General features: G+C 33.6%; 4 protein-coding genes and 2 long non-coding RNA genes across 7 annotated transcripts; 4 read left to right on the forward strand and 2 right to left on the reverse strand.

Moving 5' to 3' along the window:
- Positions 1-5270: 5270 nt before the first annotated feature.
- On the forward strand, positions 5271-7052 carry LOC128237338 (uncharacterized). Its single transcript, XR_008261579.1, has 3 exons — positions 5271-5382; positions 5989-6152; positions 6306-7052. It is a non-coding gene; the product is annotated as an uncharacterized LOC128237338 (long non-coding RNA).
- Positions 7053-13032: 5980 nt separating this feature from the next.
- On the forward strand, positions 13033-20118 carry LOC128237332 (ubiquinone/menaquinone biosynthesis C-methyltransferase UbiE-like). 2 transcript variants are annotated; one of them, XM_052952753.1, is made up of 4 exons: positions 13033-13127; positions 17559-17705; positions 18672-18754; positions 19003-20118. In XM_052952753.1, the coding sequence occupies exons 2-4, from the start codon at positions 17618-17620 to the stop codon at positions 19483-19485; spliced, it is 654 nt and encodes a 217-aa protein (XP_052808713.1). In that variant the 5' UTR covers positions 13033-13127; positions 17559-17617; the 3' UTR covers positions 19486-20118. The 2 variants fall into 2 exon arrangements, with proteins under 2 accessions (XP_052808713.1, XP_052808712.1); XM_052952752.1 differs by lacking the exon at positions 13033-13127 and adding an exon at positions 13179-13412 and having other exon boundaries at positions 17558-17705.
- An 8507-nt stretch (positions 20119-28625) lies between these two features.
- Positions 28626-46403, forward strand: LOC128237328 (unconventional myosin-Va-like). The gene is made up of 15 exons (XM_052952747.1): positions 28626-28737; positions 29644-29783; positions 30676-30760; positions 31174-31276; positions 32117-32250; positions 32778-32891; positions 38669-38746; positions 39453-39546; positions 41617-41763; positions 42656-42807; positions 43122-43362; positions 43945-44072; positions 44581-44738; positions 45129-45300; positions 46044-46403. The coding sequence occupies exons 2-15, from the start codon at positions 29647-29649 to the stop codon at positions 46281-46283; spliced, it is 1983 nt and encodes a 660-aa protein (XP_052808707.1). The 5' UTR covers positions 28626-28737; positions 29644-29646; the 3' UTR covers positions 46284-46403.
- A 17506-nt stretch (positions 46404-63909) lies between these two features.
- On the forward strand, positions 63910-64590 carry LOC128237780 (mucin-1-like). The gene has a single exon (XM_052953366.1). The coding sequence runs from the start codon at positions 63910-63912 to the stop codon at positions 64588-64590; it is 681 nt and encodes a 226-aa protein (XP_052809326.1).
- Positions 64591-68095: 3505 nt separating this feature from the next.
- Positions 68096-70536, reverse strand: LOC128237336 (uncharacterized). Its single transcript, XR_008261577.1, has 5 exons — positions 70251-70536; positions 69855-69939; positions 69473-69555; positions 68460-69190; positions 68096-68201 (listed from the first exon to the last, which is right to left on the reverse strand). It is a non-coding gene; the product is annotated as an uncharacterized LOC128237336 (long non-coding RNA).
- A 599-nt stretch (positions 70537-71135) lies between these two features.
- LOC128237781 (uncharacterized) lies at positions 71136-72967 on the reverse strand. The gene is made up of 2 exons (XM_052953367.1): positions 72676-72967; positions 71136-71164 (listed from the first exon to the last, which is right to left on the reverse strand). The coding sequence occupies exons 1-2, from the start codon at positions 72965-72967 to the stop codon at positions 71136-71138; spliced, it is 321 nt and encodes a 106-aa protein (XP_052809327.1).
- Between the last annotated feature and the right edge of the window lie 31280 nt (positions 72968-104247).

Consider the following 104247-nt stretch of genomic DNA (forward strand, 5'->3'; position numbering starts at 1 on the left):
CAATTCATAATAAGACACATTTTAAACATAATGACACAGAGACTGTGTGATATAATTTTCATAATAAATATTTAGGGAGTCTTGGTATCATATAAGATTTTGCAGGTATGAAAGCAGTATTGAAACTTGTCTTAAAGAATAAACAGGAGCAATGTTGAAAACAAGTTTTATACCATCAGTTTTCATATACATCACAATATCAGAGTTTTAAGTGTAAAGTGCGTTGAGCGGGCCGGCCACAGAGGCTTTGTTTGGGGTCTTTATATGTAATAGTATATTGGTAATAGTGTTTATTTCCCATTCATTTCAACTCGTGTTATGCAAATCGTTTTTTATCCACCAAGAAGTAGAAAAAGGGAGTTAGAATGTCAACATCATATACGTTAAACAGTTGTACAAAAAAATCAATTAGTTTAAAAAATATTCGTAACACTACTCTTTTTTCCATTCACATTTTTTAACTTTTAACATTTGTTTAGTCATTGTTTTTTTCTTTTTTCGTATAGGATATGCTAGCTGGTCAAAATTCGGAATAATAATATTATTATTAATATAATCACATTTATACAAGCAATTTTTAAATACAATTTTTGACCAACAAGTCATATTTCATACCAAATGAAATATTGAAATATTCATAAAAATCGGCTGACTCAAAATCAATTAATTTAATCTTCACATAATATGATATGTACATGTTCATACTCCTTATTTTTTATCTTGATGCCAAAACGGTGTTGCTGATATTAAACACAATATAATTGAACAGGACAACTTAGACAAAAAGGCAAAAGCATACAGGAAGAATAATGCATTTTAAGTACAAGTACACAGCCACAATTTGCAACCTTTTTACCTAAAGAACAAAAGGACAATGAAAAACCTACTAAGCACAAGCAAACAACAAATGTACAACACTTTAAGCATAACTAAACAGTATTTTGAACACAAGTAAACAATAACATAAACAGCCTTTTGAGCACACGTAGAGAGGTACACTGTACTGCCGCCTGAGCAGTAAGCCGGTTTAGCTTGGTGCCCAGTGTAGTACAACAATGCATTTTTGGCATGCATAACTGAGCAAGAAGAAGAGTAAAATCATTTATAAATTGCCAATATAAATAATGACACTCGCAAGTTTAAAAGCCAAGGTAATTTAACTCGTTTTTGAAGCCAGTTATTTATTCAGCTGAACTCAATTTACGCTCCAGTCTATTTGTAGGGTAGATACCAGTACTGGTATCCATCTCGAGAGGCAAGGAGAGGTGTACATGTTGGGACTAATGTCTATCACCACGTGAGTGAGAGTTAGTATGTCACCTTTTCTTCATAACTTTACCCTCACAGTTGGTGCAGGTATAACAACATGAAATTGAAAAAAAGAATGAAGTGAGACTTCTAGCCGTATTTTGTACTAAACAGAAAGTAATGTTCAACCGTAAATGACCAGATGTGAATATATATTTAAAGCAACTTCAAACTTTGGTCGTACTCGTCGAGATGTTCAGCCGTTACAGATTGCAGCTTGTGCAGTTATAAATGGATAATACATGCTCAAGTTAGAGAGCGAATGAAGTGGATTTTTTACAAATCTACATTCATGACTTCAATTTTTATATGGCTTTTTGTATATATAAACTTAAACTTTATAATGCGGTCTCATAGTCTGGACTTCCTTCTCCTTACACAATTCTTATCGGTATGGAATATCAGTACGCATGGAGATAGACAAGAGATCTTTTTGGTTCAGATTAACAATTATCAAGATAGAAATATGACCACATAAATTCCGATACAATTGTGTCAAATCAGTTACTGAGAACATTGAAATATTTTGATAGAATGCAAATAGTTTGTTTTTGAAAAGATCATAAGATATAATGATGACGCCAACGTTACCACCGTATTTAAATATCTGTATTTGATACCAATCTTATTCGCTGAGCGATACCATGTTGAAGAAAATTCGGAAAAAAGGTCATACTATCAGAAAAAAAATTCTGCTTTTTATCATTCTAAAAAATAAGAATAAAGAATGTGGTAAAAGTTGAAAACTTCAAAACTATCATCTGAAGTAGGAGTAACATAGCTTTAAATTAAATGAATTTGAAAGTTTAGTATGAATTGGTTTAGACTGTTCTATGAAAACTTCTTTGGTGAAGGGATCTTCTGCTCCGATGACTTTTCCAGTTTTGTTGAAGTTATGAAACTCTGATTTGGTTCTTTGATCTGAACATGAATCCATCTGTAATTCTTGTGAGATCTGATTTTGTATCTGTTATGGAAGGTTTTATGCTCTGATATGATATGGTCTTGTATTTGTAGATTTTGACAAGATCCCCAATGCGATAAGTCAGATAAACAGTGTTGATTGTAGTTCCAAATGTAGTTGACTTCCATGATTCTTCTTAAATTAGTTTCCATATCGGTCAATTGCGTTGATTTGGTGAAGAACAGTAAGTTCACTCGGTAATCTCAGTTAGGACATTATCTAACTAATCCCTACCAAGATATGGTTCCGAAGATTTGGTTCCAGAAAAAAACCTTAAAAACTGACCTGGTGACCTATTTTTATACACCACATAATCCTGTTTCAAATCAATCAAAATTTATCAAGGAAAACCATTCTGATAAAGTTTCATTAATAATTGACCAATTATAATATATCTAGTGTAATCCAACGATTTGTCATAGTGGCCTAGTGTTTGACCCTATGTGACCGGCATTAGCAAGTGGTCGGGATTTTATGAAGGTGGGGGGCATTCTGACGTAGTTTGAACATCATCTGACCAATTCGTAGCACGGTATGGTCTCAGACAGAATAAAATCTGACGGACGACCGGTCGGACAACACAAAAATAATACCCTATCCCGGAACCTTCGATTCGGAGGGGAATTAAAAACATTAAATTTAAAAGTAAGACATTTTTTATTAAATAGAGAATAAATTTTCATACTTATTTCAAATCATCCTAATTGGTTCGATAGCTTGAGATAAAAGAAAAACGAAATCGCAATAAGTTTATGAACAATTGGGTAAAGTAATAAAATGGTAACAAAAGAATCATAAAATAGAACTAAATAGCAGTTAATTTGACTGAATCCATTTACGTCCTCTGCTTTATGTAGAAACATACGCATTAAGTTATTTAACTGATGATCAATCACGCCTTCCAACCTTTATCACAACTGGAACGTGTTAAGGTCAATCAGTGGCGGCAAGAATTCATAACAGGGGGAAGCACAACCGTCAAATGTCATACATATATATACATACAGTTTTTTCATATATGTATATATTTTCATTTCTTTCATATATATAAGTATACACCAGTTTGCAGGCAAATGAAGTTATGCCAGATAAACCTTAAATTGGTACGTTAACAATTAACTTCATCTGCCGGCATATATATATATATATATGCCGGCAGATGAAGTTAATTATTAACGTACCAATTTAAAGTTAAAATAAACTTCAATTGCCGGCAAACTGGTGTTGACACAGGCCCCTGTGTCGCCCGCTAGATTTGCAGCTGTCAATGTGCTTATTTATTTAATTGGGCATGTGTGGTAACAATGATAAATGATTATTACTGAATTGCAAATTTAGTAAACGTGAATTAAACAGGTCAGAGTATCGTCAGAACAATGTCGAACATCAACCTAATGCGTGTGTCTAGGAGTTATAATTTGATTCTTAAAAAAATCCCATTCCGACAGCTTAGTGTTTTTGCAGACTTTCAGAAAATAGTTGGTGATTACGACAAGTATAGGAAACTAGTAGGAGCCGAAGTTATGCTTGGGATGACGGAGTTCTACACAAATAAAAAAGCAAAGATAAGTAGATGAAAGTGAAATATTGTTATTTTGTTTAGAACTGTTTAAAAAAAAGAAAATAAATCTGACCAGCTCTTTGTTGTTATAGCCTCATAACACACTCTTACTCAACGGTATCTGAATTTGAAACCAAATAATTTTTATACAACTAACGTCATCGTGTCTTTATAAAAAATCGAATACAAAGGTTCTTGAATTCTGGTATTGCTTGTCTGTTATTTCATTTAATAGGCCATGACATAATACTACAGTCAACACAAAAACCGAGAACTTGATTCGCCATAAACTGCTATTTCTAAACGCATTATCACAAAAAATCAGTGTAGATTTTCAGTTTGTTTCAATAATTGTTAATATGATTGTGGGTCATCTCGGATGACTTTGTGTATTGCGGGTAAATAAAAAAAAACTCGACGACCATTTTTGCGGGAAAGTTAAAAAAAAATATCGGAGGTTATTTTGGATGTCGTGTGCTTCTGTGACGAGCTTTAATTGTTTTTATAGAGAACACGTGCGTGTGACAGTAACGAGACATATCGAGTTTCACACTAAGCAACGTGTTTTCACAATTAAGTAAAATAGGGGCAAAGAATGACAACATCTTGTATGACATTTTGTATCAGTCAGTGAACTTTTCTAGACACTTAATGTTTTAGTCCTGATTTTTACAGAGCTGACTTGTACGCACAATCTGGGATTAGATCGTAGATATTGAGTGTCAGGACTTCGACCTTTAACGGACAAGATTTTTACTAAAGTAAAAATACAGATAATGACACAATAACGCAGTGATAAAATGTGTTTTATAGTTATAAAGAGAGACCCTTCCGTCATTATAACATTGATTTTAATAATAAACATAGTATACAGATACAATTACAATTATTTGTTGTGTGTATACAATTTTTGTAAAGTGCGATAATCCCTGACGTACGCGTACTAGTCAACAGTATTTGTGTTGTTGAGTAAAACAAAAACAAAACAAATTTTATTTCCACTAATTCTATTTGGTTATTCAGACATTAACAACGTAATAAACACAAAGATTCAATTCAGTTTGTCCATGATGATTTTATGGGTAGTTGAATAAGGTCTGGCTTCACTTTCGATAACCCCGGATGGTGCTTGTTTGCTAATGAGTCGGTTTGACTGTTACCATAATAGGGATATAGAGGGCTGCTGGAAAAAAACATTGTGTCTACAAGAGGCAATATGAAATTGCCCCCTTACAAAGTTTGATGCACTTAGTCGACTTAGAAATACACGACTTGGCTTTCTAATTACGTATTAGACCTCGAATCAATCTTGATAATAAATAATTTGTCTTCACATATCAAGCTGATTCAATATTCCATCACACATAAATCAGCTTTGTTTAACAATATAATCTCTATTAAGACCTGCATATTTTGGATGCTGGCTCCGGAACAGGAATCTATACCAGATCAATGTTCGATATGGGAGTCGGACAGATGGCCTTGCTGGATGCTTCCGAAGATATGCTGAATGTTGCAAGAAAAAATCTTGCTGCAGATATAGGCGCTAGTAAATATTTTTAAATAAGAACTTTCACTGATGTTAAGCCAAATAAAATAATTAAACGTAATTTCCGTTTGATGTACAATCTGCAGTAATCAAAACATACAAAGAACGGTTTCTTATTATTGATTCTAGTGTGTTTAAGATCTAAACAAATTATAAGAATAAATATGTCCATGACATTTGGTTTAAGGAGTATTTTAATCCAAAAACAATGTCTAGTGTTGCACGAATAGTACTAAAATGGATGTGCGGATATTCTTGACACTTAATTTTACCAACAATGCTTTAATCCCTTTTTGATTCTTATTAATTAATTATATTATTAGATATGTTATGCAACAAAACATTTCATTGCTAAGTTTTCCTTAATTAATCATTTTGATCAATTCATACAATGACATTTTTGGGACATGTTACTGCAAACATAACTAATACAATATTTTTTAATCTTATCGTTTTTAATTGAACATTAGTAAGGCTTGTCATCCACCAGCTCAATAACAAACCGCCTTCTGTCAGTTCAATTATCTGAAACATTTTTACTGTTATTGTGTTAAAGTAAAGCTGAATCTCTGTTATAAAATATACATGTATTTTCTGAAATTATAGATAAGGTTTCTGCAATTATCGAGAATACTTTACCGGAAATACCATTTGGTGATGGAACATTTGACGGCGTCCTCTTTAACATGGTATACAACATTTATCCTTCTTGAGAAAGTGTATGGCATCACCGGACTTTACGATTTATGTCCCAGGTGTCACATACACAGGTATCTACACTTTAACCCTTAAATCTCATGGGAGTATCGGTATCACTTCTCAAATTAAAAAGTGAGTCTTAACTATTGTACTCCATTTCTTATCATCTATTACCACTTTCGTTATCAGTTATGTTGAATAGCATATCATAATTGAAATTGTAGGTATTGCACCATTTGCCAAGAGGTGTTGGCAGGAATTTCTTTGGAGCAGTTGAGGCCCTAAAGGAGGCACGCCGGGTTTTACAACCAGAAGGAGTTATTGCTATAACAACAGTGCTGGATTCATTTTAACGAACGCATGGTGTCTCAACATTTCCCCTGAAATACCAAATAAACTGTGTACCATTCTGCCATCGGCAGAAGAATGGAACAATATGATTTATAAAGCTGGCCTTAAATGCTTGGTAAGGACAAATTTGCTTGGATTCGGAATATTTAGTCAGGAAGACTATACTGATGCTACTAACATCTTTAAGCAGGAATGGCGAAATAGCGCTGTTTTCTATGAAATGGCAACAGAAGAAGAATTTGAACGTGCTAGACAGAAGGTCAAAACACTTCAAACGAGGGGTGAGATTAAGGAGTGGATTAAAGAACACGACAAAACGCAAAAGTTCGGATTTGTAACTCTATTTCTTTGTCAGTGAATGAAGTACTAGTATAAGACATTAACTAATGATAAAAATGAGTATAATTGCAACATTATACAATGCTCTGACCTGCTGTTTGATTAAAGGGAGTTTTTCAGTTTTGTTAAAAAGAATCTTTTGTACAAAAAGTATCCACCGGAGGAGGAATATGAAACGATAATGAAATAACAGCAATTTCGCCAGTTTACTTGTTTATCCAAACAAGTTAAAAGGAATCCTGTTGATGTATTATTGTCAATAAATGGAAAAGCAATCATGATTCAATAATTAGATTCTATATAAACCTATATCTATAATTCTAAACCTGTTTAGATGTTATTTAATTTCATGTCACATTTTAGAATTGAATTTTATAGAACAGTCTTATATATCTTGTGTGTTGCTTTTGTACAAGTTAACATACTTGGTTTAGACGGACAGTTTTGGCTGTTATTGATAAATTCATTTAACATAATTAGCTGTTCCCTTAATACCATTCTATAACCTCCTATCCTATAGAAAACAACAAAATCATTACTTTTCAGTGGTATTATTTTGGAAGTCTCAGTGAAGCGATTTGGGAAACCGATTAACACATACAACAGGAACTTGCCACATGAGCAAAGTATGTCTTATTAATATCATGCCTGACAAAAATGGAGCTTACAAATGTGCTCGACTGGCAGAGTAAAAACTGAGATAAAACCCTCCTTCTCGGGGAAAACTCAGAAACCTCTGCCCGTTTGTCATCCAGATTTACAGGATTTGTCTCGTACCACTAGATGTCGGGCCTCATCACCCGTAAGCTCCCAAAAAAATAGGTATAAAATGGATATCATTTATATGATTCATGTCACGTACTATATCAAAATATACAATTTTCAATTACAACGCTATGTATACAAGTGAGAACAAAAGGATCATGATGCGCTAGTTAGAATGTCAACACAGTATACGTTAAACAGTTGTATAAAGGAAATTGAATTTGTTTAAAAAATATTCGTAAAAAAACACGATTTTTCTTTCATACACATTTACAACTTTTAAAATTTGTTTAGTCATTGTTTCTTGTTTATCTTGTTGCGTATATGGTATGCTGGCTGAAAAATAATATAATTGTTGATTTAATCAGTAATATACCACCTACTTTCTTTGTCATAGATCAAACCGTCCTCGATTTATTGAGCGAAGTTTTTATAATACTACTAACCGTGACTTCCATGTTTTACCTTCTGACCTCAACGCAATAGGGGTTATATTTTGTGTTATGGTAAACTACCACTGAAGATTTAGTCATCGGCCAAACCGTGCACGTGCTATTATGCAGTAAAATAATTTCATAAGAAAGACTGTTGATGGCGATATTGACCTTTAACCTACTGATCTCAAAATGTATAGCTGCCATGACAGTGTCAGCAACATTAGGAACTTTTTGTCCCGCTGTTTCTGTTTCTGTTACACAATATGTTCATTCTTAATGTAAATACAATAATATGAAATAAGGCACTGCTTTGGAGGGCACTTGGAATGTTATCAACTACAGAAACTGCTAATGCCGGACAATTTTTCAAACAAGTGTAAGAGGCAGAATTGATTTTATAGGACATACCACAACTATGACTATGACCAATAAGTGACTTTTGTCAAACATTACCCCCCCCCTTGAGCGCCATGTTGTCACGAATATTTGGACAATTGAACGAAATATGCATAGACCGAAATGACAGCTGATTTGCCATTGACATTGGACGCCTTTGAGGCAGTTTACGATATTGACCATTCAAAGTGTGAGGATAGTAGGTACAGTTTTAAATCATGTTTAGATAATGACTGATATTTGCAGATAAAAATGTATCCTTTTAACAGCAGGAAATAGGTAAATATGATGCTATTTTAATATCCAATATGAGTTGTGACCTTGTCCTTTAACACTATGACTTTAAAATCGATATGGGGTCATTAACTGGTCACCCCAACCTTAATTCAAAGTTTTATGGCCACGGGTGCACGCATTGTTTATTGAGTTAACACACCGACAAGCCTTTAACGTTCAAGGCCACTGTGACCTCGACCTTTGACCTTATAACCCCTAAAATCAATAGGGGTCATCTACTGGTTAGGCCATGCCTCAATGGCTAGTTTGATGACCAAATGTCCAGAAATTGTTGAGTTTTCACTTGGACATGCTTTGACAACCTTTTCGCCTTAAAGGTCAATGTGACCTTTGCATTTGACCCGATAAACCCTAAAATCAATAGGGGCCATCTACAGGACAGGACCAAAGTTCACGTCAAGTTTGATGACAATCGGTCCAGCTTTGGTCTACCGACGAACCGACCGACCGACATATGCTAAGCAATATACCCCTATTCTTCGAAGGGGGGGGGGGCATAATTAGATTATTTAGGTGCATCACAAGTAAAGTAAAGGCAATGCAAAAAAATTAAATAATTTAATGGTTGAAATTGATATTAATATATAGTATATTGTAATATAGTGCATCCATACTGTATTGCAGTTTAACAGTTTACAACATAATCAGATCAAGAATGCATTATAAATAAGACTACATTAGCTAATTCAGTTTAATACTATATCCTTTGAGATAGCAATGCAAGATGAACTTTTGTGTGCATATTTACTTAATTGTTCAGAACTTACTAGGCTAACTCATGTTAGTTCCGGCATTATATACACCGCAAACACAGTGTTTAATACGACTGTCTCAAAAATGATCATATAGTCCGGTATGTTGTAAAGCGATCATTTTATTATCCTGAAAAAATATCCAATAAAATCCATGTGACATTATTGCCACCAGTAGCTGATAATTATCAAACAGCGTAATTCTAAAGAAATCCCCAAGGAAAAAAACGAAAGGGAATAAAAGGGAATGGATGTTTCAATGATCATAATGATAGTGATGATATTAAATGTCATCATATACGTTTGGTTGTAGAGAACTCATTTCTTTCATGCTTTACGATGAAATATGGGGTTTTAACAGTGAAATAACAACAGTGAAAATATCAATTTGATATTTTCACTGCAAAATAAGGAGTGAAAATATCAACTTTCAGAACTACTTTTAAATTCCTTTGTTGTTACATGTACTTGCCTTGATCAAAACAGAACACTGGACTTCAGTAAATTATGTCAAAAAATGTTAAAAAATATATAAAGAAATGTTTTATAAATTTAAATAAATATATAATTGGAAATTAACAATTTACCGTTTATTACCGGTTATCCCGTTTATCAAACATTTTACTGATCTTTGAAGCTGAATGTTCGAACATTTGCTTTCATACCTAATAAATTACAGTCAAAAACAACTGTTCGAACATAAATAAAATCATCGTTCAAATGTATTTTGTGTTAACCGTTGTAGTACGTAAATGAGCTTCCTGGAGAATTCACACAACAATTTACAGATAGATCCGATATTTTTTACCCAACCCACACTTCAAAATGTGTCAACAACCATTTTAAAGCGAAACAGACTGGTGTCTGACAGTAAGATGACTGAATATTAACTTACTATAAAAACACGCGTACAAGCTGTCTTAAACTAAGTAGAATGGTTAAAATCCAATGAGTATCCACATTTGTTTTGCTAACACATTTGACCTTCCAAATTTTCATTCTTTAAATAGCGGCGTAGTAAATTGGTTATGTATTCATGCCGTCTTAAATTAAAAAGTGTTTTCATTATTTTTTGGAACATATGTGCACTAATAATACTTCATTGTTTACTGTTCATAAAGCTTTGCAATAGAAAACGAGCGAATATTAAGCTATAAGATTGAACAGCAGAGAACTATTTCTCAGCAAACCGAAAGTAGAAAAGTTGACAGCTAAAATTATGCATGAGGGGCGCCCCACGGGTAGCGGAGTAAAGCCCACCCTTTTCAAAAAAGGGGGTTATTCAGAAATAAATAAAAAAATAAAAATAAAACTCCGAAATTAAGCATAAAAGAAACAGAAAATTTGTTTATTTCAGTGTAAGATCGTATTTAATTTCACTCGTGATCATAAAAAAACTACATTTTAAATATAAATATGTTTTTCTATGACACTCGTGAAATAAAATACGATCTTACACTGAAATAAACAAATATCCTCTATATATATCATCATCATCACCACCACCATCATCATCATCATCATCATCATCATCATCATTTTTATTAATATTATTGTTTTTTTATTTGTTTTTTTTTACCAGTAAAGATTGGACATTTATTTTCATATTTCACTTAAAAATGAACATTAAAGAATTTTGATTTTGTAGCGTTCTACTTACCTGTTATTATCTTCTGTATGCTTTGCCTCTTGTTATAAGGATATTTAGACTTTGCTTAACAGTGGAACACTGAAAACTTGGAAAATGTGTTCATAGACTCCTATATAAAGGCTTTTAATTTGATTCTCTAGAGCTAACACCGTGGTTTTACCTATCGCTAGAATAGATGGTTCTGTAATTTACCCTTAAAGTGTTTAACATGTATATCTGTCGCCAGGACAGGTAGTGTTTACATCCTATGAGGGAGAGATCGAATACATATAACCATATAGAAGATTCAACGTGCTCCTACCCCAGCGCCAGCACCAGAATTAAGATATACCTTCGAGTTGAAATATTGCTATAGTTATAAATGCAAATTTCTTTCTGGTTTATTTAAAGGGTCTAGACACCTGATGGTCCACAAATCGCTGTTGCGTTTATATGCAAAGTATTTGCTCACGATGGCAAACTTGAACCTGAGGTATGTTTGGACGCGTTTATATGGTAACTGAGAACATTGAATATTTTAATACAATGCCAATAGTTTGTTTTGAAAAGAACCTTAGATATATTGATGAAGCCAATATAATTTACGCATGATATCAATATCTGTATTCGATACCAATTTAGTTTACTAAGGTTTACTACGATATCATGTTGCTGTTATTTTGGAAAAAAATATCATAGTGTGTAAAAAACTGAATAAAGAATGTCTTTAATGTTGACAATTAAGGTCCCATTTTCATCGGGGTCAAAATTTAAGGTGATATAGAATAATAACAAAAAACGTAGGCATTGAAGTGTAATTGTTTGAAGACATTAAACTATTATTGTTATGAGTTTAATCAAGCGTAAAAATAGTATGCTAAGTGGGTAATTAAGCTATAAATAAAACTCGAAACACCGCAATACGATAAAAAAGACAGGATTTTAATATTTGCAATCAGAAATTAGAGCCAATTAATTTATTGTATGAGTTAGGAAAAAGAAGAAGCCTGAAGTGAATGGGCGAAAAGCTTTTTACTATTTTTGCTGCAGTGGCCTTGACCTTCACCCCCTTTAAAAGCAATACCAAGTTAGCTCTTTACATAAGCTACCTTCACAAAAAACTTGCATTACTTTCAATGAATTCTAGGATAGAATATTGGGCGCAAACAATGTTTGACAACCATACCCGATTGTCCGCCCGGCAGCCCAACGATATCCCAATTCTAATGACCTGGTTTTCGTTGATTTGAAATTAAGACTTTTTTGTTTAGATAGGGAATAAATTCTCATTTGAAATTATTTAAAGATGCACTCTTACTCCAAAAAAAGATTTACCACAATTCATACAAATGTTTTAATATACCAAAAAATAATGAATAGATGAACAATATTAGTTATGAAGGATACCGAGTTAAATATGAAAGATATGTGCAGAAAACACCGTATTTTTGATCGCAGTTAATCTTTTCGCATTCTCCAAGCATTTAGTATTTTTGCTATTTAATACACAGTTATAATCTTGCTATGGGTAATTAATATTTTTCATAAATGCATTATTTAGTAAAAAGTTGAAGATTTATCACTCAAATTATTTGTTTGTTATACATGTGTATGCATTGATCTTGAATTGGTCAAATACCTAGAAATCTACGAAAAACACTTTGCAATTGAGTAAAGTAACGAAATGGAAAAGAAGAACAATGAAATATAACTTTGAAGATTTGATTTGACATATACCAGCAAACGGCCTCTGCAATATGTAGAAACATACGTACTGATTTTTTTTCCTGATGATAAGTCACGCCAATCCGCCTTTATCTATGCAGGTACGTGCACAATTGTGCATGAATTTAAAACTGGGGGAGTCACAACCGTCAAACTCTATTTATTTCACTGACGTTTTGTAATGGCACGTATAAAATCGTTGATGCATTTTAACCCTTCATTCAAGAACTCGTATATATATAACAGCGTAGTAATTGTTTCGGTATCAATTTAAGGTTGAAACAAACTTCACTTGCCGGCAACTGGTGTAACATGGGCCCTTGTGTCCCCCGCTAGATTCGCCACCGTCAAATGGTATGTTTATTAGACGTTGTCTTGGAACAATGCCAGTTTATTATTACTGAATTGTAAACCTATATAACGTGAACGAGACACAGGATAGTTGGAACAATGGCGATCAACAACCTGATGCGTGTGTCTAGGAGTCATAATATATTTCTTAAAAAGTTCGCTCACCGACAGCTAAGTGTTTTTGCTGACTTTAAGAATATAGTTGGTGATTACGACAAGTATAGGAAACCAGTGGGATCCGAACTTATGCTTGGGATGACGGAATTCTACACCAACAAAAAAGCAAAGATAAGTTAAAAAATAGTGAAATGCTGTTATGTTGTTTAGAACTGTTTAAAAATCCAAACGATCTGGGCTGCTCTTTACTTTGATAGTCTATTCACACAGTCTTGACTTAAAGGATTAGTTTAAGGGATGTTTGGCATGATAATCCCCTGCTGTGCATATCCTGCTAGTTGCACTGATGTTACAGTAGGGGCCTATTTCCTGTTTATTTGTTTATTGGCTCAGAGCAATTTAGGGTCTATTTCTAAAATAAAAATCCAATAACAGCACAGCAGGGTATTCAGATCAGAGATCTAATAAGACAATTAGGCAATTAGATTAAGATCAATACACAGAGTTTGTGTACAATACACTTTTTTGGGGGAAGGGGGAGGGGATCACTTATAGAAGGATTAAACTAGGCCTTTAAAGGTTTCAAAGGATATGCGTTTAAAAACACGCTGGTCGAAGGATAGCCAGGGTCACAATAGTTTTGAATCTTAATTCCTGTAATTTGAATCCAAATTAATTCTACAATATATTTAACGCCATTGTGTCTTTATAAAAAAAAATGACATTTGAAGTAACTTATGTACGAGAAGGACCAAATTTTACACGATGGTGTTCAAGATGGCCGCCATAAATATCTATGAATTTCATCTCTAAATATAGAATTTGTTTACACTAAATGGTCTCAAGAAAAGCAAAACTAGTGTTTATTTGGCACTTGATAAATCTTCATTGCCTCTTTATTGGTTGGCACAATATGGACTGGGAAAATGTTTGAACAAACAGTGGACTTGAAAACCGTTAGTCAAAGGTGGCTGTATGGCAAATTTTGGTAGATGGTATCCAAAATGTGGTGGGAACAGATCAGTCTTGACCTTTGTAAACCCCGGTTGGTGCTTGATTGATAATGATTCGGCTTGACTGTAACCACAATAGGGATTCTGAAGGCTGCTCACAGAGGACCTATTATGTCCCAAATACACAAATATATTGAAGAAGTCAGTTATTAATGCTTACATGAAGAACAATATGAAATAAAAATCTACAATACATTTAGATATGCTCTTAATTGACACTATCACAATTTCCCATAAGACTCTTGCAGCAATAGCAACGTTGTGACCAGCTTTGGCATGCTGTTATGATGTGAAATGGGTTCCTTTTTTATCCACAGAAGATCTTATATTTTTGCCGTGAAAACTGTTTTATACTGTATATTATTCTCAAATCACCACATTTTGACACAAACTAAAATAAATAACTAAAAATGATATGGGAAAAATTGTATGTATTGTATTTTCATACTCATACCTTGGAATGACCATTTCCTTGACCTAATAAGGGTCAATGTCGTATGAAAAGTTGGAGTACAATATAAGAGAAATAATATCCATGAGGATATTTATCCGTATTTACGACATAAGATATCAGCAATATTTAAATGTCACATTTTTTACTGATTTGAAATTCAATGGCAGCCATTTTTGACGCCATCCTAGATATACCGATCCACAACCCACGTTTTAAATCCATGCTATTTCTGCAATATAACATATTTTGAAGAACTTGTTGATATATAAAACTGCTTGTCACCTTATACTTAAACCAGCCACCTTTGACCTGATTGTCACTCCATTATTATGTGTACTCATTTCCAACAATGCTTATAAGCATGAAAGGTAAAAGAAGAATGAACTTGGAGAATAAAACAGGATTTGGGCCCATAACATAAGCGAGCAAATCTTTAAAAAAAAAGGTGGCATAGGACAAAAAAGCTTATACTATTTGAATTTAAAAGTTTTAACAAAAAAGACAAATTCAACAGTTATAATGTATTTACTGAGCAATAATTAATTAATAAATAAATAAATAAAAAAATATGCGTGTGCTGTAGCCATTCTAAAAAAGATTCGTGTCGAAGTGTTTGCAAATAATGCAAATAACTTGTCGAAAACGCATTTACCGAAAAAAAGCAACTTAAATAATCACTAAATGAACAAAACCGCAATTTAGGATAGAAGAAAACGTAATCACTGAGTATTTATTCAAATATTTCCATTAAACCATGACACCGAGCCTGACACGTTTGCATGAGTGCTTATGTTGCAATACATCTTTATCAACAATCAATGATAAAAAATTAACAATAAACAGACAACAGAGAATGCACACTAAATTAATCATGACTTTATATTATTTTTATATTTCGGCTATTTGAATTTGATTTCGGTAATCTTCATTCGGAACTCCTCGGCCATTTTATCGAAAACAGCCTCTGATTTATATGGACGGTAAACATACTCAGAAATCGGTATGTTTAAGTCCGATGCAAGTAGATCGCGTTCTAATTTATTTTTGCAGTTTAACTTAATGATTTTACTCTTTGGAATCTTAATTATGTTTGCAATAATACACTTCACTGGCAATCAATTTGAACTTAAATCAACAAACACAAGCTAAATCACTACATTTGATTAATAATCTAATCAAAAAAGCACGGACTACTTCTACAGATTTACCGGCATACATCCGATGTTGTTTTCGATAAAAATGGCCGAGGAGCTCCGAAAGGGTATTGTTCCGTATGCCAAGGTGCACACATTTAAAGTTGCACAATAAACAGAGACAAGACGAATGTTGATATTTGGCATCAAAGACGCGGCTGAATGGGTTTTATTGAATATTAATATTTATCTATTGATGTTCATGAAACATTCTGATTAAGTTTCATAAATATTAGACCAACAATAATGCTTCTAGTGTGTTCCAGATTGGACTTAGTCACCTAGTTTTTGACCCACGTGAAAAATATCGATTTCCAATTGGCTCAATAAAGTAATGTGATAATATATACAATTGTTAACATTCCGAATAAACATGGACATAGCCGAACTATGACGGTATAATGAACTTTCTAGATCATAGTTACTCGGTCGTCTCCGGCATGCGTAAATTATTTAGACTGGTACCTTGCATTATCACCGATAAAATTATTGGTGTCGGGTCGATTCGGCCGAGATATCATTTCGGCCTAATCCTTTTCGGCCTACTTGTATTCATTATTGTTTGTTTTTAATCGTGTGAATTACGCTTTGAACTTTCATTTTATATCAGTTAAATTTAAAATTTGTTAATTTCGTTATGCGACTTATATAAGCTAGTAACATCGTGTGAATTAAGCTATGTACTTCCATTTTATATCACTTAAATTTAAAATAATCAATAAGTGTCGTGTTAAGGCACTTATATTTGTTATAAAATGCATAATTTAAACTATTATTCACAACTTGCCCGTAAATTATCACTTGCTTATTTACTACCACAGCGTGTATATAAATCGTTTTCACAGAAATTAAATTTCTAAAGTAACGACATCGTATGACCGGCGACCAGTCAATACATAAACAGAGAGAATAACTCTTTCTTTAATTTCCTGTTTTAAACATTAGGCTTATACGTTTTGGAAGTTTTACACGCATCACAACGGTTATTGACGACAATTTTAAGTAAAGTTGAATAAGAGTTGATATCATTAACAAATCTTTTTTTTCATAACTAAAATTTATCCGTATACACTTCCCCATTGACAATTGCAAACATGTATCCCTATAGACGCGGCCTCCAGACTGCGTCTAATGAATAAAATATAAAAGTACAAACGAAAATTATCATGATTACGCATATCGTTTGCATATTTCCCCTAATTTGATATAGGTGTTATTATCTGAAGTGTCAAGACATAACAGTCTGTATTCAAATATGCTCACATTTAATTACCATCATATGAATAAATCCATCCCAGCTGTGTACGATGGGTGTTAGCCCCGAATTTAAATAAAATAGTTGATTAACATTATAATAAACATATAATTAACCAAGATCTTATTAACACTAAATGCTTTCCAATTTGAAGGAATTACATAAATATTTATATATTAAAAATATATTAAATACATGGCATTTGTAAGTTTTTGTATCAATGACTGAAATTAATTATTTTAATGGTTTTCAGTTCTTTATACCTCGTTGCGTACGATCTTGGAAAGAAGTGATCCGTAATTGGCTCACTTTCAATACTTAATTTGACTTCACTAATCAATCTGATTCAATATCCCATCAGATATTAATCAGCTTTGTTGAACTATATAATCTCTTTTCAAGACCTGCATATTTTGGATGCTGGCTGTGGAACAGGAATCTATACCAGATCAATTTTCGATATGGGAGTCGGACAGATGGCTTTATTGGATGCTTCCTCAGATATGCTGAACGTTGCAAGAGAAAAGCTTGCTGCAGAATTAGACGCCAGTAAGTAGTTTTAACAAAAAACACTTTCCCTCATCTGTAAAGCAAAAAATGAAATTGTCTAGCGTTATTTACTTTTGATGTACAATTGGCAGCAATCATAAAAAATCAAGAACGATTTCTTTTTCATAGTTTCTAGTGGGTTATAAAGCTTAACAAATTATATGAATAAAAATGTTCATGACGTTTGGTTTAAAGAGTATTTGTGTCCAAAAGCAATGCAGAGTGTTGAAAGAATAGTACTTAAAGCTGCACTCTCACAGATTGAACGTTTTCACAACTTTTTTTTTTATTTTTTGTCTTGGAACGAGCCAATTTTTGCGAAATTGCATGGAAACCAGTCATATAAGACTGCTGACAAAAACAAAGATTGCAGATTTCAATATTTAAGTTCAAAAATTGATGTTTTATGCATTTTTCTTAAACCGTTAGTAACGGTTTAAGCCATTAAACATTTATTTTCGAACGGAAATATGAAAATCTGCGTTCTGATCTTTTGTCAGCAATCTTTTATCATTGGTTTGCATATATTACGCAAAAATTTGCTCTTTCAAAGACAAAAAATAAAAAAGTTGTAAAAACGGTATATCTGTGAGAGTGCAGCTTTAAATGTATGTGTGGACAATATTGACACTTTTTTACCAATACTGCCTCGGCCACTTTGGATGATTCTTTTATATTAAAAGATATGTTATGTAACCAGAATTTGCATTGATAAGTTTCCCTAAACTAATCACTTTATACAGTTTTACATTTATGTGACATGTTTCAAGCACTCAAACATAACAAATACAATATTATTTTAAACTTATCATTTTAATTGAACATTAGTTAGGCTAGTTTTCCACCAGCTCAAAAACAAACCATCTTCTGCGCCAGTTCAGTCATCTAAAACACTAGTATTGTTATTGTGTTAAAGTTCAGCAGAATCTCTGGTATAAAATATGCATATTTTTTCTCAAATTGTAGATAAGGTTTCTTCAATTGTCCAGAATTCTTTACCGGAAATACCATTTGGTGATGGAACATTTGACGGCGTCCTTCTAAACGCGGTAACAATATTTATCATTCCTGAGTTAGTGTTTGTTATCATTTAAGACCTTAAATGAAACTTGTGTCACCGGGAAACTACGACTTTAGTCCAAGGTTTGTCAGCCTTGCCTTTTAAATTGCATGTGTGTATTGGTATCACTTCTAAAATACAGAACTGTGTCTTAACTATTGTACTCATTTTTTTATCTTCTATTACCACTTTAATTATCATCTAATGTTTTACAACAAATCATTATTGAAATTGTAGGTATTGCCCCATTTACCAAGAGGTGATGGGAATTTCTCTGGCGCAGTTGAGACCCTGAAGGAAGCACGCAGAGTTTTGCAACCAGATGGAGTAATTTCTATTACAGAATCGCTTGATTCATCTCTTACGAACGCATGGTGTCTCAACATTTCCCCAGAGATAGCAAATAAATTTTGTCCCATTTTGCCATCGGTAGAAGAATGGAACAAAATATTTTATGAAGCTGGCCTTAAATGCTTGGTAAGGACAAATTTGCTCGGATTCGGACTCTTCAGTGACGAAGACTATTTTGATGATACTAACATATTTAAGCAGGAATGGCTTAATAGCTCTGTTTATTATGAACCGGCAACAAAAGAAGAAATTGAACGTATGAGGCAGAAGGTTAAAACTCTTCAAACAAGGGGTGAGATTAAGGAGTGGATTAAAGACCACGACCAAACAGAAAAGTTCGGATTTATGACTCTTTTTATTTGTCAGTGAATGAAGTACTGGTAATATACATGAATTATTGATAAAAAAAATCAAGAGAATAATTGCAACATTCTACAACGCTCTAACCTGCTGTTTGGTCAAAGGAAGTTTGTCTGTTTTGTTAATTTTTAGGCATCTTTTGAACAAACAATTTTGCCAGTTAACTTGTTTATTCAATCAAGTTTAAAAAAAGATATGTTTTGATGTGTTATTGTCAATTAATGGGAAAGCAATCATAATTCTGTAATAAGATTTTATATAAACATATATCTATAATAGATGTTCTTTAGTTTAATTATACCATGTTAGATTTAAGAATTGAATTCCATAATACAGTCTTATATATCTTATGTTCTGCTTTTGTACAAGTTAACCTTCTTTTTTAAGAAAAATATTAAAATCCCACTTGGCAAAAATTCTGTAATTATTGTTCTAGCATAAGAATACTTATGCGATCATTTGTACGCCAAATTATAACGTTATGCATGTATTTTTTATTACTTTTTTATTTCTTAGTTGTTTTCATCACATGAAGACTAAATTGTGGAAAGGAGAGTTATTTTATCCTAAGGATATTTGCGTTGTTTTCCTGACATATATAATTGTTTTAAAGTGTATAAGTATTAAAAAGCTGTGTGGTCGATTATGTAAGCGTTATGAGTGTTTGTAAGCTTATTTATACTCGCACTCGGGCCTTACCCATTCGGCGAGTGCTCCGATAAGATTGTTAGTCATTTAAGGTTTTTTGGAGCATAATGCACAGACAGATTGTAACCCTGGTTAGAGCTACACTGGTTCTTTAACGTGCACCAGTATATAGCACTGTCACACGGGACGCCCATTTTACCTCCCTCCCCGAAGACAATTAGTATATTTGTAGTGGTTCGGCGGGGAATCGAGCCTGCGACCCCTTGATTGACAGTCAAGTGTATTACCACAAGACCACGGATCCGCTACTATCGACAGAGCTTAGTTTTATGTGACGAGAGAAGGTTATGCGCGTGTCTGTATTGTTGAAGAGTCATCATACCATGTATAATTCTGAAATGACGGCCGTCTACGTCGTGATATAGATCCGCAAAGTGAACTTTTTGACGTGGTCTTAAAATGTACACAGGTTGATTAGCGAAATCTTCTGTCGTTTCGCAAATGGCTAGTAACTTCCTTTGTTTTTATATCACTTGTCTGCGTGTTCGTGCAATGAATTTGGGGCATTGTTAAATATGGTCAAATACGCATTTTGTTTAAAATCATATTAATCAAACAATATTGAACGTTCTGATACTTCACTCTGGATGATTGCCAAAAATATATATGGAAAATATTCATGTATTTCATTTTATCCTTTATTGAATATGATTACCAAACTTTTGACGAGTGACGTTACATTTAACATGAAGCTGGTTGTCATCAAACTATGTTATTGACAGAAAATTAATAATAGCATATGTTTGTATAATCTACCTTTGACCCCCTCTGACAAAAAATAATCAAAAGCTACACAGTCGGAGTCAAGATCCCATTTGCATCATGAACATTTGAAAATAATCAGTAATTGGTCGAGCACACATCATATATTTAAAAAATGAATGCATCTGATACATTTTCCCCAGTTTACAGGTACAACCATTCACGATAAATCCTTTCCATTATGTAATATAATGCTTTGGTCTATGATACTCTAATTGAAGATCAGAGTGTCCAGTTGCCATCATGGTGTTTATCATGTATGTACATTACACTTTACAATATAACGGTTTACATGTTAGGAATCAGTCAGTGAAACCTTTATATGGAATATCAAATAAAATACCTGATCTTCCATTCACTCTGTTAACCTTTCAAATGATTTTAAAACAAAGAGAAATGACGTTTAGGCTACAAAAAGAAGAAACTCTTGCCAATGGCGTTATTAAAAGAACGGGAAGGAAATTTGCTAAAATACACACGTAAGGGAAGGAACTCTTTAAAAATAAAGAAAATGTTGTTTAGAAACAAGCGGGAGGAACTCTGTTAAAATAATGCAAGGACAGAAGCTCTAACAATAACGAAAATGTCATTTGTGTAACAAAGGGGAAACGTTTAATGTTAAAATGTTTAACATTTGAAAATAGTGTTTTTGAAACAATGGAAAGAAAGTCTGTTCCAATATTGTAAGTTGCATTGGTGTAACAATGGAATAAAACTCTGATTAGCTTTTAACATTTGAAAATAGTGTTTTTGAAACAATGGACAGAAAGTCTGTTCCAATATTGTAAATTGCATTGGTGTAACAATGGAATAAAACTCTGATAAGCTTTTGCAAATTATGTTTTTTAAACAAAAGGAAGGAACTCTGTTTAAACATAATTGCAAACAGCGGGTTTTTTAAATAAAGGACGGACTTCTTCAAAATATTGCAAATGAAACTCTGATTAGATACTGAAAATTGTGTTTTTTGAAACAAAGAGAAGGACCACCACTTTTAAATATGTGCATATTTTATTTTTAAGAAGTGCTTATTAGTTTTGTTGTGTTCCGAAATAGGTACTATACATAACAGTTTTATTTGCATGCGTCAGAATGTTCTTACGGGGTGTGTAAGCACCGAAGTGTACTTGCTTTGCAATCAGATCTAAAAATATGCACAAGTCCGATTCGGGAGAAAAGCTCCTGACACCACAGTTTGCACAATATTAAAACAAAACAGTAACCAGCCTGCAGTAGAAGTGTTCTTACACGGTACCACATTCTTCGATTTTCGAAATATGCCCGTTAAATGAAATTATCAAATAAAATATAAATCATACTCACGTGTGTTCATGTAAACATAGGGCACATCTACCACGGAAGTGTCGACAGCTCTTTTTCTTTGCACCACCGTAAAGTGGTGGAGCTGGCGTTAAGAGGCGGTGTCCCATGTCCATCGCCATCCCACTTGCTAAGGATTGTATTAGGAAAGAAGACAAGCATATTGGTAAAATTTTGACAATTCAACGGTCATAACTCCAGAGTGTATGGTGTGATCTAGCTGTTGATCGACCCCGTCGAGTGTTAAAACCCTAGTATGGGAGAGATCAAACATATAATACTATATATAAGATACGGTTACACATGAACCAACGATCACTAGCACCAGAATAAATTAATAAATACCAGCTGTATTGTGGCCGTATTTATACTCATTGGTCACATGACGAGATTAATCGGTTCTAACTAGTCGGACTGTTCCCTTTCTTACACGTTCATCACCACAAGGGGAAAGTCACCATCATATTTAGTGTTTTCAAATCTTGACCAAGACTTATTTAAATGTTATTTATCGTACAATTAATAATTCAAATATTAAAACGTTCGGTCCATACATGCGATACGATAAGTATAGGACACCAGTGGAAATTTCTACACCAATAAAAAATGTATATATACCCCTTGCTTTAAATTTATTTAGTTTCGACCAATAGGCGTCGTCGTTGTCCGACAATGTGTAAAAATTGTGAAAGAGAATTTTAATTTTGAAGAAGTTAAAAATCATTAACAAATCAATGTAACGTAACGTAATGATAACGTATTTTTATGAAATAATTGGCTTCTAATTAAATTAGTGTGTTTCTATGTTTTTCAATTATGAACGAACAAAGCTTGTATCATAATTCTTCATACGCTTATTAAGTATTGTAGGGCATATTTGGTTAATATTTTATCCATTTATGCATATTTTCTGACTTTTGGTTATCATAATTATCAGAAAGTATTTGCCGAAGTGTATGTTATTGACAGCTGAGTTTGTACAAATGCACTGTTATGAATAGTTTGTCATGTAAATTTAAAGCGAGAGTGGGCTTATTGACGTTGTGTTCAAGTTAAGTTGAGTTGAGTTGAGTTGAGTTGAAGAGTTGTGAATCTTTGGCGGTGTGACGGTTCGAGCTTTTTTAGTTTATGTGTTGCGAAAGAGAAGTTTTATACCCTCATTATTGATATCCTTATATTCAGAGCATCAGCTTAAATATTCAGAATTTCGGGGACTAGGAACCTTTGTATATAAAGCTAGACATATCCCTGTTTCTGTTTTCCATTGTATTAGGTTTTCAGGTAAAGATTAGTTATGTTTGTACAAAACAAGTATCAGTATTCTGCAGACGACCCTAGCCGTCAAGGAAATTGGTACAATACTTAGTTGGCATATATGTGTAACAGATATTCTTCTAAAGATGTCGTTACAAATGTATTCAGTTTATGTCAAGAATCACCACGATATTTGTAAATCATAAAACTCGTAGCAAAAAGCTGAACTCCTTTTCGAACATAAAACACTGATAAAGTCATTATAATTGAAATACATGACTAAACACTTCGTATGTAAAGCAAACGGATAACATGACATCTGTTAAATAAGGTAATTGTATAGAAATGGGTTGCGAATTATTTGATAACATGAGTACATGTGGTAAGGAGTTCCAATTGATATATATATATTTCTAATACGAATTTCATATTTCTTTTTAAATCATTGGTGTTTAACTAATTTAGTTTCGCAGCGCATTATTGCATTTATCTTGTTTCTTCAATATAATTCATAATGAATAAGAATGAAAGCAACTAAGGAGTATTGCTAAAATGTATTTTACGATAAAAGACAAAACTCATTGGCTGTTTCACTTCTTTGGAGTTTACCTATAGTTATGTTTCGTATTATAGGTTATATCCTGCTTTTCTTCACAAATGCTGAGAGTTTGGATGAAGTGGGCAGTCACGTATAACTTCATTATTAATTAGTAAGACCACTGCCATCAAAATACTGCTATTTGTATATGATATTTTGTTTCTTGTTTATAAGTGGTCTATGTGTCAAACTCTCAACCAAGAGGTTGTGGGTATGATCCCATTAGAGGACATTTTCACATGTCCAATCCAAAATCTTACTTTTCAGGAAATATGTGAAGTGAGTTTACAGAATCTTTTTAAAATATTCCTGAAATGCGAAGATTTATTCCTTTAACAGTAAGAAGATCCAAATATATTAGAAGGTGAAGAATAACAATAAATAAACAATCGGCAGTTTACCAATGGTATAAACTTATATTAAGATACATATAATACCGTATTTAAGGTGTCCATTATGAGTTGGTACGCGAATTATGTCAGCAGAAGTAAAACACACATCACCTCACGATTCATCTTTAAAAGAGTGGTTCAATAACGTGTTTTAACGAAAGGATAATACTCCTTTTCTTGTCATAACAACGTCCTTTAATCGTCCGAAATGTAAAGCTTTAAACAGCAAAATATTGTATTGTAGTATTAATACGTATTCGAATAAGACTCGGTTTCGAAATTATTTGTTTATGTTACGATGTGTGATTTCATTATAAGCCACATGTTTGCATCGTTGTTTTGTCTACCTTGATTGTAAATAGGCAGCTTTGGTAATGGTGTTAGTATTTGCATTACACACATCGTAAATGAAGATTGTATACTTCATAATTTTGTTTCTGCGTATTCACAGGCTGGTAGGGCTGACAGGTCCACAATCTGTTTCTTTAAACCATTTCTGTGACCGGTGGGGCTGACAAGTCTAGCGGCTTCTTCAAGTCTGCTGGACAGGGTGATCGGTGGTGCTGACAAGTAGTTGTAACAGGTAAGCATCAGCAATAAGTCAAGCGGCTAGTGCGACGAGACACTTTCAGCAGTCGGTGTGGACTGACAAGTCTAGCGGCTGGTGCTGTCCTGCTGGACACTTTAAGCGACCGTTTTAGGCTGATAAGTATAGCGGCTGGCTCTAGCCTGCTGGACACTTTAAGCGACTGGTTTGGGTTGACAATTATAGCTGCTAGGGCGGTGGGAAACTTCTAGCGGCTGGTTTGGGCTGACAAGTCTAGCGACTAGTGCGGCGAGACACTTTTAGCGGTTGGTCTCATTCTTCCAGTATGGCGGATAGGCGCAATATTCTAGAGGAACTAACCAACCGGCAACTTGTTGATAGGTATCGCTTCAACAGGGCAGGACTCAATTATCTACAAACCGTGTTTGGGCTAGCACTGTAGACAGCTACAATAAGGTATAAGTGTTTGTCGGCTATGAATAAACTCCTTATTACTCTAAGGTACTTTGCGACAGGGGGAATACAGCTAATCGGTGCTTATATGCACAATGTATCCCAGCCAGCACTATCGAAAATATTGACTGAAGTAACAAGTCATCTGTCATCTGCGGATGTTTGTAAAGGTTTGCGCATTTCCAACGTACAGTGAGGAAGCTTGATGCACAAGTCCAGAAGTTTTATGGAGTGACTAGATTTCCTAAAGTGGTGATTGTCATAAATGGCACCAACATACGCTTTCAGGCCCCTTCGGTGGATGAGCTCTCATTTGTAAGGGATTTCATTTCATCAACGTTCAAGTTGTGTTCGATGGTTTTGACACTGACTACTGCTTTTATATATTTTAGTTGTACACATAAACTCCCATAGTGTGTGCTTGTTGTAGACGTATTGATAACGTTTGAAGTTCTGACCCTCCCTCGGATCTCCTATTACCTCTGCTTAAAGCATGCAACCATGCAGAGTAAACCTTCACTTCTTGTTGCTCCATATTCGGAAATGTTGAAAACGATCATTGCCGACTGCAAGATATATTTTTGTGCCCACTTACTCATTCCGGTTCTATTTTTTTTGCTGGAAAAATACCGGAATTCAAGCTACCGGTTCTATATTTAGTTGGCGAACTATTGCAATTCCAAATTCCGTTCTGTATTCAGGTACGTAATTACCGAAATCCCTTAGAAATGCGGATAAATGTATTTTAAGTTTAAAAGTTAAGATAAGGAACATTTTATGAAATATTTTCTAGGAATGCTACGCAAATTATTATTGTGTTTACTAACCCAAGGAAATGATTTCAGGATAAAATATTCCTTAAGAACAAATATTAAGATGTATTAACTATCTTCACAAATGAGCTAAAATAAATCAGTTAAAATTCATCTTTTGGCCTATAACTTTCAAGTTATTCATGTTGGCCGATGTGATGTATTTTTGAAATATAGTTAAGTTTGAAAATATACATAAATAAAAGGGCATGAGACTAACATATAGTTCACTTAAATAGTAAAGAGGGTGCTTTCCTTCAGATATTCAGTTGTACACCTTAAGATACTCATAAATTTCACGTGTTACAACTTTCATTTCGGGACGGATGAAAGTACGTAAGCAACACCGTTGTCTTGTCTGTGATAATATTTCAATAAACATTATTTACTTTACCCAATTGCAAAGTTTTCATAAGTTTAGCTATTAAACCAATTTTAATGATTTGAATTGAGGTTTTATTCCCTATTAAAATACCAATAATTTGGAAAACAATCAATTATGTTTTATGTTTAAAAGCAAAAATCAAAAACAAACTAGTTTTCACTTGACTAAACTCATAAACATAATAATTTATTGGTTTAATCTATAAAAAATCAATGTCAATATTTTCCTACTTAATATATATTATGCGTTTCTTAACAACCTTCTTTGTTTATGTTGTATGCATAGTTGAACAACCTTATTCGCCTTTGTTGTATGCGTTATGCTATTCCATGTTGTACGCATTTCATACCGACCCCATAATCTCTCACTCAGCCATCACAGACACCCCATCCATCTTTTCAGTGTCAATATCTCACTTAGCTAAAGCGATTTCTGAACTGGCACCTGCATGTCTTAAGTTTATGAAATTGATACTTTCAATTACTGATAGTGTTACAAAATAATCATACCTGTTACATGTACGTGACAAGCCGTTCTTGTGTACCGATGTAGTCAATGGTCGTTATTAAATCGGTCAGCGATCAATTATTTGCAATATCTATCCTATCAACAATTGTCAAACATTTAAATAGTATTTTAATATCGATAATATCTTAAATGAAAAATTGAATACAAAATATATATCTCCGACAACCTAAAAATATATGAGTTATTTGTCTTTGTTTGTTTACCAGCCAAAAGTATTCATAGTAATTGTTTAAAAACATACTTTTTCGATAAAACTTGGGGCGCTATTTCGCATCTCGTAGTTTTATTTTTCATGTGAATATATTCTCACAGAAACGGCAGATTTGGCGATGACGAAAATTACCGAACGCAATGTTGTCACACTCTGATGAAATTTTGGTGTCCGGCATTCACGCGTTCAATATTGTTTATGAACAGAAAAATACTGGTTCTATCACCTTTAAGTATTTTTGTCAGGCTCATAGTGGTTGCACTTTTAGAAGAAAGTAGTGCTAAGTGTATACGCGCATACATGTAGCCGTAATAGGGCTTTGCCGAGCTTCGCTCGGTTTAGAGCCCGAATATTTCAATCAACATTTTTGTTTGCCCTAACGCCAATTACTTAAGGGCTTACCGTATATGATGCATTACTAAATGATATATTTGCGAATTTTAAACTTAGTTATCAGAATATAATGACCTAGAGTTGTTCACATGTATTTGTGATAAAATAATCTTACACACTTTTATCAAGTTTTATCGCTGATAATTTTGTTACCCTGATATAAAATCGTTTGTATAATAGTAGATATGATGACCTGCGTGTGGAAATTACATAAACTTATGGAAATATAGAACAAATTTAGGAAAAGTACTATACTATTGTATATTTTTATGATACTGCTAATTGGCGTAACTTTATGCTCTGAGTGCAAATTCTTACAATTTTTACCGTTAAAGAGTCTATATTAATGCATTAATATGAATGTTTTTGTGTAATTTGGCTGATCATATTTGGTTTGAACAAACTGCGCTTACTATAAAAACATGTTTGTGATTTTAAATAAGTTATTTCGCAACTGTGATTTTTGGTTTGTTAGTTTAAGGTTTTAGATATTATTACACTTGTTGAAATAGTTTGACTTTAAAGATCAATCATACAATGGTAATGATTATTTTGACCAAAAAAATGACATACATAGTTTAAACATTTCCTAGCCAGAAGAGTTTAAAAGTTATATAAAATATAAATTATGTATTATCAAACTTCAAATAGTATTCTATAAAATAAAAAATGTATATTACTAAATTACGAGTAATTATAGTCATGTATTAAGATAAAGTAATAAAGTATGTGTAAGTTGTTGCTCGAAATACATAAGATATCTTTCACATATCTGTTTCCAGATTGAAGCGAAGTCTGTAGACAACTTAAAAGGCGTTAACAAAGGTTTGGAAAACAAGATTATACAGCTACAACAACAACAACTGAACTCCAAGATATTTCCCTTGTCTATAAATAGGTTAGCTTTTCTATAAATAGAACAAGGAACTCCTGCTTAAATAATGTTAGTAAAAAACTTGAAGGTATTACAAAAAGCTTTACAGCGACAACTTGACTAAATGGTACCTCTGCCCAGTAAGGTATTTCTATATAAATAAACCAAAGGAATCCCTGTACATTAAGCTATTTTTAAACACGAGGAGATCCTCTGGCATATGCATAAAATTCTAAAAATGAAACATAAATATTTTCTCAAAATATTTATTTAAATTTATATTATATTATTATAATATAATAATATTATATATTATTATTATTTTTAATATTTATTAAATATACATCTTTACCAGATGTAAAATGTACCAGAACGAATACGTAAATCGAACACGGAAAAGACATTTAAAGCCTGCTGCAAGAAGTTCTTTTTACATCATCAATTGCAAAAACCGTTGTAAGAATTGTACGCATAATTCCATGACTATTGTTTTTACATTATATATATCTCGAGTAAGGTGTTAAATACATGTGTGACTGTCCTACTTACTCAGTTAATAAATTTTAATGATACGATTTGTTAACCTTTGTTAGGTACAAATTGATGTATTGTTCGGCATTGATGTTATAATTAATGTATTATATTCATGTTTCTTTATGTTTTCGTATAACATTTTAATACCTACCCTTTTGAAATAACATAAATTTATGCTTGCGTTTTCATTCTAAGCATTTATGTGTGTGTGCGTGTGTATGTTCTTTCAGAAGGCCGCATTGTACATAAGTCGTGTGTTATGTTTGTTTATAATATGATGCCTATGTCTTAATGTGTTACCTTCTTTAAATAAAGTTATTATTATATTATTATTATTATCATAACATTTGTCTTCCAGTTTTACAAAATTCTAAAAAAAGAACATTCTACTTATAGAAAATGGAAAGCAGTAGTATTGTTCAGAACCAAAAAGCCGAAATCAAAGCTTTGGAGGAAGAGAAACAGAAACTGCTTGTTGCAAGCTCAGAAGGGGTCAAGGCTAACAAAGTTACTGAACTTGAGGAGGAATTGAGAAGGTTAGTTTATACTATTTTAAAACTTCATTGTAAAGGCATAATATATGTATAAGTTAGCACAGGTATATAATTAATAGTATCACGACATTAAATAACTTCATTAAGTGTTTTGATATTACTAGTGTCAAACCTGTTCCACTTGTTATAATTATAACAAGATTGCAACTGTGAATGAAATAGCAGAAAACGCTTTTTTTCAATGATTGCTGAATGATTTAAGATTTACTGCGCTCTACTACAGTCCTATATGTTAGAATTGCCGTGTTTTATGCTCATTTCGTTCAAATTTAACTCGGTGTCCTTTATAAGAACCATTGTTTTTGACATGTATTCATTCTTCTTGGAATATCAAAGAATATTATTAATTGTGGTTAATCTTATCTGAAAGAAAGAGACCATCTTTAAAGATTTAGAACAATGACCCTTAGGACGAAAACACCAATGCTATGACAATGCCTGACAATTATTTCTTCGAAAAACAACAACAACAGACGAGCGAAAAATGACTTTGGAAAACAATACTGATGCATGTCTTAATGTTTTCAGTGGTCAAAATTAACACAAGCCCACAACCCCTGCACTTGTATGATGTTTCAGGGCTTGCTGAAATTTTGAATTTTATAATGCAGGGCTTGTTCAACAATTTAATACCAAGCAATAGTATAAGAATTCACGATTGTACATCAAAAAGTCTAATTTCAATAACTGAAACTGTTCCACCTGCATGTCTTGTAAATGTTGAGAGTTATGGCCAAGCTTAAAGATTTTTCACAATGACGCTAAGGAAAAACAAAACACCAATGTCTTGAGAAGTTTCTCTTGAAAAAACAACAACAGACGAGCTGTAAATGACTTTGGAAAACAATACTGGTGCATGTCTTAATGTTTTCAGGCTCCGTATAGAGCTAGAACATAAGATAGGAGAAAACCATGGCCTCATCTCAGAGAAAGACTTGCAGCAGCAGAAATACGATCAGGTTAGCTTTCGCTTGCAGTGATTCTTCTTGGTGCAGGCTTTTTCTCCTTGCGAAAATTCATAGCGTAGTATTTTCCCAATTCAGTGGACACAGTCCATGTGAATGATTAAAAAAGTAATGTATTTCTTGAAAAATAAACAAGATCCTTGCAATGCAAGCTCTAAGAAAATATAATATATGCATTAAAAAGTAAATACATGTTTATTTCTTATTATATTACATATTTAAACAAGATTTTTTTCTTTCTAAAAATCTGATACAATTTCTGTTCTGTGTTATGAGAGGAACATGACCAATCATATCACTTCTTTTTTGGTTTCAGAGAAATTGGCCAATGAAATAAAACAATAAAACCATAAATGCAATAATTCTTTACATAGATCTGTAATTGACCAATGACATACTTTTTACAGGATGTTGGTGAGCTGCGGTTAGAGAACACTGATATTAAATCAGAGTTAGATGCAGCCAACAAAAAAGTGAAAGAACAGATGGAAGCCATGTTTAATACTAAAGGTAAATTCAATTAAACCCAATGTTTAATTATTCTTAGTAAGGGTTACAGTAACCCTCCGGTAGATCGGGTTCAAAAGTGGTAGAATTCGTATTCCCTTGAGTTTTAAGTCAAAAACAATGATGGTTAGATTTTTTTGTTCCAAAAGAGGTAGAAGAGGCAGAGTGGTAGAGAGGTAGGGAGGTCTCAAAAGCTGTAGATGTTACCTAACGCTGGTAGAGATCACATATTTGCATACCAATAACATTGCTTGTTACAGTTGCAGGACATGCAGCTGCTGCATTCTATATCACTTTGTCAAAACTGCGATCAATTTATTTGGTCGACAATCATAATTAAATAAAATTTGACCAATCTATAAACTCACTTTTCGACTAACTTTTACCAAAACGAAGAATCAACATTTAAAACAGTTGGGAGGAACAAATAAAGCAGCTGATTGATTAACTGTGAAATCATTTTTAATTCATTAGCTTGAAATTTTGGGGGGTTTCGAAAAAGGACAATAATGTGGTTATTTAAATTTATTATCATTGAGGTTAAATAATAGATAATATAAAATTAATAATAGTAATATAAACAATGGTTTAGGTTCTTACAAGTTGTATACCGCGACCATGTATATTCATGTGAATACATGTCTACCCTTTTAAATAGACATTATGATTTCAGAATTAAAGGGAAACATTTCGCTAGGATCGTGTATTCGTGGCTAAGCAAACCCACGAAATCCACAATTAATTAATATCACACAAATATTTATGATTTCACAAAATATGTCTTCAAAAGACCAATAAAACCCCATCTTACATAATTTCAACCAATCTAATCATGTTTTACAGATGGTGAGGAATGGGAGAAACAGAGGAAGCTGCTTGTCCAAGAGATGGAGTCAGAGAGACAGCACCACCAAAGGCTGGTGAAGGAACAGAATAGGCTCTTACAGGGATTTGAAAATATGCAAGGGAAAATGCAGGTGTGTTTATAGATTTTTTTCGGTTTGCATTGATATTGATAACTTATGTTATTTTGTTGGATGGTGTTTAAGCTTATTCATACTCCCACTCGGAAAAGGCCCATTCTACGAGTACACTATAAAGATTGTTAATAATTTTAGGATTTCGGACAAACAGAATGTTACCCTGGTTTAAGTTACCCTGGTCTTTAACGTGATTTTTTATGCCGAAAAAATATTGTTCTTTAGAGGGTCAGTAAATTTCTTAGCCATAAAACATTAATTTTCAAACGAAAAAAATCTGATCTGATATTTTGTCAGCAGTCTTATATCACCGGTTTTAAGACATTTACCCAAAAGCGAATTATTCCAAAACAAAAAATAAAAAAGTTGTAAAATGGTCAATCTGTGAGAGTGCAGTTTAAAGAAATTAATTTTAAACAAAAGCCTACCCTAACACCCGAAATGGCATCCAGGTAAGGCTAAACACAGTCTGTTTTAATTGTGGGCTTATAATGAATAACTCGATATTTATCTATTTTTCCCAGATGTTACAAAGTCCTACCAAGGGCCACAAGCGTACACCATCAGACATCAGCATGCTGAGCCTGGAGTCAGTGACACCTGAAGAACAGAAGGAGGAAGAAGACAAAGATAGGGATGTAAGTGCCTGAAGAAGGGGTGAAAGTGACTGAATAATGATAGTAGTATAATAATAATAATAATAATAATAATAATTTAATATGCTTGATTATTATTAAATTGCTTCAATTATTATAAAAGTGCCTGAATAAAAATTAGAAATTTTGGCCAAAGTGCCTGAACTTATTAAAGTTTCTGAAAAACTCATAAAGTGCCTGTATAATAAATATTGATGAGAGCGCTTAAATTAAGAGTAAAAATGACTAACTTATGATATAAGTTCCAAAATAATTACATAAGAAAGGTTAAACGTGACTAAATAATGCTAAATGTTCCTGATTTTAATAGCCTGAATAATGACCAAAGTGTCTGAAAACTCTAAAGTGCCTGAATAATGAGCAAAGTGCCTGAAAAACTCTAAAAGTCCCTGAATATTAACCAAAGTGCCTTAAACACTCTAAAAATGCCTCAAAACTCCCTGAAAGTGCTTGAAAAACTCTAAAAAATTGCATGAAAAATGGTGAAAGTGCCTGAATAATTATTGAAGTGCCTAGAAGACTCTATAAGCGCCTAAACTATGATCATAGTTTGTGAATACTGATTAAGGTGCTTGAGTTCCTTGGTTTCTTAATAATTATTTGATTTCTGAAGGTTGAAATAAGTGGCTAAAGAATGTATTATGTACCCGAATATTTATCCAAATGCCTCGATTATGAAGTCAGTGCCTTAATCAATTGACTGAAAAATATTGGCCTAAATATAATACCTCCTTAACGATACCTAAGTTAACAAAATAAGGTTAAATAACATTTGTTTATCTTTTTTCCCAGGATCAGGGATATGGTACTGAGAAAAATAAGAAGCAAGCACCTGCTCCACCAAGTGTTGTTGCCATAGAAACAGTGATGAAAGAATCCTCAGCAACGATTGCTGCCGCTGCATCAGAGAAATCAGACCAAGCGAAGGTAGGTTACCACCTGTTTTATGGGAATGGACTTGGCTTATAGTTTATTTTGGTTAAAACCTTTAAGTGAATAGGGAAAGCAGTTCTCTTTAGAATCTATAGAAACATTTATATGAGTTATTAGTATTGGGGAATTGGACCAATGAATGATAGATCATTGATTCTATTTAAAGCACCCTATTTCTATTTATAGCCAGCACCCCCAGCGTAGAACATTCATGTTGGTATGATGTTGAAACTGCAAGACAAAACCAAAGTACACATTTGGCTTAAGTAATATTGACAATTGACCTCTAAAATAAATTAGAAATACTCATGTGGCCTTCATTTCAAAAAATAATAATGGTCGAAATACTAGAAAATTATAAATTTTGTACGAGGCTCAAATTATAATTATTAATACAAATATATTTTAGAAAAATGTATGCTCCTGTTAATAAAATTAATAGCTAAGCTTTTGAGTGATTAAAAACACATTCCTTTGGTTCAATCCTTAAAGAAGATTCACACAATCTAATATGAACTATAATTCATACAAAAATATTAATGCTATATTATTAAGAATGATAGTATGGAAATAGGTAACTGTGGAATGCTGACCACAGGGGTATATTTTAAAAACTGAATTATGCCGTAATAGAAACAAATGTATAGTAATTACAATTTATACTACTGTGGACCTGACTTACCACTGGGGTATAATTTTAAAACTGAATACATTTCTCCACATTACCTTTAAGCTGAGTGATATCAGAGAAGTATGTTTACCTCAGTATTGTATTATAAGTTTATGTTTAAATTTGCATTAATTGTGGCATGATTTAGTATAATGTAATATATTACTGTAAAATATTTTTTTGTGACATAGTATAATTATTTTAATGTCAAATTAATATCTTTGTTTGTGTTGTTCATGTATGTAAGATAATTATCAGGATAAATGTTATATTCGTTTTCCTTTCTGAATAGTTGTATTACCAGGGTAAAACCACGATTACAGTATTTATCCTCATTAAGGTGCCCATTACAAGAAATAAAATACAAACTTTCTTGTGTTTGTGTAACAATTCTGAAAGTAAACAAAACTTTGTTTTTGAAACGAATTATGTGTTATGTTTTAAGATGATGACTAGGTTGAAGGTATATTTAATTATACCACATATTTGAATTATTTTGTGGTAAACCAGGACCATATTTGTTGTCATAGATGTGCCCATTACAAAAAGAATCAGTACTGAAACTAACAAATAAAAAAAAATTGTCGCTATGTATGTAAGATGATTACTTTACTTAAGACAAAAATGTTATACCGCATAACTGAATAACTTTGGTAAACCATGATTGACGTATTTGTCATCATGGTTGTGTCCATCATGAGAAAAAAATAGAATTGAAATAAAAAAAAATGTTTTGTGTTGTTATGAAAGTATGATGAAGACAAATTTTCCTTACTGCATAATTGAAATAATTTGGTTAAACCATGAGTTACATATATTATGTCCCCGAAGATATGCCCAACAGTCAATATTTATAATTCATTCTAGGATTTTCTTGTAATGTAGAAAACATAAAAAACAAGAGTTTCCATAGCAACACTAGAAATAAGGAAGAAAGGAGAATAAAAAAAGAGAAATAAGGAAACAAAGTTACTGTATATACTGGCACAGGGGTTTGTTGCATTTAAATATTGCTAAACTGTCTTAAGAATGAGAAGAAAAGAAGGCAAGAACGGGTAAGTTTGAGAGCATCATGGACCATCAAGCTGGAATGTAGAGCGATTGTATTGAATCAATCTGGAATGTCAGTAAATTTCTTCATCAATAAACAAAATGCAATTTGTGACAGTAGCTCCAAAATCAGAAAAGTAACATTAGTGGTAACTGTGTCCGCCTCTTACCCAATAGGTTCTGCGTCCAATCCCCTCTAATGAAAATTCTCATAGCATTTCAAAAATTGCACAAGTTATTCGGTCTCTACCCAGGAAAGGACTTAAATGTGATCTTTATCAGCTTACAGGTGTTTTTACAACGGATTTTGAATAAATAAGTATTATCGGTAATTAATATTAGAAAACAATAGTTAAATGTCATGAATTTAACATGTTTTTGTATTAGCTTTTCAGGCATGGTTCAGTTTTTGAGTAGTTGAGTGTGTTACATTTAAGTTTGTTAAGGTATTGTTCTAACCTCAGCCTAATTGGCATCAATGTCGTCGTCGAAATTTTATATGTACAGCAAGGTCCATTACGCTGGCTTTTACAAATATTGAATTGTGTCCCTTGTTTAACTTACAATCCCCACAAAACATGAGTAACGATGTGTGCTTGAGGATGCTTTTGTTAAAAGAAGGGTATGGCATGCAGTAGTAAATGTCATGAATTTAAATGTGTTTGCCCCATTTCAGATATCTTAGCCATAAACCTTTCACTGCTTAAGAGTAAAATTAAGGGCATAATATATCATTTAAGTGGTAAATGCCGCTAAGTGTACGGAAAAGTAATAATTCCCGTACACTATGGATATACGGAAATGTACTCTTTCCCGTACACCCATGCTTTAAAACAGTTTTGAATTTTGTAATCAAGTAAGGTTAATTGTTCTTTCATTTGACAGCATATATGATATGAACAACATTTATACCATTGACTTGCAGAGAAACAGGAATATGTAAGTAAGAGTCACGTTTTGTAGAAATTGTAAATGCTTTTTGGGGTTTTAACAGCCTTTGATGAAATTAAAGCGACATCTTTATGATACAAAAGAATAAGATTTGACAATGCTGAGTGGTTTGACAGCATATATGATACGATCAACATTTACAGGTGAACACCGCTATTCCGAACACCGTTTATCCGAAATTATTTTTCGGTCCCGATTATACTCCTTCTTTGTTTAACTAATTTTTTGGTCTTTAATCCGAAATCGCTAGTCCGAAACAATCGCTATTCCGAAATAAAAATTACGATCCCAATTTTGTATTTCACACCTATTTATTAATTCTTATTTCGAACTCGATCATGTCATAGTTTAAAAATAATTTCGAAATATCGATAATTTCGGATAAACGGTGTTCGGAATAGCGGTGTTCAACTGTATTACATATACTTTTGACTTATTCGTTTTTTCCGTGTTTCGCAGAGTAACAGGAGTCGCATTTTGTAGAAATATTAACGCTTTTATGTGTTTTAACAGCCGTTGAAGAAATTACAATGACATCTATATGATACAAAATAATTGAATTCGACAATGCTGGTTGGATAAATTCACGGCTAGGGCCCGGGAATGTTTCTCGTACATGATGAATATACTGGCGTGTAGAAATCCCGTATATTATGGATGTTCGGAAATATACAAGTAACATTACCCGTACAAAGTGGAAACACGGACATGTTGTGTTTCCCGTACACGCTTAGTGTTCGGGAATGTTTAGTATTATGATGAATATACCAATGGGGCCTAAATGTTAGGACTTATATATATATATAAACACATAAGGCTATATCACTTTTAGTAAATCGTAGGAATTAACTAATACATTGTTCAGATAAGTCCACAGACGACTGTTTCAAGTTATGGGTGACCGAAGAAATGGGGTGCATAACTAATATATGTTGCTTTTATATTGAAAGGTGGCACCTAATATATTTAGTAAGTGTCATCAGACACTGTCTTTTTCTCGGGTACTTTTATGGCCTTTCTAATTAGTGCATGTCGCGCGGAGATCATTTGTTTTCATAACCACATGGCCAGTGGGTCATAAATCTACGAAACACAAATTATTACAACTATTAATTAATTTCATCGACAAACTGCGGAAAATATGATTATCATATTATGCATGAATTGAATAATGATAAATAAATAAATATATGAGTGAGTGAGTGAGTGAGTGAGTGAGTGAGTGAGTGAGTGAGTGAGTGAGTAAACTTAAATAATTGTCCTAAGTTTTCGACTATTTTCTTTTTTTCTTGCAAATTGATCATCTGGTGCACAGTTGCTTTAAAACTAAATCCCAATTCAAACTGCATGTTATAGTTTTTTTAATGCAAACATCGTTTTTTTTGAAAATTTGGTGAAACAAAAATTGTTATACCATCCGTTTTACCTAGTTAACTAAAACTGTCGTAGCCTTCGAGTCGTTAAACAAATATCAGTTTAAAATATAATAAACAACAATAAAAATATTATTTTGAGTCGGCCGGCGTTCCGGACTGGGGGACTATGTAGTAACTCTCCAAGCCCGAGCAGAAAACAACCTGGAAAAGAGTAGGAATATATGCATGTTTTCATAGAGCGATCCTTTACAGGGACAAGTCGTCAGGTTCGGACGTTTTTGGCTCAAACAAAGCAACAATAAACATGTTTTAACCGGTAATACGAGGTACATGTATACATTATATTCATACAGACGTGTGGAGCTATTTTCAAGTAATATTTTTGTCTCTGGTAACATATATAAACAAATAACACCAAGGGGGGGGCACTTTTAAATTGTGCCACTCCCCTACAGAAGTAAAATTACTCTTGTGGGGTCCAAATAAGCGAAAAGACACCCACCTTAATAAATTTTAAATAACTGCCCCCCCCCCCCCCCCCCCTCCTCCGTGGGTTATATGTTTTACTGGAATAGCCTAGCTGAAACATTTGTCACTCAAATCATTTTAAGCTTTCTTACTAAAGTTCCTTATTCAATCTTTGTTTGAAAGACGACTGGGGAATATTTTGTCTGGCAGCCTCGTCATTATTTGTTTGCACATGCTGCAAGTTTAGTAGATGTTCCATATCGATATTTTAGGTAAATAGGTCACATTGCACCCCATCCTCTACATTTCAGTCGCTGTCCCTCACCAGTGAAGTCAAGATCGATGCTACTATGCAGCATAAAATCACCAGACTCACCTCAGAAAACCTTGTAAACTTCTAGTATAAATGATCTTGTCTTTTTTTAAGATAAAGAGTCGTATTTCTATTGTGATATATATTTGGCGTCATTGTCGTCTGCTTGAAAAAACTTTAACCTTGACCATAACCGAATGAAACTTGGAAAATATTTAGACGAAACTCGGTACAAAAAACATTTAGACGAAACTCGGTACAAGAAATATTTAGACGAAACTTGGTACAAGAAATATTTAGACGAAACTTGGTACACATGTACCAGGGACAATTCCCACTATTAAAGCAATTCGCATGTATAAGCTAGCTTTAATAAGAAATAACAATTAAGCTGATCTCATGTTTTGAATTAGCTTATATGTTACATATGTTACTTATTAGTCTCTAAAATGAATTAAGTCAACCCCTTGCTAAAATAAAAATAAAAACCCAGAACTAACTGCAAAGACGCCGACAAAGCATGGCAGACACATACATGTAGACACATTTGTTTGACATTACTGTCCACGTTGTCCCCACAATTTTGATTGAATAACTAATTATAGAGTCTTCAAACTTGGTATTTGCATTATGCGCGGTCAGTGGATTACCTTTATTGATTTTTGGGTCACTAGGTCAAGGTTATAGTGACGTTTACTAGAATTATGTAAGGGTACTCTCAACAGGTTTGCGGTATATTCATCTTAGTTTGATCTTTATACAAGTGTCGGCATTCATTTCAGCACCTGAGCGAGCGGGTGAACCAGCAAGCTGAGCAGATCAGAAAGCTGAAGCAAATGTTGAAGACGTACGCCAAGAGGTTGAAAGAGGGAGAAGGTAGGGCTTGTTTCAGATACAGTTATTGCCTTTAATTGGGATTATTTCCAAAGGTTTAAATAGTATCTACAAATGTACCAAAGAAATAAACTTCAGCTGAATTTATGTAATAGTATGATAACATGAAGTAAATTCTTAATGATTAAGAATGGGTGGAGTGAGCGTTACTAACATGTCCTTCTTTATCATTAAGATATTACTTCAGTTCATCTAACTGACTTATAATATTACCTGGCTGATACATTGTCAACGCAAAATCTGACTCAGGAAATGTGTATTGGATGAGTGGCAATAAGCAGACCTTTCAACACGGGCGAAAGTTGAAATTCTTAATCATTAAGTCTACAACTTTAATATTGCCTATCTGCAATTTCATTGGCTGAAAATGTAGGTTATATTCTTATTACTCTAAAATAACCTTGCAGTGGGAAAATAGTTTGATTTTATTTAAAATAACTGACTGTGACTAATCCTTCAAACAGATTCCCATATGGTTCTCTATTTGCTGTTAACTCATAAAATGCTTTACTGCACTGGAATGTTCTAAAGACACACCTGTTTTCTGCAGTATTTCTTACAAGATTTTAGACAACTGTTCTTGTTTTATTTTTGGTCAGTGTTGGCCAAAATGTTTATTGATTCGTCCATATCTATCGAATAATAACTGTCGACCAATCAGAATGCTTTGATGTGCAAATTAGCCAAAAGATAAAATGTGGAGAAATTGTCTAGTTTTTATAATCAGCTACTTTGTATAAAACTTGAAAAGTTATTGGCAGGTATTGACATTTCACATAATTGTACATTCAACACCTTACTGAGCTAAACCGATAATGCCTTATTTTAAAGGCAATGAACGGAATTATCAAACTAGGAAGAGAAAACATCGTAAACATACATGTTTTTTTTTTAAATTTCCTTTGTAATTTTGCTATGTCATTAGAGATAATAAATTAATAAATGGAAGGTTATAAGTTACTGTCGTTTTGTAATTTTAGTTAGGATAATAAAATTGGTTGTGTAGGCGTAGAGGGTTGCATGTCAAATGGTAGTAATTACCGGTTTTTGTGAAGAAAAAGCTGCAAAATTCAAACAGGAAGTTGGGAAATTGTTTGTTATCGGTATTAAATGATAGGACATTTTATTTCCATGCATACTTCTTATTGATTGAATTAAAGTAGGAAGTGAATTTTGCATGCTTTGAAATTAGCAACGATTATTTTTTTATGTTTATCTGTAATTGTGGTTTCTTAAATATTAAAAAAATGAATATTTTGTTCTTTTTTGTCCTTAAAGATGTGTAATATCTTCAATTTGTGACAGAATCAGTGTTTTAAAAAATGTTGTTGGGGAAATGTTTGTAAATATAATCAAAACAAACTGTTATAGCTTCTTCATAAATTAATTCAAAATAATACAGCAGGAAGTAAATTGTAAAAGAAACCAAGTCAATTGAAGATTTTTGTTCATTTATTTCTTTGATTTAAACAAGGTTCCTTTCATGCATATTTATTTTCCTTTTTTAATTACAAATAAAAAGTTATATAATACAGAATGCTTTGAAAATAGAGAAAGTTTATAATCTCCATGTTATGTGGCAGGAAATAAGGCAGAGTCTCGGGAGGCTAAAACCATGAGTTAATTCCCTTAGGTCAGCATTATTACTCTTTACTGTTTTCAACTCAAGAGCCTCCAGCAGATTAAAAAAGGAGCTAAGACTATGGAAAACATTGTAATAGAAGAAAATGTTATTTCCCTTTGATTATGATCAGTCCCTTTTGTCAGTGACAGTAGCAGAACTACAAAATAGAAATGAAAATATATTTAAAACATAGGGACAGTTAGGAGGAAGAGCAACAGTTATTCCCCTTAGTCATAACCTCCCTTGGAATGAACTATTTCCACCTTTTCAATGGCACAAGATCAAGCAGAATTAAAGAGAAGAATCAGAAAGAAACGGGATACGTAGCACATAAGAAGTTTCTGGCCAACAAAATATGCTTTGGGGATAGTTATTCTCTTTAAACATACATTTATTGCCTTTGAATTGATTATCTCCCCCTTTTTCAGCTGATGAAATTCAAGCAGAGTTAGAGAGAGAAGAGACGAAGAGCGTGGTAAATGTGGCCCATTTGAAACATTGGGAAAGGAACTACATGGGCATGCTGGAATACAAGAAAGAGAACGAAACTGCGCTGTTGGAAGCTCTAATACTAGGTACTGTATGCTTAAGTCTCTTTCTGGCCGTTTTTCTTTCACAGTTTAATTGCCGTATGACACGCTTTCTCAGTAAAGAGGTGCACCTAATTTTTAAAACACTCAAAAGGTCACTTTCGTTCTATAAAGGTGATGTGTGCTTTAAATTCAAGTTTGATCATTATAAGTACTAAATCCAAAAGATTTTCAACATCATTGATGTGGTTTTCTCATAGTGGACTTTGTAACATTGTTATCTAATTGATATATTTTCCGTTAAAAAGGTTTGTTACTTTGTATGCACGTTTATATTTAATATAATAACTGTATATACTTTTTACCAAGGTATATTCAGTTAATTTAGATAAGTTAAGCAAATTCATAAAATAAGTATAAATGGTTACATAAAAATGTAAGTTATATAATTCTTTCGAAACATTTGCGACATATAAGAGCACATTTTGTGTTTAAAAATGTGAACAATGTGAAATTAGTTCTACAATAATCAAATATCTGCATTGTTGTCGGTTTTATTATTAAGTGCAAATGTATTCATTAAATGACAATATCATTTAATCATTCAAAAAACATTGGTACGATTTTACTGAATTACGTGTTTTTTTTAATTGAGATTATACATTTATTTCTAGAGCTTTATTCACATAGATTTTAAGTTTTTATAAAATAGTTTTTTTAATGAAATTAGAAGACGATTTATTTTAGAGCTATTATCAAATGTTTCTTAGGGCCTGTGAACAGCGCTTTAAGCCTGCATACTGTCCATGTGGTCTTCGCGAATACCTCTATGAAATGATGATGTTGATGATGATGACGATGGTGGTGGTGGTGTCATTATAAACTAACTTTAAAATATTAATAAGGAAAATAAGAAAAAAGTGTTGTTGTTTTTCAGAGCTAAAACCAAAGGTGGCTGCTGGCCTGTTACCTGGGTTACCAGCCTATGTCCTGTTCATGTGCGTTCGTCATACAGACTATGTGAACGATGAGGAGAAAGTTAGATCATTCCTTACCAGCACCATCAATGGAATCAAGAAGGTTGTCATGGTAATGTACTATTGATGTTTATTTGATTTTTTTGCAAATTTAATGATATTTTAAGTTAGAAAGTACATACACAAATTTGTCTTTTCATCCTAACATGGGCTTTATAAATTTAAGTTACATACAAAACATTAATGTTGATATATTGATTGGTATTGTCCGAGAATTTTATGACAAGTGATTTTCTTCCTTGACCTAGTCTGGAAAAAACTTTGTCGAAATGTTGTTCATCATGTTTTCATACAGAAAAACAGCATACTCTCTGTGACTGATGTGCCAACGAAAATAAACATTAGCACTTTAATATCTAATTTCAGAAACATCATGATGACCTTGATCGTGTCATTTTGTGGCTTGCAAACACCTGTCGTTTCCTGCACACGTTAAAACAGTACAGCGGAGAAAAACAATTCCAACAAGAAAACACGCCCCGGCAAAATGAACATTGTTTGCGGAACTTCGATCTTGCCGAATATCGGCAAGTGTTCAGTGACCTTGCCATGTGGATTTACCAGACGTTAATTAAGCTGATTGAAGCCACAATTCAGCCATCTATTGGTAAGTTTTGGTTTGAAAATGATCTTGTATTTTATAGTAGCCATGGATTGTTTTGTTACTGTAAAAAAGAATCTAGCAGATAAACACACCTTAACTCTTAACATTGATGGAACTTTTACACAATAATTGTTTTGTTATTCAATTGTAAGATTCAGTTTTTGCCTATCTGTTTTAGTTGAGGTATAACGATAGTTTGGATGTTGTTGTTGGCAACGTAGAAAGACTGTAATATTAGTCATGGCATAAAACTGTATTAGTACTGAATAAATTTAGTTTGGGTTGTGACCAAACTTGGTATGTTGGAAGACTTTATGCAGGACTTCCATGGGATTGCATTTAGGACCCCTAGGGTCGATGTCAATGTCACATTTAGTTAAAATTGAAAAAATACAGTTGAAACTGAACCTCACAATGAGGGCTGAAGATATTCACATAAAACTTATTACAAAGTTTCCATGTTATGATGGTACACATAGAGAGAAGGGCCAATAACTCACGCTAAAATAATTATTGACTTTATAGGTGCGTTGATATGAATAGCTGAGAAGAGAATGGTCAGGCATATATATCTTCTCTTTACAGTAGCAGCAGTATTTGACCATGAAGCTATTACGGGCCTGACAGGTAGCATGCCGAGCGGGCTCCAAGGTCGCAGTTCCAGTCGTGCAGGTGACAAGCCCGAACATTCCCTCGATAGTTTGATGAAGGCTGTATGTATATTTTATATATTTTGTAATCTTAACATTTTGTAATATAATATAAAATATACATTTAAGACCTTTTGATTTTGATGTCAGTTGGTTGGTCAAAGGTCAAAGTCAATAGTTGTATGAAAAATGATTTCACATTTCAAAGTTTAAAATGTCTTCACATTTAGACAACCATTAACAATCAATGATTTTATTTTTAAAACACCTGTATTCAGTTCTGATCAAGCAGCCCTCAATTTGTTTAATATTTGACAAGCATCTCATGTAATTATTTGCCAAACATGTTTTATTCATGAAACAACTTTATTTAATTCTAACTAAGCAGCCCTCAAGTAGTATTGCATCTGAAAAACAGCTCTTGTTATAATCTGAATAACAAAGAATCTGGTTACACAATGGATTCTTCGTTGCGACAATTTCATCACTATAGTTTTTGTCAAATAACATATTTCTGAATGAGAAATCCCATTAACATAAAATGATCATACACCTTAACTCTTAACCCCAGATGAACCAATTTGTAAGAGTTCTTACTCAACATGCTGTAGACCCGGAGCTAGTAGAACAGATATTCCGTCAAGTGTACTACTTCCTCGGTGCTAGTGCACTCAACCATCTCCTACTGAGGAAGGAGATGTGTAACCGGTACGAAGGCATGCAGATACGGTGAGTAGGCGGTTACATACCACTAGTATTTGTTTAACTTTTATATGATGCTTACATGGTTATTCAAACTTGTTCAAAGTTCTTGCTTAGTTTTCATTAAATGTACGGTGACAGTAACCTCAATATTCACCAATAGCAATATTGTGATAGTTGTGATAATGTCACTTAGAATACAACCTACATTTTAATTCAATGAAATTGCAAATAGACAGTCATTAAGTACAAGACCAGATCATTAAGTAATTTCTTAATGATAAAGGAGGACTCGTTCACTCCAGTCAATCCGCCCATTTATATTCATAAAGAATTTACTTCATGTCATCAGCTTAAAACCATTCACCCATTGCATTCCTTTATTTAAAACTATCAAATTAATTTGGTATTTCCCAGGTACAACCTATCCCACATGGAAAAATGGCTACGTGACAACAAACTCCAGGAATCAGGTGCGGTGTCAAGCCTGGAACCGATCGTCCAAGCCTCCCAGCTTCTTCTGGCGCGCAAAACCGACGCTGACGTGAACAGTGTGTGTGATATGTGCTCCAAACTCACTGCTCCCCAGGTAAAGAGCTGATTATAATTGTGCCTTTAAACCTGTGTTTGGCTGTTGCCCTTATCTCCACCAACCAGTAGTTATCCAGCTACATTCAGTTAAATGAAATCCCTTGAATGGAACACAGAATTTTGGACCTGAGTTGCGTGGACTCGAGTGATATTATATGGATTGTAGTAGTGTTATATTGACTTAGTGTTATATTTAGCAGCCATTGTATAAGCTGTTATCCTATTATTTTCGCAGTTAGACATTTTTTAACAAGAAACAAGACATATCACCACTCAACTGTCCAGGTAGGTTCTGGTGGCATTCATAATTCCTGTGATAACTCTAGAATTATTTACTGAATTGTATACTGAATTATGAACTGAATTGTGTACTAAATTATGTTCAATTTTGATTGTCAAAATCTTGAACCTCCTTAGGGGTATTCTTATTTCCTGTGAGAGCTCTGGAATAATGTAATGATTGTTTTGCTAGTTTTAGACTGTCAAAATCTTGAGCCTCGACTAGGGATATATTATCCTATGATAGCTGTAGTATTATATACTATATCTGAATTCATAATTCCTTTGACATTTATATAAACAGTGAAAATCAGATTTGAATTGTTTAAGCCATTTTCTGTACCTGAAATTAGTCCAGCAAGATCAAAATCGATCAAAACTGGCAAATATTTATTTTCATATTTAAGCAGCCTTGTCTTTGTTAGCTCTATTAATATGTAATGTACTTTATTCTATTTACAGATTGTCAAAATCCTGAACCTCTTCACGCCAGTGGAGGAGTTTGAGGAGCGGGTTCCAATATCGTTCATACGCAAAACTCAGCAGAAATTGAAAGAACGTGTAAACACGGACAATTCTTTTCTGATGGACCTGAAGTTCTCGTATCCTGTTACATTCCCCTTCACCCCTTCCAAAATCATCCTAGAAACCATAGAAGTCCCTGAACAACTGCATATTAACAAGCTTGTTTCAAAATGTTAGCTTGTAGCTTACAAGTTCTCGTGGTTCATTAAGTCTGTATCCATGGTTATGTTAAAAAAAGCAAAAAGCAAAATAAAAGTTATGCCAAAAATATGCCGAAACAACGGCAGATGCAAGCTTGCCAGTGGTCCAGTTTTATACCAAATTGTAGCCATTTTAATGCTATGTTGTACCAATGGAAAGTCTTAGAAATAGTAAACTACACTAAACCATGGTAATTTTAAGTTGTACCTATTCCAAAATACAAATAAATTCATGATGACTACTAGCTACATTTAAAATATGAAAACATAATGGCTTATGTTATGTAATGTATAGCCATAGCAATGGCAAGCTGTAGCAATGTCAAAATATCAAAGTTGTAGTAGCAATAATTATGATATAACTATAATCATGTGCTCTATAGATCGAATCCAAGCATGCATTTATATATTGGATGAAAGCTATTCCACTTTTTCTGTAAATCCTAAATCACCTTAGAAATAAATCTAGCTGTGCACACTGCCCTACATGTAAGTTAACACCTGTTTCTTTAAATGAAGTATGCCTAGGTTGTTTCTAATATAGAGAAACTGATCCTTTTATTATTGTACATGATATATTTTTTCAATTCATAGCAAACCTTAGTCAATCTTCATGAGCGTTGTTTAAATAAATTAAGAAGCATTATATTCATTGTTTATCTCGTGCATGTTGTTAAGTGAAGCTGTTTCATTCCAACCCAAAATCTCACTCACATCGATCCAATCGGATAGTGTAGTACATATATTATTATCAGTCGTGTGATTTTGTATGCCAATGTGAAAAGTTATGCTGATGACGTTGTTAATAGTTATTCTATTGTGATGTGTTATCATGAGTGGTTATTTATTACATGTTGATCAGTTGATTAAAAAGTATGATTTTGCATGCTTTCAAGTAGTGCAGTTATATTTCAACCCCAAATTTCTCTTCCATAGAGCCCAATAGGTGTTTGTTTTTAAAACATTAATTATCAATATGTAAAATTTGTCATATCCACTAGTGTGTGTTTCGAGAGTATTGGCTAACAATGAAAGTCTAATGGCACATTCCATAATTGTACATGAACTACTTTAGGTTTCATTAACAGTAGAATATACGAATTTTGATTATGTCTTTGAACATAAATGTATCATTTATAATGATATAAAATTATTTCTATGTTGTTTTAAATAAATTATTATCATTATTACGTTAGGCATTGCTTTATTTTAAGAATATCATGAAAATGATCAATATCACCTATAATGTATTGTTTTGTTAAAAAAAATCCGTTTAATGTGTTCTTTTTCAGTGTTAACAATATAAGGATTTTTTTCTGTTCAATTTTACTACTGTTTGCAAATGAACTAACCAGAGCGTTCTTGTCGATCATTTTATAGAGTCACATTCATAATTTCATTTTTAAACAAAAATACAGTCAACTTGTATTTCTTAAAAAAGCAGCACACTTTTTAAAGTTATGATTCATTGGTGGATAACCAATGCGATCTATACATACTTAGCAGGGGTATGTAACCACCTCTGTAGTATTTAGTTCATGATGCTAAATAAAAATATATCCTAAATCGCTGATGACTGGAGTTGATTTCCTTTAAAATTTGAGGTAACAGTTCACTTGTAAGTTTGGGTATACTTAAAGCTATGATCGTTCAATGCAGGAAATGCTATGTTCATTTGTAAACTGAATCTGCACTTAGTGTGTAAACGAAATGGTTATTAACTATTAAGGCATACCATTTTCCTCGTTGTTAAAATATAAACAGACATAATCCACCGTTTTAAGAGTTAGCTACTTTTTGATACGGTAGTGCAAAAAAGCTTCTACATATTTATTCAATATATGCTCGATTGATTGTATCAAATCATTTTGATATCATTATCATTGGTTTGTGAGGTTCATGTAATCGTGAATATGAGCAGAGTTTCATTAATATTCTGACACAAAAACTGACAACATAGAAAGGATTTGTCTGTCTCAGTTTTTACAGAGACAATCTTAACTTTGTTTGCAGATGGGAATAGAAATATACTGCATACACTTCAGGATATAAATATATCGACTTAAGGCATAAGTGCTTAACATTTGTTTGTCAATTTCATTTTGACAATCATTTTTTCCCAGGGGCATGTCACTTAAAATAACGTACTCCAGACTGGAACTGAGTTCAGTTCCTGTCTATGATATTGAAATTTTAAATCTATGGTCAATTTTGTCAGTTCAATAGCACATATAATGTAAATATATCATATGTATGTTCCTTTATGTGATTGGCCTGATAAAAACACAAAGCGCAAACGTTATATGTCAAACATTTTTGTAGTTTGTTTAGAAAATTGTGCTTCTGTTTTCTACTTTTGTAGACAAGATTTTGTATTGAAAGAGCTACAAATTAAAACATGTTTTTTTTTATTTACAATGCGCACATTTCTTACCGTTTTTTTAACCATAACGAAAACACTGTCAGATTTGTTAAGTATGTCCATATCTTAGGAAAATGGTTCCCTTTGCATGATAGTTTTTTGAAATCTTCAGTGTACTGTAGAATATTTCAATTTCCATACATACTAGTTTTACTATTTTTACCAAAGTTAAGGTCTTTGCAATACTTATACATTTTTTTTGATTTTTTGTGAGATTAAATACAGCGGACCCATTAAACTTCCAGAGCAGTAACACTTTGACGATGACCATGCTATCAACGTTGTTAATTCAACTTATTTATTTGTACCCGGCATCAAAGATGCTTGTATTTTGTTGTTAATTCAACTTATTATTTAATTGTACACGGCGTCAAAGATGTATCTTGATGTTAACTTTAAGACAGTTCTCAACAATCAGCCCATTGCGTGATAGTCATACTTGATTGGATATTTATCTAATGCATGTTTGTTGCTTATTTGTGTTATATGTACATTAGAAATATGCTCTAGTCTGCTTTTACGGAAAAAAACAACAGCAGCAGAGGAATAAAATAGACTATGCTCAAAGAAAGTATTAGGGTAAATTGGTACCTCTGAGGAAAATGACATCAAAATTACTTATGTACCTACATAAAGGCACAAAGATGGTAGCATGCCGTGTCGACACATTCTGAAGGTCATTGGAATCTTGTGGATGGTGATTTACTGTTGTTTTTGAAAATATATATGTTGAAGCAATAATAAAAACATTTATTTATTTTCCAGATATACACAGTTCGAGCATAATCAAAGTATTCAATGTGGTTATCATACGTTCAAAATAGACATGGTGTATGCTAAAATGAAGTTTTGTAAATTATACTATGTCTCGCCACTGACAATAAATTTGAAAGATATTTTGCAAAATCTGAAAGTGATAAATAATATTTTAGCTTGTCAAAGTCTGTAATGCATTTACTTGTTCTAACCAAAATTTCTTGAAATTTCTGAAGTCAACATGATCAGTCTAACTAAACAGTATTTGTTCTAGTACAATTTGTGAAAATTCTCTATTTGACGACAGTGATCCCATCAGAAAGTGTAGTTCATGTCTTATTATCACAGTCATGTGATTTTGTATACCAATGTTAAAAGTCATGGTGATATTCATGGCTTTGTTGATGGTCATCCTAGTGTGATGTTTTATCATGAGTGGTTATTTAGTGCATGCTGATCAGTAGGTATAAGTGAAGATATAACAGATTATATTTCAAAATGGTTTATTGTGAAAGAAAAGTATGATTGTGCATGCTTTCAAGTTGTGCAAACCCATTTAAACCCCAAATTTCACTCCCATAGAGCCCAATAGTGTTTTTTTTTTATAAATTTTGTCATATTGAATAGTGTGTGTTTCGAGAGTATTGGCTAATAATGAAAGTTTTATGGCACATTCCATTATTGTACATAGACTCCTTTAGTAGAATATAAGAATTTTGATTATGTCTTTTAATTGTATAATTTATAAAAATAGAAAAAAATATTGCTATGTTGTTATACATAAATTATTCTTATTATGTTAAGCATTGTTTATTTTAAGAATATCATGACAGTAATAAATATCATATCTAGTGTAAGAATCGTGTTTTGTTGAAATCGAACTCAGTTTAATGCGTTGTTTTTCAGTGTTTACAATAAAGGGAAACTGAAAGTTTGGCAATGATATATTTAACACTACAAGAATGAGTATAAGCACCTGTGGTGTTTTCATAAAAAGCAGGAATAGCCATTTCCATCAAATGTTAATCCGCAAACTTTTGAAGAGCCATTATTTCCTTAATGCATTAGAATAATCTGACCAAGTAAAGTTTTCCTTGTAGCTTTCAATGGTGTCTATAAAAAAGCACCACAAAAATGGCCTGCCTACTCTTTAAAGATTTTTTCTGAGCAAAATAAGATTTTTTCACTTTATCAGCTTAGCGTTTTATATAAAAATTAACATAGAGTCAAACTGAAATGCTTCAACTAGTCAAATTTATGCTTTTTCTAGTCCACTGATACACAAAGGTAACAGAACTGTTCAGTTTAACAATTTTTGGTGATTATGTGTTTATAGACAGTCTAAACACCACTATATGCCAAATTATTTGCTTCTAGGACAAATGGCGCAGCAAGGAAATGGCAAAAAAAACCACCAAAACTGAAAGATTCATGACAACTGCTAGTGTTTTCATGTATGAGATGGCTACATGGTGTAGAAAATGCAGCCATAGCATTATTTTGCCCAGTTTTAATTTTTTTTTTGCTTGAAGTATCTGTTTTTAAGGCTAGATTTGGCTTAAAATTAAGAGTACAGCACCATAGTACCATTGTCTATAAGTTGCTTATTTACACCTGATTTGCTATAAATTTCACTCTTTGGAATCATTTACACACAAACAAGTACTACAGAGTTGACTTACATCTTCATTCTTCCAAAATATTGGATTCAGAGCTGCATTTCCTGGATTCAGATTGCAGGACTACTGCCAAGGGCGAAAAGCCGCAGCAAACTGGAGCTTATTGGCACATCATAATCTGCAAGCAAGACACAAAATCAATGTTTGACACAGAATAAGACCATCTTCTTCTACTGTTAGTATGAAAATGCCTGTAAACACTCATTTGAGGCATACACATGCTTTTATGTAGGCATTATGCGCCAGTCAATTGTAACCATGCCCCCCCCCAGGTCAGGGAATAGCGAGGACTTAATTGGCAGTCTGTCCAGCCAACCCCGGGTAAAATCCCCGCTCTGCTGGAACAAACTGATGGTAAAATCCCCGCCAAATGCCCCCACACCCCAGGGACCCTAAGAAGGCCCCTTCCCCGCTTTATTTTGCGCAAAGACAAAACCACACTTTCACCTGGCACTGCGGGGACACCTGAAAGGTAAAATCACATCCTTCTATTTCTAGGCTATCCCTGGTATACCCCTGGACCAGGGGGGGTCCGTGGTTACAATTGACTGGTGCATTAATGTGATAAATAGGCAGAAAAATTCATTAATTCAAAGATTTTCATGACAAAAATTATTAAATATATAGTATTTTGGACATTTTGCAATAACTTTTTAACAACTCAAAGGTTAATCTTTACTAATTGGGTACCCAGATGCATTTTGAAAGCGTTAAAACCAGATATACTTAGAATACTTTCTTACTTGCAAACGATAATCCTTTCTCAGAAATCCTTGCCGAGAGCGGGATTGGAATTCCATCACAAGACCACGTTTTGATCAGCATTGGTTCTTGTCCTTGAAAATACCTCTGTGGCTTCAGCAACCAGACTGGCTATAGATATAAACAATAAATTAGTGTTTTTAAAGCTGCACTCTCAAAGATTGAACATTTTGACAAAACTTTATTTAATAATTGTCCTGAGATTCGATACTGAAAAAAACGTTTTGGTTCCAATCAAATCACCCTATTACACATAACCATGAACAGCACATTTAACGTTACGCCTTTTCAAAATATTTGCCGCAGGCACGGACACCTATTCGGTGTTTCTCTACCTACTTATCAAAGACATCTCTAAACCACATCAGGTCCTATCCCCGGATATGCCTCCGTGCAGCAATCGCCAGTTCCTGTAGCGTTTTGAACTTCCAGCCTCGAAGCTCACCCGTTTACCTGAAGGAACAACGCGAAATCCAGGGGAACCAGGTCTGGACTGTATGGCAGATGCTGCAGACGCTCATATCCAAGGAAATCAATTGCCATTAGCATATCCTTGGCCTGATGATTTGGCCCCAAAGTGTCCTGCTTGATCAACTTCTCTAAATCGGCACCTGGACGCTTCTTCTGTATGGCATTTGTCATGTCCGGGTGAATTATCTGCAATATTTTAATTAAAAATCCATTTAACATTTTTGTCTTTTTCACTTTATCACGGTTTATAAATAAGAATTTATTTATATCCATCAAAAATATGTAAGTTTTTGTTTACCTGACTATAACGTATTTTTTTTTTTTTTTATTTCACTGAGTATTTAAATGATTGAATAAAAAATGCGAATTTTATTAGGACAGTCTGGGAACTTTACCACTGACCCTTGTATATGTAAAATGCACTTACACATGTTGAGTTGTTGAATGCATTGATAAGTTTATAATGTTTAAACATCGCAAAATTTGTTAATATACATTTCGAAAGTTTTTATCAAATCTTCATGAAAGTTCTTCCAAACATTTGTCTGCATTGTACCTTTGACTGTTGTGAATATGAGTCATCTTGGGTAAAAAACAAAGATTAAAGCTGCACTCTCACAGATTGAATGTTTTGACAACTTTTTAGCTCACCTGTCACATAGCTTTTGTGATCACAATTTGTCCGGCGTCCGTCCGTCGTCCGTCCGTCCGTCCGTAAACTTTTACTTTAAACGACATCTCCTCATAAACCGCTTAGCCAATTTCATCCAAACTTCACAGGAATGTTCCTTGGGTGGTCCCCTTTGAAAATTGTTCAAAGAATTGAATTCCATGCAGAACTCTGGTTGCCATGGCAACGGAAAGGAAAAACTTTAAAAATCTTCTCCAAAACCACAAGACCTAGAGCCTTAATATTTGGTATATAGCATCATCTAGTGGTCCTCTACCAAAATTGTTAAAACTATCCCCCGGGGGTCAAAAATGGCGTCGCCCCGGGGGTCACTTGTAATACATAGACTTATATAGGGAAAACTTTAAAAATCTTTTTCTCAAAAACCACAAGGCCTAGAACCTTGAAAATTGGTATGTGTCTTCATATAGTGGTCCTCTACAAAATTTGTTCAAATTATTCTCCTGAGGCCCAGGGGTCACTAGTTTTATTACATAGTGTTATATAGTAAATCTTTAAAAATCTTCTTCTCCGAAACTGTAAGGCCCAGGGCTTAGATATTTGGTATACAGCATCATCTAGTGGACCTCTACCAGATTTGTTCAAATTATTGCCACAGGGTCAAAATTGACCCCGCCCAGGGGGTCCTTGTTTTTACGTAGTGTTATATAGTAAATCTTTAAAAATATTCTTCTCCAGAACCGTAAGGCCAGGAGCTTAGATATTTGGTATACAACATCATCTTGTGGACCTCTATCAAAGTTGTTCAAATTATTGCCACAGGGTCAAAATTGGCCCCGCCCTGAAAGTTATTTGTTTTTATATAGTCTTATATAATAAATATATATAAAATATAAAAATATATAAAAATCCTCTTCTCCAAAATATAAGACCTAGAGCTTTCATATTTGGTATATAGTGTTACCTAGTGGACCTACACCAAAGGTATTCAAATTATTGTCCCGGGGTCAAATTGGCCTTGCTCAGGGGTCATTTGCTTTCACATTGTCTTGTCACTTAAACATCTTTTCCTCTGAAAGTAAAGGTCAGAATGACTCCATACTTGATATGTAGCATCCTTACAAATCTTTTTTTCAAATAATTTTGTTTGGCCCCTTTTAAGGGCCACCAGAGCTAAAATTAGTAAAAAAAACTTAACATTTTCTTCGCATGAACCCCTTGATAGATCTTCCGCAAATTTGGTTTGAAGTGTCCTTGCATGGACCTCTCTTAAATTTGTTCACATAATTTTGTTTGGCCCGGTTGCCATGGCAACCGCTTTGACAATTTTGATGAAACTTCATAGGAATGATCCTTGGTTGGTGCTTTTTCAAAATTGTTCAAAGAAATTAATTCCATATAGAACTCTGGTTGACATGGCAACCTAAAGGAAAAGTGTCAACAATTGGTTATAATCATCTTCTTCTCCTAAACCGCTTTGACAATTTTGATGAAACTTCATAGGAATGATCCTTGGTTGGTGCTTTTTCAAAATTGTTCAAAGAAATTAATTCCATGTAGAACTCTGGTTGACATGGCAACCTAAAGGAAAAGTGTCAACAATTGGTTACAATCATCTTCTTCTCCTAAACCGCTTGGACAATTTTGATGAAACTTCATAGGAATGATCCTTGGTTGGTGCTTTTTCAAAATTGTTCAAAAAAATTAATTCCATGCAGAACTCTGGTTGCCATGCCAACCTGAAGGAAAATATAGGCTGTCGTGTCCGCGCTGAGACTTTCTCTTATATGGACAGACTTTAAAATGACTTGCCATATGTTTTCGACATACCAAGACAACGTGTCGTGTGCAAGACCCATGTCCCTACCTCTAAGGTGAAAGATACACTAAGTTTTTATTCACAATGGAATGCTGAATATGAGGACATAAAGAGTGTTGGCTGTCATTTAGTATGATTGGGGTTTTTTCTATGCTCAGTGGCAATTTAATATAACTTGCAATATGTATTTGACACATAAAGGCAAGATCAACTTTTTGTGTACTTGTTCATAGATCAATGTCACATTGGGGGGCATTTGTCACATACTTTGACAGCTCTTGTTCAATATTCTTTGAGAAACAAGCTATATTAATAACAAAGGTTAAACTCTTTTACTCAGGTGAGCGATTTAGGGCCGTCATGGCCCTCTTGTTTAAAAAATTTCTTGGAACTAGCAAATTTTTACGAAAATGCATGGAAACCAGTTAAATAAGATGGCTGACAAAAAAAAGATCGCAGATTTTTATATTTAATTTAAAAATTTATGTTTTATGCAATTTTCGTAAACCTTTAATACTTGTTTAGGCCATAAAACATTCATTTTCGAACGGAAATAAAAAAATCTACGATCTGATTTTTTGTAAGCAATCTTATATCATCGGATTGCAGATATATACGCAAAAATTTGCTCTTTCCAAGACAAAAATAAAAAAGTGGTAAAAATGGTAAATCTGTGAGAGTGAAGCTTTAAATGTTTTGAAACATTTTTCCATGTTTTAGATTTAAATTTAAATTTGAATTAACTTTTAAAAATATTGGTGTGTAAAATTCACATCTTTACATCAGAAAGATGGATGGCTTACCTTAAACACAGCACAAACATCAAACTAACAATGGTGGGAAAAGGTTTTACTTTTATGATATACAAAAGTTTAATTTCAATAAGTGATGTTGTTATCTTATTTCATGTTAATGTATTATTTCCTAAATTATATAATTGTGAAATGAAGATGTCAAGTGACACCACATATAACTTTAATATGTTTTGAAAGGGGTTTATGAGTATAGAAATAATATGTAAAATTATATCAACATAAATATTAAACAAAATACGGTAAGCAATTTCACTGCCTATTTTATTTCATATCAAGAACAATTTTCATTTCTTTTTTATTGAAAAGTGCTGTATTGAGTTTATGTTGTCAGATTTTTTTGTAGCAGAAAGCAATCTTGTCTCCACATTTTTGTCACAATCACACAAAAAATCTTATTAAATAATTTTTGGGAACATCATTTCCGTTGTGGGGGAGCCAGAGTGAAAAACAGGAGGAATTCCCCCCGACAGTGGATAAAGCATATGGGATGTCCTGAGTGCACATTTTAGAAAACATACCTGAAATGGGGAGTTCTGCGTTGACACCACACGTGCCATTACATCCACGATCCACTGTGGATTGAGGTACTGTAGTCTCGGAGGTAATCACTGTCGAAGTATTGGACCAGCCCTAGATCGTGCAGCAAGCCATGAGAATGTGGTAATACATCTCCTGCTCCATAGTTTATTCAATCACAACCTTCCATTTGATGTAGTTCACCTGAAATAGGAAATTTAGAATGACCAGATCCCCTTAAAAGGCACATAATAGAGGTTGATGCAAAAGAAATGTTTTTAATTGGAATGCATTTAATAATAGCTATGTGACCTCAAATTCCGCAGTTAAAAAATATATCTAATATGTTTTTATCTGTACCTTAATCATATGCATTTTTTGTTCTGATAAATTCAAATTTAACACGATTTTGCATTAAAATAAGAAATAAAAAAATGCATCAACCTGTATTGTGTGTCTTTAAAGGGACTATACACCAGATTGGCACCAAAAAAAGTTTTTTTTCTGTAACTAATCTCAGAACAGGCCCAACTTCCATTTCAAGTTTGATGACCATAGGTCTAGGCATTGTTGAGTTATCACTCATCAAGCTTTAAAATTATTTTACCATTAAAGGTCACTGTGACCTTGACCTTTGACCCGATAAAATCAATAGGGATCATCTACTGGTCAGGCCCAACCTTCATGTCAAGTTTGATGACCATACGTCCAGGAATTGTTGAGTTATCACTCGGACAAGCTTTGGTCTACCGACGGACCGACCGACCAACCGATCGACATGCCTGTGCAAAGCAATATACCCCTCTTCTTCGAAGGGGGGCATAATAAACCATTTTTCATTTATCAAAGTATGTTGTTTGGCTAATTGAAATAAGCTACTTAAGCCTGTTAAGCTTTAAGAAGTTTCGAGAAATTGGGGCCAGATGTATCACATGTATCTTTCGCAGATTTTGCATATTTTTCCAATTCAAAATTTACTGAGTTTGTCTACCATGTAAATCCCAGTTAATTTATTTAAAAAAGCATTGGTAAATGTATCTGTACTAATCTTTTGACTTTCATATGCTACTATTAGTAACAAGGAAAACAAAACGGCTGCCTTTTAAAATAATTTCCAGAATATTTCTCATATAAGGGCAAGTTTTAACAGCCAATGACAATCTCTAATCCTGTATTTATGGAGTTTTGTAGCCAATCAAAACGGTGGGAACTTGTATTGGTAGACTTTGGTCGATATTGGGCGAGTTTTGGCATATATTGTCGTCAGCTGTCGTGTGTTAGTACTTATAATGATTGTCCCTGTATTGCGTCTAATACATAATAGTTGTATTTACCAGTTTGTTAAAGAAATCATACCATGCAATTTGACCTGGGAAGCTGTTGTATGACAGCCAGCTTGACTATACTCCACTACGTCTTGGAAATGTATATAATAATGATGTAATATGTGTCTGCCAAAAGCAATAAAAAGAGTCAAATTAAAAAAGTGATGTGACAGATCTATACATATCTTATAATTTTATTCAGGCTGTTTACCGTATGTGTTTTTCACAATAACCTTCATAATTATAATGCATAATAATAATACAATCATAACTACAAGCCTTAAGTAACCCAAAAATATACGAAAACGCTGATTTAAGGCAGAGGGCTGAAAGGCCCAACGGACACTAAAAAAGGGACATTCAACATACAAAACAGCTCAGATAGACCACACATGCATCAAAATTACTTATTAATAAACTTAAAACACTACAAAAATAAAAGACAAATAATTTAGTACCTTGGCTAGTCTTTCTGCAAGAATTATCCTCACAAAGTAAAGCCATACTTAGGCATTTCTCGCCGATGTAGCCCTGCTGTAGAGTGACATCCAGCAAACTTCCCTGCAGATCTTTGATACCCTGCTGACATCTGCAAAACAATAATAGTATCAAGAACGGTTTTGCCTTATATCATTCTTTTAGTTTAGTTTAATAATATACTTATCTATTAAAGCTGCACTCTCACAGATTGACCGTTTTGACAACTTTTTTTGTCTTGGAATGAGCCAATTTTTGCAAAAATCCATGGAAACCAGCTATATAAGACTGCTGATAAAAAATTAGATCACAAATATTTACATTTTAGTTAAAAAAATAAATGTTAAAAAATTATGCATTTTTTTAAACCATAAGTAACGGTTTAAGCCATAAATCATTAATTTTCCAATGGGAATATGAAAATCTACAATTTGATTTTTTTTTCAGCAACCTTATATCTTTGGTTTGCAGATATCTACGCAAAAATTTGCCCTTTCCAAGACAAAAAATAAAAAAAAGTTGTAAAAATGGTAAATCTGTGAGAGTGCAGCATTAAAGCTTGATTGTGAAAATGTTTTATTTAAGCTGAACTGAATCACTCTAGTGTCCCTAAATTCTTGGTTGAAACCAGCACTGGGCCGGTATTCATAAAACTTCTTATGTCATTTCCCAACTTAAGTCACTTCCCTAATTTTATTATCTCTTCAGTCATATGAAATAAAAAATAAAGAATTTCCAAAATACATTATTTCTATTGACCTTTTTGGAAAAAACATACTTTAATGTTAAAAACACTTACCCGTATACATTTCTTTTTATTTGACTTTGAAAATTTTAAGAAATTGACTTAGTTAGGAAATGACTCAAGAAGTTTTATGAATACCGCCCAAGCACTGGTATTCATAAATTATCTTATGTCATTCATTTCCTTCTCCTAAGTCATTTTTATTAGTCAAGTATCTCACTGTTCATAAGATATAAAAAAAAAATATATCTGAAATTCTTAATTGACATTGATTTTATTGAATATAGATACTATTATTTGAAAAACACTTTCCTTTTTATTTGACTATGACAAATTTAAGAAATAGAGTTCAGTTAAAAAATGACTAAAGATGATCTAATGTCAATTACAACTCTGGTGTTCATTTTTAGAAGCCATGATAATTAAGCACCTATTATGGCCCGTGTTCATTTACATCCGAAGTCTGAATTTGAGACTCAGAAAAGCTAATCATATTTTTTGTTGTAAAAATGCTATTATAGCATCACAGATGATACAAATGTGTTTACAACTAATCTGCTCTACAATCAAGCACACATTTTTTGTAAAAAAAGTTGTATTTCTATAGATATTTTGAAACATTTAAGAATTCAGCTTTCTGAGCCTGAGTCTCAAACTCAGACTCAAAATGCTAGTGAATAGTAAAGTAAAGTAAAGTGTTTATTTATTACAGTGTCATCCCTGTTAGCTAAGGGCCAGCCCATTGGGCTTATGAGACACCTACATTTGTGAACATCTTTACCCCGATTCCTTATCCCAAATGCCAGGCGCCTGGCAGGAAGGCAATCGGTACCCCTCGATTTAACAACCTGCTGGGTCGGCAACCGGCCTTGTCAGAACAACCCCCGTGTGAGACACGAACCTTCGACCTCCCGCTCCTCGGGCGGACGCCTTAACCACTAGGCCACGGAGACGAATATGGAACTAGGTGGGGATCAAAGCCACCACCTCTTCAGGGAGACATTTACATTAGAGCACCATTCGGAGCAATAAGAACAGTTATACAACTAGTACAATGTACATGTATAACATATAATAAAAAAGAGTTTTCAACGGTTCTGACTGATAATAACTTCTGGCATTTTCGATAGATTATTGCATAAAACATTGTACAATGTTCATAACATTTAATAACATAATTCCATGAATGGAAAAAACTATGCAAACACATTTTCTAAAGCTTATGCAGTGTTAAATGTAAATGTTACACAAATCACTTACTTGAGCACAATTCACATAAATCAGATAGGAATTTTAAAGCTACACTTTCATAGATTTTCCGTTTTGAAAACTTTTTTTATTCTTTGTCTTGGAATGAGCCAATGTTTGTCTAAATGTCTGGAAACCAGTGATACATTATAGACTGCTGACAAAAGATCAGATCACAATTTTTCATATTTATTGAATGCTAAAAGATTTACTGCGGTCTACTATAGTCTCATAAGGTAGAAATAACTTGTTTTATGCTCATTTCTTTGAAATTAAACTCGGTATTCTTCGTAAGAACCATTGTTTAAGACATTTATTTATATATTAAATCAATATTATTAATTGTGGTAAATATTATCTGGGAGTAGGAGTGCATCTTTAAAGCTGCACTCTCACAGATTGAACGTTCTGACAACTTTTATATTTTTTGTCTTGGAAAGAGCCAATTTACGTGAACATCTTTGAAAACTAGTCAAATAAGACTGCTGACATAATATCAGAAGGCAGATTTTTATATTGAAGTTCAAAAAATTATGTTTCATGTTTTTTTCTTAAACCGTTAGTAACGGTTTAAGCCATATAACATTAATTTTCGAGCGGAAATATGAAAATCTTCGATCTGACATTTTGTCGGCAATCTTATATCATTGGTTTGCAGATATTTACGCAAAAATTGTAAAAATGGTATATCTGTGAGAGTGCAGCTTTAAAGCAAGAGTCAAGGGCTATACATGAGCATGTTGTCCCTGGTGGAAACATGTGTAACAAGTTTCATATGAATGTTTTGAACAGTATGAAGTTATAGCCAAGGCTAAAGATTTTACAATACAATACCAACAACGCCAGCACCAACGCAGATAATTACACAAAGGCTAGGACAATATCTTGGAAATGTAGAAGAGCTAAAATTTAACCTACCTTTCTTGTGATTGAGCTGACCCAGTGAAAGCTAGCAATCTGGGGATATAACTCCATTAGGTGTTTTATCAGGATTTCAGCCTTAGGAATCGGAAAAAAACAGTGAATGTGATGGTAGATTACACACCACCAATACCACACATTACATTTTTTTTTCAAAACAGGCGGGGGGGGGTGCATTCTATCAAGATTTTTAGGCACAAGTTCATTTGGTACCTAGGAGAGATTTTCAGCAGTAGTAAAATACTGCCCTTTTGAAAACCTCCCTTTAGTACAAAAATCGTTCTGAGAACTCTTTATGAAATAGCATCATAATAAAATGGATCACTGTACATAGTAAGCTATGCAGAAATGACACATTAGTCTAGAAGGGACAATTTTTGCTAATTCAAAGCCCATAACTATGTTTTTACTATATGCAGCTGGAAACTAAGCCCCATATGCAAAACTTAATCACCTAAATAAAATTTCACCAAGGTCTCTCGACTCAAGGAGAAATAGTTTTGAGCGACACAAGTTTGCATACCGGTAATACTTATGGACAGAATCACAGACAGGCAGTGCATACGTGCCATATTTCTGAGAGGCTTACTAGGGGATTTTGGTCTGAATTCCAGGGGATTTTTATATTACACCAGGGGATTTTTACGCAGCATCTACATTTATGATATAAGAATAAATACAGAAACACAATCTTATTACAATAATTTTTGGACTTACTTAGTCATCATGGTCCTTGATGGAATTTCACACTCATAATATTATAGATGCTTTCCACTGTCAACCTTCAGCTAGTTTTTAATTTATTTATTTATGTGTTTTTTTTTAATTCCAGGGGATATGGATCCCCCGGCGGGTGACCAGGGGATGGGTCGGAATTCCGGGGGATTTTTCCCCCGCCGGGGAATATGGCATGTATGCAGTGTAATTTTAATAGGCCTACCCTTCAGGAGCATAAAATGGTAAAAAGTATAGAACTTCCCTGATCAATAAATAAATAAATGGTATCATGACCATATGTGAATAAATTCACTTACCAATCTGTTTGATAAAATATCCACAAATTAGTGTAGAACTTCCACTAAAAACAAGACTTACTGTGTCCATGGTAACAAGGCCACAGGTGTAATGTTCCGCACACAAATCAGTTTAAGTGTATTGAGTTTCTTCTGATCTGCCAGGCTGTCCGGGAGAGAGGAGAGTATGAAATATGTCTATGGTATAATGACCACAGGTAGATAACTTCACTTACCAATCAGTTTCACCATGATGAGTCTCTTCAGATCTGCCAGGCTGTCTGGGAGATAGGAGAGTATGGAATATGTCCATGGAATGACCATAGGTGTATTTCATCACTTACCAATCAGTTTCAGCATGATGAGTTTCTTCAGATCTGCCAGGCTGTCTGGGAGATAGAAAGTATGGAATATGTCCATGGTATAATGACCACAGGTGTATTACATCACTTACCAATCAGTTTCAGCATGATGAGTTTCTTCAGATCTGCCAGGCTGTCTGGGAGATAGAAAGTATGGAATATGTCCATGGTATAATGACCACAGGTGTATTAAATCACTTACCAATCAGTTTCAGCATGATGAGTTTCTTCAGATCTGCCAGGCTGTCTGGGAGATAGAAAGTATGGAATATGTCCATGGTATAATGACCACAGGTGTATTACATCACTTACCAATCAGTTTCAGCATGATGAGTTTCTTCAGATCTGCCAGGCTGTCTGGGAGATAGGAGAGTATGGAATATGTCCATGGTATAACGATCACAGACCTGTGTATTACATCTGACTCACCAATCAGTTTCAGCATGATGAGTTTCTTCAGATCTGCCAGGCTGTCTGGGAGATAGAAGAGTATAGAATATGTCCATGGAATGACCACAGGTGTATTTCATCACTTACCAATCAGTTTCAGCATGATGAGTTTCTTCAGATCTGCCAGGCTGTCTGGGAGATAGAAAGTATGGAATATGTCCATGGTATAATGACCACAGGTGTATTACATCACTTACCAATCAGTTTCAGCATGATGAGTTTCTTCAGATCTGCCAGGCTGTCTGGGAGATAGAAAGTATGGAATATGTCCATGGTATAATGACCACAGGTGTATTACATCACTTACCAATCAGTTTCAGCATGGTGAGTTTCTTCAGATCTGCCAGGTTGTCCAGGAGAGAGATGAATTGGTTGTAGTCTTTTCTCTCGAGGTTGTTCAGGTGGCTGATCTGTTCCGGTATACTCATTAGCTTAAGTCCATGATACAAGTATCTTCAACTGAAACAATACATTATTTTGGTTGTATTAAACAAATGTATTAATGTATTAAAACGATGTATTAAACAAATGTATGAAACTTATGTATTTATGTATTAAACTAAGGCACAGTAAGAATGTATTAAACTGATGTATTGTACTAATGTATTCAACTGTGGTATTAAACTAATATATTAATGTTTTAAACTTTTGTATAATTATATAAAACTTTTGTATAATTGTATAAAACTTATGTATTACTATTAATTTAATGTATTTATGTATTAAACATACATATTAAAGTAATGTATTAATGTTTAACAATTGATCAAACTGCACTCACCTGAAATCATAAATATCACAGATACTAATAATTGTGATTGGTCATCACACTGCAAATAGTATATGTCAAATGCAACATATATTAGCTTTGACACATGAAAATAAAGATTAGTATAAAAGTCATGTATTAGAATGATTGAAAAGATCATAGGACAGCTGGGGTGGAGCTAGAGTTGGATAAAAAGTACGGGTAATAGAATATGAGAGTAATTTATAGTAGTTGGCTAACTAAGTATTTTAATTAATGTAAATTTGGAAGACTAAAAAAATAAAATAAAACAAGCACATTTAAAAGGTTATATTAGTGTATTTCAAAATACCAAATTCGCCAATACCATAAACACTTGGTAAACACTATAAACATTTCGCCAACACCATAACCACTCGGCTAACACCATTATTACTCCACCAATGCCATTACCACTAGATCAACACAATTACCACTCGGCCAATACCAACACCACTTGGCCAACACAATTACCACTCGGCCGATACCAACACCACTTGGCCACCACAATCACCACTCGCCGATACCAACACCACTTGGTCAACACAATTAACACTCGGCCAATACCAACACCACTTGGCCAACACGATTACCACTCAGCCGAACCATTACCGCTCAGCCAACACAATTACCACTATGCCGATACCATCACTGTTCGACCAACTCCATCACCACTTGGCCAACTCCATCACCACTCGGCCAACTCCATGACACCTCGGCCAACTCCATCACCACTCGGCCAACTCCATCACCAGTCGGCCAACTCTATCACCACTCGGCCAACTCCATCACCAGTCGGCCAACTCCATCACCACTCGGCCAACTCCATCACCAGTCGGCCAACTCCATCACCACTCGGCCAACTTCATCATCACTTGCCAACTCCATCACCACTCGGCCAACTCCATCACCACTCGGCCAACTCCATGACACCTCGCCAACTCCATCACCACTCGGCCAACTCCATCACCACTCGGCCAACTCCATCATCACTTGCCAACTCCATTACCACTCGGCCAACTCCATTACCACTCGGCCAACATGGAACTGATAAAATAAGGATAATTTTTATAACATTATTATAAATAGGATGTAGTTGTTATCTCAGCGTGTGAAGTTTGAAGGCAATTTGATTACCAAAATGCAGAAGCATTAACCCACTCTGTATAGGTCATCAATGTTGGCTACTCATTCAGAGGGATCAGTACCTGTGTGCATATGTTTGAATTGCCATAGCATATAATATAAAAAAAAACTGTTGGCACACTCGCTTCTCACCTGGGTGACCCAGGTACGAGTCTCTGCCAGTGTGACCAACATACTTGAATTAAAGATCATTTCTCCATTACATTGGCAAAAATGGGCTCAACCAAATGTGATAAAAGCTCTTTTCAGAACTTAAAAAGGAGATATAAGACAACAATAAATAATATTCTGTGAAATCAGGTTTAAGTAGAGGGTTCTCAGCTGAATTATTTATCCTGTTATAACAAAGATTTTGTTTAATAAACAAGCGCTAGGGGCCCGCTTCAGTTAAGGACCTTATGTCTACTTTCTATAATCTTAAATCTGTAGAAACTTCACACTTAAATGTCAACATCCTGTTGTTGTTGTTTTTTAATTCAAATAACTTTGTGTTCTCTTAAATATCTAAATTGAAGGCATTGATACCAAAATCAGCTGATTCCGAGACAAAAACTAAAAAAGACAATTCTGTGTGAGTGCAATTTGAAGTCAAATGCACACATTGTATTAGGGACTAGATATTCCACTGTTATAATTCCTCGCTTTGCAGATGTCAGATTTCTTTGTTGACCTGAACATTTTTTTTCAAGACAATTAAGCTTGCTGAGATTGGGTTTTCTGCTATATCTAATGAAACCTGCTGCCCTTTTCTGCCACCCTGCTGCCCTTTTCTGCCACCCTGCATAGTTTGCAATGCTCGATACACATGTTCAATGGTCATAATAGCGACACACTCTGTGAAGCCCTGATAAATTATATTTGTTGATTCATTTAGTTCCAAAAGCAATGATTTAAGTAAGTAATGATTTTCCGCGTCCAAAGTGAATGCACAACCACTGGTCTATTGAGGCGGTCACTAGAAACGTCACATATGGCAAGCACTTGGAACTCCTCGGCCATTTTTCAAAAACAACTCGGATGTATTTGGACGGTTTACATACTTAAAAAGTGGTACGTTTAAGTCCGCTGCAAATAGATCACGTAGTAATCTTATTTAGTAGTTAAAATTTATGACTTAACTCTTGGGAATCGTAATTATGTTTGCAATAATGCACTTAACTGGCAATCAATTTAAACTGAGAGCAATAAATACAACTCTTAAACACTACATTTAATTATATTATTCAAAAAAAATACGGACTACTTCCAACTGATGTACTGGCATACATCCGAGGTTGTTTTTGAAAATAATGGCCGAGGAGTTCCGAATGATATGGCAAGTTGATTTTGTATACCACCAGATCAACATGTATTGAGTTGTGTACATCATGTCACATCCCGCCCATTGTTTTGATTGCATGTAGCTCCATAAGTATTGCACCTACACCAATGAAATTTCATAAAAATGTTGGTCACCAAGTACTCGAATTGCATCAAGTAGTTTTTGAAAAAAAAACAAAGGGATCATGTTCCAAGTTTCAATCAATTTGTTTAAGCAAACATCTTTCCCGTTCTGGGTAACCAAGTGACATTTGGACCTTTAAACTTGATACTTCATAATTTACAGTTCTCCGCTTGAAAACTGAAATAATATTAGCTAGGTATTCAGTCATCGAAGAATTAAACAAAGCGAACATAACAATTTTAACATTTTTTAAGTTCAAACAAAAACATAACAAAGTTCAAACAGAAACATACCAATTTTAACATTTATTAAGTTCAAACAAAAACATAACAATTTTAACATTTATTAACTTCAAACAAAAACAATACAAATTTAACATTTTTTAAGTTCAAACAAAAACAATACAATTTTAACATTTTTTAAGTTCAAACAAAAACAATTGTGACATGTAATACATGTAAGTTTTATCAAAGCTCAAATACCGTCAAATTCTGCCGTAATATTATATTACTTCAAATATTGATACAAGCGATTTCATTAAATACCTCTACTTTTACAGTCATCAAACTAGGCTTCATGCCAGAATTGTTTTCTAGAACTTATATCGGAGCCTAAGGAACCAAATACTATAGAGATATAAATAAATCACTAATTCTTACACTTAAATACTAGTGGCATGCAAAAGTTTTAACTTAAGATTATCCAAAATGGCAGCCTCATAAAATCTGAACAATTGACTTGTGTTGAATACACTTGATTGAAATGCAGTAGTAATAACCCTATTTGTATGATAATCAATAATATAGTATGATTATCAATGATTTTCTAAATAATGAATTTGAACAACACATAAATACAATACCAGACAAGAAGTATATTAAGAGATGAAGTGCAGCCGACAAAGAAACACATGCCAAAATATGTAAAACACGCACACTATATAGCACTGAAGTAAACACTAGCTACAAAAGTCCTAACCAAGGTTCCCACAAAGATGGCAAAACAAAATTCCATGACTTTTTACTGACAAAATTCAATTTTCCCTGACCAATTCACATGCTCAAAACCACATATACAGGTCATATATGAGCATGAAATGTACTTAAGATGTTGGCCTCCTTCCTTCCCCATAGCCAACCCCTTACCTCCTTGTACTATTTCAATAATTTTTATGTTTCTCCCTCTTCATCCTAAGTATTATCTAAAAAATTATCACATAGATTTAATTAGTATTGTAAAATAAATCCAGTCAATGAAATGTTTGTATCTACTGGTAGGATAATACAAGACAAACAATCCAATTAAGAAAACAAATCCCCTGCCCTTAATTGTATTTTTTTCTCTGTATAATTTTGTTTAGATGGATTCAACACAAAACTTGTACAAATAATGATCATAGAAATTCTCCTTAAAGGTCATTTCAGTAAAAGCTATTAAATACTGATACTAATACTTAGAAATTAATTAGGAGAATCATAAACATACAAATCAAGCTCATACATGACATTACAATGCTCTAATATCAACAGTTAAGTGTTATATGCATAGAAACTGCTCAGTAAATTTAAAAACACCATATGATATAAAAATTAAGTGCATAAGCTTATACCACAAGTACTTTTACACAAGCATATACACAAATATATAGCTATTGGTTAATAAGGTAGAAAATGTGTGTATATACTTATAATGACACCAATAATACAAAATGGAGAAACTGCCTTAGTCTTTTAAACAAAACTTAAGAATGCCACATCAATATAAAAATGTCACATCAATATAAGAATGTCACATCAATATAAAAATGTCACATCAATATAAGAATGTCACATCAATATAAAAATGTCACATCAACTTAAGAAGGCCACATCAATATAAAGATGTCACATTAATATAAGAATGTCACATTAATATCAACAATATATATTTGCAACAACAATATAAGAATGTCACATCAATATAAGAATTTCACTTCAACTTAAGAAGGATATCAAATCAACATTAGAATGTCACATAAACATCAATGTAAAATTGTCTGTCAATAAAAACTAGTCCCAAATTTTCGTTTCCATAGTGTTTTCCGTAAAACGGCATCCACTATTTTCACTGAAAGAAAAAAGAAAAAAAACTTAATAATATTTAAGATGTTTATCTAAACATTTTAATTAAGATATTGGATCCACAAAAAGGTGAAAATTTCTTGCAAGTATCCAAATAAACATATTGCCATCATCATGATGCAAGACCATTAATCACTATCCATAACATCATTGCCCCTATTATACTTGAAACATTTTTTCTCAACACTATTTACCAATATCTTTGTATTACCATGATAAAGTTTCATAAACAATTCACACCTACCTGATCCAGTCGAGAAATCAGGCCATGGTGTCATCGGTTAGGCGTCACCCATTGTGTCATCAGTGAGGCGTCACCCATTGTGTCATCAGTGAGGCGTCACCCATTGTGTCATCAGTGAGGCGTCACCCATTGTGTCATCAGTGAGACGTCACCCATTGTGTCATCAGTGAGACGTCAACCATTGTGTCATCAGTGAGGCGTCACCCATTGTGTCATCAGTGAGACGTCACCCATTGTGTCATCAGTGAGGCGTCAACCATTGTGTCATCAGTGAGGCGTCACCCATTGTGTCATCAGTGAGGCGTCACCCATTGTGTCATCAGTGAGGCGTCACCCATTGTGTCATCAGTGAGACGTCACCCATTGTGTCATCAGTGAGGCGTCACCCATTGTGTCATCAGTGAGGCGTCACCCATTGTGTCATCAGTGAGACGTCAACCATTGTGTCATCAGTGAGGCGTCAACCATTGTGTCATCAGTGAGGCGTCAACCATTGTGTCATCAGTGAGGCGTCACCCATTGTGTCATCAGTGAGACGTCAACCATTGTGTCATCAGTGAGACGTCACTCATTGTGTCATCAGTGAGGCGTCACCCATTGTGTCATCAGTGAGGCGTCACCCATTGTGTCATCAGTGAGACGTCACCCATTGTGTCATCAGTGAGGCATCGCCCATTTCCAGCTCCAAAAGCGCCCTTCGCCAAAGACGGGTCCGTGTTTTCTTCTTGAGGCTAAAATAACAGAACACATCAACAATTCAATAAGGCTATCAATCATGTTTATTACTATGCTACTGCTAACTGGATGGCAAAAAATACCACTTTCATTATCCTTCTGAATAACAGCAACAACAGCTTCAACAACAGCACCACCATCATCTTTTATAATCATCTTCATTTTTGTACGAAATGATGTTAAAGCTAGAGTGATATTTTAATTAATGATATTCCCTTTAAATTAATATAGTTTATTTTAATTCTGAATTTCAAAGCAATGTTTTGTTAAATTCTTACCATGGCCACAGCCACTCATGGAGCATTGTCGCACGGGGTATCACTTCCAGTTCCATGGTGGGGCACTTCCGGTTCTCTGGACACTGAAACATTACATGTATCTTTATTTCAATACAGAAGTCAGAAAACAAAATAATACACATCAACAATTCAACAAGGCCATCAATCAAGATTATTACTATGATGATGGCAAAAAATACCACTTTCATTATCCTTCTGAATAACAGCAACAACAGCACAGCCATCATCTTTTATAATCATCTTCATTTTTGTACGAAATGATGTTAAAGCTAGGGTGATATTTTAATTAATGATATTTCCTTTAAATTAATATCGTTATTTTAATTCTAAAATTTAAAGCAATGTTTTGTTAAATTCTTACCATGGCCACAGCCACTGATGGAGCATTGTCGCACGGGGTATCACTTCCAGTTCCATGGTGGGGCACTTCCGGTTCCCTATAGACACTGAAACATTACACCAAAGCATGCATCTTTATTTCAATACAGAAGTCAGATAACAAAAAAATACACATCAACAATTCAATAAGGCCATCAATCGAAATTATTACTATGATGATGGCAAAAATACCACTTTCATTATCCTTTAGAATAAGAGCGTCAACAGCAGCACCACCATCATCTTTTTTAATCATCATTATAGTTGCACGAAATGATATTCTAGCTAGAGTGATATTTCAATTAATGATATTTCCTTAAACTAATATCGTTAATTTAATTCTAAAATCTAAACAAGCAATGTTTTGTTAAATTCTTACCATGACCACGGCCACTAATGGAGCATTGTTGCTCGGGGTATCACTTCCAGTTGCATGGTGGGGCACTTCACTTCCAGTTGCATGGTGGGGCACTTCACTTCCAGTTGCATGGTGGGGCACTTCACTTCTTGTTGCATGGTGGGGTACTTCACTTCCAGTTGCATGGTGGGCACTTCACTTCCAGTTGCATGGTGGGCACTTCACTTCCAGTTGCATGGTGGGCACTTCACTTCCAGTTGCATGGTGGGGCACTTCACTTCCAGTTGCATGGTGGGGCACTTCACTTCCAGTTGCATGGTGGGGCACTTTGAACCATAGCATGTATCTTTATTCAAATATAACAGTTATATATCACTAAACAAGTATCAATTAAACAAACAAATGTTAAACATATAGGCCAAATGTATAATCATCATCATCATTATCATCATTGATGTTGCCATCATCATCATCATCATCATCATCATCATCATCATCATCATGAGCTGCCCTGAACAGCGCACTGAACTCGATGTTGTTTAGTCTTAGAAATGAGTGCATTAATGTTATATAGTATGTAATTTAAAAAAAAAATAACAATAATCAAGGGCCATAATTTGCATATAGAATGATAAGGAGTTATGAAACCTAATTGTTCGATGGTTCTGAACAACTTGACGAGAAGTATAGACATCCTTATTCTTCGAATAGTTGAGCTTAAAACAATTCCATGATCATGCAAGAAAAAAGTCTCAATCCATGAATACCCTTGACTGTAAGCATTTGGCATTACTATTACCATTGACCATGTATTTACCAATCATGGTCAACCATAAGTTTAATAGACAATGCTTACATGATTCAGCCATGAAGCAAGTGGTCATAATAAACCAATTGTACGGGGCATCACTTCTGACTAGATGGTGGAACAATCGCTGAAATATAGAACGGACGCAGTCACCTATTTCAATAAAGAGTTAAATTATCATCAAAACATTAACATATCATTAAACAAACAAATGTTAAAGATTTGAGTTAAAATGATAATAAACATCTATCGCTCTTATATTGCTTTTCACCTCATACTCATGAGCCTTTACTACTGTTAATAAATCACATTCAAACTAATGCAATCCAATATATATATATATATATATATATATATTTATATACACGAAAACGAAAAAACAACATTTTCTGCTACATGGGTTTGGTTAAGGAAATCTTGGGAAAGAATGCTGGTGCCCTTTAGCATTTTCACTGTAAGATTTCAAAAACCAACAGAGAATGCCTTTTCAGTTTTCGTGTATTTCTTTAAAAACAAATTTGAATTAATAATGCAAAAAATAATTAATTTGTTGTCCAAAATTTAAGTATGAACAATTGAAAATTTTGTCCAATTTTTTTTATTAATAAATGATAGGCTCATGAAATATAAAGTGACCTACTTAGTGAAAACATTTCTTTTAAGCTAGACTGTTTTTAAAAAATAAATTAAAGTTGATCCAAATAGTGCAAATCAATAAACTTTCTTCATGATTAAAAATGCATAATGATTTTTTTACTTTAAACAAATTTCAATACACATAAATGAGCAAAATAATACATATCTTTGTTGATAAAGTTGTCCACAGCATTCGGTGCGAACAAAACTGCCAATGTAGCCCCACAAGTACCATCATCACCACCACCACTGTGGTACCACAACCATCATCACCATCACCACCTCCACTACCACCATCATTACAATCACCATCATCACCACCTCCATCACAAAAAACACTAACATCATCATTACCATGAGCACCACCAGAATCATCATCAACATCATCATTTTTTTTTTAAACTGTTTTCCACTTTACATTTCATAAGCCTTTCCTACCAGTCTATTTTTAACCATGTTCAAACTTATACAATGAAGCCAATCCAATGCGCAATATTACATATAAAAATAATATATATTAATATACACGAATATGAAATAAACCTTTTCTGCTACCCAAGTTTGGTTAAGGAAATCTTGGGAAAGAATGCTGGTGCCTTTTAGCATTTTCACTGTAAGATTTCAAAAACCAACAGAAAATGCCTTTTCAGTTTTCGTGTATTTCTTTAAAAACAAATTTGAATTAATAATACAAAGAATTCTTTTTTAATTTTGAATAAATGAACAGTTGAAAATTTTGTACATGAATTTATATTAATAAATGATAGGCTCAAGAAATATAAAGTGACCTACTCAGTGAAAACATTTCTTTTAAGCTAGACGTTTTTAAAAAAACAAAAAAAAAACGTTGATCCAAATAGTGCAAACCATTTAACTTTTTCCATAATCTAAAATGCATAACTGATTTTTTTTAACATTCAACAATTTCTTAAACACAAAAATGACCAAAATAATACATATCTTTGTTGATAATGTTGTCCACAGCATCCGGTGTGAACAAACCTGCCATTGTAGCCCCAGCACCACCATCATCATCACCAGCACCACCACCATCAGACCATCTACCAGCACCACCACCACCACCATCATAACCACCACAGGCACAATGACCACCAGCTCCACCACCAGCACCACCACAACCATCATGACAACCACCAGCACCATGACCATCACTATCAGCACATCCACCAACACCACCTTGACCAGCACCAGCACCACAACCATCACGACCAGCACCACCATCATAATCACCACAACCAGCACCAGCAACCACCAGCACCACCACAACCAACATCATCAATGGACACACCCACCATCAACCACCACCATCATCATCATCAACACCACCTCCACAACCATCATCATCACCAGCACCACTAGCATCATCATCATCACTTCCTGTTGGATGGTTGAACACTTCCTATCAAATAGTCACTGAAACATGGAACCATTATGCAGTTACTTATTGCAATAAAACTCGCATACATAATTGAAACAAATATCATAATTAAAGAAGCAAATATCAAAGATAATAATAAATGTGCTCATATTTAATTAATATCGTTTAAAATTAATTTAAAACTAATATATTTACATTACTTAAATTATTTGTAAAATAATTTTCACTTCTGAATTCAAGAGCCTTTCCTACCATTCTATTACAAGCCACGTGCAAAATGAATCATTATGATGCCACTTCAATGCGCAATATGAAAGAAACCTTTTCTGCTACCCAAGTTTGGTTAAGGAAATCTTGGGAAAGAATGCTGGTGCCTTTTAGCATTTTCACTGTAAGATTTCAAAAACCAACAGAAAATGCCTTTTCAGTTTCCGTGTATTTCTTTAAAACCAAATTTGTATTAATAATACAAAGAATTTTTTTAATTTTTAATTAACAAACAATTAAAAAAATATTGTCCATGAATTTTAATAAATAAATAAATGATAGGCTCATGAAATATGAAGTGACCTACTTAGTGGAAACATTTCTTTTAAGCAGGACGTTTTTAAAAAATAAACAAAAAAGAAACATTGATCCAAATAGTGCAAACCATTTAACTTTCTCAATAATCTAAAATGCATAACTGATTTATTTTACATTCAACAATTTTTTAAACACAAAAAATACCAAAATAATACATATCCTTGTTGATAATGTTGTCCACAGCATCCAGTGTGAACAAACCTGCCATTGTAGCCCCAGCACCACCATCATCATCACCAGCACCACCACCATCAGACCATCTACCAGCATCACCACCACCACCATCATGACCTGCACCACCACCATGACCACCAGCACCTGCACCATCAGCACCACCACCAGCACCAGCACCACCACCACCACCATCATGACAACCACCAGCACCATGACCACCAGCACCACCAGCACCACCATCATGACAACCACCAGCACCATGACCATCACAATCAGCACATCCACAAACACCACCTTGACCAGCACCAGCACCACAACCATCATGACCACCACCAGCACCACTACCACGACCAGCACCACCATCATAATCAACATCATCACCACCACAACCAGCACCAGCACCACCATCATCACCACAACCAACATCATCAATTGACACACCCACCATCAACCTCCACCATCATCATAATCAACACCACCACCACCACCTCCACAACCATCACCATCACCAGCACCACCATCATTACCACCAGCATCATCATCACTTCATGTTGGATGGTTGAACACTTCCTATCAAATAGTCACTGAAACATGGAACCATTATGCAGTTACCTATTGCAATGAAACTCTTATACATAATAGAAACAAATATCATAATTAAAGAAGCAAATATCAAAGAAAATAATAAATGTGCTTATATTTAATTAACATCTTTCAAGATTCATTTAAAATATTTTTATTACACTAATAATATTATATTTACATTACTGAGATTATTTGGAAAAAAAAATCATTTCTGAATTCATGAGCCTTTCCTACCAGTCTATTACAAGCTACGTGCAAAATAGTTCATTATGATGCCACTCCAATGCACAACATTTTACATAAAATTATTAAATATTAATATACACAAATATGAAAGAAACCTTTTCTGCTACCCGAGTTTGGTAAAGGAAATCTTGGGAAAGAATGCTGGTGCCTTTTAGCATTTTCACTGTAAGATTTCGAAAACCAACAGAAAATGCCTTTTCAGTTTTCGTGTATTTCTTTAAAAACAAATTTGAATGAATAATACAAAGAATAATTTCATTTTTTTTCTAAAATTTAATTACGAACAATTAAAATTTTTGTCCAAGTATGTTAATTAATAAATGATAGGCTCAAGAAATATAAAGTGACCTACTTAGTGAAAACATTTCTTTCAAGCTAGATGTTTTTAAAAAAACAATGTTGATCAAAATAGTGCAAACCATTTAACTTTCTCAATAATCTAAAATGCATAACTTGATTTTTTTTACATTCAACAATTTTTTAAACAAAAAAATGACCAAAATAATACATATCTTTGTTGATAATGTTGTCCACAGCATCCGGTGTGAACAAACCTGCCATTGTAGCCCCAGCACCACCATCATCATCGCCAGCTACACCTTCATCAGACCATCCACCAGTACCACCACCACCATCATGACCACCACCACTACCATCAGCACATCCACCACCACCACCAGCACCACAACCATCATGACCACCACAAGCCCCACTACCACGACCACCACCAGCATCATTACAACCACCATAATTACCACCACAACCAGCACCATCACCACAACCACCATCATCAATAGACACAACCACCATCAACCACCACCAGCATCATCACCAGCATCATCATCTTTTCCTGTTCACTGAAACATGGAACCAATGCAGTTACCTTTTGCAATAAAACCCTTATACATAATTGAAACAAATATCATAATTTAAGAAGCAAATATCAAAGATAATAATTAATATCATTCAAAATTAATTTAAAAGATGTTTATTACACTAATATATTTACATTACTTAAATCATTTGTGAAATAAATTCACTTCTGAAATTATGAGCCTTTCCTACCAGTCTATTACCAGCCACGTGCAAAATGAATTATTATGACGCCACTTCAATGCGCCATATTTTTTATAAAATTATTATATATTACTATACACGAATATGAAATAAACCTTTTCTGCTACCCGAGTTTGGTTAAGGAAATCTTGGGAAAGAATGCTGGTGCCTTTTAGCATTTTCACTGTAAGATTTCAAAAACCAACAGAAAATGCCTTTTCAGTTTTCGTGTATTTCTTAAAAAACAAATTTGAAATAATAATACAAAGAATTTTTTTAAATTTTGAATTAATGAACAATTGAAAATTTTGCCCATGAATTTTAATAAATAAATAAATGATAGGCTCATGAAATATAAAGTGACCTACTTAGTGAAAACATTTCTTTTAAGCAGGACGTTTTAAAAAAAAACACAAAAAAAGAAACATTGATCCAAATAGTGCAAACCATTTAACTTTCTTCATAATCTAAAATGCATAACTGATTTTTTTTACATTCAACAATTTTTTAAGCACAAAAAATACCAAAATGATACATATCTTTGTTGATAATGTTGTCCACAGCATCCGGTGTGAACAAACCTGCCATAGTAGCCGCTGCACCACCATCATCATCACCAGCACCACTACCATCAGACCATCCACCAGAACCACCACCACCATCATGACCAATTCCACTACCATCACCACATCCACCACCACCACCAGCACCACAACCATCATGACCACAACAAGAACCACCACCAGCATCATAACATCCACAATCATTACCAACAAAACCAGCACCAGCACCAGCATCATCACCACAACCACAATCATCAATAGACACAACCACCATCAACCACCACCAGCATCATCACCAGCATCATCATCTTTTCCTGTTCACTGAAACATGGAACCAATGCAGTTACCTTTTGCAATAAAACCCTTATACATAATTGAAACAAATATCATAATTAAAGAAGCAAATATCAAAGATAATAATAAATGTGCTTATATTTCATTAATATCGTTAAAAATTAATTTAAAATATGTTTTTACACTAATAGATTTACATAACTTAAACTATTTGTAAAAAAAATTAACTTCTCAATTCATGAGCCTTTTCTACCAGTCTATAACAAGCCACATGCAAAATGAATCATTATGATGCCACTTCAATGCGCCATATTTTTATTAAATTATGATATATTAATATACACGAATATGAAATAAACCTTTTCTGCTACCCAAGTTTGGTTAAGGAAATCTTGGGAAAGAATGCTGGTGCCTTTTAGCATTTTCACTGTAAGATTTCAAAAACCAACAGAAAATGCCTTTTCAGTTTTCGTGTATTTCTTTAAAAACAAATTTGAATTAATAATACAAAGAATTTTATTTAATTTTAAATTAACGAACAATTGAAAAATATTGTCCATGAATTTTAATAAATAAATAAATGATGGGCTCATGAAATATGAAGTGACCTACTTAGTGAAAACATTTCTTTTAAGCTAGATGTTTTTAAAAACAACAAAAAAGAAACATTGATCCAAATAGTGCAAACCATTTAACTTTCTGCATAATCTAAAATGCATAACTGATATTTTTTACATTCAACAATTTTTTTAAACAAAAAAATGACCAAAATAATACATATCTTTGTTGAAAATGTTGTCCACAGCATCCAGTTTAAAACAAACCTGCCACTGTAGACCCAGCACCACTATCAGACCATCTACCAGCACCACCACCACCACCATCATAACCACCACAGGCACAATGACCACCAGCACCACCACCATCAGCACATCCACCAGCACCACCACAACCATCATGACAACCACCAGCACCATGACCATCACCATCAGCACATCCACCAACACCAACTTGACCAGCACCAGCACCACAACCATCATGACCACCACCAGCACCCATACCATGACCAGCACCGCCATCATAACCACCACCAGCACCACCACAACCAGCACCAGCACCACCAGCATCACCACAACCAACATCATCAATGGACACACCCACCATCAACCACCACCATCATCATCATCAACACCACCCCAACCACCTCCACAACCATCATCATCACCAGCACCACCAGCATCATCATCATCACTTCCTGTTGGATGGTTGAACACTTCCTATCAAATAGTCACTGAAACATGGAACCATTATGCAGTTACCTATTGCAATAAAACTCGCATACATAATTGAAACAAATATCATAATTAAAGAAGCAAATATCAAAGATAATAATAAATGTGCTTATATTTTATTAATATTGTTCAAAATTAATTTAAAATGTATATTACACTAATATATTTACATTACTTAAATTTTTTGTAAAATAATTTTCACTTCTGAATTCAAGAGCCTTTCCTACCATTCTACTACAAGCCACGTGCAAAATTATTCATTATGATGCCACTCCAATGTGCCGTACTTTATATAAAATTATTATATATCAATTTACACGAATATGAAATAAACCTTTTCTGCTACCTGAGTTTGGTTAAGGAAATCTTGGGAAAGAATGCTGGTGCCTTTTAGCATTTTCACTGTAAGATTTCAAAAACCAACAGAAAATGCCTTTCCAGTTGTCGTGTATTTCTTAAAAAACAAATTTGAATTAATAATACAAAGATTTTTTTTAATTTTGAATTAATGAACAATTGAAAATTGTGTCCATGAATTTTAATAAATTAATAAATGATAGGCTCATGAAATATAAAGTGACCTACTTAGTGAAAACATTTCTTTTAAGCTAGACGTTTTAAAAACAAAACAAAAAAGAAACATTGATCCAAATAGTGCAAACCATTTAACTTTTTCCATAATCTAAAATGAATAACTGATTTTTTTTACATTCAACAATTTTTTAAACACAAAAAATACCAAAATAATACATATCTTTGTTGATAATGTTGTCCACAGCATCCGGTGTAAAACAAACCTGCCATTGTAGCACCAGCACCACCATCATCATCACCAGCACCACCACCATCAGACCATCTACCAGCACCACCACCACCATGACCACCACCAGCACCAGCACCATCAGCACATCTACCAGCACCACCACTACCATCATGACAACCACCAGCACCATGACCATCACAATCCGCACATCCACAAACACCACCTTGACCAGCACCAGCACCACAACTATCATGACCACCACCAGCACCACTACTACGACCAGCACCACCATCATAATCAACATCATCACCACCACAACCAGCATCAGCACCACCATAATCACCACAACCAACATCTTCAATGGACACAACCACCATCAACCTCCACCATCATCATCATCAACACCACCACCACCACCTCCAGAACCATCACCATCACCAGCACCACCATCATTACCACCAGCATCATCATCACTTCATGTTGGATGGTTAAACACTTCCTATCAAATAGTCACTGAAACATGGAACCATTATGCAGTTACCTATTGCAATAAAACTCATACATAATTGAAACAAATATCATCTTAATATTAAAGAAGCAAATATCAAAGAAAATAATAAATGTGCTTATATTTAATTAACATCTTTCAAGATTCATTTAAAATATTTTTATTACACTTAAATAATATTACATTTACATTACTGAGATTATTTGAAAAAAAAAATTCACTTCTGAATTCATGAGCCTTTCCTACCAGTCTATTACAAGCCAGTGCAAAATGGTTCATTATAATGCCACTCCAATGCACAATATTTTATATAAAATTATTAAATATTAATATACACGAATATGAAAGAAACCTTTTCTGCTACCCGAGTTTGGTAAAGGAAATCTTGGGAAAGAATGCTGGTGCCTTTTAGCATTTTCACTGTAAGATTTCGAAAACCAACAGAGAATGCCTTTTCAGTTTTCGTGTATTTCTTTAAAAACAAATTTGAATGAATAATACAAAGAATAATTTCATTTTTTTCTAAAATTTAATTACGAACAATTGAAATTTTTGTCCAAGTATGTTAATTAATAAATGATAGGCTCAAGAAATATAAAGTGACCTACTTAGTGAAAACATTTCTTTTAAGCTAGACGTTTTTAGAAAAACAACTTCAAATAGTGCAAACCATTTAACTTTCTCAATAATCTAAAATGCATAACTTGATTTTTTTTACATTCAACAATTTTTTAAACAAAAAAATGACCAAAATAATACATATCTTTGTTGATAATGTTGTCCACAGCATCCGGTGTGAACAAACCTGCCATTGTAGCCCCAGCACCACCATCTTTATCGCCAGCTCCAACTTCATCATACCATCCACCAGTACCACAACCACCATCATGACCACCACCTGACTACCATCAGCACATCCACCACCACCACCACCAGCACCACAAACATCATGACCACCACAAGCCCCACTACCACGACCACCACCAGCATCATTGCAACCACCATAATTACCACCACAACCAGCACCACCACCAGCATCATCACCAGCATCATCTTTTCCTGTTCACTGAAACATGGAACCAATGCAGTTACCTTTTGCAATAAAACCCTTATACATAATTGAAACAAATATCATAATTTAAGAAGCAAATATCAAAGATAATAATAAATGTGCTTATATTTAATTAATATCGTTAAAAATTAATTTAAAATATATTTTTACACTAATATATTTACATAACTTAAACTATTTGTAAAAAAAATTAACTTCTGAATTCATGAGCCTTTCCTACCAGTCTATTACAAGCCACATGCAAAATGAATCATTATGATGCCACTTCAATGCCCCATATTTTTATTAAATTATGATATATTAATATACACGAATATGAAATAAACCTTTTCTGCTACCCGAGTTTGGTTAAGGAAATCTTGGGAAAAATGCTGGTGCCTTTTAGCATTTTCACTGTAAGATTTCAAAAACCAACAGAAAATGCCTTTTCAGTTTTCGTGTATTTCTTTAAAAACAAATTTGTATTAATAATACAAAGAATTTTATTTAATTTTGAATTAACGAACAATTGAAAAATATTGTCCATGAATTTTAATAAATAAATAAATGATGGGCTCATGAAATATGAAGTGACCTACTTAGTGAAAACATTTCTTTTAAGCTAGATGTTTTTAAAACCAACAAAAAAGAAACATTGATCCAAATAGTGCAAACCATTTAACTTTCATCTAAAATGCATAACTGACTTTTTTTACATTCAACAATTTTTTAAACACAAAAATGACCAAAATAATACATATCTTTGTTGAAAATGTTGTCCACAGCATCCGGTGTGAACAAACCTGCCATTGTAGCCCCAGCACCACCATCATCATCACTAGCACCACCTTCATCAGACCATCCACCAGCACCACCATGACTACCACCACTACCATCAGCACCACCTCATCCAGTACCACAACCATCATGACCACCAACAGCACCACTACCACGACCAACACCATCATCATAACATCCACCATCATAATCACCATCATCGTGACCACAACCAACACCAGCACCACCATCATCACCAGAACCACCATCATCAATGGACACACCCACCATCAACTACCATCATCATCATCATCATCATCATCATCATCATCAACACCACCGCCACCACCATAATCATCATATTCACCTGCACCACCATCATTACCACCAGCATCATCATCATCCCTTCCTGTTGGATGGTTGAACACTTCCTATCAAAACGTCACTGAAACATGAAACCAATGCAGTTACCTATTGCAATAAAACTCTTATACATAATTGAAACAAATATCATAATTAAAGAATCAAATATCAAAGATAATAATAAATGTGCTTATATTTAATTAATATCGTTCAAATTTAATTTAAAATATGTTTATTACACTAATAGATTAACATTACTTAAATTATTTGTAAAATAAATTTCATTTCTGAATTCATGAGCCTTTCCTACCAGTCTATTACAAGCCACGTGCAAAATTATTCATTATAATGCCACTCCAATGCGCCATACTTTATATAAAATTATTATATATCAATAAACACTGAATATGAAAAAAACCTTTTCTGCTACCTGTGTTAGGTTAAGGAAATCTTGGGAAAGAATGCTGGTGCCTTTTAGCATTTTCACTGTAAGATTTCAAAAACCAACAGAAAATGCCTTTTCAGTTTTCGTGTATTTCTTTAAAAACAAATTTGAATTAATAATACAAGTATAATTTTTATTTATTTTCCAAAATTTGATAACAAACAATTGAAAATTTTGTCCATGAATTTTAATTTATAAATGATAGGCTCATGAAATATAAAGTGACCTACTTAGTGAAAACATTTCTTTTAAGCTAGACGTTTTTAAAAAAACAACTTCAAATAGTGCAAACCATTTAACTTTCTCCATAATCTAAAATGCATCACTGATTCTTTTTACATTCAACAATTTTTTAAACACAAAAATGACCAAAATACCCCGGTAATACATAACTTTGTTGAAAATGTTGTCCACAGCATCCGGTGTGAACAAACCTGCCATTGTAGCCCCAGCACCACCATCATCATCACCAGCACCACCACTATCAGACCATCTTCCAGCACCACCACCACCATCATGACCACCACCTGCACCATAAACACCACCATCAGCATCACCATCATCAGCACATCACCGCCAGCACCACCACCACCCTTCCCTAAATTTGCCACGAAATTGGATGTGGAAAATGGGTGGCAGTTGGTGGAGTATTGGAACGGGGGGCACTTGGTGCAAAACGATGAAAAACAGAATAAAATGGGACTTTGATCTAATTTTTCACCATTGTCCACCAAATGCCACCCCAACGTGGCACTTGGTGGAGTATTGGTACATTTTCCACCAAATGCCACGTGGCAATTTTTTTCACCAAATGCCACCCCAACGTGGCACTTGGTGGAGTATTGGAACGTTTTCCACCAAATGCCACGTGGCAATTTTTTTCACCAAATGCCACCCCAACGTGGCAGTTGGTGGAGTATTGGAACGTTTTCCACCAAATGCCACGTGGCAGTTGGTGGCAAATTTTTCACCAAATGCCACCCCAAGGTGGCAGTTGGTGGAGTATTGGAACAATTTTCCATCAAATGCCACGTTCAGTTTCTTTGATCTTTTTTCACCAAATGCCATGCCAATGTTGCAGTTGGTGGAAATTACGTGGCACTTGGTGGAAATAAAATCATGGGATTTATGAAGTATGCATACAACAACCTAAGAACAACAAAAAACATTTCTTTGCAGTCATTTAGTTTCATATGTACACAAAATTACAAAGGATCACAGTTGATGGTGAAGAGCTGTCTGCATTTCTACATTTGGAGAAATCCTGAAAACAGTTTTAGTATTATTTATTTTGGAGGTTTCATTTTAGCTATCATTATTCAAAATATATTTCAAAATTAGATGCATAAATAAAATGACAACATTAAAAACATACTCTTAAATAAGTTTCTTCAGCTTTGGGCCTAGCCAGATTAATACCAAGTTTAACAACAAAATGATATACCATAACTAATTATAGAATTCAGCCTCATACATTGGATCATTGCAAATATGTTTTACAAGAGCACTTGTCTGTTGTATTAGCAATGACAATACAGGTAAAAAGTTAATTTAACTACCGGTTTTGGTATTTTGAATATTGAAATGTCAATAACCTGTTTCTTTTCTTTAGTGATGCAGTCATTCGGTTGTTGTTTTATGCAAGTTTGGCTATACTTCTTCTGCTATAGAAGTCCCCTATTCATATTTCTTTCTGAAAAAGCGATCATTTTAATAAATCTGTTCAATATAACAGGGTTTGCCTCACAGAAGAATGTTATTTGTTCTACAATTTGTTCTACAAATGTCTTTGGAAACATGTGTACACCAAGATTCACTTTAATATCTTTATTTTTTCAAAATCATGCAGCCAACAACATGAATTACACCAAGGCTTTGTCAATACCAATAACGATTTTTCTTAAAAACACACACACCCTTTAGATCATATACATCTTCTACATCTTTTCTTGACTGGCATTTAATATTGTTTATCTCACCCTTCATAGCACTTAGCACTTTTAAATAAGTATAAGCTGATAAAATATGATAAAACTATGAGGTCAGTCTTCATTTAAGTTATTGTAATATTCAAATATTTACCAAAAAGGTCTTAGAATCTTGTCCAAGTACATTGTCATCCTTATGGGGGGGGGGGGGTTGTCTGGAAAAAATGTGTATAACATTTCTCTATACATCTTCAACTTCATTGTACAAATTGAATGATAATTTTTAAACTTAGTACATTGCTTGACTGAGTATTTGTCAATTATTTTGGAATAAAGTGAAACATACTTGACAGTACATGCATAAAGCTTATCTCTTAGTCAAACTTTAAACAAAGACAAAGAGCCTAATATGTGTAAAAATAAAATAAAATGATAAGTCATGATCTTTTTTGGATGTTAATATGATAAAAAAAAAACAGTTACCTTATAATCAATCCATTTTATTAAACAAAACTGCACAAATTTTTTTCTCACTATTCAAAGTTCCACAAAATTAATGCTAGTAACTGTCAGAAGATTCAAATATTTTGAGGAGATTTTCCAGCAGAGAGGTCATTCCGAGTTTAAATCAAACATTAATGCATCCCTGTACCTTTGGGGAAATAGGCTCAAGACCACAGTTATCTGCCCCCCGTTGACCCCCCCCCCCCCCCCCCCCCCCCCCCCGTTGACCAAGATCCGGATGTGAATACAGAAACAAAGAGTATCAATATTTTATTAAAATTGAATGAAAAAGAAGCAAAAAATGTTCTTTTTGCAGAGAACTTGACTGAATTTGACACTCTATTGCAGAAATTGATAGTTTTCAATGTAAATATTGGAAAAATCATAGCTTGTGGAAGTCTGAAAATTAGTTGTTTGTAGCCGATTGACTCCCTGGCGGAAGGGTTATGTATTTGAACTCAATTTTGACAGTCGGGTCAATGGTCAACATGGTGTTTTCTTGTGATTATATTTTGTGTCTTGAATTGTTCTAGAGATGCCATGTCCTTGTTTTTCAATTGGGGTGTGTATAAAGTCAAAAGCCAGGTTAGTGTCTATATGAAACATATAGTAAAAATAACTGTGGTCTCACGCCTGATATAGAGGAAGCTTTTGGAGGGGTGGCCTATTTTAAATTGTTATAAATTCTTAATTTATACAGCTATCTGGTTGAAATTTGGCCAGTTGACAGTGCTTAGCCATAGAATATTGGTGTTTGAGTATGAAATGTGAAAATCTTATATTACATAATATAAATTAATAATATATAATTTTCTTATATATTTTTGACATTTTTAAAAAAAACTACTTTCACTTTCAATTTAATGTTTGGAAATAGTTCCAAATGATGGTAACTAATGAATGAAAGCCTCACTTTCAATTCCAAAGTATAAATGGAGGGATTTTTTAACATAGGAAGCAGACCCAGGAGGAACTGTCTGTTGAAGACCCCCCCCCCACCAAGCTGCCCACCAGAGGCCAATCTGTACTTGGTGTTTGCCAACATGCTGTAATTTGTAAGTACTTCAAGATAATATATTAGAAAATGGTATCCAAACTGAAGTACAAAGTGAGACAGTTTGGTCATAAAAGCCCATTGAGACTGTTTGTTCCATTCCTAAATGAATTTCTTTCATGTTGTCAATCATTTCTGATGTGGCTTTGATAATAATATTATTTTCTAATGAAACTGCTGACTTGTATCAGTCTTTGGTCTGTATTGTGCATCTATTCACACATTTTGTTTGCTCTTTTAAGCAAACATTACAATAATTGCAAATTCTATAAGCAATTAAACAAAACTTACTGCACATAGGATGCAGAATGATGTTTTATTTAGTGTGCATATGATTTTCAGCTTATTGACAAGAAAACATATACTTTAACAATCACAGCAACACAATGAGATCCCAATTTTAAAGAAATAATGCCACCTTTCATTAATTCATTAATTCATTCTATCAATCATTCATATATATTCATTAATTCATTCATTTATTCAATTTATTCATTGAAAAACTTGACATTTCTCAAGGCAAAATAAATAAAAAGTGAGCAGCTTTCATAAAGAATAGAGCCTTTTCCCTTAATGCATTAAAAAACACAACCTTAATACAGTATAAATGTTTTAAAAACCCTAATTTATTGCTTATTTTAATAGCCAGCCTGGTTGCTGTAGCCACAGAGGAATTTTCAAGGACAAGAACCAGTGCTGGTAAAACTGTGGTCTCTGTGGTTTTCCATACCGGCTCTCGGCAAGGATTTTCAAGAAAGGAATACCATCTCCAAGTAAGAAGAAATTCTAAGCATGTCTGGTTTGAATGCTTGCAAAATGCATCTGGGTACTCAATAAGATGAGGTTTACCTTTGAGTTGTTAAAAACTGATTGCAAAATGTCCAAAAGACTATATATTCTATTAAATTTGTCCTGAAAATCTTTGAATTCATGAACTTTTCTGCATATTTATCACATTTATGACTATATTAAAGGTTGTGTATGCCTCAAATGAGTGTTTACAGGCCTTTTTCAAACTTTAACAGTAGTGGCAGATAGTTTTATTTGTGTAAAACATTGCTTTTGTGTCTTGCTTGCAGATCATGATGTGCCAATAAGCTCTAGTTAGCTGCGGCCTTTTCCCCAGGCGGAATTCCTGCAATCTGAATCCAGGAGATGCAGCTCTGAATCCAATATTTCAGAAGAATGAAGATGTTAGTCAACTCTGTAGTGCTTGTTTGTGTGTAAATGATTCCAATGAGTGTGATTTATAGCAAATCAGGTGTAAATAAGCATCTTATAGACAATAGTGAAGTGCTGTACTCTGAATTTAATGCCAAATCTAGCCTTCAAAACAGATTCTTAAAGTATTTTTTTTTTTTAAATGGGCATAATAATGCTATCTCTGCATTTTCTACATCATGTAGCCACCTCATACATGAAAACACTAGCAGTTGTCATGAATCTTTAAGTTTTGGTGTGTTTTTTGCCATTTCCTTTGTTGCGCCATTTGTCCCGGAAGCCAACAATTTGGCATATAGTGTTGTTTAGACTGTCTATTAACACATTATCACTAAATTTCTTGTGTTAAACTGAACAGTTCTGTTACCTTTGTATATAAGTGGACCAGAAAAGCAAAATTTTGACAAGTTGAGGCATTTCAGTTGGGCTCTATGTCATTTTTTATATAAAACACTAAGCCGATGAAGTGGAAAAACCTTATTTTGCTTAGAAAAAATCTTAAAAGAGTAGGCAGGCCAGTTTTGTGGTGCTGTTCTATAGACATCATTAAAAGCTACAAGGAAAACTTTACTTGGTCAAATTATTCCAATGCATAAGGAAATAATGGCTCTTCAAAGGTTTGCGGCTTAACATTTGAGGGAAATGGCTGTTTCTGCTTTTTATGAAAATACCACAGGTGCTAATACTTGTCTCATTCATTTAATGTGTTTGATATATCATTGCCAAACTTTCAGTATGTGTTGCATATAGCCTGAAGCTGAACTATAGGAGTTTTGAAGTCTGTTTCTGAAAAAATGTTGCTTAAATAGGCTCAAGACCACAGTTATCTGCCCCCCGTTGACCAAGATCCGGATGTGAATACAGAAACAAAGAGTGCTTGTGTTCAAGTATCAATATTTTATTAAAATTGAATGAAAAAGAAGCAAAAAATGTTCTTTTTGCAGAGAACTTGACTGAATTTGACACTCTATTGCAGAAATTGATAGTTTTCAATGTAAATATTGGAAAAATCATAGCTTGTGGAAGTCTGAAAATTAGTTGTTTGTAGCCGATTGACTCCCTGGCGGAAGGGTTATGTATTTGAACTCAATTTTGACAGTCGGGTCAATGGTCAACATGGTGTTTTCTTGTGATTATATTTTGTGTCTTGAATTGTTCTAGAGATGCCATGTCCTTGTTTTTCAATTGGGGTGTGTATAAAGTCAAAAGCCAGGTTAGTGTCTATATGAAACATATAGTAAAAATAACTGTGGTCTCACGCCAAATAGCAACAGAGCACATGTACACAGAAAACTTAGTTTAACTCATCATTATCATGATCATGATAATCACCATCACATTGTTGTTGTTGTCATCATCATCATCATCATCACCACCACCACCACCACCACCACCACCACCATCATCATCATCATCATCATCATCATCATCATCATCATCATCATCAACAACAACATGTTGTTGTTGTTGTCACCACCACCACAATCATCATGATCACTATCACCACCACCACAATCATCATAATCACCAATACCACCACAATCATATTCACCAACACCACAATGAACTACCAACAACAACACAATTGTCAAAATCAACCACCACCACCACCACCACAATCATCATAATCACCACCACCACAATCATCATAATTACCACCACCACCACCACCACCACCACCATCATAATCATTATCAATAGAACCACCAACATCATAATCATCATCAATAGAACCACCAACATCATAATCATCATCAATAGAACCACCAACATCGTAATCATCATCAGTATAACCTGAGCAACATTACCAGTTAGTTTTAAATAGTAGCATATGTAATGATGCTAAAACAGCAGCATGAACAGCAACTGTCGTAAATTCTATTATTATTCCATCATGATAAGTAATGGTTCCATTTTACAGAACTCTTGAGATTTTCTAAGTCTTTTTTCACCAAATGCCACCCAAAAAATTAACTAAGTTCATTTTTTCACCAACTGCCATATGAAAAAAAAACTGAGTTCAATTTTACACCAACTGCCACCTCCAGTTGGGTGGAAATTTCATGGCAGTTGGTGGAATTCTTGATATTCCACCAAGTGCCACCCATTTTCCACCAAGTGCCACCCATTTGCCATGGATTTGGGTGGCATTTGGTGGAAGTTGGTGGCAAATTTAGGGAAGGGCACCGGCACCATGACCACCACCAACAGCACCTCTACCAGCACCACCACCACCGGCACCATGACCACCACCAACAGCACCTCTACCAGCACCACCACCACCAACACCAGCACCATCATGACCACCACCAGCACCACTACCATGATCAGCACCACCATCATGACAACCACCATTATAACCATCATAATCACCATCATCACCACCACAACCAGCACCAGCACCACCATCATCACCACAACCACCATAATCATCATCATCATCATCATCATCATCACCATCATCATCATTGCAATCATCATCATCATCATCATCATCATCATCATCATCATCATCATCATTGCAATCATCATCATCATCATCATCATCATCATCATCATCATCATCATCATTGTAATCATAATCATCATCATATGCAAGACCATCATCACCATCAATTACATACTTAACCCTTGTACCCTGACTATGCATTTTTCATCAATACTAACATTATCTACATATTTACCAAAAGGTTTCATACACTTTGATCACCCGCTTCAATCCAGCTGTCAAGCTATTGTCATCAGAGTTTTCGTCCATAACCAACTCCATCACAAGTACTTCAGATGGACAGTTGGAAACTTCCGGTACAGTGGCCACTGAAACATTGAACTGATACGGTCACTTACATGTATCAAAATTAAACAAATACTATACACAAGAATGTCTTGAATGAATATTAAGTTATGGACAAGTGTCATCATTATCAACATCATCATTATCATCATCAACATTGAAATCACCATCAATCGCCATCATCATCATCATCATCATCATCAACATCATCATTATCATCATCAACATTGAAATCACCATCAATCGCCATCATCATCATCAATGATCATCATCCATTACATATTTAATCCTTGTACAGTGACTAGGATTTTTTTTCATCACTACTAGCATTATCTATGTATTTACCTAAAGGTGCTAAGTTTCATACACTTTGATCGTCCGCATCAATCCAGCTGTCAAGCTACTGTCATCAGTGAGTTGTCGCTCATAACCAACTCCATTGCATGTGTCATCACTTCAGGTGGACAGTTGGACACTTCCAGTACAGTGGACACTGAAACATGGAACTGATTCAGTCAGATCACTTCTTTCAATAAAGTGTTTATATCCCGGACAACCTGTTTTCGACCGCCTAAAGATTATTTTCATTTCAATCATAAATAAGTGATAATAAAAGATAAATGTTTGTGTGTACCATTTAAAGCAATCATTCATCTTTGAAAAAACAAAAAAATAAAATCTGTTTCAATTGTCTGTTGTTTACATTTTGCATCCAAAATGGCGGCTGCCACATTTGTATTTGACCTAAATACAACCTGTTTTCGCCCATGACCTTTAACTATACTTCACAACAAAAGTTTGTGCACACTACTTTTCATTTTAATTTGTATAACTTGTTTTATTTCATTGTTTTAAAAAGTAATTAAATGTTGACATATTTTCCTTACAGTCACTTTATAGTTACTTATCACCACAAGAGGGGCAAAGGAATGCATCATTCCTTCTAATGGCTTTCACATGGGTACAAAATGATAAATTCACCAATCATGATTCCTGGTATCACTGGCCCAACTCTGAATGAGACTCATATGACCTGCCTAAGCTGCAATATGTACAATTTTACGATAACTGAGAGCCCAATTATAATTCAATATAGTTATCTGTAGATAATTTTATTAATTTTAGAATAAGCAATATACCATATTTTGGTGCCCTTTTAATGTTGTGCACTATACTTAGAAAACGATAGGGCATATGTTTTAGGCTCTGGTAGATCATGTAAAATATGACAAACAAAAACAACACCATTTTAAAGAAGTATTTTACATGTGAAATAATTCTAAATGAAGGGTTTAATTTGGCATTAATTAAAAATGACTAATTGGTGTTGTTCAAGTAAAACTGAAGTTCTTTAAACTAGCACTCCCATTCTTTTTCAAATGAAGTTTTCTGACACTGTTCAACTGTAATGGTTAACAATTGGAGCTTATGATATCTTCAACGGAAGTGACACAAAATAGAAGAGTTTTATCTATTTTCAGGGGGGCGGTCAAAAATAGGTTGTGGTAGAAAATAGGTTGTATCAGGATATGTAAATTAAAACAAGTAGCATAATTAAACAAACAAATATTAAAAATATTGGGCCGATTGTTCAGAACTTTTATGAAGTTAACAACATTGTTAACTTCATCTTTGTTAACTTTCAAATCTATATTCCTCTGTCAGTTTCACAGGTACACTTATGATCTGCAGTATTCCTAACAAGAGTTCAGACAACTGTTTCAGCTGTACTTTTTTAAATTAAATATGTGAGCATATCATCAAATTGTTCACCATTAAAAGTTAACAACGATGTCGTTAATTTCATTGTTAACTTTAACAAAGTTCTGAACAATCGAGCCATTTAGTGTTAATTCAGTCAGCGAAATTAGACTTTTGGATCAACAAGCCCAAATTATTATACTAGTACTATACTTGTGCTTATTTCGACCACTGTTAATTAACTAATATTATTTAAAATCAATAAAAAATAAACGGCTAAATAATTATAACTAGAACCACCATTGCACACTTAAATTTATATAGACATAACTTTTACGACACCTTTCACATAACCTCAAGTCGCGGAAATATGTGACACAAATTCATAATTTCAACTAAATTTGTACCAAACAATCAAAATAATTGCAAATTCTAAAAACAAGAAAAGCAAAATAATATAGACCATCCAGTACAGATCTTCCAGAATTGTAAAACTTTAAAATTATACAACACTTCAAAACATGGTGTCAGAAGTGCTTTTTCAAGAATGGCAGACTAAAAACTTCTCATGGGAAACATTCGGAACTCATTCGGAATTACATCGTTGTTTCAACGGAAAATGGCCGAGATATTCCGAATGATGTGAAAAGGGAGGCGGTCAATAACTTTTAATATCTTACTGTGTCAAAACTTGCCCCCTTAACGATTTTTGTATCAAGCTTTGGGACAGCTGTTTCAGCACATCATCAACTACTTCACGTTTAAAGGTTAGCAACGAACAATCGACCCATTGCATGTTGAATCAATAAAGATTATCTATCTATCTTTCATTTAAAAGCTAACCTTAAGTATCCACCATTGCGCCATCAATGAAGTGTCTCTTATTGCGTCTCATTAGCCAACTCCATTGGAAAGGTTACTTCCGGTTGGATGGAGTGACACTTCCGGTACCGTTGGCGCTGAAACATTGAACCAATATGCATGTTTGAGAATGCCAATTTAGAGTTCACATGAATAACACTGAACTAACATCATTAATAAAAGACATTTTTAAGATGATTTAAAGTGGTAACACACAAGTAAAATATATGAACCGAATCGCGCCATTTTGGGCATTCGGTCATCTCGTTGACGTTTTTTATCTGATTGGATATTTGAAATAAATGACTTCAGAAAGCAATACTTAAAATCCCATGATAACATCACTTATATTTCGAAAGATACGTGTTTTCAAGAGCGGTGCGGCTTATATATTCATTAAACATTGTCTTCTTTCTTATGTTTTCCATTGCGTTTTCTACCGTTAATTAAACTGTTAACCAAATTCTAAATATAACCATTAATCTCATTGAAAAGAATGTCTGCAACAATTTGCAGTATGATATGTCATACTATATAAACTTATTCGGGTTCGGTTAAAAATATATTGGGAAAGAAGCAGACGCCTAAATGAAAATGTTTGTGAAAAGAACAAGCAGAAAATGCCTGGTCGTGTATTTCTTATAATCAAGCTAATCTGATTCTAAATAGAACGTAAAACTGTCAAATTTGACCATGATATTATGATGCGATAGAATAAAAAATAAAGAAGAAATCAAAAGTAAGTCTTCTTCTCATCTCCCTCATTGGCGAAAGAGATTGTTTGCACACACGTACACAAAATAAACTTTTAAGAGATGTCATGATAAAGGTAAAACACTTGTAGACATTTTGCTTTTTGCCGTTTGACAAAATTTGAAAGCAAAAAATAGCAACATAAAATCCGTAGAAACAGTTCGGTATAGTCGTACAAATCATTAAAATTATCAGCAAGCAAAGTGCATGTAAAACACACATCATACCTGCAATCCCGAATACACAACTATTGCGAAACGTCCGTCTTGCCTCGGTTCCCGCCTTCAACTGACCAATGTAAATGCAAGGCTGACCACAAAATTTATCGCTCCATGCATTCACACCTATGCGTCACATGTCCAGGGCTAGCCCCTGATGCATGATAAGAGCCTCATCGCGCGATTTAGGGTCTTCGGACATAATTATTACAAATGAAATTATCATTGATAAAAAATGCAAAAAATAATTATGTTTTCTATGTATGTCAATTTCTTCAAAACTTCTTTCTTTTAAAGGTTTGTCATTGGTGCATTATTTTCTCGACGATTTTTTACCATTGGTTTACTCATGTTTCCATAGCAACCATGGATTTGGTCCCGACATATTTTGACTGCATTAATAGTCTGTGTTTAAAACGGCCAAATGTATTAAAAAAACATAAATGATTAATCATGTAATCGTAACGACGTCAAATTTAATATTCAAAATGCGCAATACATGGTCTCACTTGTAAGTTTTAGACATATCTTACGCAATTTAAGTAATATCATCATGAAATTTTCAGAATTTCTTCCTGAAGAATCATTTAGTTCAAATATCTTAAAATAGCAAATATATGACCGAAGGCCCAAAATCATACGATGCGGCTCAATTATTATGATAATTACTCAGTCTATTTTGTTTTGATACTGTTCTTCCACTGAAAGTGTGGACACGCTGGTCCGGCACGGATTACATGAATTATACTGCTCTAGTGCGCGCTGTCCTAGCGGGTGGAGTTGAAGTTTGCATGTTTTATATTTAATACAGCACACCCTTTTTTTGTGCAATATTGCATGTTTTATTAATTAAATCCGTATCCGTGTAGAGTATAATGTGGACCATTGGCAATAATAGCTATAATCTCGCTACCGCGTTGGCCATAATTGTAACTTACTCGATACCGATTTTTGGGATTTCTCAAGATACCGCTCCCAGGGGCGAGGCTAGACCAAATAAAACGTGCCGGCCAGTTCTGCTCGTAGGGTCAGGAACATGCTTCCCGGAAAAGTGTTTATTCTTGAATACACATCGTTCGTATGCCTAACGAATTTTACCACAGCTATATAAAACTGTTGACTGTTACCTGAGTTGTTTCCCTTTTACTTGATTTTGCAAAAGTCGTAAAAATGTATACAGACCTTCTCCACTTTTATAAGGTAAATAGCATTGTTGTTTGATATGAATAAAAACATATTAAGGTTTGTAATGCTTTGCATTGTATTCATGATTGATAGAAATCGCTATTATTTTTTAAATTTAAACTGGGTGAGACCAATAACAAGTCCTACTTCTAGCAACGGCAGGCCATTTTTAGCTCGACTATTCGAAGAATAAGGAGAGCTACAGGGCGCAGTATGAAATGCATACAACAAAGAAATAGAGTAATGCATACAACATAGGCAAAGAAGGGTTTTCACATTTGCATACAACATACACAAAGAAGGATGTTGAGAAACGCATACAATATAGAATAAGAACAAAAATATTGACATTGAAATATTATTGTTTAAATCAATAAATTATTATGTTTATGAGGTTAGTCAAGTGAGAAATAGTTTATTAACTTTATATTTGAATTTTGCTTTTAAAACTAAAACATAATTGATTTGTTTTTCAAACTTTTTGTTTTGTTTGAATAGGGAAAAGATCCTTATATGAAATCATTAAAATTGGTTTAATAGCTTGAAGGAAACAAAAAGTTTATGAAAACTTTGCAATTGGATAAAATAAAGATTGTATTCATTGTGTATACTACAAGTATATAAGTACATTTAGGAAACAGAAACATATCATGTCACACTGATTACAATACATCAGAAACTTGTAAAATAAATCTATATAAATAATTTCTCATAAGTTTAGTAAAGCACCTGGTACTTGATAAAAGACATACATGCATTTTTAAGAATTATTGTAAATTATATGTAACAATTATAAACTGTATCCGAAATGAACAACACATTTGCATAAATATATTATATAAAAAATAATGAATACAACAGAGAAGCATGTGGGATGTAAAGAGTTTACACATGATAAATGTACATTCATTTGTTTACTTTAATGAGTAATTTTTTACTTAAATATTGCATGAAAAACACAGAAATTCCTCAGTGGTTGTTGAATTATCTGGAGGTGTGTTAACACAATATTTGTTGGTCTTTACGGGTGTGGTGAATTTGACATGCAGGCGAAATTGTTGGGTCCATTTTAAAATTATATTTCCACCGTTCTTCATCCTCATCGAAAAGTGGGAGACATTATATAGTATTACGTACTAAGTAAATGTGTTCTATACAAAATATGTGCTGCTTCCATATGTTTCAAAGAAAGCCTTTTGTTAAGTTTTTGTCATTAACAGTCAAATTAAGGTTGACCAGTAAGAAACATTTCTGAAACTAGTTCATTATAATTTCTTATGTTTTCAAGATATACAAAGCTTTCACATTTTTCTTTTTCTGGTAATGGTTCTATTTTAGGGATTTTATGAATTCAATTTGCCTCAGACTTTAATTTAAAAAAATCTTTTTTTCCTGCTTTGGAGTCCTTGATGTTTAATTAGTAATTTTGGCGTTAATGCAGAGTAAAAAAAGTGTTTTTTGCTTTCCCGGGATTTTGTGTTTTCTTTGGCGTTAAACTTAATGTGTTGTCTAAATTTACAAAATCATCAAATTCAATAAAGATTAAGATCAATACACAGAAACTGTGTACTATATACAGATTGGTAGGGGTCACTTATCCAATAAAATTAAGGGTCACTTGTCCAGTAAAATACCAGTTATTGGAGATTACGTATGTGTATTGTCTGCCATAAGGTGTCCAAATGACATAATTATGATTCATTAATGACATAATCATGATTCATTATATGTTTTCATTTGTCACCTAACACCTATCTTTATGGCATCCCTTAAATTAACGATGTGTGAATAAAGAACAAACAAACGATTGCATAGCACCTGCTATCATGGATAATTGGAGTATTGTCTCAGAATTTTGGGGAGTTTATAATAAGGAAGTCAATAAATGAAATCAAAGGATTGTTATTTCTCAACACATTTTATTGGAAAGAAAACACTATAACACAATTTATCCAAGCACTCTGACAAATATTTTGTCTGACTATGTCCTATCACTAAAGCCATTGTTTATAAAAAAAAGATAAATTTATTCCAATCACAAATATTGCAATCAATATAATATGCACATGTAATAACTACAAATTTAATCTAACAGAATAACCAAATTTACTACACGAAATATATATACCTACCCTTTTTACTCATTTTTCCTTTCAATTTATAATTTCAAAAGGATCATTTTATATATTTGGGATTGTTTGTTCTGATGAATGTATTGGATACGGAAAGATCAAATGCTGTTTTTTTGCATTAAAAGTTAAACTATTAAACAAATTTAACATCTGAGGTTTATCCCTTTACAAAATATATTAATAATTGTCTATATTTCTCATTTTGCAATAATGGTAAGAACTTATAAATCCTGTTTTCACCTATTACAATACAAATCATCAATTCAGACATTTTTACAACTACCAAAAAATGGTTTAGTTTTTCATCTTATGATGAAATGAAAGTTATTAAAAGTAATTCTGTGTTTGGTTTTAGGTTTTAATTCTAAAAGCAAAATTCAAAAATAAAGTGAATTAACTATTTTTCACTTGACTTAACTTCATAAACATAATAATTTATTGATTTTAACAATAAAATTTCACTGTCAATATTTTTGTTCTTATTCTATATTGTATGCGTTTCTCAACATCATTCTTTGTGTATGTTGTATGCAAATGTGAAAACCCTTCTTTGCCTATTTGTATGCGTTACACTATTTCTTTGTTGTATGCATTTCATACCGCCCCGAGCTACAGTCCAGTGCTACTCACCCTGGCGCCGGCGTCGGCGTTACACATTGGTTAAGGTTTTGCATGTAAGCACCTTTAAGTCATTATCTCAGTAAATACATAATTTATTGCATTGAAACTTTGGATATGTATTCCCAACTATCTAACCTACTAAATAAATGAAGTTAGATAACACTTATTTGAATATAATGCAAATAATGGGGTTTTATTATTTGACTTAGAAATTCTGGTTAAGGTTTTGCATGTAAGCACATGTAGGTTAATATCTCAGCAACTTCATTGAGACTTTATACAATGGTACCCAACCATCCAACCTACTTAATTAACAAAGTTAGATAACTCTAGTTTGCATTTAATGCAAATAATTGCCCTTTATTATTCGACTTAGAAATTCTGGTTAAGGTTAAGGTTTTACATGTAAACACACATACATGTAGGTTAATATCTCAGCAACTACTTGATGTATTGCATTGAGGCCTTGTACAATGGTACTCAACCATCCAACCTACATGTTCATAATGAACCAAGTTAGATAACTCTAGTTTGCATTTAATGTAAAATAATTGCGCTTTATTATTCAACTTAGAAATTCTGGTTAAGGTTTTGCATGGAAGCATATATAGGTTAATATCTCAGCAACTACTTAATGCATTGCATTGAGACTTTATACAATGGTACTCAACCATCCAATCTACTTAAATAACCAAGTAAGATAACTCTATTTTCATTAAAATAATGACCCTTTTTTATTTGACATAGAAATTCAGGTTAAGGTTTTGCATCATGTAGCCACTTTTAAGTCAATACCTCAGGAATATATCATGTATTGCATTGAAACTTTATACACAGGCTCCCAACCATTCAACCTTCTTAATTAATCAAGTAAGATAACTCTATCTTGCATATTATATAATAAGGTTTTGCATGTAGGTTTTGCATGTTAGCACACATTGGTAATATCTCAGCAACTACTTGATGTATTGCATTGAGACGTTATACAATGGTACTCAACCACCCAACCTGCATGTAAGCACATATAGGTTAATATCTCACCAGCTACTTGATTTATTGAATTGACACGTAATACAGTGAACCATGCATGTTTCGCCAAAACTTTTCAATCCTTACACTGAAAAGGGGTGGAATAGTCGAGCACGCTGTCTCTGTGACAGCTCTTGTTTACTTTTGCCATATATTTTAATACATAGTATTTATATCATTGGAAAGGTATTTCTAAATGTAAAATAATGCTTTTTATTTGAAGTGTTTATCACTTTTGGTTAAAATTTAACATCCATTTGAAATATCCTTACCTTACTTCACATTCACGTGATGCTATAGTTTGGACAAAAAAGTTTGAAAAAAAATTGTTTATCTTTTACATGACACCATAATTCGCAAAAAAAACATGTATAATCTTTATTACACATATCCACACATAACTGCACAAGTACTCTCAGGTTCAGGCTGCTCTGTAGTCATCCAGGAGCCAGTACACATAAACAGATGTGTCCACTTCGTAAATGAAATTAAAATACTCAGGATAACCAGACACCTGAAATTATGTTAAAACAAATTATTGTTCTTCCAGATTTAGCCTATATAATTAGATTAACCTTTTGATTTTTTAGTGCTAGACCCGGTTCCCGTTATCACATTCTGATACTGGATTATGCTGATATGAATCTTTAAAATACAGGAAAGGCTAATTAATGGCATATATGTACATATTATGTAGCCACATTAATGTGCATTTAGGAAACTTTTCAAAACTTTTAGATATTCATTTTGTTCCCTTAATGCCACATGTTGACTGATTTATGCCAATGTTAAGGGTCGGCAGCGATGCAAAAGTCGATTGAGAGACCAAAATTTTAATGGTTTTAAAAAATCAACTTCTATTTAGTTTTGGGGTCCAATATTTAACAAGCATGACTCATATATCCTCGATATACTTAGCGCTGGAATCTGTCATTAATTGTTACCTTGAACGTATTAGTTCTTGAAATGTTTGTTTATGCTTGTCATTCTTACCGATTTTACAGCGATATGAAGTGATTGGTTGTACAAATGGGAATTCACTATGTGGTCCACTATGTTACGTCACCAGGGTGATAAACAGGGGCCACACATCACATTAATGTGCCATACATGAACCATAAGCATGATCAGTTTTATTGAGCTTAAGTATCCAGTGTTAGTAAGGAGTAATTGCTCAGATTGTACAAGAAGGGTTTATGATTACTTGGTTCCCTTAGTGGTACATTCTTATTGGGGGTTTGTAAGCTTATTTATACTCGCACACTGGCCTTGCCCATTCGGCAAGTGCTCCGTTAAGATTGTTAGTCATTTTAGGTTTTTGGAGCATGGTGCACAGACAGAATGTAACCCTGGTTAGAGCTACCCTGGTTCTTTAACATGCACCAGTGTATGGCACTGTCACACAGGACCCCCATTTAATTTCCCTCCCGGAAGACGATTAGTTTTTTTAGTTATGCGACGGGGGATTGAACCTGTGACCCCTGGATTGATAGTCAAGTGTGTTACCTCAAGACCACGGATCCACCACATTCTTATTGCGGTCTTATTATGTATATATGGTGTTCGAACAAGATGATTGGCTTTAATTTGCAGTGATGGTCTGTCACACATGATTTCTTATGATATACGTCATTTATAACAGCTTGATAGTAGGTTTATGGATTTGGAACGTGTATTTTAAAGTCAAACTTTAATGTGATGAGTTTGAAATATAACATTTTGCTGGCTATTAAATGACAATTCTGATTTAACGAGTAAATACAATTATCACAATCAACTAGTTTTTGAAACATCAAAAACAATACCAATAATTATTGTCTCATTGCCTCTTCTTCTTCCGCTTACCCGTTTTAATAATCTGCCGACTGTTTTTGCGTCATATCACGTGCCAATTAGCTAGATGGTTAAACATGACACGTGATATGTATATTCTATATCATGTCAGACTGGTATTAATCTAAATGTGCATAGCTTTAATTAAAATACGACTTTAAAGAAAATTGGCATCAAATATTCGCCCATTGCTGTTACTAGCCAGAATATTGGGGATGCAATTGCGGCCCCTGCGGCCCCGGCTCCTAGTCGCCTGATGTATGGACACATCATATAATATTAAATGTCATTTTTTGGGTAAAATGTAAGAAAAAGTATGAATGAAGTAGAATAACTCTGTTAAATACATATTATACAGTGCTATAAGATACCTAATCATCTAATGTTAATTTTGGGATAAAATGTAAACAAAAGTATGAATTTCTGGGATTTGTATATATCAAAATTAGAACAACCCTGTTAAATAAATATTATACAGCACTATAAGATACCTTATATATAGACATATCATTTATCGTGAAATGTGATTTGGGGGTTATCAGTAAGATGTTAAGATAAAATAAGCACAAATAAGTGGGAAATTATGGAGTTTGCCATAAATTAAGCTGAAAAAGTACCTGATTAACTGTAGACAACATATATTTAACAGCTCTACAACAAAGCTAATGGTGCAGAATGTCTTACAATAAGAAAGGTGATTATTTTTTAAGTGATAAGTTTATCAATGAAAGTGAGAAGTGTTAAGCTTTCAATGATAGTGAGACTTGCTTGCATTTATGCCAAATGTCATAAATAAGTATAGCATTCAAATATCAGAATAACTGTATCTTATAATCTAATACAATTGGATATCAAATGTATAGAAATAGTGCATTCAATAAAATTTGTAAACTGCACTTCACAACACGATAACGGTTTTCAAATTTTATTACACCTTCCAGACCAGGCTGTCTTTTATACCCGTCTTTCTTTTCCTGATCTGGATTTCCGTCTATTTCCCTTGGTCCGGAATTGGTCCAGTCATGCCAGTCTTTTATACGCAACCTCGAGGGGGACTGACTTCGAAGCAAACTAAGTGATTAAGATTGCATTTAAACATATCTGTGCTACTTATTTAGATAATGTACCTCCTCAAAGTCACTTAGACTCAGTGACCAGGTTTGAGTAGTTGACATTTAAAAGTTGGTCTTCATGCCCCGCCTCCCCCCTCCCCCCCCCCCCCAAAAAAAAACACAAAAAAAAAACACAACAACAACTTAGAATTACCAGAATCCAAAGGAATCTATCAGAATTCCTAGTGGAATAACTTAAAATCTAAATTCTTTTATTGTTTTAGTCTATTAAAATGTTTGGAAGTGCTTTAGCAACTAACTACCCATTATATAACATTTTGATTGTATGGACATACATATAATCTGAAAGTGAAGGTGACGGGGATTCAGGTAGTTTTCATACATCCATACATTGAAAGTATAAACTTATAAGTATAAAACACTGAAAGTATAAATTCATAAGTATAAAACACTGGAAGTATAAACTCATAAGTATAAAACACTGAAAGTATAAACTCATAAGTACAAAACACTGAAAGTATAAACTCATAAGTATAAAACACTGAAAGTATAAACTCATAAGTATAAAACACTAAAATTATAACTCATAAGTATAAAACACTGAAAGTATAAACTCATAAGTACAAAACACTGAAAGTATAAACTCATAAGTATAAAACACTGAAAGTATAAACTCATAAGTATAAAACACTGAAATTATAAACTCATAAGTATAAAACACTGAAAGTATAAACTCATAAGTATAAAACACTGAAATTATAAACTCATAAGTATAAAACACTGAAATTATAAACTCATAAGTATAAAACACTGAAATTATAAACTCATAAGTATAAAACACTGAAATTATAAACTCATAAGTATAAAACACTGAAATTATAAACTCATAAGTATAAAACACTGAAATTATAAACTCATAAGTATAAAACACTGAAATTATAAGTTCATAAGTATAAAACACTAAAATTATAAACTTATAAGTATAAAACACTAAAAGTATAAACTCATAAGTATAAAACACTAAAAGTATAAACTTATTAGTATACAGGTATGTAGAGAAGTGTAATTCCACCCCAACTGTTCTATTTTGTAAAGTCACATGTTTTTCATGTAAATGTCATGTTCTGAGTGTATGTATGTATGGTGTATAAAGAAATTATTTATTTACATTCACTCAAGTTTAAGGAAGGCATTTGATATTTGGATTAAGTGCGAATAAAATGACAATAGTGTATGAAAACTTTCTTTCTTGCAAAGCGTCTGTTTCAGGGATTAAACTACGTTTTGAGTATGAACCAAATGATTTGTAGACTTCTCGTGGAGTTTGTACACGTTTAAAAAATTTACTAGATTTATATTTATAGAAAGGAATAGCTTTCAGAAAATTAGTTTAAACAGTATATTTATTTCAAATTTACATATACAAGGTAGTTTAACAACAATACAAACAATAAGGATTGGAAAACAAGTTACTAAAGACTTATGTAAATTCCTTTCCTAATAGTTATTTAGTTCAATAAACATAAAATATTCAGAAAATGAAAACAACTACCTTAATTACCTCTTATGATTACTGTTTATTAACCCTTCGCAACGTGGCATATAGCATTGATTCAATGTAGCGCAAATAATAGAAATGAACACGGTGTGCGATATGCATATGTAGGGGGATTGTGAAAAATAGATTAAAAAGATAACGCCCACAGTAAGAAAAAATCTGGATGATGAGTAAAATATGCAAAAAATGTGTGGTTGGTAGTGTAATTATTTTGCATAATGGCACATGATATAAGGTAATGCACGATGAAATTTGAAGCATGAAATGAAATGTTAACAGTCAAGTAAAATAACATTTCAAATATAAAATATTACGTGTGAACAAATGTGGTATAATACTTTTTTATTTTTTGTCTTGGAACAAGCAAATTTTGGGGAAATATCTGCAAACCAGTGATAAAAGACTGATGACAGAGGATGAGATCATTCAGATTTTCATATTTCCGCTCCAAAATTGATGTTTTATGCATTTTTCATAAAAATTTGGAATGGAAAAAAGTTGGAAAAACGATAAGTCTGTGAGAGTGCAGCTTTAAAGTCTTGGTTGTCTTGGATGCCTGTCTCTATTAAAGAGCATGCCCTATATAGACAGTTGCGATCGCCAAATGTTTTCAAGGGCTTTCTTCTTTGCAGCATGAAGGGGTCAGGTAATAATTAAGCATGCATGTGGTCAGAGAGGATCTGAGTATAAAGTCACACAAGCAGCTGATTTTGAAAGGCAGACTTTATAAACCTCTAGCAGTTTTTTATTGCGTGCCACTCTATGGGCAGTTTGTGGATTCCTTGCCAGCTCAAAGCATAGTCTGTAATTCATAAGTTAAAAACCTTTTTCACATCAAAATTCATCCGAAAATCAACCCAATCTTCTTCTTTTTCAAACACGGACACATTCCGCCCATGATTTTAAACTATATTGTATGAAGTATCCTAGCAGAATTGTCAGCTACCTTACACATTTTGCAAATGTCTTCATAACATTTCTAGTTAAAATTCACTTCCTTTATGTTTTCTGCTTTAAAAATCTGCACTCTCACAGATTGACATTTTTGACATTTTTTTTAGTTTTTGTCTCAGAATCAGCTGATTTTTGTATCAATGCCTTTTATTCAGTCATATAATATAACTCACAATAGAACATTATAATATCTCAATAGTTTGGAAAAACTCATTTTTCCTAAAATTAATGTGGTAACAGTTTTAGCCATGAAACAGTTCTATTTTCGAACATTAATATGAACAACTGCAATCTGATCTTTTGTCAGCAGTCTTGTTTTATGGCAGATTCAGGCAACTACTGACGATTGGGGAAGTTCAGACAAAAAAAGAAGAAATGGTGTAAATACTTTTATGAACGGTACTTTAGTGTTTTAGCTTATGCAGAGTGGAAGGGCGGCCCGCCCTGCCCTTATTTGACCCTGCCCCATTGCCCCTTTTTACACAACTTGTCATATTTTTTTCCACTCTCTTGCACCCTTCTGGCCATTCAGATTGTTGTTAATCACAAAGTTATGTCCTAAAAGTATTTCATTGGTCAATGTCGCCATTTCCTTATCTGTCAATGGTCAGTGATGATAAGGCACACAACAGCCATCACCGCGGGTCGGATTAACGGTAATTCAAGCTAATCAGAGTGCTAATTGTTGTTCATTATGACACATCAAAACATCGCAATTTGCCATTTATAATTGGTAATCTACTATTCCAATAATTGGGTCGTGAATCATCCAATTATAGAAACATCGCAAGTAGGCGGAGTTATTGAATGTCAACCAATCAGAATGTACATAGAGAAGACACTGGTCAAATTATTAAAGTACGTTAAAATTCAATAGAATGAATGATATAAAGTGTTGTCAAGCATTAGTTAACTTAAAAAACAACAAAAACAATTGATACTTGCCTTTTTAACATTGTTAGCTCACCAGAAGCTTCCTTGGGTGACCCTCTACAAAAATACAACAAGCGGTCACGATTGATCAACAACAGCAACAACAACAGCAACAACAACA

The sequence above is a fragment of the Mya arenaria genome, chromosome 6 (assembly GCF_026914265.1).
Source record: "Mya arenaria isolate MELC-2E11 chromosome 6, ASM2691426v1".
Taxonomy (NCBI): domain Eukaryota; kingdom Metazoa; phylum Mollusca; class Bivalvia; order Myida; family Myidae; genus Mya; species Mya arenaria.

Excerpts from the sequence above, each read along its gene's own strand:
- LOC128237332 (XM_052952752.1), top strand. The coding sequence starts at position 13,224 with ATGGCGATCAACAACCTGATGCGTGTGTCTAGGAGTCATAATATATTT. Across the intron at positions 13,413-17,557 it reads ACACCAACAAAAAAGCAAAG|GACCTGCATATTTTGGATGC; the intron begins ATAAGTTAAAAA and ends ATCTCTTTTCAA. Across the intron at positions 18,755-19,002 it reads ACGGCGTCCTTCTAAACGCG|GTATTGCCCCATTTACCAAG; the intron begins GTAACAATATTT and ends TTGAAATTGTAG.
- LOC128237328 (XM_052952747.1), top strand. The coding sequence starts at position 29,647 with ATGGAAAGCAGTAGTATTGTTCAGAACCAAAAAGCCGAAATCAAAGCT. Across the intron at positions 30,761-31,173 it reads AGCAGCAGAAATACGATCAG|GATGTTGGTGAGCTGCGGTT; the intron begins GTTAGCTTTCGC and ends TACTTTTTACAG. Across the intron at positions 44,739-45,128 it reads TACGAAGGCATGCAGATACG|GTACAACCTATCCCACATGG; the intron begins GTGAGTAGGCGG and ends GGTATTTCCCAG.
- LOC128237780 (XM_052953366.1), top strand. The coding sequence starts at position 63,910 with ATGCCATTACCACTAGATCAACACAATTACCACTCGGCCAATACCAAC.
- LOC128237781 (XM_052953367.1), bottom strand. The coding sequence starts at position 72,967 with ATGTTGGTTGTGGTGGTGCTGGTGGTTGCTGGTGCTGGTTGTGGTGAT. Across the intron at positions 71,165-72,675 it reads TGCTGGGGCTACAATGGCAG|CGATTGTTCCACCATCTAGT; the intron begins GTTTGTTCACAC and ends TCTATATTTCAG.